Genomic DNA, 144,179 nt, shown 5'->3' with positions numbered 1-144,179 from the left:
GAGGTAACTTTCAAAGTGCTCTAAGTGTATAGAAGCCAGATTTTGAGGTTGTAGGTATAAGGCAGAGAATATTTACAAAACCATGAGGGTGAGAGAGCCTCATCTTTGGGGGAACTACAAGAATATCTGGAGGACAATAGGATAGGAACAGATGTCGAATAGGAGAAAAAGCAAGACAAGGAAATAATCAAGAGAAATAAGTGCAGCTAGATGATGAGAAATCTGATCTACTAAGTGGTGTGGCCATTATTTTGAAAATAATGGCAAATGAATAAAGAATTCTACATAGGATTTTGAGATATATTTGGATTTTGAAAAGGTCACCAGAACAGGATGAAGGTTCTCAGCTTGGGGCAATTTTGCCCCTCATGTGACATTTGATTCCAACTAGGGGAGGAAATCTGCTACTTACATCTAAAGGGCAGAGGGCAGGGATGCTGCTAGATATCATGCAATGCACTGGACAAGGCACCATAGTCAAGAATTATCAGGCCAAAAATGTCAACTGAGCCAAGGTTGAGAAATCCTTATGTTGTATGCTAAATAGTGGCCTCCCAAAACATGTTTGTGTTCTAATCCCTGGGATCCTTGATTAAGTTTCCTTACATTATAAAAGGGATTCTGCAGGTATAATTAAATTAAGAATTGTGATATGATGGGGTTAACTTATATTATATGGTTGGACCCAAAAGACAAGTCTTTTTAAGAGGGAGGCAGGATGGCCAATGGCAGAAAAAGGTAATGTAATGACAGATCAGTCAGTAGAGATGTGAGATGTTATGCTGATACCTTTGAAAATGGTGGAAGGAGCCCTAATCCAAGAAATGTCAGGGACCTCTAGAAGCTAGAAAGGGCAAGGTATCAGATTTTTCTCCATAGCCGCCAGAAGGAATCAGCCCAGTTGACACTTTAACTTCTGTTCAGTGACTCTGATTTTGAACTTTTGACCTCCAGAACAGTTACAGAATACATGTATTGGCTTTAGGATACTGAATTTGTGGTAATTTTTTAGAGCAGCAATAGGAAACTAATTTAGCTGATTTGGAGGATGAATAGACAGGAAGCAAATATTGATGGGGTAGACATGAAAGAGGTTTACCAGAGAGAAGTAACAGTGTTGCCAGGCACTTATCTGAACAGTGGGGACACAACAGTGACTGAGCTAGAAAAAAAATTATTACTTTAAAAATTTATAATCTAGCAATTTGTATATGTTGTTGTTATACTCTAGAAAAGAATTATTTTCATAATGCTAACTTTCCCAATCCATCATCATATATTAACAGACTTTTTCTGTCCTGAATAGGAAATTTTAATTTGGTTTATTCCATTGTATTAGTAATTTATGTTATGATTTATACTTTCCTACCCAATCCCAGTCTTCCTAATATTATAAAATATCTTCTGGCTTTTTTTCCATGAACTTATAGCTTTATTGTGCTAGGTTGAGTTTTGTTTCCACTTATCTACTTGCTTCATTATAGCAGTGTTATTAACTATCCTTGCCATGTTTTCCTCTAAAGGATAGACTTGACCATACTATTGTCAGGACAGGCTATTTGACTACTTGAGGTCAAATGAATGTGAATTATTTTATCTGGTGATTAATTTGTGAGTGACAAATGATATATTTATTTTTAGAAGTCTCTGAGACTTTGGGATGGTCTATTATACAGCATAAATAACAGAGATTTGACAGAAACACTTATATTTACATTTAGGCCTTTTATCTATGGTGCCTTTGCTATTATATGCAAAGTTCACACTTTTACAGAAATTTGTTTAGTCTCTTTGTTCTGTTTCATTGGTCTGTTAATTGATTATGTGCCTGAATTGTATCTTCTGTACTAAACCAGTAAATGTAAGTAGGTTCTCTTTCCTGGTTCTGTGAGCCATTCTAGCAAATATTGAACATTAGGATTAGGGGTTCTAAGAACTCCCCTGTTAGAGTTGTTGAAAGCATAAGAGGCCTGGGACTTGCAACTGGCATCTGGAGTCAGGGGCAGTCTTATAGAACCAAGCCTTAAGCTGTGGGGTCTACACTAACTCCAGGTTAGTGTCAGAATTGAGTTGAATTTTGAGCACCCAGTATGTGTCCAGAGAATCAGACAATTTAGTGGTATGAGGGAAAAAACAACAACAAAAACCCAACAATCCCCACTCCCACATTTGGTGTCAGAAGTGTTCTGTGGATAGAATCAGATCACAAGTTAAGAAAAGAACCTCACATTTACCCCGAGTGTTCTTGGTTTTTGTGATTAAATAAATGTAAAATTTTATTAAAACTTTTTCTACATCTATTGAGATAATTATTTTTCTTCTTTAGCCTGCTATTATAATGAATGAAATTTTGATTAGTAAACCATTGTAGCATTTCTGCAATAATTCCTACCTGTTGACATTGTATTATTCTTAATACATGTTTATTTATTTGACTAATATTTTATTTAGTATTTTTCATCTGTATTCAAAAGTGAATTAAGACTATTTTTTTCTTACCCAATTTTAATATCAAGGTACGAGGTTTATAAAATGACTAAAAGTCTTATTTCTCTTTTGGAAGAGCTTTTATAAGATAAAGATGGTCTGCTTCTTAATGTTTGACTTATCAACCTATTTAAAGGACCCTATTTTAACTTTTTTAAAAAAAGGACCCTATTTTAACTAAGTATAAAGTATTTAATTAGCAAGAACAAAAAAGAGAAATACCAAATAGGTTGTGGCATTTTGTAGAGGAAGCTGACTTAGTCAGTTAATATTTTCTGTAATTCATCATAAAATAAATGAACTTTAAAGCTTCATAATAGAACTTTAAAATTCATAGTATTTGGCAATTTTGGAAGAGATCAGAACATTAGTGTTTTTGTATATTTGCCCCTTTGACATTGTTGTGTTGGTTGCCAGCCATTTTAGATGACAGTTTCCCCCACAATTCCTGTCAAATTATTAATGCAAAGAATTAAAATAACAATGTTAATACAAGCTATATTTTGGGGCCAGGGAGTGGGTGTAGAACTGAAAGACTAAAAGGGGTCAGGACCCAGAATGCAATTACTATGAAGATTAGATTTCTGGTGGGTGCCACAACTGTTCCACTTAGAAGATGCATGAAAATAATCATTCTTTAAAAATCAGTATTTCCCCTTGAGGTAAAGCAACAACTGTTATCAGCCTTAATTGAGTCTGAATGTGGGAAAAGTGCTTAATTTTCATGAATAGCTCCCCTTAAGAAACAGAAGCTGAGTACATGTGAACAGGTAGGAATTATTGTAGAAATGCTACAATGGTTTACTAATCAAAATTTCATTCATTATAATAGATTTCAGCTAGCATTTTAGTTAGCGACTTAGTCACTTTGGACCAAGGACCAAGACTGCAAGAGGTTTGGATTTTTTTTTTTTTTTTTTTTTTTTAATGTGTGTGGTAGTATGGATTGAACACAGGGCCTTGTGCATGCATGCTAAGCAATCGCTCTACCACTGACCTACATACCCTAGTCCTGAAATCTTTTTCACATGCACACTCATTCACCCTTTGCCATTTTTAATGATTGCTAGTTTGGTATAACCAATAGCTAGAAAGCTCTGAAGACACAAACAGCCTGTGTGCTGGTTAGGGCTCGCAAGGCATTTGCAGAAGTGGAAGCAAGGGACAGAGTAGGAAGTGATAGATGCCAGGAAGGGTAGAAACTCAGCTAATTCCTTCTGGATGCTACAAAGAAGAAAATGTGCAGAAGAGGTCTTGTACCTAGCAATGGGCCTGGGATTTTTAAACCAGAAATTTTTGCATTATGTCATTATGGCACATTATCAACTGTGTGGACATTCCAAGCTCAGCTTGATTGTATTGAGGTATGATTTGAGGCAAGGTGGCACTGAAATTGATAGCTGTGAAATGACAGCAACAGATGGACCTTCCTAGCATGAAGTGATCAAAGGGTGTGCAAAGTAAGCAAAAATACTCCATCCTGAGCTTGACAGACCATATAGAAGCAGGTTATATCTTTAACTAAAGGTCAGATATAAATATAGTGAGCTTGTTTCCTTCTCAATCACATTTCTATATCTAGCAGATAACTTGTCAGCTATACATGTATCCATCTCTACCTATGTAATAGTACAAGTAGAATCTCAAAGAGAGGCAATCAAGTCAAATCTATTTTATTGACCTAATGAGAATGCAATGGTTAGAATATGTAAAATGGATTTATACTCCTAAGAGAAGGATCAGTTTCAGCAGAGAAAAGATCACTTATTCCTTAAATGTTGAGCTTACAATTTTAATCAGCAACCAAAGACAACAGAAAAACTCAATCATATGTAATTTATAGATGTCTTGGCACTTATTCAGAAAAAGAACGATATTTTGAAATTTCTGATCCTGTGCAGACAGGGTTCAGGGTTCATTTGCTAAGCCTCAACAAGGATTCTTTGCCATTTCTTATTAATTATTATTGGCTTGGGCCTAATTTGAACGAGTGATTAAACCACAATAAGCTTTATTTTCCATTATTAATCTCAGGGACTTGAAAAGTCTATCAGTCTCAAACTTTTGCAGTATTTTAAAATTCTGGACTTTTTGCTTACTTGCTAAATATTAACACCTGGGTTTTTTCTGTTCCACTGATTTCATTTGTGAAGCAATTGGAAATGGTAGCTTGTGTATGTGCACACACGTGCATGCATTCATATCTGCCTGTAGGAACACACATGCTTCGGAGTCCTTAAGGGATAAGCACTTACCTTTGCAAAATATTCTAATTTAGATTAGCAAAGTGTAGAAATACTTCATCCTGTTCATATAGTAAATCTCAAATAGGGCATCCAGAGGCATATCCTAAATGCCAGCTGGAATTACTGTCTATCTTAGATGTAGAAGTTTTTGTCAGTAGATATTTATGTGACAGCTTGATTATAAATGGTTTTGATTAATTCCTCAGCACATGCATGTTAGAACTTGCTTCTGAGGTTGAGTGCCAATGTGAAAGGGATTAGTGCCGTACATTGGGAATTCAAAACTCCCTCTAAGAGAAGGGTTAAGCATAACATCAACTCAGAAAAGGCCAAGGCAGTTACAGAAACACATTTGCAGAGATTTCAGATATGAAAATAATTTTGTACAAATTTCACCTTGGTAATGTCTTTCAAACTCTGTAGGAAGTTGAATTGTTTTACAGAAGGGCAGTCAACAGCTCCCTCAGTAAAGCCTGGACTTAATGTTTCATTTTAAAAAAAGCAGTGATATTTCAAAGAGAGAAAAACATTACTTGGGAGGATTCCTGATTACCAAAATGATGCATAATGGGGGAAAGTCCACACTGAGTTCTTTGCATGGTAATACAGAAACTTTTAAAGTTTTTTCTTTCTGGATACTCTTGTGGAAGGGAGAAAATGGAACACTTAGGCAGAAGGTAGAATTTGACCTCTGAGAGACTTGTGAATTTCCTTTCTCTTTTGGGATTAGGGGTTATGTTCAATTTAACGTATTGAAAAACTGACAATGGTGGCTTTAAACAAATGTTTTAAAACTGTTTTTCTCATATATTAAGTTGGGACATGGATAGTCAAGGTTGGTATAGTGGCTTCATGGTATCAACATCCTGAACTTAATTTGCCTTTTACTCCTTCATCCTCAAGTTTTCTTCATAGTTATAAGGTAGAATCCTCTACCTTACACTAGCCTCTTTTCTCTGTTTCAGGCAGGAGGAATAAGAAATGTTATGAGGTGGGCAGGTGCCTATGTCAGGAAGGCATGATTACATAGGAGTTCCTGACAAAGTTCAGCTAATTTCATTACCCAAACCGTGGCACACCGGTAACCTTTACTGTAGTAGAACCTGAGAAGTAGGTGTTGGGTTTTGTGTTGATTTTGGTTGCATTGCCATTAAAAAAAAATAAAAATAAAAATAAAATGAGAATGGATATTGGATAGGAAATCAACATGTTCCACCACTATTATTTCAAGATATTTTCCAGACACTTATAACATATTAATTATTTTTTATTATTTTTAATTCATATCTTCTTATCCATGTTTTGCTTGGTTAGAATTAGATTTTGTGCAAAACAGTTTTAGTGCACAGAGTTGGTGTTCTTAAGGAATATTGACATCCTGAGAACTTGTTGCTGAAAAGTTACTTTCTCTGAAGTGCTCCAGAACAATAATGAAATCCTAATTATTACATGCAGAAAGGCTCGGAAGCCTAATGGATATAATATGTTGATACCAAAATTACCAAAGTAAAAAGTGGTGGAAGAAATGGAAAATAAATAGACAAGTCCAATGGAGATTTTAACACCTTTCATCAAGTACATATGTTTAATCTCCAAGATAAACTATATGTTGGGAAATGTTCAATAAATTTAAGGCTGGATGTTAACAAGTATTAACTGGTAATAACAAATAAATTAGAAATCAATAACATACATAGAAAATTCCAAAAATTGGGAAATTTAAAAACTCCCTTCTAAGTATCAAATGAGTCAAAGAAAAAAAAAATCACAGAAAAGCAAAGACTTAATTTAAGTAAAATTATAATGAAAATACAGCGCATGAAAATTTGTGAGATGTTGCTAAAGCAATACTCAAAGGAAAATTTTAAAATTAGAAAAGAAAAAAAAATTAAGATTACCTAGATTTCTATCTTCAGAAGGTAGAAAAAAGTAAGCATCTAAATAAAGATTATGAGTATTAATGAAGAAATATAAAACAAACAATGGAAAAATTAACAAAGACCAAAGTTGTTTCTCTGAAAACATTAATAAAATTGATAAAATTATAGCTATATTGACAAGGACAAAATAGTTTAAAAGAAACAAAAACCTGTTACTTTCAGGAATAAATGAGAACCTTTTTTTCAGTAGTGTGGATAGTAAAATTGTTTGAAAAACACAAGTTACCAAAATAGGAAATCTGAATAACCTCATAATAACTAAGTTGAATTTATTGCCAGAATTGTTCCACAAAAAGAACTTGAGTCTCAAATGACTTTACTGGTAAATTTTGTCAAATATTTAAGAAGAAACAGTGTAACTCTTGCAAATATTTTTACATAAAATGGAAGAGGAAATAATTTTCAACTTTTTCTATGAGGCCTTATATGTCAAACCTAGGATTTGATTTACCCTACTTAAAACTTAATACACCAGCCTGTACTATTTCGTAAAGTCTGTCAGAAGACATGACACTCCTGGATCACAGATAAAAGATTTTTATTACTATTAAGTAGCAAGCATCATGATCCTCAACATGTTTGTGTTTATTCCCCTCGATCTCAAGTCCTATGGGGGGTGACCCAAAGGGCCAGGCGGGTGCCAACACATGCAATGAACTGCATTACAGGAGAGGGATTCTGAGCCTGGAAAATCTACTGAGTTGTGTCTGTCTGGTAACCAAGAGCCCTGACTGAGAAATAGGAAAAAATGGTTTTGGTTCTAATCAGTTATTTATCGCAGCACAGCTTAAGTCACTTGTATTTTGGGATCTCTAGTTCATTATGTGTGAAATCAGAGGGTTTGAACAAGGTGATTTCTCAGGTCTTGTACAACTCTATGACTTTAAATGTCTATTACTATGAACTAAAGAGATTCAACAAATATAGCCTTAAATTATTCTATGTAATGGAATTAAAAGCATGAAATTAAAGACATAGTGAGTTTCTTTGATCAACTTTTGACTTAAAAATACCAGTTACCCTCTATCTTATGATTTACATGTTATCCATGGATCTCAAACTTCTGAATGTTTTTATTTAATGTTTCATGTTTGTATTGCTAATCCTACAATGTTCTTTTTCTGTTTTTTTTTAAATCTCTTGATGGTGAGAACAAATCAAATAAATAAACCTAAGTGTTTATGCATATGCAGATGTCTAGCAAATATCTAGATAGATGTACAAATAAATTTACATATGTAGTATGTGTCTATAAATATGTGTGTGCATGTGCATAAACTGATAAATATTATTAGTATAATAATGTAACTTTTTTGAACAGATTTAATATAGCTTCCTTCCTGAAGAAGCTGACATATTCTGCATAACTAATTTTGCTATTAGAATAGTGTCAGGTTACAGAAAAATATTCATTATGAGTACCAAGTTACTAGTCACTGTGTGTATTTCTTTTGAAAAATAGATATGCAAGCATGGAATTTTCTTAATTTTGACAATAAAAATGATATGTAACTCATTAGAATTAAATGGCATCAAATACACACTTTGCTTTTAAACCTTAAGTTTTTAAAGTATAGGGAAACAAATACCTCATCTAGTTCAGGATATTTATTATTAACTTTGAGTTTCTTTAATCCAGTCCAGACATTGTTTGGCATACACTATAGAGTTAAGATATCTTGACTCTCACTTGCAATTAAAATATACCTTCCATTCAATTAGTCTAAACATTTGAATATATTCTTTAGGCTAGCGTTTCCTAAACTGTGTTCCACACTGCTCTTTGAAAGTAGTATTCCATGATAAATTAATTTTTAGGAAACAATGGGTTAAATAAAGATAAAATTGATTTCTTCTGTGTATGGTAATAGGGATCTTACTAAGCTATTGTTCATTGTGGGCCTCTATTGGGGAAATATGAAACTCTGTTTCCCAATTCTCTTTGATCACTGAAAATTGTGTCAGGAAACACATTCTGGAAAAACTATTTTGGATTCATCAGCAGTAAGTCTTGTGATTATTTTTTTAGTTAGCAGAATGTCTACCTAATTTGTTAAAAGCTCTTAGTTTGTCCTTTTCAATATTTATCTACTAAGACATTATGTTGCCTTGACTCTCCTGTATTTTTTTCTCCTTCAACTAAATAAGACAGAGAGAAGATAAGGTTACCTAATTGGGAGCTTGAAGCCTTAGAGGCACAGTGAGGTTTAAATGGTTAAGTGGTTGAGTAGCAGATACTTAGGCAAGAATCAAGGCTAGTGGAGAAAGTCATCAGTACAGACTTTTCCAGGAAGAAAATCAAGATAAGATGAGTAGATAAGGTGGATTGACATACACATATTAATCATAGTAGGACTTGACTCACACATGATATAGTTTCTAGGAGAACTTGGGTCTCAGCACCCAACTCTAGGGAGAATCTGAGTCTTAATACTGTTCTTTGTATTTGAAGCAAATGCCTCTTCTTTTTCTAACTGTGGTCTCAAAATGGTTTTCTCCAGTTAGGTCTAGGCAAACTTTTTTTTTTTTTTTTTTTTTTTTTTTTAAACTCAGCAGACAGCATTTTCAAGGCAATCACCTGAGTAGGCAACACTCTCCTTTAGGTAAAATTTGGACCTAGAGTTACTTCTGGAGTAATGGTGGATTCCTGGAGTCCTTAAACTTCTCTTTTTCTTCCTGGTCAATCTACTTTTATCAGATTCTTGACAAAATAAAAGCCCCCTTCAGGGCTTATCCAATCCCAGTTAGGTATCTTAGTCTCTTGTATTTTAAACTTACACACAATTCTGCCAATAGGATATAGTGTACGTTATATCACGGCTTTGAGCTATAGAAATCTGGCAAACAATGGCTTAAACACAGAAAGTGATAATTTTTCTCATGGACACAGTGTTGCATCAGTAGGTGGTCCAGAGCGTCTGTGGCAGAAAGTCAATCAAGGATTCAAATCCCTAATACTTACTCTATCTTCCTCAGTATGTAGACTTTGTGGTTGTTAGAGTCTGAATATTTGTGTCACCACCAATTTCATATGTCAAAACTTGCTTTTCTCTTTCCACATTTTTTAATTGGTGCATTATAGTTGTACAAAATTGTAGAATTTGTTTTTACATATTCATAAGTGCATACAATATAACAATACAATTTGACCAATATCACTCCCAACACTCACTGCTGCCACCTCCCAAGCCCCTTCCCTTGGTCCCTTTCCTCTACTGATCTCCCTTTTATTTTCAAATGATCCCCCCTTTCTTTTTTTAATTTTTAAAAAATTTTTAATTTGTTCTTTTTAGTTGTACATGATAGTAGAATATACTTTGACATATTATATATACATGAACTATAACTTTATATTCTTATGGTTGTACATAATGTGGTGTTACACCGGTCATGTATTCATATGTGAACACAGGAAAGTTATGGCTGAGTCATTCTATTGTCTTTCCTATTCCTGTCTGCCTTCCCTTCATTCCCCTTTGTTTAATCCCAGGAACTTCTATTCTTCCCTTCCCCTTTATTGCATGTTAGCATCTGTATATCAGAGAGAACATTCAGCCATTGGTTTTTTGGGATTGGCTTATTTAACTTAGCATGATTATCTCCAGTTCCATCCATTTACTGGCAAATGCCATAATTCAATATTCTTTATCACTGAGTAATAGTTCATTGTGTGTATATACCACATTTTTTATCCATTCATCTGTTGAAGGGTATGTAGGCTGGTTCCATAGCTTAGCTATTGTGAATTGTGCTGCTATAAACATTGATGTGGCCATGTCACTATAGTATGCTGATTTTAAGTCCTTTGGGTATATTCCTAGGAGTGGGATAACTGGGTCAAATGTTGGTTCCATTCCAAGTTTCCTGAGGAATCTCCATATGGCTTTCCAGAGCAGTTGCATCAAGTTACAGTCCCACCAGCAACATATGAGTGTACCTTTCCCCCCACATCCTCGCCAACATTTATTATTACTTGTATTCTTGATAATTGGCATTCTGACTGGAGTGAGATGAAATCTCAGTGTAATTTAATTTACATTTCTCCAATTGTCAGAAATGTTGAACATCTTTTCATATATGTTGGCTGATCATATTTCTATATTTCTTCTTCTGAGAAGTGCCTGTTCAGATCCTTTGACCATTTGTTGATTGGGTTTTTTTTTTTTTTTCCATGTTAAGTGTTTTAGCTACACCCTCCGCCCTACCATCACTTTTCTTTTCCTTTTTCCTCTCTAACTTTCATAAATGAGAGGAAACATACAACCTTGACTTTCTGAGTTTGGCTTATCTTGCTTAACATAATGGTCTCTAGTTCCATCCATTTTCCTGCAAATGACAATTTCATTTTTCTTTATGACTGAATAAACTTCATTGTGTGTATATATATCACATTTTGTAGAAACTTAATTCCCACTCAAGGGAGTTTGTTTGCTTCTTCTGTTATGCGAGGACACTTCATGACAGACTATCAGCATAATCAGAAAGTACCATATATGAGGAACAGGCCTCTTACCAACATCAAATCTACAGATACCTTAATCTTCAGAGATGTAAGCAATGAATTTCTGTTGTTTATAAATTATCCTTTCTAAAGGGTTTTGTTACAGCAGTAGCACCTTCTTTCTTGTAGTCAATACCTTATTTGAAAATAGAACTTTCTTGGGCATATCTCATATAGTTAAAACAACTTCTATGTTTTTTATGTTCAAGCTTTCTGATACAAATAAATTGCAGAAAGTATTTTTCCTAGGAAAGTTTAGTATCTCTATGATAGAACCTTTAAGAAAAAAAATGTAAATAAGATTTCAGAGCAGAAATGGAAATTGGCTTCACGACAGACTGTCAGCATTTTATTTGGGTCACAAAACAGGCTATTTCCTGTCTTCTCAAAGCCCTGTACTTCTCAAATCATTGCCCCGTTACCCAGTGTGTGGAAACTACTTAGTACCACAAAGACGAGCCGCCTCGCTCCTCCCAAGTGCATGGCATTTTGTTAATGGCTCTAGACACTGATTGCAGGCCCTGGTCCTGTTCATCATTGTCATAATCACCATGGATTATATTTTCGAGTGCCCACAGGGGGCATGGCACTGTACTCTGCATAATGTTTACTGTCCTATTTCTGCTTCCAAATCATTAGAAGTTTTGTTCACACTGAGCTTATCTCTGATTGCAAGCAATACTGTCCACTGCTGCCAGCCAACTAAAGTTAGAGCTTCTTTTTTACTGTGAAGAGTCCCCGAAGGAATCTGATGAAAAGTGATATTGCCACTTTTTAGCTAAGTTTTTTCATCATTAATGCATTTACTCAACATACCTACTAGTAAGAGCTGATTTCTTCATTATGTAGCTCAGTGATGACACTGCTGAGTTCAAGGTTTCCTAGAACCTTCAGGATTTGGAGAAAAGAGCAAGAGCTAGTATATATCATCCCTAAGAACCTGGGTTCTAACTTATCCTTCAACTACAGCATCCTACCTTGAATAAATGTTATAATATTTCACCATGAAGCTAGAAAACTCAACCCTCATTAGTGAACTCAGTTAAACCTAAAGTATTCTAAAAAGACACACCTTTTATTGACAGCAGTGGTTTTATGCAGGAAAATAGTCACTTTCACAAGGTAAATGAAGGTACTTAAAAACGCTAACAGAATTCAGGAATAAAGTATGTTATTTTCTTCAAAGTATATAATGTACTATGTTTTCTTAATATCGTGGAACTAAAATCACATTATATTCTTGTTCACTATAGCTTATTTCCCCTGAACATATTTACATCTTTATTTGACTTGCTTACTTTATAAGTGAGTCCTCCATCATATTAATGGTTTTTTGAATAGTTTATCCTCGCTCTTAACTCTCTGTTCTGGTAGCAATTTCTAGTGTGATGCTGTATTTGACACATGCTTTCTTTCTTTTGTCCAACAGCTTTCATAATTTTCACACATTCACATCAGCCTCATTTTTCTTTTGCATTATTTCTGAGTACTACTAACTGCACATTTTTTTCTGATTGTGTTTTAGAGTCCTCTGTCTTCTCTCCATATTTTACAATTGCAGATGGCTTTTTTGTAGCATGCTTATTTTGTTGAAGTCTATACTTGTTAAAGCTTGATGTTCACACTTAAATAATGATTTACTAAGAACTTGAACATTTGCAGATTATAATGGCTATAGAATATAATTGTGACTTTTATTTCATAGATATGAATTTTATTTCTGATAATTTTATCTATAATAATTTTAAACTTTATTAAAACTAAAAAGGAGTTAGAATACCTTTTGTGTGTGTTCTTTTTCTTTAAAGAATTTAGGGTAAAGGTGCTGCTCTTTCCTTTTTATGTTAAAAACTAAGACCCAAATATGTTTCATTAATCTCTTGGGTTTCTTATCCCACACTCCTTGGTCTTTAATCCACATTTCCCACCAGGTGACATGAGATACACCTCATGTTTGAAGCTTTCAAAGCTTTTTTCATTAACCTCATACTGTCTTGACATTTAGGCATTGACTTTGGCAAGAAAAAATATTTAATAATGTAATATTTTTGGCACATGTACTTTCCTATGATTACATGGTTAGTATAAAAAATGATCTGTAAGTAATTTGGAGACTAAAACTAGAAAAACAGATCTAAAGGTACTTATGAAATAAATAGATTAAATGAAGGAAAAATGGGTTTGCTTTAAAAAAGGTAAACAGAAATTAATGTAAAGAAATAGTAAAATAGCAATGGTTATTTAAAAAGTACATGGGAATTAACATCAGGTTCTTTGCATATTTGTGTGTATGTGTAGTGTCATGCTAGGAACTGAACACAGGGCCTCTAATTTGCTAGGCACACATTCTACCACTGAGCTATACCTCCGTCCATGTCTGCATATTTTTAAATCACAGAATAATGACATAGTTTTTTTTTTCCAATTTGAAAGAAAACCAATGATCAATAATATTATCAGCAATAAAAGACTGAGCAGATACTGAATAAGGTAATGTAAGACTTCATCCTGCCTATGTAATATTAATAATAGGAAAGAAAAAGATCAGGATATACAAGTATAATTTGGACACAAAAAAAGGCAGTACTAGGTGGACATGGTGCATCATGCCTATAATCCTAGCTACTTGGGAGGATGAGACAGAAAGATTGCAAGGTCAAGGCCAGATGGGCAACTTGGTGAGACCCTATCTCAAAATAAAATTTGAAAAAAATTGGCTGGAGATATAGCTCAGTAGTAGAGTACTTGCTTACCATGCATAAGACCCTAGGGTCAATTCCCAGTATTGCAAAAAAAACAAAAGAAAAAATTGTCACTACTGGGCCCATCCTGGGTATCAGTCCATTTTCTACTGCTTTAACTGAATTTCGCAGAAGGGGTGATTTATAAAGAATAGAGGTTTATTTAGCTCACAGTCCTGGAATCTGGGGAGTCCAAGAGCATGCATGGCCCTGACATCTTTATTTGATGAAAGCTGCTTGCTGCATCATAACATAGAAGAGGGCATCTCATGGTGAAACAGAGCAAGCCATCCACAGAGAGAGCTCACCTGTATAACAAGCTGCTCCCATAATAACCTGTTAATACATTAATCTATAATGGATCAAACCACTCAGAGGGCAAAATCCCCATGACTCAATCACTTTCCAAAGGTTCCACCTCCAAATTACATTAACATTAAATTTGTGGATTAAGTTTCCAACACATGAATGTGGAACACATTTAAATCATAGCAGTGAGTAAATCTGTTGAGTCAAGAGGACAAAAAATTAGGGATTCACACTGGGTTGGGTATAAATATGTAAATCCAAATACAACATTCTGTATTGTTTGCTTTTTGAAAAGTAATTAATTTAAGTTATGATTCTAAAAATATCTCAATTCCATATTTCTTTAGTAGCTAAACAGTGGTTCCTTTATTTTTTGGTAGGAATAATTTTAAAGTATTTGGTATATGATTAAGTTTTGCTATACTGTTTCCTTGAATATGTTTTGATATACCTCATTAGTGGTCTAGTTTGATGCATGATTGAGCTGCAGCATCAGGCTTTTAAAGTCATATCCAAATTTCATTGCCAGTAAGGCCATTGTCTTAACTGTGGCTTTGCACTGATGCAGACCATAATCCAAACTGCAAAGGATGAATCAGAGGTCTGGCAGGTGGAATCAAGTTAATCTCTCTCTCACCAACTAGAATTTTGCTTTATATGAGAATCTCATGTTAAAAAATAAATTCTTAACCTTGTGTCTACATGCATTTTTCTTTTAATTAACTCAATGTTGAATAGTACCTTTTGTAATTTATTGTCTGATGGCATTGGTCTTTCCTGTTTATCTCAAACAACTGTGTAGTCTTATCATGGTGGACAGCATGTGTGGATTGCTTTATAGTTTTTCAAGCATTTCTACTTTCATTAGACAAGGGTATGGCATCTTCTTCCTGTTGTGTTCCCAGAATCTAGTTTAGAACCCGACTCAAAAAATATTAACCAAATCTAGGAATGAGTGCAAGCATTAACATATCTGATGCTTACAAATAACATTACTCCAAGTAGAAAAAGAGTTAGATTGATTGAAGAATATTTTATGAAGTCACAAAGTTGATAAGCAATAGCACTAAGATTCAAACCAGATCTCCTGACTTGAGAGCTGGTTTTCAGTTATTCTGAAAATGAACTGATACCCAGGATGGGCCCAGTAGTGACAATTTTTTCTTTTCTTTTCTTTCTTTCTTTCTTTTTTTTTTTTTTCTTTCTTTTTTTTTGCAATACTGGGAATTGATCCTAGGGCCTTATGCATGGTAAGCAAGTACTCTACCACTGAGCATATCTCCAGTCCCTTTCTTCAAATAACTTGAGAGCTGATTTTCAATTATTCTGAACTGCTACTTCTATTAAATATGTAAAAGTGATTAGAGCTGACCTATCAAGGCACTCTTTTCTCAGAAAATTTTACTAGAAATATTTCATACTTTATCTCTGACTCTTTTATGATGTTTAGAACTCTCAAACAGGTTAAAAATTCCTTTGCACAAAAGTAGCAGAAAGACCTACTGAGGAACCTGCCACAGATTTTAAAGGGCATCTGTAGAAGATTAGGGTCCCCATAAACATTCCAGGGCTCTTCCCAGGGAGTTTGGTGGGATACTATACCAAAGTGGCTCCGAAGTTCTGTGGTTAGGAACATTTGTGTGCTGCTAGGCAAGTGTATTATTGCAGACTCTAATATCTAAAGTCCAAGGAAAGATAATGTTGGTGGTGGAAACTTTCTCTGGGGATTTTGTCTATAGAAAGAAAGCTAACTTATCACAAACAAACCATTTCTAAGAGAGGAACAATTTTGTTGACTATCTTTAAAGATAGAAACATACAGTTCCCAAATGCAATTTCAGTTTCCAAAGGACAGTTTTATTCTTTTTTCAGAAATGCCTATTTTTTGTTGTTTCATTTTGTTTAGAGGCACTACTTAGTGTGCCTCTTTAGTCAACATGAAAAAGGAGAAAAGAATAAGGCACTGAATGGACCTCTGATGGTGGCCAGGAGTGACAGAGATTGTCTCTTGGATACAAGCAGGTACCTTAGGTAATACTGGTAAAGATTTAAAGTCAGGCTCAAATACTCTTCAAACACTGACCCAATAAGATTGATCCAGATTAAATGTTTTCCTTTTTTTTGTTACTAAATAGTATCCATTCTCCAAACTGATTTTAAGAAATTCCTTTTAAGGTGCTGAAATCTCAGTAATAAAATGCTAATCTTTTACATTAAAATTGGATTAAATTTACTTAAAGCAGATAATCTTGGATTCTATTATTTAGCATAAGAATGTCCTTTTAGATTTAATTTTTAAATTTTTTCTAATTAGTTATACATGACAGTAGAATGCATTTGTGCATTTTGATAAATCATATATAAAAAGTATGATTTCTCATTTTTCTGAATGTACATGTCGTAGGATCATATCAGTCATGCAGTCATATATGTACATGAGATAATAATGTCTGTTTCACTCTACTATCTTTCCTATAGGGAAAAAGAGAGTTACTTTAGATTAGGTAGAAGGGAGTGAAGGGAGGGAAAGGGGTATAGGGGTAGGAAGGTCTTTTGAGAACTACTGTTTTTAAAATTACTTTCTAAACTTGTCCTATTAAGCTATCAGTATGTATATAGTTCTGTTGGGTTTTCTCTTCCTTCCTTTATTTCATTTTTTTTTAAAGATAGGGAGTTTTTCTCACCTTGTTACCCAGGCTGTCTTAAACTCCTGACTCAAGTGATTTTCTTGCCTCAGCCTCCTGAGTAATTTGAGTAACTGGGACTACAATCATACACCACTGCACCTGGCTTTGTGTTGAGTATTTTGTGACAGAAGGCATTAATAAAATTTAGCACCAGGTCCAGCAATAACATCAGTATCCCATAACATTTATCCTAAGATGTCCTAACTTACAATGATTCTACTTAAGATTTTTCTACCTTATGATGCTTTCAAATCAATATGTACTCAGTAGAAATGGTACTTAGAATTTTGAATTTAGAGCTTTCTCTGTACTAGTAAGGTGTAGTGTGATACTCTCTGGGCAGCAACAGTCAGCCACAGCTTCCCTTCAGCCATGGGATTACAAGGGTGAACATACCTGACAGTGTGTACTAAGTTATGATGTTCAGTAGGTCAAATGTATTAAATGTATTTTTTGCTCATATGATGACTGTTGGGACATAACAACATTGTAAGTTGAAGAACTATGATGTACTGTTTTGGCTACTTTGCGTTATTCATATATTCCTTCAAACGAACATAAATGCTAATGCTTCTAATGTGTACAATTTTTTGGAAACTGTGTGATTTCCTAGTTTGGCTAATAAGTTTTTAAATAGCTTTGTATTATTTTGTGTAGGTCTATAAAATTTATATACTAAAATTGCAAAAATCTTTATGGTATTCCCTGGATTAAAAGAAAGGGTTTCTTTAAATTTAGGGTTTGTTTTTTGGAGATATCCCACCAGATGGAGTTTTTCCAAGAAATATATCCTGTGTTTTGCAAACTGAATGGAAGATAATTAAGCCAATTAAATCAGACATCTTCTCAGGACTTGACACACAAGGATCAGTTCTAGCCCATGGACTGTTTTTGTTTGCCTTGTAAGCAAAACAAATAAATTTTACATACTTTTTCAAGATTTTTAAAAATGACAAAGAGGAATATGTGATAGGCTATATGGCCTTCAACTCCTAAAATATTTATGATGTGGACATTTGTAGAAAAAAGTTTGTTGACAAAACAATCCATCTTTATTCTTAAATAAGGCATGGTTTTTGCACATGCTTTATTCAAAGTTCAGATCATTGGTGGAGCGAGGTTATCTAGGGAGGGAGATTGTGTTAATTGACTATTCAAAGTCATCCTACTTCTGTCCTATAAATAGGAATCTCATTGCTGTTTGGTTTGCATTGTACTAACACTACAGATGGAATGTGGTACTTCAAAGGTAGTTTTGGCAATCCCTTTCTTCTTCACTGGTATTTTGCCTAGACTAGGCATGTGACTGACCTGGGAGAAGAAGTAGAAGAGAAAATAAATGACCAGGGTTATTTCTGAGGAAAATTGTACTGCTCCTTTAAGTATAACATAGAACAGAATATGTATCTTTTTGATATCCCAGTTTGGTTAAATGCATTTTCACTGCCATGTAGGAAACTTTCCAGGGCTTTTAAGAACAGAATAGTACTCTTTAGACTTCTGTTGTCTCTAGTTGGTCCAATGTCTACTATTAAAATTCTGCTGCAAATTAATGTACATTTTGTTTGATTGAATATTTTCTGAAATAACAGTTTTGTTAAGATTATATTTTTCTCAGTTGGACACGTGTCTGACCTATCTATTCGTGGCACATTTAAATAGCACTTCAGGTGGACTTTCTGTATACTCATTTATCTCTGAATTGTATTATTTCTGTTAGTGTATCTATGAAATTTCATGTATTGTTCTACCTTTGTCCATTGTTGCAGACTTAACTTCCTTGCTCCCTACCATGCTACTTTCATATAACAAATTAATAGAAAACTTCTTTATCTAGAGGAATGAAAGACTATATTCTATATTTCCTATAGGGAAATTCAAGCAGGACATAGTGCTTTACAGAATAAAGTGCATTCATATTTCCCATTTTATCCTTAGACAAAGACCATAATGTCAATATGGTGGGTTGTTTCTTTGTTTGTTTGTTCGTTTTTAATCCACTTTATGTTTTTAAAACAGGGGCTCAGAAAGTTTAGACTTGCTCAGTTTACTCTTCTTTTTAAGCAGTAGATTCTGGCTTTAAACTCAGAACTCCTAACTCCAACTCTGTCTCAGAAGTAGGGCATTTGACCTGGCTTTGTTTACGTTGTTGATATTGTATTGTCGTCATCTTTTTGAATGACTTTAGGGAAAACACCATTTTGAAATAGAATTTTTTTCAGCTGTGGTCTGTTAGGCTAGCTAACATCTGATGTCTTCACTGGAATCAGTGAGGCCGTTTCAAAATTTTTGCATCAAGTACTCTTTTTAAAAAAGTACAGAAAAATCATTCACCACATATTAGAAATGAAAAAAAAAGGAAAATGTCTGAATTGCTGAATTGCTGTGAACAAAATCAGTGTAGTATACAACTACAAAGTCTATTAGTATAATATATCTGCTGTCAATGACAGTCGAAGATTTTAGTAAAATATATAAAATTCCCTGGTTAATTTATGGTGCTTTCTTTCTTTGCCTGTGTTCTCAGGACATGGCAGAATTCTGCATACCTAACTGCCAGGCTGTATTTGTGGTCCACATATATGCAGAATTCATTCTACTTTAATTAACCTTAAGACTCTAGTTTACAAGGCAGAACTGGGCTTCCTAATTATTCTCATAAACCTAGTTATCTTGGAAGTCATGAGAGGCCATGGCTACATCTCACACAAACAAGCTCGGGTATTGCAAAATTTAACAAAGTACTAATTTTGTTTTCTTTTGTTCTTTTTTAAACAAGGATTCTCTTGTATATCGTTTTAATTTTTGTTGAATGATATTGTAGTTAACTCTGGAAATACTTAGGGACATTTTTTTTCTTTTTTTTCACCTCTTTAATCTATCTATCTTTATATATTTTTAGAGTACATTAAAGAAAATATGCCCTAAGGCAATATTTTTCATCTTTATAATGTATGTGAAATATTATTCTTGTTTTATCCTCTAAGGATTGTTAAGACTGGGAATTGAATTCACTGTTACATGCTGGCCTTGATAGAGAAGGCCCAGGATTATCCTCAGAATCAAGGCTTCATTATTGAGATAAAATGAGAGAGACTTTACTGCTCTTTATGTAATTAAATGCAATCATTATTATGAAAATTTTTCTGCACAGCTGTTAGACTGAAAAAACTTTTTACATTATCAGTAATCCCTTTATATCTTTGACATGATTCATAGCTCCTTGTGTATTCCCTGGTCTGAAAATGAAATAGAATTTGAAACCATCCATAGGTAAATAATGTGTATTTGGTGCTTTAATATCATTACTTTAGCTTGCTTTTTAATTGAACCATTCAAATGGATAAAGTGCCATGTCTTCATAATTTACCTACTTAGTGACTCATAAATAAAGGGTCAAGTAGCCCATCAGTTCATAAAATAGCCAATTCAATTTAGTCTCAAACTTTTAGGCAACTGAAGTAATAGCTTCCAAATAGTCTGTTAATTAAAGCATTCAAATATCATGTCTGTGTTGGAGTGGAGAAAATGCTGTGCTTCAAGTATTTCCATGGTTGGGGACCTACTTGATGACATTGGATAAAAATTTTCTAGTTATAGGGGCTGAGGAGATAGCTGAGTAGGTAGAGTGCTTGCCTTGTAAGTACAAGGCCCTGGGTTCGATCCCCATCACCCAAAAAAAAAAAAAAAAAAAAAAAAAAATTCTCTATTTTTAATCTAAGTTTGAGATTTGTCTTCTAGAAAGAAGGTCCTTTATGGGAATTTATTTGAGGAGATCTTGGTCTTCAGAAGTAGTTTATGTCTAAGAATTAGACAAGGGGATCTTCTGCTTCCTTATGGTGCCCAAATCAAGCTTCTGTTTGCAACACTAGGGTCTGGTGTTTATTCAGATCAGGTAGGATCCTAGTATTTCACCCCATGTGTCTAAGGGATGCATGGGTAATTAGGAACTACTGAAGATCCCTACAGGATAAATTATTCTGATTATCTTTCTGTCCCTACTGCCTATGTTTGTAATGATGAACACCTTGTTTCTAGTCGTTAAGTGCTGCCATTTAGTTTTTTTCATTCTGGCCTCCTCACTAAAATCCATAAGCCCATTTCAAGGGCAGCATTTTCCTTTGTAACCTAATTACCTTGCAATACCTTTCAAGGTACTAAGGCAACTAAGAATATATATTATTATAAACATATATTTTAAAAAATTTTTATTTGAAAATAATTTAAAACTTACAGCAAAGGTATAAAAATAAGCAAATGCAAATAACAATGGTATAACTTTACCCAGAGTCATTTCTTAGCATTTTGCACCATATGCTCTGTCATTTGGATTCTCTCTCAGCATTCGACAATAAATTGCATAACATACCTGTCCTTTATCACGGAATAATTATTTCCTAAAAAATATATCTCCAAGGAAGAAATTAAGCACAGAATGCAGGCTTACATTAAGGAATACTGGAAAAACAGATTTTAGTTGAGCCACCAGAAATGATTTCTTTAATCAAGAACAGATCCATAGGGGACTTGGTCCATTGAGATAACCATTGGACTTGGATCAGGGATCCAGTATTGAGAGGCTAATGTCACTATTATTTCTGATACAACTCTCTATAAAAAGAAAAGAAGCAGGAAAAAGGACACATGGTGAATGAAGCAGAAAATCTTCAAATTTCCATGATGATACTACAAGTTAAGAAAACACCAAAAAGATAAGACAATGGTTTTGGCCTCATTTTCACTTTCCACATCTCACTCATTTGCATCTACAATTCCAGTTACAATGAGCTAAAATTGTTAAAGTTATCCCAGATCTCAGTGAGGGATACTTTGGAATGTAAGTTGAACATGCCAGTTGATATGGTAAAAACAGTGAGAATTACCATACTGGCACAATCCAACTAAGCCATTGATCTGTTTGGTTTTGTTTTGTTGGTACTGGGGATTGAATCCAGGGGTGCTTTACCATTGAGCTATATCCCCAGTCATTTTTATTTAAAATTTTTTTTAGTTTTGAGACAGGATCTTGCTAAGTTACTTAGGGCCTTGCTAATTGACTGAGACTTGCCTTGAACTAGCTATCCTCCTGCCTCAGGCTTGCAGGGGACTGGGATTATAGGTGTGCACCACCATGCCCAGTTTACTAATCTGTTTTTAATGAAAATTATAAGCAATAAATATTTGATTTAATTTTCATAGTATTTATAAACCATATCTGTTAAAACTCATAAAACAGTGATTCTCATTCCCCAAGAATGATCTATGACACAGGGAATTCTCCTTCTGTTTAATATACTTAAATTATGAAAATAAATGACATCCAGATCATGGTTAAAGTGATTTTGATGTTTAGTTTTATATTTAATTGTAATGCATTTTTCATATCTAATAAAGATTTATTATATTAACATCAGAAATTATATACAATTCCTTAATATATTTTCATTTGAGGCACAACAAGACCATCCTTATCTTTCAAGAGTATGGCATGGAAGATATAGTACCCCCCCCCACCCCCAGAGTAAGTAAGAGTATTAATCGTCTTATTGAGGTAGTTGGGGCAAACTGAGAATGTTGACCATATGAGGTACTCTTGACTATTAGCAAATAGTAGGCTAATTTGATAAATTTAAAAATTTAAGTTCTTCCAGATGCAATGGTGCATGCCTATAATCCTACCAGCTGGGGAGACTGAGGTAGGAGAATTGTCAGTTCAAAGCTAGCCTCAGCAAAAGCGAGGTGCTAAGCAACTCAGTGAGACCTTGTCTCTAAATAAAATGCAAAATGGGCTGGGGATGTGGCTCAGTGGTTCACTGCCCCTGAGTTCAAATCCTGGTACCAAAATAATAAAATAAAATTATATTATTATATATATTATATATATATTCTGATGTAAGCATGTCTTCTTCATAGAAATTAATAAGAAAAAATGAAAAATATAACTGTAAGCTAATTGGTTTTGATGTGTGGGGGATTTGTTTAATTATGGAAAATTTAGCTGAAAGATCAATGCACATAAACAGCATGAAAAATATTGATTGCATGGAAGCCATAGGAAAAAGACCAATTAACATGTATATGCAAGTGATGCATATACAGAAACTAACTTTCATTGTGTTGTTTTTGTTCATACTTGGGTATCTACTCTGTTATGGTTGAATATAAGGTGTCCCCCAAAAGTTCACATATGGAGGTTTAGAGGAGAAATGATTGGCTTTTAAGAGTCTTAACCCCATCAGTGATTTAATCCCCTGATAGGGATTAACTGAGTGGTAACTGAGTGGTAGGGTGTGGCTGGAGGAGATGGGAATTGGGGTATGGCTTTGGGTATATATTTGTATCTGGAGAGTGGAGTCTCTCTCTCCTTCCTGATGATGTGAGCTGCTTCCCTCTGCCACACTCCTCTGCCGTGATGTTCAGCCTCACCTCGAGCCCTGAGGAATGGAGCAAGACCTCTGAAATTGTGAGCCCTCAGATAAACTCTTCCTCCTCTATAATTCTGGTCAGCTAATTGACTCAGCATGGAAAAAGCTGACTACAACATGCTCTAAACATGGATTTGCTCATTACTTGAAAAAGAATTCAATGAAAGAAAAAAAGAAAACATTGTTTTTAAAAAGCACTTGGATACCTATATAAGCCTTTAATTTTTGCCTAAAAATATTATTCCCCAAGCCCTGATAAAAAAAGAATCTCTTCCTTAGAATAGGAATCTGGGGGTAAGAAATTTTAAGTGAGTTATATGGGAAGGACTTGTAGCAAAATTGCTTTAAATAATATTTGCATGCAGAGTATTCATTGTAAATTCCTCAATTATGTATGGAAACCAACTTTAGGGGTTAGTGGCATTCAAAGTGAAGATTCTATCTACATTTTGCATTTTTGCATTGAAAACTTTTGGAGAAAATGTAAGAGATCTTATTGCTATTATGAGAGCTCATAATACAGACAACCTGTGCTACCATTAGCCACATAACATGTACAAATACACTTTATGATAATGTCATGGAGGTTGTTTTGGTTAGAAGAGGATTTTTCTTTCCCTGTAGTATCCCTCAACACCTCCCTGTAGCATGGATGCTGATTCCTTGCTAAGTGCCTTTCTTGCAAAAGCTGATTTGAATGAGTCTGTTGACTAAGGGCTTCATTTTTAAAGTTCTCAGAATCAACTTCATTGGCCTTTTCAGCATGTTTAATGTTCTGATCTCCAAGTATATTCTGTAGAAATCAATTTCTGGAACAAAGATTTCCTTGTTTAATTAGGGCACGTATAACAAAAATAAGAATAACAATTAACATTTATTAAGTACCTACCATGTGCCAAATGCTGCACTAAACAATTTACATGTATTGACTTATGTAGTCCTCAGTAATTTTATGAGGAAAAACTTATTATTCCCATTTTACAGATGTGGAAACTGAAACAGAGAAACATTTAGTAATTTAATGAAGTACACACCACAGGAAAAGGCTAAACTGGCATTTAAACAGATATATCTGTTAGTAAGTCCTGGGGTTAACATAAAGTGAAACAGACAAATCAAAAGCAAAAACAAAAAACAAAAAAAAAAAAGACCCACAATAACAATAACCAAATAAGCTTTTATACTACTGTTCTTCATAAACATCTGTCCACAAATGTGCATTTTGAGTAGCATTCATTACAACAGTGCACTTTGGGAAATGCTTCATTAGTTTAAATTCTCTATGATTGTACTTACAGACCCCAAAGCAGTTCTAAAGGTTCAGAGTCCCTTATGAAGTTTTAGTAAATAGGTCCGAAATTTTCCAGAGAGAGATATCAAGATATTCTATCACATTTACTTTAGAAATTCAAAAAGAGTTGGGAAAAGTCAAAGATGATGTCCATTTGATTCCTACTGTTACAGAGGGCAAGTTCCAGAAAGGCAGGAATTTCTATTATATCTCTGACAGAACAATGTCTAGAGCATGGTGTACAAAAAATATTTGATAAATAGGTGAATAAATAATTTTCCTGGGTCAAAACCTAGTATATACCAGATTTTGTCTAGATCTTGAAGTGTTTGAGATGAGAATGGCAAGGAGAATGGAAAGTGATTTCAATAGTCTATCACGTATGTTCCCTATTCCTGTTGTTTCTCACCCTCGTTCTTATTCCACAATGCTCAAGAAAGTTAAAATCCAAATAAATGTGTTGTTAAGCAATTTCATTGTGCAACTATCACATAGAGTGTACTTGCACAAACCTAAATGATATAGGTCCTTCACTCAATGTGGCCTTGATATAATCAAGAGACATGGTAATGCACACCTGCAGTCTTTGAGACTAGGGCGACTGAAGCAGGAGATTTGCAAATTTGAAACCAGTATGGGCAACTTAATAAGAATCTGTCTCAAGATAAAAAGAGCAGATGATATTGCTCAATGGTAGCGTGCTCCTGGGTTCAGTCCTCATTACTGCAGAAATAAAACAGACTTGGTTAACGTAGTATGTGTAAGGCTACGGCTGTTGTAACATGGTATACCATGTTCCAGTAAACAATTTTATTTTAGTAGAAGTAGCATACTCTAAAATATGATAAAAGTATGATATGGTAAATATGTACACCGGTAACATAGTTGTCTCTTGCCACTGTACAGAATTGTATTTGCTACAGTTGTAGTACTAGGAGTACTATAGGTTTGTCTATCCCATTATCACCACAAACACATGAGTAATATATTGTGCTGTGACATTATGATAGCTATGCTGTTGCTAGGCAAATAGGGCTCTTTCAGCTGCATTATAACCTTATGGTATCAGGGTCACATATGCAGTCCATCACTGACTACATTAATATGCAGTACATAACTGTAATGAACAAAATGCCTTATGAAACTTAGGTACTAATTACTATAAGCCTTTTATAAATCTTATGTATTTACATATAATGTAAAAATATGTAACAAGAGATACTATGTTTCACAATATTATCAATAAAATTAATAAGTACCTTTTCTAAAGCTGTATAATATGCATGTATATATATATACATATATATATATATAATATACATCTGATATGTATATATACTCATTGGACTTTTACCACATTTTACCTATGGGAAAACAAAGGCCACACAAAGCTAGCAGTTGGCTAATCTGGGATTATGAACATAATTAACCTGTCTTTCTTTCCCTTTCCCTTTCCCTTTCCCTTTTCCTTTCCCTCTCTCTCTCCTTCCTTTCTTCCTTCCTTCCTTCCTTCCTTCCTTCCTTTCTTTCTGACAGGGGCAGGTACTGGGAATTGAACTCAGGGGTGCTTAACCACTGAGCAACATATGCAGTTCTTATTATTTTTTATTTTGAGACAGAGTTGCGCTAAGTTGCTCAAGGTCTGCCAAGTTGCTGAGGCTGGCTTTGAACTTCAGATTCTCCTACCTCAGAATGACTGGAATTCTGAAATTATAGGTGTGTACCACGTAACCCAGTAAATTAGTCATTCTTTAAAAGCCAAATTTTAAGCAGTAAGCTAAGGTCCCTAGTCAGACTTTAGTGGAAGTGAATGACACTTATTCACTAAAATGCCTGTCATAATTTATAAATATTACAAGTGCTGTGAGAGAACAGCAGAGGGTTATGCCAAGGAGAGTAAGTCTATGACTGTGAGACAGTGACATTTAGGCTGATAGCCTAAAGAAGAATGCTGGTCAGCCAGGAGAGAAGGCATTCTAGGAAAGATAAACCATGCGCAAGAACAGAGGCCGGGCAGGCGATCCTTACACTTCATGAGGAACTCAAGGAAGTGCATTACCATGTGAGCTTAGGTTTTTGGAGCAGGCCAGTGAGAAGGACTGGAGGATACGTGAAGAGGAGACTGGAGAGGAAGTGACCAATCACGTTGACCATGCAAATAGTGCCAAATCTTGTATTCCATTTTTATTTCAATGGGAAGTCATTGTAAGGTTTTAGCAGGGATATAGCATGATCTTATTCATGTTTTCATAAATATCACTCAGCTTGATTTTTGTACTTTCATGGCAATAAGTAGTTATGATGATAAACAGCACATTTCTGGGAGAATATTTATTCCTTTAAACAGATGTTTTCTTCACTACTTCAGCTAGTTCTTTTGTATCACATACCACATGGAAAATAAGTTTAAATGTAGAAACCATATACTTTAAAATGTCTTACTATAAATATGATTTCTATAAAAGGCAAGTTTAATAAAATTATATTTTGCTCGAAATAAAAGATATGTGACAGAGACACTTAAGTGCTCAACAGTACGGTTGATAAAACTATACAATACTTATTACAGGCTATGTAAGTGCCTACATATTAATATATTTAGATTTAGATTAATATATTTAGATATTGAAGCTATTTGCTATAAGGAGTATTGATGCATCAGCATACAAAATGTAAAACAATTGTTAATGCATAATTCTACAGTGGGATTAATAAACAGATTCATGTTTACTATTTCATCCGTATTTTAGCTGCTATGAATTAGAAGGCAGAAAAGTGCAAACACTTCAGTGCAATTCAGTAAAAAAAAAAAAAAAAAAATGCTTATACAGTCCTGTATAATGAAGTGGTACAGACTTGCACTGATGGTGCATGTTTTTTGCAAAACTACCACCTAGATAAACAACTTAACTACCTTTAGGGTGCTCAATGTTTGTATCTCATTGACATAAACAAGTTGTCTTTTGGAATCAGAAGTAAAATCCATGGCCTATAGCACTGGTTAAAAGCAGGCACTGTTAATATAACAAAGAATTTTTCTTTTTTTGGACTGGTTGGAGACTGGCAGGAACTCAGCAGTAAACATCCAGAGCAGGCTCACAGTCCAGCAGCGCTCCCAGGAGGGCAATGGCAAAATAGCAGTCTGTCAGGCAGCACGAGGAAGGCAAGGCACCAGTTACTCTGACACACATTTCTGAGAGAGAGCCAGGAAGGCAAAGCAAGACAGAGAAAGCATGGAAGTGACAAGATAGACAGCAAGAGAAATGGCGTAATGCAGAGTCATTTAATGATTCTAGCAGCTTTCAACTGCTGAGAATATCACAATTGTTAAGGGAAGGTGGTACATGTGAATTCTCTTGATAACAGAGAGATCCTTGAATGATTTGAATGTTCTTGTCTATTAGGACACACGGAAATATTTAGATTCTGTGATAATGCATTAGTGCCCATTTTTAAAAGGCTATATTACTGAATCTTCTACCTGTCAGATCTGAGAATGCAAAGGAAAAGAAACTGATGAGTACAGCCTAGAATATGTCTGGTGATTCTTTTGTTATGGTGAAATGCTGTCCTGTTGGTTAATTTAGCATTGATAAATGTGGGATACAGCCAAATTATCATTGGGTGCTCACTAAATTGTACAAAATGTTCATTAATATTTTTAGATAACATAAAATGTATAAAAATCAAAATATAAGTGGAAAGTATTATCAGCCAGATAACTCTTCTTTTTAATTATGTACATGCAATTATTCCTTGAAATGGAGCCAGGTAAAAGTCACCACTGAAGTATTGGAAATGCTGCAAATATAAATTGGGAGTGAGGAGAGAACTGGGACAATGTTAGTTTAGCAATAGGAGGCATTGCATGGTAATATTTTTCAGGGGCATAAAGAGGTGTGTTGAATTCATCCTTAGCTTAGGATTTCTGTGGGCTTTTCATTTCCTGTCATTCACTGTGTTTAGACCGCTTGATTAGTGTACCTTGATAGCAATAGAGCATGGCTTTCAATTTTAGCTTAAAGCTTCTTGTTGAAAGTGTAAGTTAATATTAGTTATAATATGATTAATGTAAAAGCTGTTGAAATAATACCAGAATAGTTTTGTCTTTTTCACTTACAAGGCATATCAGAAATTGAATTCACTTCCTCAGAGATGAATTGTTTCACGTAAGTGGTTGTGTAACTGCACATAATATCATAACTATTTAATAGTTCTGAAACTAATATTTTATGAAGCACATACTTCTATGCCAGGCATGAGGTACTATACCAAGAAAACAGACATGGTCTTTCCCCTTTATAGAGTCCAGAGGATAAATTATTAATCTTATAGCAGTCTTGATTTGATTCATTTGTAGCTTGTGTTAGAATAAAAAGAAAAATGGTTTAGAATGTTTAATGTTTGGGGTAGAAAGTTAGATATCTGCACTTCAAGTCACGTGTTGGCTGGATGAAAGGACGTGTGGTAATAACTAAAATGGAGCTGTAGTAGGTAAGGATGGAGAAGATGTGGATCATTAAATGCCAGGCACTGTTCATTAACACATGGATAATCCAATCTAATCCTTACATAGTCTGATGAAGCTGATATACTTTTAATTACATTCAATACTAGGAGATTTGAGGTTGTAGTGCAATTAAACAAATTACCTAAAGTCACACAACTAGTAGGTATATATTTTAATATATCAATCAATAAAAAAACTAGACAATGGAAGATTTTTAGAAAGAAATAATTAAACCTATTAGGGCTTTACTGCACATAAATAGATAATAGCAAAACTGTAGAAGTGCCACAGTGATAGGCAATTATAATAGAACTCAGTAATTGTGACACTACTTTCTGTATACTTTTAAAAATTGCTGTTATAAACCACCAACCTTTTTTCTGCTAATATTTTTACAGAAAGAAGTGTTCAGAATAGTCATAATATTATTATGATTAGAAAGGTTGAACTCTTAGAGATAATCTCATGTTTAGAAAAAATACTCTTTTTAAACTGTTTGTACACAAATCATTCAATCATTCTGCTAAGAGCAAGATATTAGAAATCCTTAGCAGGAGGCAAATGTGAGGTGAGAGCAGATTATTGCAGTCAGTGGGCACTCAACTAAAGGAAGCTTATAAAATCAGGAAAAAAAGCAAAGAAAAGGCTTTGGCTTCTTACGCTCGTAATAAAATGCTGACACAACCTTAATTATGGTGCTATAAGAGTGCCGTTGGACCACTGCTTCACCACATGGGACTGAGAACTATATAAATATGGTAGATATTGGTTTTTAGGAAAGGAAAATGTGAATATACTCTTTGTACGAATCATATTTTTATGAGGCTGCTGAAGAGTTGCTGAATGTTGAATCAAATCAAGAATTCTCAAGGCCATCATAATCAGAGTAGGCAAAGTATATATTTGCTCAGGGAAACATCTGTTAAGGAATTTCTCCTGAGTCTCATCAGTACTTGGCAAGCTTTACTGCTTCGGCTATGTTTTCATTATTGGCTTGTCTGTAGAATAGTTTATACTAGTTGTCCTTCTATCATTAATTCACTAATAAAGAAATAATCTTTTTAATGGTCTGTCTTTGTTGATAATGCTCACTACAAAATTTAAATTAGAAGTCACACACTGATTTGTATCTTATGCAATTGTATTCTTGAGTTTTATATACATACTCAAAGCCTGAAAAGCATAAAAATAGTAAGTTATGAAATGAGTGTGCACCAACCATGTGTGTACATTGACAGTTCAGCTCCTCTGGGAGTATTTCAGAAACCCTAACATTGCCTTATAATACTTGGTCACGCCATCATTCTGATACTTCACTGAAATTATTGAAATTGGATAAATTATATATGTAGAAAAATCTTTTTTAGTCTAAATAGAGGCAGCTTTCAGCAAAATATACCTCTTTGAAATTATCAAATTGATAATAGGAATTAAGACATTTTCTGGAAAAAATGAAAAAGAAGAAAACCAGAAATTCATCTTCTTTGATACAGTTATCTTATCGATATGTTACAGATGGCATAAATAAAATTTATCTTGAACTTTTTTGTATGTATTTGATATTAAGACAAACTGACCAGCATGTTCTCTTTCTCTCTAGATTTTCATTTAGTGCTTTCCATGTGTTATAGAGTCAATAAAATGCTATCTTGGAAAACTTATCACTATTTTGTGACACAGTGTATTAATATATTGTGACTTTTTACATGAATTACTTTTGACAAGGTACTTGCTAATATAGCAATCTGTGTGCCCCATATAATTACTAATATGAAATAATAATAAGTGTAGCTTTCTTTAGCATTTCTTTTGTCAAAATATTGATATAATTTGGTCAATGATAAGCATGAACAAGAATAAAAGTAATATTTCTGTTATGTGCAATATTAACCTGCAGTTGTTGATGTTATTATTAAGTTTCCATAATTGTTTAGGTCATCAATCTCTGGCAAGAACCTTTCAGAGTGCTTGATGATATCGCAAGCTTCAAGCTGTGCTGCATTAAAAAATGATGAATCTCTGTCCAGGTAAGCTTTGCCCTTTGGCTATCATAATATATCACCATTTTGTTTACAAATGGGTGTTCACTATGCTAAATGGCAACAGGATTCATGAGATCTTATAAATATGAAATGTTGGCACTAACTGGTATCGGAACTGAAAGCGCAACTAGAAGTCTAGGAAAAATAATCATAATTACATATAAAATAAATGCTTGTGGTAAACTGAAATTATTGTGATCAAGGTATTTAAATGATTAAAATTATTTTTTAAAATAATGTGTTCTATATAGAATAAGTTGTTTTTTTTTTTTTGGTTGATGCTGGGCAGGGCCTCATGCATGCTAAATACTTACTCTACAACTGAGCTATACCTTCAGCCCAAATAACTTAATTTTACTCTTCAATTTTTCATTGAAAATATTGTTTATACTTTCTGCCTAAACATAGTTTTACATCATACATAAATTTGATAATTTATAAATTTTTAGGAATCACTTTTGAACCATTATTGTTAGATTCATCAAACCTTCAGCTACATTTTGCCCAAGTTATTGAAGTTTTGAAGTAGAGTGTTTTATTTTTTTAGGAAATACAAACATGGAAGGAAAATGACTAGCTTTCTTCTTTTTCTGATTGGTTTAAACGGCCACTGTGTGTCATTGCTATGTAGCCTTTATTTTGCTTAGAATGAAATAAAATAGTGACAATTTAGAAAAATAATATTTTTATAATATGGTGACTTTTCATCTGTAATCATGATTTATTTCCATCTACTAAGTGCCTTATTCATATTATTCAGCAAGTGCCTTATTTATATTATTCAGCATATTGTAAAGGTTTGTTAGGTTTATCCCTAGTTAATTAGAGTTACATAAAGTTTTTGACTCTGTTATCCTTGAAATTGGATATGATCAATAATTCTGTAATCTCAAACATGTGTTTCAAATGTAAACAAAGTTACATCAGTAATATAAATAAGACAATATTATTTGGATTTACTATAAATATCTGAATATTCATTTAAATATATGTAAATATCCTAGATATTCCTCAGTGAAAATTCTGATGTTTATTTTGTAGTACATTGTTGTGTCATTTTGAAATTTTTTATTATTGAAAATGTACACTGCTATATTATTAATGAGTGTAACATACTAATATGATGAATGAACTATTGTAAATTTTCAAATAGTTAAATATGTAAGAAAATAAATTTGAAGATTAAATTAGAATTTGAAAATGAGATTATTGAAATATTGGCAGAGAATAAATAACAAATATTTATAGAATGAAAATAATATAAGGCAGAATGTTAGAGTTTATAGATATTAGATAATTCTAATGTTTGCACAAATTTTCACTGAATGATATGAAAAAATGTAAACAAAGGAACATAACAATTCTAGTTTTTGGATATTTAACTTGTCTCTATTTTTAATGCCTTATGTACATGACTTATTTTCCATATCTATTTATGGAAGTAATAGTAGGGGAAATACTATGGAAATTTAAAATTTTTTTGTCCATTAGTATGATGTTTGCTGTGAATTTTTAAGTCAATGCCTTTTATCAACTTAGATAGTATACTTTTCTATGACTAGTTTGCTGAATTTTTATTTGTTTTTATCAGGAATAAGTTTTAGTGAAAGCATTTCAGTATCTATTGAAATAAATAAATTTCTTCTTTAACTTATTAAAATAGTTTATTCAATTAATTTTTTATGTTGAAGCATCATTGTAATTTTTGATTTAATCTATTAGTTATCATGTACTTTAAAAATGTACTATACTATGTTTAATTTACTAATATCTTAATTAGAACTTCCTTATGTTTATAAAGGAGTCTAAAATGTTTCTTATTTTGGTATGGTCTTTGTCTACTTTGACTGTCAAATTAATAATGGCCTAGTAGCATTGTGTGGGATCTTTTACTCTTTTTGACTCCCTGAAACATGGTAGAAATTATCAATTGTCTTGTGAAGGTTTGGGAAAAAATTTATGCCTAGATTTTTTGGGGTGGGTTGTAGTTTTCGTGGCTCAAATATTTAATTACCCACAGTGTTCTTGTTTTTAATTTTTTTTTTTTTTTTTTTTTTTTTTTTTTTTTTTTTTTTTTTTTTTTGTACTGGGGATTGAACCCAGGGGCACTTAACCACTGAGCCACATCCCCAGCCCTTTTTTTATATTTTATTTTGAGACAGGGTCTCAGTAAGTTACTTCCGGTCTTGCTAAATTGCTGAGGTTGGCTTTGAATTTGTAATCCTCCTGCCTTAGCCTTCCTAGCTGCTGGGATTACAGGCCTGCTCTACCATGCCTGGTGACTTCAGTGTTCTTAATGGTCATGGCACATTCAACTTTTAAATTTCACACAGAAAAAAATAAGTCTTTTGTATGTTTTTAGACAATTATCTCTTTTATTTAGACATTCAAATTATTCTCATTAAGTTGCTACTAGTATTTACTTTAAAAATTCTACTGTTTCTATAATTACATTTCCTTTTATTTCTAACAATAAATTGGTTTATTTCTTCTCTTGAATAGGTACTGTTGGAAATGTTTTATCTAGTTTGATACAAATAATCTGGCATTAAATACTATATCATCCAATTTAAGAGGAAAAACCCAGGGAAAAGACATTCTAACTCTGAAGACTTATAGTTTATGTTATTCAATACTGGCACTACTAAATTAATGAATACATGTCATAATCTTTGTGAAGACTAAAGAGGTTAAAAAGACTAAGAAATTAGCATTTTTTGCATTAGGTTGTATAAAAGTTTATGTCTAAGCATCTTGAAATGCTGACAAAGAAAGTTTTTGGCAAGAAAAAGTGCTGCATGGCAAATTTATGTTTTTAAAGAATGAGTAAGAAGTAAGGGCTTTAAAAATTTAAATATCATCAGACTAGAATAGAAATTTAGAGCTTAGAAAGATCTTAGAAATAATCAAATCCAATTCATTCACAAGTAATGAAACTGAATTCTAAGGAAGTTAACTAACTTCTCTTAGAAAATACAGCAAATTAGCCAGGAAAAGAACTACAACTGAGGTCTGCTATCCCTGTCAAGTATGCTTTCCACTAAATCAGACTGGCACCATGTGTGTGGAGAATGTGTTAAAGAGTGTGAGAAGGTTACTGCAAGATTTATCCTATAGGAAAGTATATGGATCCTTTGCTTAGTTTGTAGAATAGAGTGGAGTATATGGTATTTCTATTTCATTGTTCGTATGGGCTGAATGAACTCTCTACCACTTACTGAAAATAAAGGGAGGAACAATTATCATTAACCAAATAACAGCCTCAGCACTTCTCCCTCTTACTACTTTAATGATAATAACTCATTTCTTTCACTCTGTCATTTGACTTTCATCACCAATCTATGTAGAATTTATCTTCATGAGTGAGCTTATTTATTCAGTAAGATTTTATTAAGCATCTAATACTGACCAGAAACTGTGGAAAGGTACTGGAGTGTCAAGTAAAAATAAAATGGAGAGATCTGTGATGTTATTGTAATCTGTATCTTGTAAATAATCTGTACATACTCTTTAAAACATATGCCACAAACATAATATTTGCATATTGTGCATATATTGTAGGGACAAAGATAATCAAAAGGGTCAAAAGGCACAAAGAAGCTGGGTGCAGTGATTCACACCTGTAATCCCAGCTGCTAGGAAGCTGAGGTAGTAGGATCACAAGTTTGAGACCAACCTAGGCAACTGAGAGAGACCCTGTCTCAAAATTTTACAAAACCTGAAAGGGTCTGGGAATGTAGCTCAGTGACAGAGGACTCCTAGTTTCAATCCTCAGTACCACAAAATAGGGGAGGACTTAGGTACAAAGATGTTAAGTAACAATTAAAAAGTCTTGATTAATTGGGCACAAGTAAAGCCATTGCTGACTTTAGTGATTTGACAAATGAGGTGGAAATTTGGAATAAATCTCTTAATTACAAGGTAGATTTTTTGTTTTGTTTTTTGGTACTTGGAATTGAATACAGAGGTGTTTTACCACTGGGTCACATCACCCACCCTTTTGTATTTTATTTTGAGATAAGTTCTTATTGAGTTGCGTAGGCCCCTGCTAAATTTCTGAGGCTGGCCTCAAATTTGCAATCCTGCTGCTTCAACCTCTCAAGTTACTGGGATTGTAGGCAATTGCCCCTGTGCCAGCTACAAGGTAGTTTTGAGTACCAGTTGAGAATAGAGATTGACACTAGAAGACAGATGATAGTTTTGCAAGAAATAAAGTGATCTAGGTTTGGAGGTCTCACTGAAGATGAAGACCAGCTGAAATGGCAGTAAGAAAGTGGGTGATCTGAAATGACCAATTTGATCAGAGAGGAGCATTTGGGGTTTAGATTTCAGAGATGATGAAGTAAAAGAGGGTATGAGTCAGAGATTTTAGAGAAACAGACAATAGTATATCTGCCTACTTATCTATTAATCCATCAATCTATCTATCTACCTACCTACCTATTTATCGAGAAAACCTGTGCTATGGACTGAATTGTGTCCTTCTCACTGCCAAATTTATATGTTGTCACTCTGATCCCCAGTGTGAAACTATCTGTAGAAGAGGCCTTTGGGAGATAATTAGACTAAGATGAGGTCACGAACATGGCATAATCCCCTTAAAAGGAAAAAACTCCAGAAAGCTTATATATTGTCTTTTCTACTCATTGAGAAGGTGCCATCTGCAAGCCAGGAGAGTCTTCACCAAGATCTGAGCTCTGCCAGAACCTTGATTTTAGACTTTCCATCCTCTAGAATTATGCAAAAATAAATTACTTTTGCTTAAGACTCCCAGACCGTGGTAGTTTTGATGGCAGCTCAATGAGACTAAGATATGCATGGAGAGAGAAAGAGAGAGAGAGAGAGAGAGAGAGTTGAAAGGAATTGGCTCTTGTGATTGTGAGTCATGTTAAGTCTGAAATCTGTTGGTCAGGCCCACTGGGTGGGAAACTAAGGTGAGAATTCATGTTGCAATCTCTTTGGTGGCCTAAATGGTATGAAGATTGCATAGTTGGTGTTATTTTTCATGAGTCTTCTGTCTAATAACTGTACTATAATTTTTTATTCAAAATTATAGTATTAATATTTTCATGTAACTTTTCCATTGTGGCCTAACATTGAATATTGTTCTTAAAAACATAAAACATATCTATTACTGTCATCACTGCTATTATTTTAAGTTTATTGTATGGTTAAGAAATAACATAATTGAGTTACATTTAGTTAGTCCCGTGTTCTAATTATCTAATTCTGATGTTGAAGAGGATTTGACTTTATTATCTATATTTTAAAGTCTAAAAGACAAAAGCAATGCACAGATGGTTATGTAGAGGGAGTCCCTGCTTTGTATTTGCAAATCCATGAACATAGCATATGTATTTATTTGTGGTTTGAAAATAATTAAGCTGGATGAAAGCCATTTGTTTAAACCTAGTGATACTGTTCTATATTTAAGTACAGAAACTGCTGGATCTGATCCCAGGTTTACAATAGCCTTACTTGAGAAAAATGTAATAGTTAACCCCAAGACAAATATTGACCCCCAAATTGGTGGGTAAATCTTATCCATAACCAAAACATAAAGTTTTATTGTTTTTACAGCAATAGAAGAAACGTTACTATTTAAGTAGAGATTCTTTTTTTATTTATATGTCTTAGTAAAATATAATAATTCAACCAATAAATAGTCCCTTTCAATCTGCTTTATATGTTAAACAATTCAATCAGTCTTTCTACATCACATGCATTTTCATCTAACATATTATCATAAAGTTCTCTCTTAAAAGTTCATGGAATCAGTTTTTTTTTTCAAAATGTCTACTAATATTACATCATAGATTAATATTTTTATTTCAAGAAAAAGAAAAAAGGACTTGTATTATTTTATGAAACTCCTATTTAAAAAACAAAAACAAAACAAAAAACAAAACAAAACAAAAAACAAAAAAACCCTCCAAACCTAAGGAAATCAGCAGGGAGTGCCACATCATCATATCTCTTTACTCTTGACCTCTTTCACCTCTATCTCCTGTAGGCTCAAATGCAAGAAGCAAAGAAAGAAAGATGCAGACCAATAGAAGCACAATATGACTATTACCCACTCATTTTCCCTTTTGTTAACATAATCTTTAGATTACACTAAGCATATTGTTTTGACTATCACAATATTTTTTAAAAAAATCATATTCCCCTTTCCTGCTTGATATGCTTTTATAGTGCAATAAATGTACTAGTCTTCTGAAACTTTATGTATTAAAAGTTGTATATGTTGTATTAATTGTAAATCTTCTGATACATTGGTAAAGCATATGCAAGAGTCCCTTTATAAACTTCCTTTGAAATTCTCTTACATCTATCAAGTAAATGACTAAATTACCTGATAAATACATTGCATAAGTTACTGATTCAGTGTCTGTAGATACCAGAGCCAAATGTTAAGGAATGACTAATTCATGCCCTGAGACTCCTTATCTTCTCATCATATGACCCTCAAAATTCAAATTAATCTTAATTGCTTTCTATTAACAAATTTCCATTTGCTATTTATTGGATTTACTGAAATATGTTTTAGCTGGATAAACAAATGTAGATCAACATGTATAAGGAAACACTAGAAACCTGGCTTTGTTTTCTTTTCATGTACAACTTAGCATTTTGAAAGCATTCGCCTCCTTTACTTCTGTGTCCCTTGTCAACATTTGGAGACAGACTGTGTGCGCTGTCATTTCTTTTACTTAATAAGTGTACTTGTGAGTATTTCAACATCTTCTCATCAAGCAAGTGTAAATGTTAAAAGCAGCTCTGCTGTTCCAGATCACTGCTGAGTGGCTGATTTGCAGGATTTATCTGGGCGAAAACATCAAAGAGTGTGTAGATATTGATAATTCCACTAGTGTTTTCTTTAAGAAAATATTAAAAGTTAGAGGTACGATTTCTAACATTTAATTTACTGTGCTTCCCAATTATTTTTTGAGCAATAGTCATTACATTTGTGCCTCACTTTTACAACACGTCCTTCTTTATTAACAGAAAGTGCCAAATGCTGGCTCAGAGTGTCTCATTTTATAGTATTGAAATGAGGGTGTTTTAAAAGATTTTTAAATTCAAATTATAAATAGAGATGTATTAATTTGACTATGAATTGACCAAATCAACTACTGCCTTCTAAAATATATTCATGCTATGATAATAATTATCCTCCATTTCTTTGTCATTGTGTTCTTATTTTTGTTCATATGTCCATCAAAGATGGTTCATTATACAGTAGTGGAAATGGTGCTCTATCTTGTGTAACAGTAACACTGCATGAAGAAGTATGTAATGAGGTGATTCTGAAAGGGAGCTATAATTTCATTTAAGTTCTAAGTGACAAAATTGCAGAGTCCTTCTAAAACGTTGTAAGAGGCAGCATAGAGAAGTGGTCCTTATCAAAAACTTTCAATATATCTGTACAGGCATTAATGAAATTTGGTTCATATATCAGTCAGAACCATTAACATTGTAAGTAACAAAAATTTACCTCAAAGAATCTTAATTAAAAACAGAAAGGATTATTTCACATGCCTGGAAAGACCAGATGTGAAGAGGTTTTAGGCATGGCTGGACACAGACCAAGCAAGGTAAGCAGACTCTGTTGCATTCCTAGGTCTTTATTTCCCATATCGCTTTTATTCTCAGGCTCAGTGTCCTGGTCCCTGAGAGCACCAGGCTCATTACTGATAGTATTGTATTAGAAGAAGCACATTTCTTTTCCCTTCAGTACCATGAAAAATCCTTAACTTGAGTTAAAGGCCTGAATTGGGTGACAGACTTATTCTTGAACAGATGTCTGTGGGTAGAAGCTGTGTAAATTTGAACATGTGTTGCTGTCTGGTCTAGGGACAGGATAAGTCTTACCTAACCACATCCAGAAAGTGTGGATGAAAGAGGATGTGGTCTTTAAGGCCTGAAATAAGACCAAATGTTTGTAGTAGTTTGGCATCTGAAACCAAGTGGACCCTGAGTAATCTAACTGCAAGTTCCACTTCCAACTCTGCAGATCAGGTTCCCTAGGCAAACAACCTTTCTTACTGAGGGGACCAGATCAGCCGTGGGTTTCGGTTACTTGTCAGTTAAAATTATGCCAGCCAGCCAATAATATGCTCCTGTATGAACAAGGTAGCACCTCATCCCCTTGATTGTAAAAAACCTGCCTATTGCAGTTCCTTCTTATTCACTCTCTACCCAAGTTCAACCCCTGTTTGACCCTGCATGCCATACAGCATGTGTCCTTCTGTGAGTATATGTGAATAATACATTTTTGTCGCATTTGTCTGTCCAGTGTTGGGTGCCATGTGTTCAGCCATCTCTATAACTATAGGGCAGGAATCCCTCCTTCACCAATCAGGTGAATAAGAGGCATTTAAAACAGAGGGACATCTCCAAAAATCAGGAGTAAATTCCACATAAAGATGAATGAATGCAGGGCAGGCCCCAAATCATTGAAATTAATTTCAATTTAGATCCAAAGTGTGGTTCCAATGACAGAAAAGAACAAAACTATCAGATCTTTCTAGAGGATTTGGGAGTGCTAGGGAGCAATATCATTTCAACTTAGAACCTATAACTTGATTCAGAAGGTCAAAATTACAGAATGAAAACAACTGGAACTGATATCCTAATTCATAAGCATTACTTATTTTGTCTTGCAAATTTATTATACTCGGTAATTTTCTAAGATTCTGGAAAGTCCTACAGTAAAAACAAAAACAAAAACAAAACACAGCAACAACAAAAAATAAAACAGACAAATTACTCCTGGGAAAATTTGACCCAGAAGAATACAATTTCTATATTGTCTATTAAAATTTAAAGAAACTATTTAAACAGAATATAACACCTTTGGGTAATGCTGATACATTCTGCTTCTATAAATATTTCCATTTTTTTACAATTTGTTAAAATACTATGACAGTATCTCAAATATCAATAATTCTGTGGAGTGTAGTTATTAAAAATATTTTCATTTAACATCAAAGTATGATATTTGTGGTTCTATCCTTAAACAATCTATACTATAATGGATATAAGACTTCAGTATCTCAAATTAAATCAACTGTTTAAGTTGCACTTCTGTTCTTTGATTGGTTTCTCTGGATTTAATCCATTGTAGGCTTTTTTAAGTATTAGTTGAGAATATAAATCCAATTCTCAGAAAATCAGAAAAATTATTAAGTAGTTATCTCTTTTTTATCATAAAACTCTTGTGGGGAAAAAATATTAGCCTCAGACTTTTCAACCTAAAATATCAACATATTTTAAAAGACTAATATTTCAAATACCTATAGATTCTTTTTTGAGCAAACTATGAAAACAAAACCACCTCCAATATTTGTCTTCTGTGGCCTTCACTATATATTTCCTGAATGAGCCTATTAAAAAAAATAACATAATCCAAGTTATGAAAAATGGTTTATATAAATTTTCTGCACATTGTTTGTTATGCAATAGGAATTAATTATGCCAATTAAAACAGCAGTAACCCACAACATAATAAATAGTGCAGATTGGTTGGAATTTTTAGGACATTAAAATTATTATTTGACTACAAATAATAATGTCTACTAATGACTACAAATATTCTGAGTTAGATTATCTTTGTTATCTTTAATATACACTATGTAATTCTGCAAAATTTTGTGAAGTTTTTCCCTGGAAGACTGTAACTGCTTATCAGTAAGAGGAAATATTTTATTTCTGACAAAAGCAATCATGATATTTTAGATATGATGAAAGAATACTTACCAATGTAATTATTGTTGTTTTCAAACAATATTTCCTTAAAATAAATATAGGAGATAAAGGAGTCTTATTAAGTCTTACAAAAGAAAGTCACAAATATTTTGATTATTTAACAATCAACAATCTTAGATGGAAAGGAGATTAATTATATTCACTAATATGATATTCTAATATAAAACTAATAATACATGGGGGCTTAGGGAATGTTTAATATTAGAAATTGGGATATTCTGAATTGCTAAAATCTAGCAAGATTTTACAAGACACACAAACTTTATTTTTAAAATCTATTCCTAGTTCTCTAGTTCTAAGTAAGGTATGGTTATAAATAAAGTAGCAAATATAATAAAAAGACTTCTCTCTTAGACAATTACTTTTTGCAATTATATAAATGATATAAGATCAAATCTTTGGAAAATAAAGATAACCACTCTGTATATATAACTTTGGTTAATTGAGGGAAGATGTGTGTATGGGCATATAAATTTAGTCCCCATTACTCTTGGCTATAGAAACATAAGAGTAAAAATTTCTCATAGGTCACTGTACTTTTCTTTAGCTCCTACCACAGTTGTGAATATGTGATGATTTGTGTACTGTTTTCTGTTTTCTGTGCCTTCCTCCATCACTGAAACCAGCAGGGTAGCATGTTCAAAGTTGTCTTTGACTCTGACACTCTTGCTCATAAAAACCATCCCTTTTTTATTTGTCTGAAAGTAATACATATTTATTATCTCACAGAACCTAAGTATGCTTAACTGGGTGCTTTGCTTCTGGGTCTCTCATGAAGCTACAGCCAAGGATTTGACCAGGGCTGTAATATCATTTGCAAGCTCAACTGGAGAGTGATCTGCTTCAATGTTCATGTGGGTATTAGTAAGATACTATGTCCTACAATAAGAACCCTTTGTTTACATTGGGCTCAGACAGATAACCCAAGATAATCCTGTAAGATAACCTCTACAATGTCCCTTTTGCCATATAATGTAATGTATTCACTGGAGATTCGAATATGAATATCTTTGGGCACTCTCATTCTACTTATCTATGTATACCTTCATATCTGTATATATCTATATATCTGTACGTCTGTATGAATTTGTGTGCATACATAGGGAATATAATTGTTAGTGTAAAATTTTAGGATCAAATAAATAGAATTTTACTCATATTTCATAATTTGGTTTTACTTGAATTTTGATCACTAATCAAATTTTGTAAGGGTCTCAAGAACAATTTCAGTCAACTCAGGGTTGTGTCAGAGTATATAAAATGTCAAACCATAGGGTCTGAGTGAGTGTTAGAGAAGTATCTATGAAGGTCCCAGCCCATCAGTTTGCCACTGAATTGTCCCTCATTCCTATTGACATATATTACTTGGCAATAAGAGGTCATCTAATTTCTATTTTACAAATACTCATGCATTCATTCATTCAATAAATATTTGTTGAAATACAAAACATGAATAAAAAATCATTCCTTATCTGAAGGTAACACTGTCTAATATTCATAAACATATAACTTCAATATAGCCTAATTGGTACAATGGCAGAAATGTGTACTAGGTATTATGTGAGTACTGAATATAGGAATCTAATCCAATTTGGGTGTGGTGAAAATTTGGTTAACTGACAGGAGAACTGAGACAAAAACAAGTGAGTTAACTAGGAGTACATATGTATTGCTAGAGCCAAACTTCAAAGTTCCTTCAGGACTGGAGATATATCTTCAGTTTAACTCAACAAAATAATTATTGAGCTGTGATGCATGCTAAGGAGAAGTGCAGAGTCCTATGAGAACATTTAATACCTATACTTCCCCTTGTCAAGAGGATTAGGGAAAGCTTCTCTGAGGAAGTTACAGACATTAAACAATTAATTACAAGTGTGATGAGTGCTATGGAGCGATGCTATGGTAATGCAGGGAAAATAATTTAACCTAGTCAAGAGGGTCAGGGACTGCCACACTAATAAAGTCATGATTGAGTTGAGACCCAAGGGAAAGTAGGATTTAACGAAGGAAGGGAGAAGGGAAGAGTGGAGTAGTGAAATATCCAGTATAACAGGACTGCAAAGAGGGAGAAAGAAAGGCTGGAGAGAGGGATTTACTAGGCCTTATGAACTGCTTAGGATTTTTTAAACTGTATTATAGATTTGCTGGTGACTTTGCTAAATTTTAAGTTTGGAGATAGCATGATTAGATTCGTAGTCTTAAAAGATCCTCTGGACATAGGATTTGGTCAGATTAGATTAGAGTCAGGTATTAGATAAAGAATTAGGAAGATGTTGCAGTATCCCAATAGACCCCACTTTTTAAATTTTATTTTTTATTTGTTCTTCTTTAGTTATATATGGCAGAATGTATTTTGACATACTATACATACATGGAGTATACCTTCCCATTATTGTGGTTGTACATGATGTGGAGTTACACTGGTTGTGTATTCATATATGAACATAGGAAAGTTATGTCTGATTCATTCTCTTTCCTACTCCCCAACCCCTCTCCCTTCCCTTCATTCCCCTTTGTCTAACAGAAGTTCATTGGACTAGGCTTTTTATTTTTATGAACTTATTAATAATAGATTCTTTGTCAGTTTTTTCTGATAGTATAATATAGTGGGAATCACACAGATAAATTTATGTATTCAATACACATTTTCCTGTATATATTGTTCACTTCTCTGAACATCAGAAAAACAGCTACTAAATAGTTGTTTATTTTGTATGAATAACTTTCAAACTCTTTGTTGATATTGGTCAAGTTACAATGAAAATTGCACAGGAACTCTTCCCGCAGTGTTGTTATTCTCATATGGTCACCACCCATGAGAAATTACATTCTGGGTAAAAATAAAGAGAGATGAAACATGAACTCCAGAGAACAACAAATAATTACAAAATAATTTCCAAATCCCAGACACGGTGCCATGAAATTCAACTCATATCCTTTGAGGTTTCTAGAGCTTTACTGGCCATTACTGAATGCGTTTTGTCACATGTCTTGTAACACATCAGACTTCAAATTCACAATTGTTGTCTTTAATTTTGAAGAGCTGTTCAATTTCATAATAATAGGTTGTCAATATTCACATCTAGAAAGAACTGCACACAGAGGACTCAATGAAAAAGAAATATCCTTTAGAGAAGTGGTTCATATTTTTGTTTTACCCTCCATTCCCTCCAAATACCATATATATAAACTATTTATAATATATATGTTAAATATATTATATCTATTTAGCTCTATTTTGCCCCTGCTATAACTTTTGCAAAGCTTGAGTTACTGTTCCTCTCACATACTTGGTTGACTTCAGTTCTGTATTTGACTTAAAATTTATAGAATAAATTAGAATTTTGGAAAAGACTTGAAATTTAAAAAATATAAATGTTTATCCTAAGTAGATAGAATCATGAACAATTTTTACATTGATTTTTTTTTTTTTTAATACAAAGAGAGGAAAAACATTTTTGGCCTGTCAACTTTACCAGCCAAGCTAATTGCTCTGCTTGACCTTTGGTCCCTGAAGTCTAATTATACTTCCCTCTGCATTCGGTTAAACAATAGCACAAAGCCCCATACGGCTCAGGAAAAGTTTGAATGTCGTTGATTTGCTCTCTTTAACACAGGATTTAAAGGTAATATTTAAGAAATCATTATGCTAAACAGAAGTCATTTGCTCCAGTAAACTACGGGGAATATTTTGCTTCCTAGCAGAGCTTTAAAAGCTAACTTTCTTGATCAAGGCAGATATGAAAAAAAGTAGTCTGGCTTATTATCCAGTAATGATTTTTTTTTTTTTTTTTTAAATGGAAGCCATAGGTTAAAGTCCCTTTCTTTTAGAATTAAAAACTTCAGGCCATCCATTGTTAGAGTTTGTCATATGTAAGAATAGAATTAGGTCCTTGGATTTGATAGAACATTTTTTTTTCTATTTTTCCATACAGCTCCAAAAGTTAGAGTATTTGCAATGTGCCAATTGTTTCAGGAGACATTGTTCCCAGGTGACAGGGTTTTGACATTTTCTTTGTAAGGAAAATGGCCCATTTTATCATTTCAGGTGTGAAAGTTGACTCAAGCTCCTAAAATACTGAGTTGAGGTTCTATCTCCCTCCTTGCTCCTTATTAACAAGAAATTGGCTACTCCTACCCCAAGGCACACTGACTGCCAGCAGTCAGCCCTGATTATTATCATTTTGTGAGAAAAGAAAGACAAAAAGAATAGAAATCTCTTTACTCATGGAGGGGCCACATATTCAAGGCAGTCACTCATGTTATATTGGTGAATCTGATGTGGATGCTGTGGCAAATAAAGCTTATGTAGCCACTGAAGTTAATATTCTGGCAGTCTGGTGGAGCATTCTTCTACTGAAATCTTGGTTTAGTGTACTCCAAAGGGAAGAATAATTCCTCCTTTTTGGTATTAATTGCAGGTATTGTCTCTGCCTGCATAGACGGATTCCAAATGTTCACTTTTAAAATTGGAGTTGCTCATAAACACATCAACTTTCTGTGGTTAAAATCTTCAGTCTAGAGGTCTGAGTTGGGACTAAAGTAAATGCACCATAGAGCCAGACAGATAACCCCCTGTAACTAAACATCTAGAAACAGGGGCTATCACTCTTGCCCAAGTCTTTTTTGATTCTCACAGGGTTTGTTTCATAGGAATCTGTTGCCCTTCACTTTTCTTGTTGCTTCTTTACCACTAGGTCTTGTTCAAGGTCTTCTCTATCCATTCCAAATTGCATAAAAGCTCATATTGGTTTCTATCTCTTCCTTTCCAGAAGACCTGGGAATCCTGTTCAAATCTGAGCATCCCTTCCACAATAACTGTCAAGCTATAATTAATCCTTTCTTTGAAAGCATGAAGATTTCTCTTATCAGGCATACTGCTATAATTTTGTAGGCATCACATTCTTGGAAAATCCTCTTCTAGGATCTGTGTCTATATTTTATCTGTGTCCCTAATCTATCCCTACCTCTATTTTTATCTCTCTCTTGAGTCTTTTTCTATCTCCATCTTTTCTCCTTTACATTTTTATATGTCTCAACATATTCTTTATCTTTTCCTTACTTAGCTCTAATTATTACATTTTACTAGTAATATTTCATCAATGGATAAATAAATCAATGTGCCAGGACTTCAGTGGTGATTCAATTTTGAATTCATATGAGGATTAAAAAGAAATATGGAAAAGAAATGAAAGCAGCATGAGGACAACTGTGGGGCCTGATTAACGGTAGTTTGAGGTGTTGAGAAAAAGCAACATCAGAAATGTCTCCCTGTATAACCATCTGATTGATTTAAAGAGGAGTAGAGGAATCAGTTATTGGGGGAGTCAAAAGGTATGAGTGATTTTGTAGGAAAAAGCATAAATTTAGTTTTGCATTTATTGGATTGAAAGTACATTTAGGGCTGGGGATATAGCTCAGTTGGTAGAGTGCTTGTCTTGCAAGTACAAGGCCCTGGGTTCAAATCCCCAGCACTAAAAAAAAAAAAAAAATGTATGAAAGTACATTTAGATATCTAGGTGGAATGGTCTTCACACTGATAGAATTTTCACAATCAAATGACTGTAGTGAACCTTAATGTGGGTGCCAACATATGTTCATGTCATCATATGGTAGAATCAGTCTTTGATTCCCTCTTAAAAGTGAAAGAATTATAATCAAAGTTTTGCCCCCTATTAAAGTGAATATTAAATGAATATTAAAATGAATATTAAAATAATATCAAGTAGTTTCTTACATGTTTACATAAAAAAACAAAAAGTGCTTACTGAGCTTTAGTGTTCTTCTGTGGTTTCATTGCTCAGAAGATTCTGACTCCAAAAATCGGTCATGTAAAGGAAATCCCAGACACAATCAGGTCATGGGCATCCCTTATCAAACTTGAAAATCTAAACCTGCTCTAAAATTATGCTGGAAATAACATTTACCAAACAATTTCAAAATCTTGGCTCAACTCTAACCCTAAAAAATGGGAGAGAAAGGAAAGCATAACCAAGGCTGTTACAAAGAAAAATCTTAGTGTGCCCTCCATCAACCTCCATTTTCCTTTGAATGGCTTTTACCTTTTAAGATTTGTCTCCTATCACATGCTTGTATTTTCATAGCCAGGATAGGAAATTACAGAAAGAAATGGGGATGAATGGGTACAGGAAGAGTCTTATGTATAGACTTGTTTCATGAATTTTAAGAGCCAAACAGAATTGTGGAAGAAATACCTGAGGAATGCACACAAAATACCTGAGGAATGTACATACCCTTTTTGGTTCAGTGATAAATAAGCATCTCGTCCACTCCTTTAGCCTTGAGAGGCTTATGATAAAGCTTCACTAGTCCCTTCGTACTACTTTAACGAGACTTAGGAACAGAACCTTCTATACACTACAAAACTGGGCTACAAGAGACAACATAAAGCAGTCAGTATGACTGACATACAGCCTCTAGTTTTCAGCTTGATATTCCACTTATTTTTCTTTCAGCAGTGTTGATGTAGGTGATGATTGAGATCATATTTTAGGTTGTTTATAGAGTTATTTTTTTAAATCCACTTCAGATAAAAAAGACAAAATTTTAGTTCAAAAATGGTAAGACTCTATGAGACAATATTGCTATTAGTTCTAAAATGTATCTATTTTCTATAAACATGAAATTTAAATTTAGAACAATTTTTTCATAACTGAATTGTGCACTACAATTTACCTGTTCACAAACTTTCATTTTGCAGAAAACAAAGCATAGGCCAAAGATGTTCAATGACTTATCCACAAGCACCCAACTATTTGGCACTGAATCAAAGATTCCTGAGTACTAGGGTGGTGCTTTTTAGAATGAATCAAATAAAAGCTGAAGAAAATACATTATTGTCAAATTAATGCAGACCCTTGTTTCTTTATATCATACTTTTTATAAAGAAGAAGCAAAAGTAATGGTAAGGTATTGCATTTCCATGGGCTTTATGTATTGTCTTCTTTAAAAGTTACCATCAGATCAATAAACCAAAGTGAACTTGCATTGTTTTTAGAGGTTCACACAAGTTCATTATGTTGACCAGAAATCACATGACTACTATTTCAAATTTTGGCAGAAATTACTACAAAAAAGTCCCTCAATAGTTAGAAATGACCCTTCTCCACTCCCTCTATCAGAACTTTAAATAGTGGAAATATCAGAGAATTAACATTTGGCTTAGTATTCATATGACTTCTCCAGACTGGCCTTCACCACTAGGTACCGTGTTTATTAAAAGTTAGCTCTTTTAAGATTTTCTAGTCCAGTGGGTTAGGAACATTCAGATCACTTTTGGCTAAGTACCCATGTACATTACTTTCTTCCCTCATATTTTATGGACTGGAAATCCCCTTGATTTTTCTTTTACGGATTTTTAAAAAGTCATATTTTTAGATTAAAAAATATTACTCAGCATGCTAATGGCATACTCTGCAAGTTTATCAATAAAGAACACTAAGGTTGATAATAGCAGTTGAATAATAAGATATAGTTACTTCATATTGAGCTTTGCTCCTTTTTTCTACTTTTATATGCTGTTTTCTATAGAAATGAGAACAAGGTATTTCTTTCCCTTAAATTCTTCATTAATGAATAATGTCATTATGTATTAAACTATTAAAATGGCAATTATAATCTGCATTCATGGAAACCTTCTCATGCTGCTTTAGAAAATTTCAAGAAATGGAAAATTAGGGCTAATATATCTACATATCTATATCTATATCTCAAAACTCCAAATAGCAAAATCAGACTAATGAGTCTGGAACTTACTCACCTGCTTGTATTAACTGACTCAACATTGGACCCTCTGTTATTGGATGAGTGTATGACTTCTGGAGAGGGCCTGTTGCTCAGATTAGTGGAGTTGCTAACACAGCAAAACTGTAACATGAGTCCTCTGACAATTTAGTGCAATGGTTAGAGTATGGTAACCATGAACTCAGCATTGTGATCATTCTCTGCTTTTCAAAGAGAAAAACTGCTTTATAGCCATAAACTTTCTCCAACATGAATGCCTGCTGCTCTTCATTAATAGTGATAGAAAGTGGTAAAATGCAAACCTAGCATTTCTATCACAGCATAAACTTAAAGCTCAGAGATCAAAGGTATATCATGTAGCCTAGTGATCAAGTGTATGAGCTTGAGGTTTCATCAGCCTGAATTAAAATCACAGCTTAGCTTCTTATTATCTGCATAACCTCATGAAAGCTATTTGACTATGTGAAGAGGTCAAATAGGATATTTAACTCATCAGCTTGTTGTGAGATTTAATGTGCCTGGCAAATAAGATTCGAGAAACAGTTAGCTATCTTTATTAATTTATTTCATTTTCGTATACACATGGATAGTTTCATGTCTCCTATTCCAGTAAAGTGGTTAACATTTATTCCTCTATTTCGATCATTCTTAAAGCACTTCAGCTGTCGACCTGTACATACAACTTGCATTATTCATTGCATTGCAAAATCATTTTTCAAAGTCTTTTTCATTTATCTGTTCTCTCCACAGTACTTAATAGAATTGATTTTATCAGTATAAATTCTCTTCATACAGATTGACTATAAATGCTAAACAAATGACAAACACCCTTTAAAATAACCTTTATTTTGAAAGAATTTTAGACTTACAGAAATATTGAAAATTGTACAGTGTTTTCATATACCCACAATGTTAACAGATTACAGGCCAGTTGTGCCAGGGAAGTTGGGTAGTTTTCAGAAAGGCCAAAAAAATGACTAGAGGTAGTATGGGAGACATGATTTATTGGGGAAAGCTTACAACAGATCAATGACTGCTCCAGGAAGAGTTTAGTGGTGACAGGCTGACAGCATCACTGTCCCTCGAGGTGTTTTGCCAAGTACTACTTCCTCTTCCTCATAGTATTTTGTTCAGTGTTAGCCAGCTGGATGGGCGACCTGTATCCTTCCCACTGTGCCTTTAGTTCTATTACCATCTCCACTTAGAGAGGGGGCTTTATGTTAGACTGCAGAAGCAGTGGTATCATCAGCAGTAACTTTCTTAGTTTTCTTGTTTGTTTGTGTTTCCAGCATCCTAAGGAGCAACTGTCCTGGCATATATGCAAGAAAGTAGCTTTCTACAGATAACACTAACTTTTCCTAGTTCCCAGTGTGCACAAGAGAAGGTCAGTGTCCTTCAAGACAGTATGTATGTGAACTTTCTGGCCCAGCTTACTCTCCTTGTTTCCTTGACTTGACTAGGTTCCTTGGAATAGTAAGGGGACATTCAGAAACATGGTGTTTTACTGTTCCCCTTCTCTTTAGGGATGATACAATAACCATGATACAATTAAAGAAATTGAAGACATTAACATTGATATGACATTTTAAAATTATATATATATATATATATATATATATATTAGAATTTCACTAAAGTTTTTTAAATATAATTTTTCCATTCCAGAACTTAACCTAATATCCTACATTGCATTTAGTTGTGATATCTCCCTAGTTTCTTCCATGTCTGTGACAGTTTTTCATCCTATCCTTTCTCTTGTAGACTCTTGCAGCTGGGGAAGACTAGAATCATTAAATGAATAGGTGAAATATCTCCAGTGATTCAATTTCACGGTCACCAGATTACCAGATGTAACTTGAGTAGTAGGTGACATATTCCTCTTCTTTTTTTCTTCTCCTCTTTTTTATCTTCTCTCTTTTCCCTTTTCCCTACAGATGTGGATCCAGCTCTTCTGCTGGAAGAATGGCCAAGGAGACTGAATACAAAGGTTTTGAGCTGGATCTGCTTCTGCTTTTTAAACTTTTTATATACTTCCTAAAATCCAGGGGAAAAAGCTATTACCTTCCTTTATCTGTCCTGGTCGTTACCTTGTCTGCCTAAGTTGCACAGGGTGATACATTTGTTCATGAGAGAGTTTGGTTATTTTTTCCCAAGTCAAAAACCATTTTAAGTGTGTGTGGGAGAAAGAGGAAATGGAGTGGGTTAGAAAATTAGGTGGTGTGCCCCTCTATCTAGCTCTCTGGTTCTGGAACCCTACCTAACCTCTCAAGGTCAGGTACGGGATAGGAAGAGTAGAGGTGGGTACATGCTTTCTTTGCTCTACATATTATTTGCAAGCTTCCCAGGATCCTTCTCTAGTACTCCTGTGAAAAAATTCTTGCTTTACTGACCCCTCAGAACCTTCTGAAGTTTCTACATTTTTCCCCTCCCTGTTGCATTTGTGCACTTCTTAGAGGGAGAACAATCTGCTTAGTAGCATTAATTTCCCACTCAAGCAGGATATCTATTCCCATATATGAAGAGATTGAATGATAAAAAATGGTGGTGGAACCCACTTCTAGGCATTCATTCTTTCTTACATTTGCTCTAAATTACATTACAAAGCATTGACTTGATAAGGATCTGAGAACAAGAAGCATCCCACAAAAACAATTTCTTGCTAATGTGGGAAGATAAGAGTTATAAAATTTGGTAGGTAGTTTCAGTTTATCAAACATTTCCCATTTGTCTTCTCTTAAAACTTTCAGACAGGAACTACTCGCATAGAAAATAGCACATGTGGATTTGGGATTGATATTTCAAATTTTTTGATTCATCATTTTTATGAGTGTCCTATTTTTGAGCAAAATCTGAAGTATATGGATAGTTGTTTAGAAGTAATTATATACATGTAGTGGTAATATATTATTTATATTTTAAAATGCTCATAAAAATACAAGCTTAAAGAAGGTGAAATAAATATCAATTTCATTTTTTTATCAATAATTCAAAAACTGCTTTACTAGCATAATTAATGTATTAATATATTTAGTGAGAATAACATGACTGAATATATCTTTTATTTTGAAATTTCAAGTCTGATTTCTCAATTTAGTTTAATATTTGGTTTTAATTGTTGTCTTAACCTAATGTAACATATGAATGTAGAAAATTTTAGAAAAATGACTTATGAAAAATAATTCTCAATTTTCAATCTCATTCAAATTGCATACATTTCTCTCAATGAAATTAAGCAATTTAATTTCACTGTACCTGATATCAATCCATGTTTTTGAAGAGTAATTAAAAGTTGTTGAATTTTTATATTTTTAAAACTTAGGTTTAAAACCATTTTTTAATCAGGAACAACACAAATATGTTCACTCTTACTGCTTTTGTTCAATATAGTTCTCAAAACTCTAGCCAGAGCAATCAGGCAAGAGAAGGAAATTAGAGGGATACAAAAAGGAAAAGAATTCAAGCTATCTCTATTTGCTAATGACAAGATCCCATATCTAGAAGACCCAAAAAACTTTTACCAGAATTATTTTCAAGCTAATAAATGAATTCAACAAAGTAGCAGGATACAAGATCAACACTCAATAACTTTCCTATGCTCCAATAGTGATTTTGCTGAAAATAAATTAGGAAAAAACTCCCATTCATAATAACCCCCCAAAATAAAAACAAAGACAAAACAAAACCTTGGGAATTAATCTAACTGAGGAGGAAAAGATTTCTATAATGAAAATTATAGAACACTGAAAAAAGAGATTGAAAAAGACTTTAGAATATTGAAAGTCCTCCCATGTTCTTGAATAGGCAGAAATAATATTCCAAAATGATCATACCATCAAGAGCAATCTACATATTCAATGCAATGCCCATCAAAATACCAGTGCCAATCTTCATAGAACTAGAAAAAAAGTCCTTAAATTCGTTTGGAAAAATAAGAGAACTATAATAATCAAACTATTCTTGAGTGACAAGAGCAATACAGGAGACATCAAAATACCCAATCTTAAATTACAGTGTAATTTTATAGTAACAAAAACTGTATGATATTGGCATAAAAATAGATGTGAAGGGCAATGGTGCAAAATAGAAGACACAGAGATAAACCCATATACTTAAAGCCATCTGGTACTTGACAAAGGTGCCAAAAATATATATCAGAGAAAAATTAGCCTCTTTCAAAATGGTGCTGGAATATCCATATGTAGAAGAATAAAGCTGAACCCTTATCTCATATCCTGCACAAAAGTCAAATAAAAATGGATCAAAGACTTAGGAATTAGACCAGAAATTTTGCAAGCACTAGAAGAAAACATAGGATCAGTACTCCATCATATTCATTAACAAGACCAAATTCCTTAAGAAGACACTTAAAGCTCTAGAAATAAAACCAAGAATCAATAAGTAGGATGCAGTCAAATTAAAACACTTCTGCATAGCAAAAGAAATGACTGAGAATATGAAGAGAGCCTACAAAATGGGGGAAAATTTTTGCTAGCTGCTCCTCTGAAAGGAGATTAATATCCAGAATACATAAAGAACTCAACAAACTTAACATCAAAAGAACAAATAATCTAATCAATAATGGGGCAAAAGAACTCAATAGAGATTTCTCAAAAGAAGAAACACAAATGACCAATAAATATATGAAAAAATGTTCAGTATCACTAGCAATCAGATCAGGGAAATGCAAATCAAAATTACCCTAAGATTTTATCTCACTTCTGTCAGAATGGCAATTATTAAGAATACAAAAAATAGTAAATGCTACTGGGGATGTGGGGGAAAAGGTACACTCATACATTATTAGTGGGACTGCAAATTAGTAAAACCACTCTGGAAAGCAGCATGGAAATTTCTCAAAAGACTAGAAATGGAACCACCATATGATCCATCTATCCCACTTCTTGATATTTATCTAAAAGATCTAAAATAAGTGTACTAGAGTGATGTAGCCATTTCAATGTTTATAGCAGCACAATTCACAATAGCCAAATTATGGAATCAGCTCAGATTCCTATTAATAGATGAATGGATTGAGAAAATGAGGTATATATACACATTCCATCAGAGGAATGGAATGGCTTTTGCTAGTAAATGGATGGAAATGGAGGACATCCTGCTAAATGAAACAAAATCAGACTCAGAAAATCAAGGGTCAAATATTTTCTCTTGTATGTGGAAGCTAGAGAAAAATAAGGGAAAGAAGTGAAAGGGATAGGATATTATAAAGATATAGGGAAGGTTAGTGGAGTGGAGGAAGGAGGTTGAAAGGGAGGGAGGATGGATGGGAAAGGGGAGGAAATACTGAATCAATTTAATAAAATCACATTATGTGTATATACCACAGGGAATTTAACCTTTATGTGTAAAGCGAAAAATAAATAATAAATTAGTGAAAGGAAGATCAGCAGAGTAGAAGTAGAAGAGGGGTAGGGAGGAGGGGAGGGAAAATGGGGGTGGGAAATGGGGCAAGCAGATGATGGAATCAATCAAATTCCATGCATGTATGATTATGTCAATAAACCCAACTTCCATGTATAACTATATTTCTCTAAGAAAAATCACATTTTTTTATTATAGAATAGCAGTTAGGAAGCATAATTTGGGGTCTAGGTGTTGTGATATAACAAAAAAGAATTTCTTCATACATTTCAAAATGAATATGCAATGTACCTTAACTAAGAAATGTTTGTAGATGTTAATATTTTGGCCCAATTTCTGCAGTATTGACAATGTTCTGAAATTTGTTTCTATAAAATCCCCAACACACTTTCTATATGCCTTCCAACAATATGTAGAATGCATTTTAGTTTTATGTTGTATCTATGAGTAATTCTAGTTATTTTACTGTAGTAGGAAGAACATGTATCCTTAAATCTGGTAAGAATATAATAAGATAGAGAATGACCAGTATAGTGAAAAACAGTTTTCTACACCAATGTTAACTCTGGTCAAATAGTGACAGTAGAGATTTCTTTATTGAAGACAATATGGAAGTCACATCCAGGATTGGTATAATTGTTCTCCTTAGGCATGGTGTAATTCCAAGGAATTTAATTAAAAATCAATCATTTAGTAATTAGTGTTTTAATAAAAAGTCAGCATGATGATTCAGTTTTTATCAATTTCTCGTTATAGACTCATCTGTATTGTTATGGTTTGGATGTGAGTTTCCCCCCAAAGTGCTTGTGAGACAATGCAAGAAGTTCCAGAAGTGCATGTGGGACAATGCAAGAAGTTTCAGAAGAAATGACTGGGTTATAAGAACCTTAACCCAATCAGTAAATCAATCATCTGATGGGATTAATTGAGTAATAACTGAAGGCAGGTGTGGCGTGGCTCTAGGAGGTGGGCATTGGGAGTGTTGCTTTGGGATTCGTATTTGTATATATTTGTATCTGGTGAGTGGAGTCTCTGCTTCTGGATCACCATATGAGCTGCTTTCCTCTGCCACACTCTTCCGCCAGGATGTTCTTCCTCACCTTGATCCCTGAGGAATGGAGCCAGACTTCTGTGGACTAAGTCCTCTAAAACCGTGAGCCCTCAAATAAACTTTTCCTCCTCTACAATTTTGCTGGTCAGGTCTTTTAGTCACAATGGTGAAAAAGGTGACTAAAACACATATTTTCATCACATATTGTCTCAACAAGGCAGTGTCTTTTTTGCAACAGATACTGGTCAATTTGGGGCGTGAGTGTAAGTGATGGTAGAAATCATTACCGTTGATTAGAATGAAGTTTGGGAAGCGCAGAGAGAAATTACCATAGCTGTGCATCATCATGAAATATTAAATCCCAACTCCTGTTTTTTCATTCTTGGTATATCTCAAAGGCATTCAAAAGGGCTGGCAAAATGGGTCACAAGGAGACCCATGAGAAATGTGTCTGACAAATATATGTGCCTTTTTACTTATTCATTTGGTAGGTGTTAATGGGAGCTCGATCTGTGTCAACTACCATCTGGCATTATGAGCCATATTAGTGAGCAAAATCAACATGATTTCATGGAGCCAACACACCTTCTACAAAAATGTAAGGAAAAGAAAGGTAAATAGGACATGTGTTTAAAAGACATAAAACTTCATATGTGTAATCAGTGATTTAACACTTGGGCTTTATATTTCATGAGTGTATTGTGTGCACTTCACATGAGTGATAGATGTTTCTTAAATTCTCAATGGTATTTAATTTATATAACTGTGAGAAAAAGGTTCTAGAACAGTGTTCTAGTGACTGATGAATATAGTCTGAATAAAGATATATAATTAGCTTTGAAGTCATGATTGTATTACAATATGTGTTGTCACTTTTTTAAATGTTTATTTCATTTATGTGGTTGGGATAGTTAATTCTGAAGCAATATTACCTGTTGTCAAATTATGTTTTAATTGGTACAAAATATTTGTAAATTTTCAAGTACAAATATAATACATACAAAGTAATTAAAACACTGAAAAGGGCTAAATTATTTTTTGGGTGGGTAAAGTGTTGATGCTAGGTTGTAAAACTTAAGTATTCCTCATGTGAAATACTTGGAATCAGATTTTGAATTTTGTGGATTTTTTTTGGATTTTGGAATGTTTACATATACATGATGAGATATTTTATGGATGGAACCCAAGTTTAACACTAAATTTATTTGTGTTTCATTTCCATCTTATATACATAATTTGAAGATAATATTATGTGATATTTTTAGTGTGCCTACAGTTTGACTGAGACCAATCACATGAGGTCAAGTGTGGTATTTTCCACTTTGGGCATCATGGTGATGCTTAAAAAGTTTTGGATTTCACAGGTTCTTGGATTTTCAGACTAGGGATGTTCAATTTGTACTTTGATAGTTTTTACTTTCTAGGAATAATGAAGTAAATTAGTTTACATTTGGTGATTTTTCAAAATAAAATGAATCTATTCAAACTCAATTTATCTGAAATTAACACAGTGTCAATTAGCTATAGCTATTGAGGTTTTAGAAAAATTTGATTAGTTGTATAGTCAATGAATTCTCTCACTAATGCCATCTTTGGGAAATTTATATCAGCTATCTTAGTTAAAATAAAAAATAATTATTTTTTATACAATTGCCACTCCCCCCTTTACTTATTTTTGTCCTTTAGCTGTGATACAGCACATCCAAAATGATGGAATATGTGAAGATACTAAGTGTGTTGGAAAATAAAATTGTAAAAAGAATATAGATTTAAAAAGAATATAGATTACTGCAGACAGAAGAATATAGATTACTATAGATAGTGCAATTGTAACTGGGAAACATAAAATAGACCTTCCAAACAGGAGATTTAGATCAATAAACCATTTTAAAAGCTTCCAAAGCTTTAGCTCTTGGAAGCTTTTAAGATGCTGTGAATCTGAAATTGTATGTTTTACAATGACTCAAGAGCATTGGGGCAGATTTAGGAGAATAATTCTTAAAGATGGATGATGTCTTAAAATTGTGTGACAATATTGTATGAGCACATCCTTATACATTTTTAAAGTCACTGATATAAAATATTGGGCTGTCTTGGTGAGCTGTTTTAAATAACAAAGCACAACAGACAGCTTTGCACTAAGCCTAAGAGTTTGGCTGATTCTGAGATGGGTAAAAACAACTAATTTCTAAGCAGAAATTCAGTTTAAATAAATGAAGCCCCTGATAGCTTCTTGACATGAGTTAAAAAAAGAAGCTATAAAAATGACCTTAAATTGGCATTTATAGTTGGACAGCTGAATGTATGAAATCTTATTTGAAATTTCCACTACCAGTGTGATTGTTTGAGGTTGGAGATAAAACAAACAGATTATTTTATGTACCCCAAACAAGATGTTCTAAGATGTTCTAAGCAGAAATAATCAAAATGTCATGTATTTTCAGTACATTTGAATTACAATTCAGTACTTCAAGGGATTAGAACTATACAGAATATGAAAGTCTCAAATTTTATGCAGTATATTGGAGATTGACAGAAGTCACAAAGTTCTTCTTTTGCCTTTTCTTAAACCTCATTGTCTAATAATTCCAGTTCAGAGCTCCCAGTTTGGTCCCTTCATCACCAGTGTTTCCTGATTTACAGGTTCCATGTCAGCTCTTGACTGACTCAGGCTCGTTAACTGAACTTTGTACTCCTGTGTGTCGTGTTTCAAGGAACTGGTTAGAGTTAGCTATGATTTTTGCCCTGGATCCTTCCTTATTTACCCATCTGAACTGGCTTTCCTTGTTTTCACTCTTTGAAAATTTTTGTTACTCTTTGAATATTTTGTCTCCTTGCACCTCCCCTTAGGTCACTATCAACTTGTCATTCTCTTAGAGTCCTTTTCTGTGCTAACCATGGACACTCACAGGATTTATAATCTCCCTCTAGTTCCCCACACTTTCTGATGGAGTTCAGAGATTAGTTCACCATCTTATCTGCCCTCTATTGTTTTACATTAGATCTTGATCTTGGAACTTGGTGATACCATAACAATTTGGTAAATTTCTGACACTGGGCCATTTACAAATTGTAAACTCTGAAACTTAAACATTGTTCTTTTTTGGCAGTTATGTTACTAGATTTTTTTTTTTTTTTTTTTTTTTTTTTTTTGGTACTTACTCCATTGTGTCAACCTACATCATGAAAAAATCTGAAGAAAGACAAGGCTGAACTAATGACAATTGTTGGGATACATTTTTTTTCTTTGTTCTTCCCTGAAGAGGTTATATTGGTCATCTTATTTGGTGAATTCTCCAAAATCCATTTTTTCTGACTCTTAGGCATGCAAGTTGTTAGCATATTAGAGGGAATCCAGTTTTCAAAAGCACTGATGTCAAAATGTGAGAAGGCAAATGTATTCACTTGAGAAACAGTCATGTTGGGAATGGTGATTCTCATGTCATCCGGCTCATTCATAATTTTTCAACTGACTAAAACCAAATCCTGATCAAAAGTTTGCTTTCTAAGAACAAGGAGAGGGAATTACATGAAAATTCTTTTCGTGAACAAGGTTAAGACAGCTTCATTCAGTCATTTCCACAGAGATTCCTTGAGCTATGTTATCTCCAATGTTTGTACCAGTCATTGTTCCAATATAAGCAGGAAAATAATTTATTGAAAGACTTTTGGTTGATTTGCGGAGATCATAGATGGTTGGGGAGCCAGAACCTGAAAGTGCACAGGAGTAAAGTAAGACTGTGCCAAAGTCATGCTAGGAAACCCAGTAGGCAGCGATACCACTGTCTGTTGCTATACTTGGCATAGGTTGCTGTAGTCACTAGTCCACCTTCCATATGGTAGTACCTTAAAACTCAATGTACTATAGCAGTTTTATGATTTCTGCTCTCTTGCACCCCAGTTCTGGATTCTGGGCCTAGTGGCTATTGCAGATTGGATGGATTTCTACCAAGACACATATTAAGTGGATATCCTACTCTTAGAAACTAAGGAGTTTATTAGAATGCCTCTGGCAATGTGTTCTTCTTCAAATAGGGATTGGCCAGGAACTGCCAACATTTCCTTCTGGGATTCCAATAGTACATATACCTGTGTCAGAAAGACCTGATCTCAAGTTTCAACTCTACCATGCTCTCAGAGTATCAGGAAAAAACCCAAAGAGTGCTTAGTACATTACTTGGCTTGGTTAAATGTCCCATAAACAAAAGTTAGTCTTGTAGTTTCTAGGTCTGCCCAGCCCTCTTCTAATTCTCGTGTCCTCTCTTTGGTTTATTCCTAGATATCAAGTAAATGATTGTAAGTAGTTCTGCTCTCAGACTTCACATGCTGGTTTTTTACTTTACATATCAAGGGCAGTAAGGTTTTCCTTACTTCTTTTTTTGGCGGGGGAGGTGGGTACCAGGGATTGAATTCAGGGGCACTTGACTACTGAGCCACCTCTCCAACCTTATTTTGCACTTTAGTTAGAGACAGGGTCTCACTGAGTTGCTTATTACCTCACTTTTGCTGAGGCTGGCTTTGAACTCATGATCTTCCTGCCTCTGCCTCCAGAGCAGCAGGGATTATAGGTGTGTGTCATCAAGCTCAGCTGGCTTTCCTTACTTCTAAGAAAACTTGACTTAGTCCCCAGTGACAACATTTATTTATTGTTATATAAAGAATAAATAAGATTACATATGAGAACATGACTGGCATATTATGTAGCATATATTAAAAATTCAAGAGGTATTCGCTTTTATTTCCTGTCTTGGAATTTGTAGTTAGGATAAACTAACTAGTCATCTTTACACATTTAATATTATCAGCACTAGGCCAATTTCTTTAAATGGTCATTTCCTTAATCCTCAGGAAAAGTAAATGAGGTAGGTACTATAAATTTACTTGCTTCACAGATGAAGAATCATTCTTACGGAGGGAGATGTAGCAACTGGACACTTAGTGTGTTCAAGATGGAGCCTGTGTCTCATCTTGATAGTTCCTTAACATCTTAAATATCTGTGTGTATGTATCACCTTGGTAGTTCCTTAACATCTTAAATATCTTTACCAAGTAAATGCATCTTAGAGTAACAAAGAAATTTTGAATCTATAAGTTTATTTCAGTTGAAAGTTTTGGAAGAGGTGGGGATATTGTGGAAAAATAGAAATTTTACTTTTAAAGTCCCCAAATTTAATGATAAAGAAGACTACATAAACATTTCTCCTAAATGATTATAACAGAGTAGAAGCAATATCTTTTTCCTTTAGGAGACAGAGACATGCTTTATTAGAAATCATGGTGTATTAAAAGCAGACCTATAAGGGCTTGAATCATAGCCACTACTCACTGTTCTTAGGACTTCAAGAAAATTAATCACTTGGCTTCAACCTTATTATTTGTAAGATGGGAAAAATAATGAAATCACTTGGTGTATGTATGTGAACACAAATGTGCATACTCTTCCTGTTTTAGTGGAGAAGCTCTTCTGAAAGAAGGAAGTTGAAGAGATGAAATCTGTGCCATGACTTGCCATGCCATCTCTCTTGAACAGAGTGCTAAAAATGCCTGTGGACAAGCCTGGTTTTCTGACTACTGTGCTGACAGTGGGGAGATCAAGTCATTTTTAATGTTAAAAAGGCACCCCAAATATGTGAAGACATAGCATTGATTATGACCTTGGATGTCTCAGTACACATAGATCTGTTGGGATAAAGACATGTGAGGCAATGTGTGTTTGCAGTAGAGAGGCCAATAAAATACTTAAAAACCAATAATTTTTAGTAGACTGTACAGAAAATGCTAATCTGAGAAACCTAGTAATGAGCTTTCACAGATTGGGGATATAAAAAATGTTGACTTAGCTAGACTTAAAAGGGAAAAAGAAATATTAGGATCATTTACAAAAGAGATAATAAAGCAAACAGAAAAAGTCAAAAGACTGCAGACCAATAAATTTCTTTACTAGCTGTATTAGTTTTTGTTTACTTCTTATTTCTAATCAATATTACAGAATGCAATAGAGGCACAAAATGTAACAAAAAGAAATAAAGAAAATTAACTTGAGAGGAACAAAGAAAAATGATTTATCATAATATTTAGGACTCTCGGGAAAGATCCAGATAAATGGCAGTTTAGATTATTTAAGAAGAAGAAGAAAAAATGGTGGAGAGTTCTTAGCAGATTTGTGAGATCTGGATAAATAATATTCAGAGTATAAAATTTGTATGAGGTAAAAGTATTTTTCTCATCCAAGACATTTTACAGAAGACATTATTTAAGTTATTACCAAAAAACCATATATAAGAAAAAGAAGTTTTAATCTTTTCTTGGCAGAAACTAGACCTGAGTTTTAATTAATATTCAGAATCTTTATCTTAAAATAAGTATAAAATGAAAATAATTAATTGATGTTGTAACATACTATATGAAAAGGACATCAACTGGTAAACACTGAGAAATAAATCTTGGGTTTCTCATGTAACAGAATGGAGTGTTTAATCTGAGAAATCCTCTGAAAACCAAAATAATTTAATTGACATTCTCATTAATCTTTACTCTCAGAAGAATGCAGTGTTTTTTAAGAATAGACTTATGAAAAATTAAACTTGTATATACAATGAAGAGACTTGTGGATAAGTAGTTATTAAAAATGAGGGACAAAGACAGTAAGTAAGTTCTCAGATTGATGCTGCTAGCAATGCAGGTATAGTGACATTTGGCAAGATTTTTGACACTATGAATTTAAAATTTTTATTCCATTTATCATTCATTGAATAGATAATGGATTCTTTTACCCATGGAAAGTATTTCAAACACAGAAAGTTACTTTGAATGCTGGAGTATTTTTTCCTCAAAAGTAGTGGAAGTCTTCCTTACCACTTTTAAAGGCCTAAGCAATAGAACTGATTTCATGTGTGGTTGTAAAATTTTCAGTTACTACATCTGTTTGTTTTTCAAAAAAATTACAGATTTAGATGAACCAAATTGACAACAATATGTTAAGTTTTATGGCCACTTTTCTTATGTTAGTGATGTGTGATAGTAAAATTCTATTCTAACATATTTTCCTATTGGAAAGAATAGAAGAAATTTGGATGCAATATTAGACTAAATAGGATCTTTGAATCTTAGGGATTTGTAGCTTTTTGTTATGTTTTCCTAATTTAAATTTGCATATCAAAAGTAATGAATTCGGACTACACTGTTGTTTAGACCTCAATATTAAGAAAAAAAATAAATTTAAGTATATATGGATTAGGATTAGGGTGAAACGTTAACAAGGATGTTAAACAAAATTTAATGAGAGATTTAAAGATAACTTTAACCATTTAAAACAAGCTAGCAATCTATGGACCAAACACCATCCACTGATTGTTTTGATAAATAATTTTTGTTTGGAACTCAGCCATACTCATTTGCTTACATGTCTGTGGATGCTTTCTTTTTACAATGGCAGATTTAATTAGCTGCAGCATAGACTGTATAACTTTTAAAGCTCAAAATATTTGCTCTATCTTATTTATATTTACTGACTATGATCTAAATGATGTTTGGAAACAATTTTTGTCCTATAACAATTCTTAAGCCATGAAGGCCTTGAAACCCAAGATTAGGGCAAATCATATCCTTTTGTCCAGAGCCTTATTATTTTTTTTTATTTCAATTTTTAGGTTATATGGAAAATATGTATTATTTTCCTCTAAAATAGCTCTTGAATGATTCCAAAGTTATAAATTCTGTGAAAAATTTAAGATGAGAAAGAACTAGCAGATTGTTTAAGGACTCTTAATATATATAACCTTCAAAGAGTCCAAGACCTGTTTAAATAGGCAAAATTTTATCAGTTTGTATGTATGAGCATCATTTTTATGTAAAGGCCTATAGTTTTATGACATTATTATGATAAAGGCTCAAATAATTTTCTTAATAGTTGTGTCTCAGAAAATGTAAGAATAACTGATCTATACAAATCATAATCTTTAAAGATAAGAATTTTGAGGCCAAGAAGGTTAAGATGACAATTTTCCAAAGTTGTATAACTAGAAGTAAAAGCCAGACTTCTTGCTCTTGTTTAAGAGGTCTTTCTTCATATTGCTTATCAGTTTTCCAAAACAAAATTATGACATAAAAATCAGAAAAGCTAAATATATGTGAAATTAAATGTGATGTACAGTTAGGCTTTATAATCTCACTTAGAATGTTTATTATTTCATCACTTTGAAGGTGAAGAAGGTGAGGAACATGCTAGGCCTGGAATCTCTTTGGGTTCTTCAGGGTGTTTGTGTGACATTATCTGAGAATGGTACATACAGTTTTATGTGAAGTCAAGCAGGTATAGTTTTTTTTTTTGTTTTTTTTTTGACTTAAAGCTATTTCACCAATTATAACATTCAAAGGGATGACCAGAAAACTCAGTTGACCCTAGTACTACAGCCATCAGAAAACTAGAGATGTTATGGTTTGAATTTTGCTCATTTTTTCTTTTCTTAGTGTATATTAGCTCCTCTTGTGTCTTTGAGTAGAGAAAAATGGGAAACCCCACCCTAATTTAAATGCCTTAAGCTGTCATGTTCTTGTTGGTTGATTGTTGCTGCTTTGTATAACTTGAACATGGACATCATGTTGAGCATGGTGCTAATGAAAGGTTCACTGTTGTGCAGCTTCCCTAAATGTTGGTGTTTTGAAGTGAGAATTGCTTACCACTTGTACTTAACCTGCTGATGACATTCATGAGCATCCTTCTTCTGAGATTGCCTCTCTTTATTCCCATGATAGTTAATATTATGTTTTATCTTGACTGAGACAATAACTCAGAGCCCAGATATTTGGCCAAACATTATTCTGGGTGTTACCATAAGCATGTTTTTGGTGTAGGTTAATATTTGAGTTGATAGCTCTTCCTAATATGGGCAGAACTTATGCCGTCAGTTGAATGTTTGAATAGAGCCAAAAGTTGAATCTTCTGAGAGAGAATTCCTCTCACCTGAGGAAAAAAATCTGGAACATCAGATTTTTCCTACCTTCAGACTTGAACTGTAACATTGGTTCCTCCTGGATCTTAAGCCTACTGGTCTTTAGACTGGAACTGCACTATCAGCCCTCCTGGGCTGACAACTTGCTGATTCACTCTCTAGAGTGTCACCACAATCATGTGAGCCAATTCCTTATAATAAATCCCTTCCCCCTTACTTTCTCATTCCCATACCTGTATTGATTCTGTTTCTCTGGAAAACCCCGAGTCATGTACTTCCCATGTTGTGGAAGTCCTGTCACACTAACTCCCACTCTCATTTACACTCCATGGACAGCTCCAGGTATCTGTGAATGTACATGCATCTTACACATCTTACAGAAGCCAGGGGACAGATTTTCTGCTTTTGCTTTGACATCTTCATATATCTACTAGAGATATCCCTAGAATGGGATGGAGGGTAAGGAAAGCCACATTTGAAGTGGCTTTTGGGCAGTTTCTGATCCTTTTCCAGAAGCTCTAGAACTGATTGTATTCACTTCTTGAGAGTTCCTTTATAATTTTGTGTATTTAGAATATTTTGTCATGAACATTGGGTCTTTGCCATAATTACGGAACATACTAGTTCATATAAATTCACAATATGGGTGTTCTCATTTTACTGTGTCATTAATGGGTAGTAATATTGGTCCAGTTTTTCCTCTATTGCAAATAATACTATAATGAGCATCCAAGTTCATACCTTTGTGCTGATATTATTTCCCCCCTAAGGTAAATAAGTGAGCATTGAAAATATATTGACAAATTATTCTCAAAAGCGACTACTCTCATTTATTTCCCCAAACCTCCAAAACACATAATATGCTCAAATATACTTACAATAGCAATATGCAAAGGAACAATAGTATATTTTTAAAGTCAATTTTGTTAATGATGTGAACTTTTATACACTGCTGATGGGAAGAAAGAGGAAAGAATTAAAGCAGTATTCATATCTGCTACTTTTTCTTAATATATTATAAATATAGAAAAAATTGAAATATAACAGATACAGAAAAAAATCTTTGACAAAATTCCACACCACTTGATTTATAAAATCCTGAAGAAACTAGGGATGAAAGGAACTTATTTCAATATCAGAAAGGTTACATATGACAAACCCAAAGCCAAAATTATAATGAATAAGGAAAAATTAATAAAATGCTTTCTTTTAAATTAGGCACAAGACAAGACTATCCACTCTCATCACTCATATTCAACATAGTACTTGAAATTTTAGCCACAGCAATTAGGCAAAAGAAAGAAAAGGTATACAGATAGGAAAAGAAGCCAAATTATCCCTACCTACAGATAATATGATTCTATTTTTAGAAGACCCTAAAGGTTTCACCAGATTTCTAGAGCAGATAAATTCAGCAAAGTAACAGGGTAAAAAAATCAACATACAAAAATCGATAGCTTTTCTATCCACCAGTAATGAATCCACCAAGAAAAAAATCAGACAAAAAAACTCCATTATCAATAGCTTTGAAAATTGTTAAAATCTAACAAAGGGTGTGAAAGACCTCTCCAAGGAAAATTACAAAATGCTGAAAAAGGAAGAAGACATGAGAAGATGGGAAGACCTTGCATGTTCATGGATAGGCCAAAGTAATATTGTTGAAATGGCCATATTAACAAAAGCGATCTACAGATTCAGTGCAATCCCCATTAAAATACATAATCACATTCTTCACAGAAGTAGAAAAACAGTCCTAAAATTCATGTGGAAGAACAAAAAGATCCAGAATACCCAAAGCAATACTGAGCAAAAGGAGTGATGTTGGAGGCATCAAATTACAATACAGAAAGTCATAGTAACAAAAATATCATGGCACTGGCATAAAAATAGATACTAAAGCAAGGGAATAGAAGACACAGAGAAAAAGTCATACATGTATAGGCCCTCAATCTTTGACAAAAATGTCAAAAGCATACATTGGAGAAAAGACAGTTTCTTTAAAAAGTGGTGCTCAGAAAATTGGATATTCATGTGTAGAAGAATGAAACTGAATCCCTATCTCTAACTTGGTACAAAAATCAATTCAAAATGACCAAAGACATAGGAATTAGACAAGAAATTTTGGGTTGGTTTTTGTACAATGGTGGAGATTCTGCCCCAGTAAGAGATAAGTGAGAGAGGGAGACCTTAAGGAAAACAATGTCTGTAATTCTAGCTTAGGGGACAGGCATTATTTTGGAACAGTGCTTGGAAATTTTGGTTTAAGAAGGATGTTATCAAAAGCAATGGAGATTTTGGTGAGTAGCAATTAAGAGAGCACTCATAGCTCCAATATATAACACAGAATTTTAAGAGACAGAAGCAGGATACAAGATTGTGAAAAGGTCCCATTGGGATCACCAATACTCTTGGGGTAATAAAGATTGTGTTAAAGCGGTTGACTATACTCACTGAGGAGCAATTGGAAAGATATGGAATAGACTTGAATATACCCCAGGCCATACCCAGACCAATCAGCAAAGGGCTGATTCTGCATTGGCACTAAAGATTTAAGCATAACCTCTGACAAATGAAGTGTTGAAAGATAAAGTACTCTATCCAGGGTAAACTCCTAGGAAGCCAGGCTTATAAACAAGATTACATGTGTCCCTGGCAGTCTGGAACACTATGTGTATGGTCAATGATTTGACTTTTCAAAAGTAACTAGAACAGAAAAAACATGCTACAGGTCTCTGGTTGATGAACTGTCATAGCAGCTTCTAAGGTACCATACTAACTTATCAGGAGAATTTAAGTACAAATCTTTAATAAGTAATTAGCTTATGTTGATCTATCTAACAGTTAACACCTAGGTAGCCAAGCTAAAAGTTTAAAAGTAAGAAAAAAAAAATCTCAGTAGGTGCATCAGAGTCTGAATATTTAGAAGAAATAGAAATAGTCACTGATCAAATAAATTTTCAAGGAAACAATAACAACATTGAATGTTTATGGTGGGAGAATTAATAACCACAGATACTATAACATGTTATCTAAAATATTTCATTTCAACAAATTATTATCAAATATGCAAAGAAATAGGAAGCATGGTCTACAAAACGTATGGGGGGGATGTACCAGAAAATAAAAAATGATTTTTAAGGACCCATAGCATTGAACTTAGCAATAAACTCTTCAAAGCAGCCATCATCAGTATACGTATTCTCAGAGGACTAAAGAAGCTAGATCTGAAAAAGACTAGGTCTAAACCTGGCTTCCTAAAGGAAGATACGATGACAATGTCTCATCGAATACAGAATATTAGTAGAGACATTAATCATAAAAAATGATGGAGTTCAAATGTATAATCAAATTAAATTGGCAGAAGTAAAAAGTGAACATGAAAATGGATTAATTTTGCATTTTAATAACAGAAAAAACACCAATAAAAAGTAAACATACCAATGTGGCACACCATTAAGTGTACAAATATTTTCATATTGAGAAAACGTTTGAAGAAATCATGGCTGTAAATATTTCAAATTTGATGAAAATCATCAATTTATACACGTAAAAACCTCAGTGAACTCCAAGTTAAAACACAAAGCGACTAACACCAAAACACATTATAATTGAAATGCTGATATTAAGACAAAAGGAAAAATTTTGAAATCTGCAAAAAAGACTCATCACTTTCAAGGGAATTCCAATAAAGGTAAGAGTTGATTTTGCATAAGAAACAACTGAAGTCCGAAGGCAGTTGTATAACATACTTATAGAACTGAAAGTAAAACTTTTAACCAAGGATACCTATGGTTGGCAATGGGTGTCCTTCAAAAATGAAGGCAAAAGACATTCTTAGAAAAAGATAAACCAGAGAATTTGTTGCTCTCTTCCCTCCTTTACAAGTATAGATTTGATTATTTGTGTGTAATTATTAAGGAAAATAAATAACTTATGCTGTTAACAACTACTTCCCTTCTCACCTTTCTAAAGAGACACCAACCTCTGAGAGTAAGGTATTCCATAGTGCTGGAGATGGTGAGGTTGTGAACCTTTGTGCATGGATTTAGAAGTAATCTTAACTAAGGAGGAGGGTATGTATGGGGAATTCCTGAAGTTAGAAGCACAGAATATTGAAGTTTTCAAATTGTGGATACAAGCACCTCACTTTTTTCTAGTGCCCTGAGAAGGAGGAATGTTCTCCTACAGGAATGAAGAAGACTGAACACCATGACCTATGCCCAAGTGGACACAGTTCTACCCTCTGAAAAATTCTTGTGACCAAAACTGTCCTAAAAACAGTAGTGCTACTGATTTTACCTTACTGAATTACACAATCATCATTTCAGTTATCAACAGACATTGTGATCTTAAAGGGCTGTTCCTGACATGTTTCAGACTATATAAAATTCTAGAGTCATTTTTATGGTCTTAGGGTTGGATATGTTTACTTATTCTGCTCCTTTAATCCCTGCTCTACATTCACAACTGAGATTGAATTTTTGATGTTTAGGTAGGTAGAGTTCAAAGAAAGTCCATCTGATTAATATGAATAATGAAATGGGGAGATGTGATTATTTTTTAACTCTGAATATTAAATAAAGATGTTCACTTTTCCTTCAGGTAGACATCTGATTGATTTTCTGCCTATGATTTAAGATGATGTCCAGTGAAACATAAAGTATAAAAATATATAACTTAAAAGGTTGAAAAGGAATAGTAAATTATATAGTTTATTTTCAAGAAGGTAGAAGAAAATAATACTAATCTAATCCATTCACATTGTTAATTATGGATGAAATTATTAGACATTTTTCTGCATTTCTTTTTTGCCACTGTTTCAACTATCATTCCCAGGATGTTATAGAGTGTATACCTTAAGTTTTACCTAACTCACAATGCTCTGGAGAACAATTCCTTTGTGTTTTTGCCAAGCAAAACTAACCTCTAGAAATGTGCCTTCCCTGAATCAATTGCACATGGTCATTGTTTCAGGTTAAAATGGAGAGTTTGATTCATTTACAGATGGAAAGGGGCTTTAGGAGGGGAGGCTAGAGTGACTCGGCATCTTATAAAGTTAAAAAGGAGAGTGGACTGATTTAACTCTGTTTTCGGGTAGTAATCTGTAAGTCAGGCATTCCCAAATGTCAGCATCACAGGGTAAAATCTTGCTTTCCAGGCATGACAAGAACAGAGCCAGGGCCTGGGGTTGTGGCTCAGTGGTAAAACACTCACTGAGCACACAAGGCCCTGGTTTCGATCGTCAGCACCACCTACAAATAAAATAAAAGTATTGTGTCACCTACAACTAAAATATATTAAAAAAAAAAAAGGAACAGAGCCAACTGTATTTTGAATGCCCTCTCTTTCACTTGTTTGCTATATGTCCATCTCTTATGAAGACCATTGTTCTAATAACAATTTAATATTATTTTATTTCTTTGTTGCTTATGAAATATCTTTGAGTATAGTAACTCCATTTAATTCTACAAAATAACTGAAGACAGATATGCACTACTGTGCTACTTTTATAAATGAAGAAATTTCACTCTAATAGTTCTTACAACAAACCAGTTGTAGTGATGAACTAGAGTGCAAGTGTAGTTCTCTAAACACATGGTCTGCAAACTCTCAAGCCACTTGAGGTAAACATAGGGAGCTTGTTAAAATGAAGATATCTTGGCTGTACTCCATTTCTCCAGAATCAGAATCTTTGTGGGCATTCCAGGGTGAGCATCTGAGGGTGAGCTCACCTGAGGGTAAACACAATACAGATACATAGAAGACTGTGTTTCAAAAAACACACTGACCATGGGAATGAATTTTGAATTTTTAATACAAATAATTAGTCAAATTGTGTATGCATGTAAGTAAGTATAACTTTTTGGGATGAATTATTACTCAAGTCCTCACATTAAAGTTTTTGGTTTTTCCTTCCAATATTTGATAGACATCCATGACAAACATACTCTATTTTTATTACCTCAATTCCCAAAATTAAGTGTACATAAAATAACAAGGGAGATTTGGAAAAAAAAAAATGCCCTACTGGAGGTTACATCATAGAAAAGCTTATTCTCTTGCTTTAGGCTTAAGTTTTCACAAACAGTTATATGCTCTCACACTTATGCAAAAAAGAGTTTAGAAACAAGAATCTTTTATGTAATGGACAGAAGAAAAGAGCAGTGGGCATGGGACTCTGTGGATGAGAGTGGAAGGCCTAGAGACAAAGCTTCCTTTGCATGAGTATTATCCATCACTTTTACCAGAGAGCATTAGAGGCTGAGACAGTACCACAATATGGTTCATTTCATTGTTATCACTTGAAAGCCACTTGTTGACAATAGTTAGTTCATTTATGTTTCAAGATTGATATTCCAGTCTTCTGTATCCAGCAAGTCTTTATCCAGAGGTCTTTTTCATACATTCCACATCAAAATATGTTAAAGATTCAGGATGTCAAATATCTCTTGTCTTCTATTTAATGGTAAGAGACTTAGGGTGAGATGGTGGGGGAAAGAGTCCTGAAGGAGGTATGACCAAGTGAAATAAATTTAAAATTGCTGCTTGAATTGAGACATCTTCAGAGAATACTACTTAGGTAATAAAATCTCTCAGCGTCCACAGATTCCACCTTCAGCTTTTAATTTAAAATAAGTTTTAATTTACTGCACATTCATTCTACACTAACTTTATTTTGATGCTAACTTTTCCAGTCTCATTCCTTAGTCACCCAAGTAGGCACTTAACCTCACGGAATGCTTCTCTGTCATCCAGGATCACTCTTTTTACTTAGTTATCTGGCATTCCCCATAACTTTATGCAACTCAGCAGTTTGGTTGTGCCTTATACTAAAAAGCTTCCCTTTTACAACATAAACAAGAATCTGTGAATCTGATGGATTCACTTCTAAAAAAAGTAGATATTAGGTTTTCATCTCCAAATGTTTAATCAAATCTGGTCTTCCTTTTTCCACACAAAGTCACTGGTCATTTCCTACTAGAAGTGGAATTTCACTCTGTAAACAATAGAATTAGTCTAAAACTGGACAGATTAGTTATTATCCTGTTCTCCCTTGTGTAGCTCAAAATTAAAAACATGAATTATAAATTAAATTTATTTACTGTTTAACATGTCTACTTTGTTGTAAACCATTGTTCAGTTACCTTTACTGTGATAACAATGCAATTGGCAAATATATTTATCCAATATAAACACAAAAATTCTATGGTATCATAAATTGGCTAAAATATCACCTCAGTGTACATTGTAAAAAATTCAAAATCTTAGTAATTCAAATATGCTATGTAATATATTTTAATTTTCTTATTCCCAAGCAAATAATATCAATTAATTTTCAAATATAATATAATTTTTCTATGATACATTCAAAATTTTAAAATCCTGGAAAAAGAAAAAATGTTTGGTAAAACTTATTAATAATAAACTCAATAAAGGTATTCATCTTAATAATGACAAAATACCTATTATAGAAACCTATGTGTCATCACCAAACACATGTATGAACTTTAATGTAGTATTCTGAACACAGAAGAAGAGTCTTCTAGAGAGTAAACATTCAGTAAATATTAATTTCAGTTGATTGCAGATGTGTATTTTAAAAATGAATTGGTAATGTTTGTCAGGAAGGTAAAGTTGGCAGCTAACTCACAAGCAAGGAATCCTTTTTTAGCAGAAGTATAAATCATAAATTTGAGTTTGTCAAGAAAAATTTTTCATTTTAAAACTTGACTTAATTGTTAAAAAAAGAGAATTCTTCATTTTTATTTCCATGTCCTTCTCATGCATATTTATATCCAAGTTGAATCCAGGTAACATGTTTGAGTAGTCTGCAGGAGCCACCTTTTCATATACATGTTGCTGTTAGAAATTGCAATATGCACAGTACTTGTTACAATAAAGTATGATTAATTAACTTTTATTTTTTTATGATTCATATGTCATAGAATTCAAGTCAATCAGAAAATTACTTTTAGTAAAATTTTTCTACCAGATAATAAAATGAAGTCATTAGGCATCGACAAGACAGATTCTGAAGAACAATTAAGAACTCAATTTTCTGTGCTGAGTTGGACTTAAATAAATTCTTCACTTAATCTTTGGAAGAGTAGCTCTTTGTTATTAATTAAATCCAGGATTTTTGTTGTTGAAATCACTACACTAGTTTAGGTTTTATTTTTGCAAGGGTATGAGAAATGTTATTGCTGCTTCAACACATATAGTACATAGCACATAAAAATGTATCTCATGCTTTGTGAACAGAAACAAAAATTCTCAAGCATTAATAATTATATTTGTGGGAGTTTTTGCATCAAATTATGCTTGGAGAAGGAAGAAATGCAAGCTGTAAACATGAAAAATATTTCTCTTAAGACAGTTAAATGTTAACGAGGTGCATTTATCAAATTGTGATGTAATGCTCTGCAAAGTCAGCTATAAAAAGTGTTTTCCATTACTTTTCTACTTTCACATTAATTTTTTTGCAGTAAAAACTAAGTGCCATATATAGGAAAAGGAAAGCACCTAAGTTGATGTGTAATTTCCTTTTGAAGCAAAGAACCTATAAAATTTGCAGAAGAAAAATTAATTGCAACTTTACCTTTTATGGCAGAAAATCTTAGCACTTTGGATACTGCCTGCCTGTTCTTTTTGAGGGCAAAGTGTTTTTTATTTCCTTTATTTTTCTTTTTGTTAATTCTTAGTGACAAATTCAGTGTCTGGAATATTTTCACAAATCATTGTCACAGGGTAGAAAGGAAAGAAAGAAGGGAAGGAGAGTTTGGGGAAGCAGAAGTGAGAGAGGGAGGGGGAAGGAAGGAATGAGTTTGTGTCATACAATATAACTTAGCAAGCTCTAGAGAGTTATATGCATGCTCTTGACGTGCATATTTTTGGAAGGTCTCAAGGAAGTATATTTTATTATTATTATTATTTTTTACTGGGAATTGAATTCAGGGATACTTAACCATTAAGTCACATCCTCAGCCCTTTTTATATTTTATTTCAAGACAGGATATTGAAAGTCCCTAACAGGATATCAATAGTCCCTTAAAAAGTTGCTTAGGGCCTTACTAAGTTGCCGAGACTGGCTTTGAACTCATGATCTTCCTGCTTCAGACTCCTGAGCTGCTGCAATTATAGGTGTTTATCACTGTGCCCAGAATGGAAAAGAGTTTTAAAGTCATAATATTAAAAAATTAGGAAAAGCAAATGATCTGATGAATATACATCACCTTGCCTTTTTTTTTGTTGTTTTTTAATTGATCAGTGAATTTTTTTTTTTTAATCATAGAAATCATTTCTGGTTTTCAAATTGGGGCAAATTACAACCTTTGTTGGTTTAAATTTCCTTATCTGAACAACAATGAAATAATCTTTAAATATGAATCTCACTCACATTTTAAATATATTATAGAAGAGAAGATCAGATTCAGGGGTGAAATGCAGATTGTCTTCTCTATGTCATTGTCCTTCATGTTTTCATACTTCATTGAAAATTACATATAAATGAGCTTCTGACACTCTCTTCCTCCTGATTCCTCCCCAGTCAGTGGCTATGGTAGTGGTAATAGGAATGAAGGAAAGATAGCAGTTGGGCTGTGGATAAATTCAATGTGTCACATCTAGAGAGGGTCCTGTAGTGGGGCTTCCACTTGTAGCATTTATAAGCTCATTTGTTCTTTTAAAGCTCAGAATGTTCAGTATTTAATTACTGAAGTTTCTTTTCTTTTAATGAAAACACATGAATATTTGGGGGAAGGCATTACATTCCTTGTTTTGTGAAAAAAATTTTAAAATTATTTGCATTTCATAGACCTAGTGGAAAATCAAGTATATGCATACTGAAATAGGACAATTACTTTTGGTCAGGAGGTATTTCCAGGTAGGAAAGAGTGAAGTCCCATTTTATAGCAGTTTAGTTTTAGTTTGCAATATACCAGGAGTCAAATGATGTAGAGCCAAAACAGTTCAGGAATAGGGAATTTATTTCATCTTTCATGATGAATTTCTTTCATCACGTGAGAGGGTATATGGGAAAAGATTTCTGAGTTAAGTCTCTTGAAGGCAGGTCGTATACATTGGAACTTCCCATATGCCTACTAGCTCAACATTGAACTCAGAAATGCTAAGATTTTTTTTGTTTGATTTATGGAAATTTTGATAAATCTGTTGTTATTGTTGTTGATACAAAATGCCCTAAAAACTTTTAAGCCAAAATTAATACTTCACCTGGCATTTAGCAGTATTTGAATATCTTTGAAGATTTTTTTGTGTGATCAAGAATCCTTTATTTCAGCTTTCTCATAGACAAGCTTCTTCTTTTATTACTTTTTAAATTTTTACAGACTGCATTTTGATTCATTATACACAAATGGGGTACATCTTTTTGTTTCTGTGGTTGTGCACAATGTAGATTCATACCATTTGTGTAATCATACATGTATATAGGGTAATGATGTCTGTCTCATTTCACCATTTTTCATACCCCCCTCCTCCCTCTCATTTCCCTGTATGTAATCTAAAGTTCCTCCATTCTTTTCTTACCCCCTACCCTCCCAACCCCATTATATATCATCATTCACTTATCAGGGAAAACATTGGGCCTTTGGGTTTTTGGGATTGGCTTATTTCACTTAGTATGATCTTCTCTAATTCCATTCATTTATCTGCAAATTCCATAATATTATTCTTCTTTGTAAAGTTCTTTTTTTGAGAAAATATTTTAAATTACTTTCAGACAGTTTGTGGTCACCCTCATATGAAAGTGATATAGCTCCCCAGACCAATAATTTGTCAAGTGCCAAAATCTAAACCATGAATATAATTCTGTCTTTAAATAACCTGATATTTGAAGCACATGGGTTTCATGTCAGAGTATTTATTTCTTTTAAAGTTTTTTTAAAGTTTCAAAAATTTAAAAAAATTTTTAAAGTTTCTCATCTCTTTTTTAAAATACCTTTATTTAATTAATTAATTGATTAATTTTCATGTGGTGCTTAGGATAAAACCCAGTGCCTCACATGTGCCAGGTGAGCGCTCTACCACTGAGCCACAACCCCAGACCTCATGTCAGAATATTTAAATCTGAGTTGAATATGAACTGAAAGTTCTTGAAATTCTATCTGAGACACATAATATTGGAAAGAAATCATCTAGGATTTTTCATCTATTTCCCTAGGTTTTCTAATTTTTATCATCAGAAAGCAATGTACCTAAAACATTTTTCCCAATCTTATAGATAAGTGTAAACTATCTTAAGTCAGCCATGATGCAAAAATTAGCTAAAAGTATTATAAAAATTTTATCTTATGGAGCATTTTTATTCTTGTATAATTTCCTCAGTCCTTTGTTTTACTTTTCACAGATCTAAGCAAAAAAGATAAGTGAGCTTATCCTTTAAAATTATTCATGTTATAATTAGTTAAGCCCAAGCAAAAGATAAGGTTGAAGAGAGGATAAATTTTTAATGATGGTCCTGGCTATATCCTTTATTACTTGATTAAACAAATCATTTTGCTGTACCTAACGGCATCAGACTTGGTACTAGTCCCTGCCTAAATGTTGGTGAATAAGAGACCACTGAGGTTAACAGCATAAGATTGTTCCTTGAACTGTGAATGACCATTGTTCAGTGAAGGATTGGGCCCTACAGTCTGGCCAGTGACATCTGATGTAACCAGAGTTAAATGCTGTTCCGATTAGTGATAAAGATAATACCTTTCTTAACTGGGATTCCTGATTTACAGTACATATCATTAAAAGTAAGTCAAGTCACTATTTTCTTAACTCTCCAAAGAATGGTACTTAACTAGTAACATTCAAGGTGTATAGGAGAGAAGTTAAATTATTGTTTTTAATGGTTGGTCTTCAGCCACTAAGATTTAATTTTCTCATGAAACTTCAGTTGAGGAATTTGAATAAGAAAATTAAATATTACCCAAAAGGTATTGGAAAGTGATCATCAAAACAAGAATTAAGGCCTGCTGACTCTGAACCATGCAGAGAAGGAGGAGAATGACAACCACTCCTGTCAGCTGCTGCTGCTGAGCCGTACAGAGGAGAAAGACTGCCCAACCTCCTATGGCTCCCCAGGCCCAACTCCATCTTGGGACACTGCAGCTGCAGCTGTAGCACCCCAACCACAGGGTAGTCTCCACCTTAGGAAAACAGACAGGACCTGGAGGCAACTGCCCACCACAATACCAACCACCACAGCACTGCATATCCAAAAAGGTCACCCAAAACCACCACATGGCCCACCTATGCAGCCCATCTCTGAAAATGGTTGCCTCCATTCTGGGATACCACCGCCATCATCTTGGATTACATCCACTACTGTCGCTGCCATCTTTAGTGGGGGCAGCTTTCATCATGGGAAACCAAACACGACCTGGAAACTGAACATCAAAAGGTACCTTCAGGTTTGACACTGCCACTGCAGCCAACTAGGAAAGTGGTCTCTTCCATCTAGAGACAACAGCCAGGCCCTAGAAGTTCATTACCAGAGGTCCTGCAAGCTTGGTTACACTTGAGAGTCCCTTTCTTCTCTCCTGCTAACAGCCAACTTCTATTCATTCCTTGTTCACTCTTCCTATGATCTAATACCTTTATATCCTCACCTCCTTCATAAACATCCCATCCCATCCCTGATTCTCTCTTTGTCCACCATTAGAAACTATAGACACTATTGCAAACCTACTGTTTATATTGTAGAAAATAAGTGAAAACATCATTTCTGTTTATTGTGACAAAACTGTAAATATCTTAATGGGGCTATTTGGTTCAAGGTTGCATATGGTTTGCAGTGGGTGCTTTTAATATTGATCTCCCCCTTAAAGATGAGGTATTGGAAAACTGCAGGGACACTATAAATCTATGATAGAAACTGTAATACCTTGGATACGCACTACTAGAGGGAAGACATGCAAACAACATGAAAAAACAAGGGAGAAAGTGCCCCAAACAGAGATGCTATAATAGAATCCATTGACAGCATAATAGAGGAAATGTCAAAGAAGGAGTTCAGAGTGTTCATAATTAAAATGACTTGCAAAGTAAAGGATGATAAAAAGAGCAAATGCAGGCAACAGAAGAGCACTTCCATAAAGAGCTATGAGACCAAATGTAGGTAGCAAAAGATTACTTTAATAAAGAGCTAGAGATTTTGGAAAAAAACAAACAGAAATTCTTGAAATGAAGGAAACAATAAACCAAATTAAAAACTCAATAGACAGCATCACCAACAGACTAGATCACTTGGAAGACAGAACCTCAGGCAATGAAGACAAAATATATAATCTAGAAAATGAAGGTGACCACATAATAAAGATGGAAAGGAACCAGGAACAGAACCTCCAAGAATTATGGGATAACATGAAAAGACCAAATTTAAGAATTATTGGGACAGAGGAAGGCACAAAGGCACAAACCAAAGGAATGCAAAATCTTCTCAATGAAGTAATATCAGAAAATTTTCCAAACCTGCAAAATGAAAATGGAAAATCAAATACAAGAGGTTTACTGGACACCAAATGTACAAATCACAACAGAGCTACACCAAGGTACAGTATAATGAAAATGCCTATTATACAAAGTAAGTATAGAATTTTAAAGGCTTCAAGAGAAAAGTATCAGATTACATATAGGGGGAGACCAATTTGGATCTCAGCAGATTTCTCAACCCAGACCCTCAAAGCTAGGAGGTCCTGGAACAAATATACCAAACTCTGAAAGAAAATGGATGCCAACCAAGAATCTTATATCCAGCAAAATTAAACTTCAGATTCAATGACAAAATAAAAAACTTTTATGACAAACAAAAGTTAAAAGAATTTACAACAAGAAAGCCTTTACTACAGAACATTCTCAGCAAAATATTCCATGAGGAGGAAATGAAAAACAGCAATAAAAAATAGCAAAGAAAAACCAATCAAAGGAGAAACCAAATCAAGTTCAACACCAGAAATAAACCAAAATGACTGGTAATACAAGTCATATCTCAATAATAACTCTGAATGTTAATGGCCTAAACATTAATCAAAAGACATAGACTGGCAGATTGCAGTAGAAAAAGACCCAACAATATGCTGCCTTCAAGAGACCCATCTCATAGGAAAAGACATCCACAGACTGAAAGTAAAAGAATGGGAAAAGATATATCACTCTCATGGAATGCATAAAAAAGCAGGAGTTTCCATCCTCATTATCAGATAAAGTGAACTTCAAACCAAAGTTAGTCAGAATGGATAAATAAGTACATTTCTTACTGCTTAAGGGAACCATACATCAACAAGACATAAGTCATAAATATTTATGCCCCAAACCATCGAGCATCCACATACATCACACAAACCCTTCTCAGTTTCAGGAATCAAATAGACTACAATACAATAATACCGGGTGACTTTAACACACCTTTCTCACCAATGGATAGATCTTCCAAACAAAAACTAAACAAAGAAACCATAGAACTCAACAATATAATTAATAACTTAGACTTAACAGACATATATAGAATAATCCATCTATCAATGAGTCAATACACTTAAGCAGCACATAGATCCTTCTCTAAATTAGACTATATGTTATGCCACAAAGCAACTGTTAGCAAACTACAAAAAAATAGAACTAATACCTTGCATTCCATCAGATCATAATGGAACGAAATTAGAAATCAATGATAAAATAAAAATAGAAGCTGCTCTAAATTAAAAATAGAAGCTGCTCCAACACCTGGAGACCAAATAATACACTATTGAATGACACATGGATAATAGAAGACATCAGGAAGGAGATTAAAAAATTCTTAGAAGTAAAGTAGAATACAAATACAACATATCAAACTCTCTGGGACAGTATGTAGGCAGTAATAAAAGGAAAGTTCATTGCATTGAGCTCATTCATTAAAAGAATAAAAAGTCAACAAATAAAGGACCTAACATTACATTACAAAACCCTGGGAAAAGAAAAAAACATATCAACACACAAAGAAGTAGAAGACAGGAAATCATTAAAATCAGAAGTGAAGTCAATGAAATTTAAGCAAAACAAACAACTGAAAAAATTCACAAAACAAAAAGTTGGTTCTTTGAAAAAATAAACAAAATTGATAAACCCTTAACCACACTAACAAAGAAAAGGAAAAAGAAAACTCAAATTACTAAAATTCATGATGAAAAAGGAAATATCATGATAGACAGTATTGAAATACAAAACAGAATTAGAAGCTATTTTGAAAATCTGAGTTCCACACAAAATAGAAAATCTGAAAGACATTGACAAATTTCTAGAGGCATATGATTTACCCAAACTGAACCAGGAGGACATACACAATTTAAATAGAACAATTTCAAGCAATGAATTAGAAGACACCATCAAAACCTACCAACCAAAAAAGCCTGGAACTCAGCGGATTCTCAGCCGAATTCTACAAGACCTTCAAAGAAGAACTAATACTAGTACTCCTCAAAGCATTCCATGAAATAGAAAAAAGAGGGAGCCCTTCCAAACTCATTCTATGAAGCTAGTTTCACTCTGATACCAAAACCAGAAAAGACACATCAAGGAAAGAAAACATCAGACCAATATTCCTGATGAACATAGATGCAAAAATTCTTAACAAAATTCTGGCAAATCACATACAAAAACATATTAAAAAGATATTGCACCACAATCAAGTGGGGTTCATTCGAGGGATGCAAGGTTGGTTCAACATCCAGAAATCAACAAATGTAATTTACCACATCAACAGACTTTAAGAATCATATGATTATTTCAATAGATGCAGAAAAAGCATTTGATAAAATACAGCACCTCTTCATGTTCAAAACACTAGAAAGAATAGGGATAGTAGGAAAATATCTCAACATTGTAAAGGCTATCTATGCTAAGCTCAAGGTCAACATAATTCTAAATGGAGAAAATCTGAAAACATTCCCTATAAAAACTGGAACAAGGCAGGAATGCCCTCTTTCACTATCTCTATTCAGCATCGTCCTTGAAACTCTAGCCAGAGCAAATAGACCAAATAAATTAAAGGGATATGAATAGGAAAATAAGAACTCAAACTATCACTATTTGCTGATGACATGATTCTATATTCAGAGGATCCAAAAATTCCACCAGAAAACTTCTAGAACTAATAAATGAATTCAGCAAGGTAGTAGGATATAAAACAAACACTCATAAATCTAATGCATTTCTATTCATAAGTGATGAATCCTCTGAAAGAGAAATCAGGAAAAATACCCCATTCATAATAGCCTCAAAAGAACCAAAATGCTTGGGAATCAATCTAACAAAGAGATGAAAGTCCTCTACAATGAAAAATACATAATATTAAGGAAAGAAATTAAAGAAAACCGTAGAAGATGGAAAGATCTCCCTTGTTCTTGGATAGGCAGAATTAAGATTGTCAAAATGGTCATACTACCAAAAGTGCTATATAGATTCAATACAATTCCAATTAAAATCCCAATGTCTTTCCTCATGGAAATAGAGAAAGCAATTATGAAAGTCATTTGGAAAAAATAAGAGACACAGAATAGCCAAAGCAATCCTTCACAAGAAAAGTGCAACAGATGGCATTGCAATACCAAATGTATAGTAACAAAAATGGCAAGGTATTGGCACCAAAATAAACAGGTAGACCAATGGTACAGAATAGAAGACACAGAGACAAACCCACATAAATACAGTTATCTCATTCTGGACAAAGGCGCCAAAAATTTACATGGGAGAAAAGATAGCCTCTTCAATAAATGTTGTTGAGAAATCTGGATATCCATATATATCGAAGTGAAATTAAACCCTATCTCTCACCCTGAACAAAACTCAACTCAAAATGGATCCAGGACCTAGGAATCAGACCACAGACCCTGCACCAAATAGAAGAAAAAGTAGGTCCAAATCTTCATCATGTTAGTTTAGAATCAGACTTCCTTAACAAGACTCCCAAAGCACAAGAAATAAAAGCAAGAATAAATAAACGGAATGGATTCAAACTAAAAAGCTTTTTCTCAGCAGAGGAAATAATCAATAATGTGAAGATCGAGCCTTCGGAGTGGGAGAAAATCTTTAGCATACACACATCAGATAGAGCCCTAATCTCCAGGATATATTAAGAACTCAAAAAACTTAACACTAAAAAAACAAATAACCCAGTCAATAAATGGGTTAAGGAACTGAGCAGACACTTCACAGAAGAGGATATACAATTGATCAACAAATAGATGAAAAAGTGTTCAACATCTCTAGTAATTAGAGAAATGTAAATCAAAACTACACTGAGCTTTCATCTCACTCCAGTCAGAATGGTAATTTTCAAGAATATAAGCAACAATAAGTGTTGGCAAGGACGTGGGGAAAAAGGTACAGTCATATATGGCATGGACGTGGGACTGCAAATTGGTACAACCACGTTGGAAAGTAGTATGGAGATTCCTCAGAAATCTAGGAATGGAACCACCATTTTATCCTGCTATCCTACTCTTGGTCTATACCCAAAGGACTTAAAATCAGCATACTACAATGATGCAGTCTTATCAATGTTTATAACGGCTCAATTCACAATAGCTAGATTATGAAACCAACCTAGATACCCTCCATTCGGCGAATGAATAAAGAAACTGTGGTATATATACACAATGGTATATTACTCAGTCATAAAGAAGAATAATATTATGGCATTTGCAGGTAAATGACAGGAGTTGGAGAATATTATGCTAAGCAAAATAAACCAATCCCCCCAAACCAAAGGCCAAATGTTTTTTCTGATATGTAGATACTGATTTGCAATGGGGTTGGGTGGGGCAAGGGAAGAATGGAGGAACTTTAGGTTGGTAGAGGGGAGGGGCTGTGGGGATGGGAAAGATGTTAGAAATGAGACAGACATTATTATCCAATATATGTATGATTACACAAGTGGAGTGACTCTTCATTGTGTATAACCAGAGAAATGAAAGTTGTGCTCCATTCATGTACAATGAATTGAAATGCATTCTGCTGTCATTATAACTAATTAGAACAAATTTAAAAAAATAAAATTTTAAAAAATTAAAAAAAATTAAGAATTAAAACAGAAATAGCACTATATGTCAGGCCTTTTCTAAATTATATGTATATATATATACACACACACATAAAAATGTTATATAATTATATATATAAAATACTATATGATAATGTAATATATAGATTACTTATATCATATATTAAATGAGTTTACATAGCTAGAATAAACTTATTTAATTTTATGATATAGTCCTATTATCACCCTAATTATTGATGGAGAAACTGAGGCACACGGTGATTTAGAACCTTGCTTGACATCACCGCTAATAAGTGCTGACAGTGGAATTCATACCCAGGCAGTGTGAATTCAGAGCCTAAATAGGACCTGAAGAATAGCTGAGCTGTGTTTCCATTAGGACTGGGGCTCCATCACAGTGTTGGGAGAGGCAGTCTTTCATTTAACCTGAATTTCTCTGAATGTGCTCCTTGAGTATGCAAGGAATATAAGGTCTTCAGTACTTTCCTTTCCGACTATCTATCTCTTAGGGTTGTAGTTGTAGTGAGTAAATTTGAGGAATGATGAAACGTCTCCCCCCAGACGTAGGAGCAAACTTGCTCTTCTTACTATAATAGCTTAATATCCTGAGTTCAGTATTCCTGTCATGGAATGCAGGTCACTGTGTTGCAGGCAGCCATGATGAACCCTACGCATTGTCCCTGTAGAACTTGCTGGTGAGAGGACCAACACAGACTGACCAGTAGCTCTGACTTATAAGCTACTGGGAGTAATAAAGTCTTTGATTACAGGCCCAGGAATCTCATGTTTTCTATTAGAATTTATGAAATAATAATAGACTAACTTGTTACCAGAAGGGTAAAATCCCAGACCATGCCCAGTTTCTAACAGACAGTATAATTGCAAAGCAAGTGGATGATGGGGTCTTTGAGTTCTCCTACCTTATCCACTGTTCATTAGTTGGAGTGAACATGATCACATTGTTCTGGATTATTGGCAGAGAGAGATACAAGAAGTACAGAAGGTATGCAAGAAGACAACACATACAAGTAAGCTATTCTAATGTGGCTCTTGTGTTTGTGAACAAAGGACAATAGGACATAGGAAGTTTGTGTGTGTCTGACTTTTTGGCAAAAGTCAGATTCATCTTGATAATTTTCTTATTATTTCCTATTTTCATTAATTCCTTATTTATACCTTATTTTTGTCAGAAAATTGATGACAATATAATACTTAGTTTTCCTTTTGTTTTATAGGATCGTGCTGAAACTTTGATAACCTGGAATAAAGTTAGATTTTCTAGATAAATTTCTCCTCTAATGTCAGTATTTTAGTAAGCCATCTAGGCTTTAGAGGGTATTAACATTTTGTTAATCCTGTTATACTTCAAATGCTATGACATTTTTAATTTATGTACAATGTAATATGCACAAACAGCACACAATCAGTTTAAGTAACTTCATAATTCTTCCATTAGATCCCTACTGTGAGCAATGCATGAAGTAGCTTCTTGTTCTTCTTTTGAAGCTTCTTTGATTTTTAAAGCTAATTGGAAGTGATTTCAAATGCTTTTGGACTTTCCTCAAGTCACCAAGACTGGCAAATGTCAGCATTTTTTTCTTATAAAATAATTCATAAACACTTGAGAAAATTTGATAAGCCTTCCAGGAAATGGCACTTTGAGGTTGGACACAAATATGGACACAAGTATTTTTTTTTTTTTGGTAAATTTTCCATTAAGGAAGTAAATATTGAAGTTAATTTGGTCCACAGGTCACTGTAGTACATAATGCTGTTAATACAAGTTGAGATTATTCAATGTGTAAACCCTTATTTCTGAAAGGAATTGCACCAGTGCAGCTGGAACTGGACCTCTGTCATTTATACAGTGCTTCATGTTGTTGTCCTTTACATGTTATCCTCTTAAATAACTTAAGAAATATAGTCTCAGGCAAATTTAATTTCATCCTACTTACTCTACCTCTGTATGTCAGATGGCACATTTAAATCAAAGTAGCTTTCTATTGATATGTTTCCCAATAAATGGACCTAGTCATGAATATCACCCAGGTTGGGTGATTGTCACGACCTAATATTCTGTAGTAAGTACATGTTAAATGTTATATTCTAAATTCCAGCTGGGTGTGGTGGTACACACTTGTAATCTCAGTGACTCAGGAGGCTGAGGCAGGAGGATCAGGAGTTCAAAGGCAGTCTCAGCGAAAGTCAGGCACTAAACAACTCAGTGAGACCCTGTCTCTCAATAAAATAAAAAATAGGGCTGGGGATGTGACTCAGTGGGGATGTGATCCACACCACAAACAAACAAACAACAACAACAACAAAAAACAAAGACAAACAAAAAATTCCAAGTTTTTCAACACTTAATAAAATTTTAAACTCAATATAATTTCTGTAGTAAGTACATGTTAAAAGCTCTGTTCTAAATTCCAAGTTATTCAACTCTTAATGAAATTTTGAGATCAATATAGCTTCAGATGATTGCTGATCAGATATGTGTTTTATCCTTTTCTGTCCAATATGAAAATCTATCTTTAAATTAGCAGATCAGACTATTGTGTTTGAATGGTCTCCATTTACACCCCAACCTAAGCTGCACTTCAATTTGAAACTATTCTTTGTTTTTAAAAAATGAAGTCCTCACTTCTTTCATTTGTACCCATATATCCATCCAATAATTCATTGAAGTGTTTATTAAACCAGAAATAGTACTGCCAATGGCCAAAGTAAGTGTGAAAACTAGTCAAGGAACCCAGTCTCCTGGAGCAAAGAGTGCAGAGACAAACATTACTCAAGAGATCACAACAATGAAAATAGAGTTATGAACTGAAATAACTGTTCTGGAACAAAGGTACCTGATTCTCTGAGGGCTCATAAGAAAGAAATATGACTTCAATTAGGAGTCAATTCAGATGCAGTTTGGAGAGGTATTCATGGCTAGAACACCTAGGGCCTTCTATGTAATCATAAGGATTTTGGTCTTTATTTCAAAAGCAGTGGAAAACCACTTAAAGAATGTAAGCATCAGGGTAACATCAATAGACTTTAGTTTTAGAATGATGGTATCATGTGAAGAATAAGAGAAGAAACTGGAATGAGCCCTGGTAGAGAGAAACTAGTTTTTCAGTTATTAAATGCAATCCCTATGGGGATATTGTTAGGAAAATTGTTTATTACATTATGCAGTATCCTGAGAGGACTTAAGGGAAAATGGTCCCTCCTGACTCAATACTAGGAATGGATGGCCTAACCCAAGTTACTGTTTGTTTTTATTTTATAAACACTAGAAATAATGAAACTGATTATAGTCATATTTTCTTTGGATTCCAGAAGAACTAAAGCCAAGTTTGTGGCCTTCCTCATACCTTTCAGAGCACTGGACTCTAGGGTATTGCATTTCATGCCTCCCTCATTCTTAGTTTAGTGTTCAAATTCATTTTCCTATCCTAATTTTTTTTCTTCGTAATATCATCCTGTACCCTTAGAATGAAAAGCTATAAAAAATTATTATATAAATCCATGAATACTATTATATTGAAATATTAATATAATAATGTATAATTAAGTGTATTGAAACATTTGGAAAATGTCTGAAAAACAGAAAAATATGTTGGTAATTTACCCAACATATACAAAAACTAAATACTAAGAAATGAATGGGGGAATGTATGAAAACAGCATTCCTCTGCACACTTGAATTGCCACTTGAAGATTGTGACAGCCAATCTCTATGTTGTTATGAACCATATTGCTTCAAGATGTGTAAAACTGGCAGGACCTGAAATTCCAGACAACATTACCACTTGGCTTTGGAGCATGCTCAGGATATCTGTCATTGTGCAATATTCTTTGGAATCCATGGAAGAATTTGACTACTTCAAATTTGAGATATGGAGAAAAAAGAATCTTATCTTATTTAGCACAGTGATAATGCAGTGTTTTAAATGTATCCCAGATTCTTTGAAACAGTACTTTTTTTGGTGGTCTATCATGCCTTAGATATTGTGATTTGAGATAATACAAAGTCAATGAGAAATATTTGGAAGATATTTAAGGTCTAAATTGGAAAGTTACAGTTTTGCCATCCTTTTTCAATAGGAGGATATTTTACATTTATATCAGTTATCTTTTAAGGTCTAGAATATAGTAATAATTGTTTTAGAGAACTTTAAAGTTAAAGGTAAGATAAGAGTGTATTAGTCAGGGTTCTCTAGAAGAACAGAATCAACTGGAAGTATGATTATAAAAAGGGTATTTATTAGATTGGCTTACATGACAAGAAGCTGGGTAGTCCCCAGTGACCATCTGCAGCTGGAGAGCTGGAAGGACCAGCAGTTGCGCAGTCCAAGAATAGACACTCAGAAGAAGAAAGATTTGCAGGACTACCATAGTCTGAGACCAAGACTTCTGGAAACAACCTGGAGCATCACTTGCAGAGTCCACTTTGGAAGAGTGAAGAAGCTAGGGTCCAATATCCTTAGATGATCAAAGCAGCAATCAAGAACCCGTTCAAGAGCAGCTGAACTTCCATCTGCATCTGCTTCTGTGTTCTTCCAACTTTTATTCCATCCTATTGGGCAGTGTCACCCACGCTTAGGGAAGGGCTCCACTTTAGTTCACTATCCCACATTCCAGTCATTCCTAGACATGCCCTCATTGACACACCCAGGAACCTCAATCATCGGCATCTCCTAATCCAATCAAGTTAACAATTCAAATTACCCATTACATAAGAGCAAATAAGATATTACCTATGTAATGGATAGAGTCTTAGAACTCAAAAAGACTGCAGTAAAACTGCCTAGCTAATTTTTCCAATGAGTTCTCAAGCTTATATAAGGTAGTCACTCAGGTGGGCGGGGGTATAAGTGAAGGTTCATCGGAGAAAATATTCTCTTATAACATACAGTCTTGATTGATTATAATGAAAGCTAATTAAGGCCTTGTCTTTTTTTTTTAATGTCTTTTTTTCTGGTTTATTCTTAGTTCAATATTTTAGTATCATCAAATACTACTTTAACACCAATCATAGACCACAGATGATATTCTCTAAGAGAGACATCCAAGATAATTGAAGATTTACACGAGTTCTAAGTACCATTTGCTTAACCTATTTTTTGTTCTTTTTAGGTATACATGGCAATAAAATTCATTATGACATAATTATACAAGCATGGAATGTGTCTTATTCTAATTAGGACCCCATTCTTGTGGATGTACATGATGGTGAGATTCACTGTGGTGTATTCATATATGTACATAAGAAAATTATGTCAGATTCATTCCATTGTCTTTCCTTTTCCATCCCCCCTTCATTCCCCTTTGTCTAATCTATAGAACTTCTATTCTTCCCCTTCTCTGACTTATTACGGATTAGCTTCCACATATCAATGAAAACATTTAACCTTTGATTTTGGGAGATTGGCTTATTTCACTTAGCATAATTTTCTCCAGATTCCTCCATTTACTGGCAAATATCATAGAGTGATTCTTCTTAATGACTGAGTAATACACCATCATGTATACATACCACATTTTCTTTATCCATTTATCTGTTGAAGTGCGACTAGGTTGTCTCCATAACTTAGCTATTGTGAATTGTGCTGCTACAAATATCAATGTGGATTTGGTTGCATCATCGTAGTAGCTGATTTTAAATACTTTGAGAAGTGAAATAGCGGGTCAAATGGTGGTTCCATTCCTAGGTTTTTGAGTTAAGTCTCTTGAACACAGGTTGTATACATTGGAACTATTTATTTGAAGAATCACCATACTGCTTTCCAGAGTGGTTGCACCATTTTGCAGTCCCACAAACAATGTGTGAATGTAACTTTTCCCCAAATCCTTGACAACATTGCTTGTTACTTGTATTCTTGAAAATTGCCATTCTGACTGGAGTGACATGAAATCTCAGTGTAGTTTTAATTTATATTTTTCCAATTGCTAGAGATATTGAACATTTTTTAATATATATGTTGATCATTCATATTTCCTCTTTTGAAAAAATCTGTTCAGTTCCTTTGCCCATCTATTCATTGATTGGGTTTTTTTTTTTTTTTTTTTTTTTTTTTTTTTTGTGTGTGTGTGTGTGTGTGTGTGTGTGTGAAGTTTTTTTAAGTTCTTCGTATATCCTGGAAAGTAATGCCCTATCTGAGGTGCAGGTGGCAAATATTTTTCTGCCATTTTTTTTGTTTTTGTTTTGGTTGTTCTTTTTAGTTATACTGTTGTGGGGCACAAATTAAGAACAGATCAATCACCACTGAGAAGTTCAAATTTGAGAATCTTTATTCGCCAGCCAGCTGACTGTCTCACACAATGCCCCAAAAATGGCTATTGGGAGAACATCCCTGATCATAGGGTCATAGGGGTTTTTATACCATCAGTCAGTACATCAATCATAAGTGTCTGTTGCTGTGATTTAAAATTACAAACTAACATCATGAGATCTGAAATCGTTAGTAGAGCGGGAAGCAGGTCAAAATGACCTTACTGAGATACAAACTAAAGAATGGTCACTAACATTTAAACAATCACTGTTGACATCACTGTTACATAGTACTTTGTTTAGAATCCAAAAGAGGATAATTTTTCATTATATAAGAATTGTCATTTTGTCATTTGATATTGCCAAACGTCATGCTAAGTAGCTGATAATGGGCACAGAGGTGGGGCGTTCCCATGGGAGAAGTATTTCCTACATAACATGGAGTCTCAGGGTAAAATGGAGTTTGTTTAGTCATTGCCCATATTGCCTCCCATATTTCCATGGAGTCAAATATGTCAGCCCATAACAATACATGGCAGTAGAATGTATTTTGACCTATCATACATACATGGAGTATAACTTCCCATGTTTGTGGTTGTACATGATGTGGAGTTACACTGGTCATGTATTCACAAATTAACATAGGAAAGTTACATCTGATTCATTCTACTGTCTTTCCATTCCCCATCCCTCTCCCTTCCCACCACTCCTTCTCATCCAATCCAATGGGAACCTCTCTCCCGACATTATGAGTCAGCATCCACATGTCAGAGAGAACTTTTGACCTTTGATTTTTGGGATTGGTTTATTTCACTCAGCATGATAGTCTCCAATTCCATCATTTACCTGCAAATGCCATAATTTCATTCATATTTATGGCTGAGTAATATTCCATTGTGTATATGTACCACATTTTCTTTATACATTCATCTGTTGAAGGGCACCTAGATTGGTTCCATAGTTTAGCTATTGTGAGTTGTGCTGCTATAAACATTGATGTGGCTGTGTCATTATAGTACGCTGATTTTTAAGTCCTTTGGGTATATTCCTAGGAGTGAGATATTTGGGTCAAATGGTGGTTCCATTCTAAGTTTTCTGAGGAATCTCCATACTGCTTTCAAGAGTGATTGCACCAAATTGCAGTCCCACCAGCAATGTATGAGTTTACCTTTTTCCCCACATCCTCGCCAATGTTTATTGTTACTTGTATTCTTGACAATTGCTATTCTCACTGGAGTGAAATGAAAGGATTTTCTTCCATTCTTTAGGCTCTGTCTTCATGCTCTTGATTGTTTCCTTTGCTGTGAAGAAATTCTTAGTTTGATAGCATCTCTCTTATTGATTTTTTTATTTTACTTCTTGTGCTTTAGAAGTCTTATAAAGGAAGTCAGTTCTTGAGCGGATATGTTGAAGTGTTGGGCCTACATTTTCTTCTAGTATGTGCAGGGTTTCTGGTCTAATTCCTAGGTCTTTGATCCACTTTGAGTTTTGTGCAGGTGAGAGGTAGAGGTTAAATTTCATTTTACTACATATGGATTTCCAGTTTTCCCGGCACCATTTGTTGAAGAGGTTATATTTTCTCTAATGTCTGTTTATGGTGCCTTTGTCTAGTATGAGGTAACCGTATTGATTTTGTTTTGTTTCTGTCTTCTGTTCCACAGGTTTTACCTGTTTTGGTGCCAATAAGGCCTCTGGTCTTCATCTGGCCCACATTTGTCATTTTTAGCCAGTTACCGAGAAAGGTACTATAAACTATGGCAAATTGAATTGCTGTTTCATTGTACAGAGTTCTTTTACACACTAGTTTCCTGAACTGAATATTCCTCAATCTGTCTTTCCAAAACTGCATTAAATTCTGAGGAGAAACCTTAGAATTATGTATCTGAACTCATGAACTGTTCTTCCTGTGACTTTTCCCTTGTGTGTGGCCTTTTCATAGCTATATACCTTCCTTGTGTTTCTGAACGTGTCCATTGCTGATTTTGGACGTCTAAAAACCCCTTGTCAAATACTTGGGCTTGGTATATTCATGATTCATTTTCTCTGCTCTTGGTTTTACTCTCTAAGAACTCAGGATAGCTATATTCCTTCAAAAACTGCTAAAATGCCAAATCCTGCTTCTTCACTTTGTCCCACCTGGTCTATGCAGGCCCAAGGAAAATAATCACCAAACAGGACCCTAAATGTGAGAATTGAAGAAACTGACTTTACATATTCTCTGGATTAAGAATCTAAAATATAATAGTCATAATTATTCATATTATATTTCATTTGATAGCTGTACTAAAAATATCCAGCCCATTGTTCATTACCTGCAAAATTGTGAGAGTTAGGCATTCTTGCAAATCCTTGCAGACCAATTTGGGACAAAATACATAAAATATAGGAAGGTCACAAAAATGAAACTAAGTAAATTTAAACAGTGGATCTATTTTTCCTCCATCACTTGCTTACTAATGCCTGTCTCCCCATAAATGCAGTTAGTGAATTATCTTATTAATATCTATTTCTTAACCTAACATTTGCATCCGTGTCATCAATTTGCTTATGAAAGAAATTGAGAAGTCAGGTCTATTTATATATCTAATTTATCACCCAATTGTTCCATCTAATTTAAAAAAGTACTTTATAACCACCTCATTATTTCCTTCTCAGTAGTCACCACCCAGGTCACACCTGTATGTCACACTCACTGGTACTAATTTTCTGCTTCTACTTGTGTTTTTCTCCCAAGTAATTGCATATACAATAGACGAATGACACTGTGAATTATGAATTCCCATCATATTGTTATTGCATTTTACTTTATTCAAAGTCTTCTCTTTGTATCCAGGATAAATTCAAAAGCCTCTCATAGCCAAAAAAGCCTGGCATGATCTAGTTCATACTGCCTTCTTTAGCCTTATCTCGTATTATTCTTCTATCCATTAGTGATGCTCCAACAATTCTGATCATTTTCGAATCTTTTTCCATTTAGAAGATTTGCACATGTATTTACTATATTCTTCAACATTTCAGTTGCTATTTGACTTCAGTTTCCATCTGGTATGTTACTTCTTTAATAAGGTTTTCCAGTTTAAGGTAGTTTTCTCTATTATATTTTATGGTGTATCATAATCTTCCCTCTCAGCACATTTCTCCATTTTCATTTAGGTATTTGTGTGAATATTTCCATAGTGACTTTCTTCCCAATAGGTTATGAGCTGCATAAGATCATATATCCTTTGCTTCCTTCTGCATTGTAATGGTTAGTTCATGAACCTGCACTGAGTAGGCATCCAATATATTGTTGAATGAGCAGAGATATCATATCTCATGTTTGTGTGTTCATTTCCTCACTAAGATATATATCTTGTTTAAATCACTGTTAGCTAATTGGGCATGCCAGAGACTAAAAGAAACTAAAATTCCTGATCTTGTGGAACTTACCTTTAGTGTAGGGAGACCACTAATACACAACAAATGTAATTAATTAGTAAATTGCATAATATTTTAGAAGGAGGTATTTGAAAAAGAAAAAATGGATCAGAGTATTAGAAAGGAGGTGCTCCAGGGGAATGTGATTTGCAGTTTTAATAAATTATCATCTTAGGCTTCATTGAATAGACTCCATTTGGTGAGAGACTTGAAGCCAGTGAAAGTCCTACCTACTTAGATACCTAGAGAAAGAATTTTCCAGGCAAAAAATATAACTAGTGCAAAAGTTGAAAATGGGGCATATTCTGGAGTGTTTGAAAAATAGACAAGGATGAAGTTATGTGGTCAAGCAGGGGAGATGTAGAAGATGTGGTCAAAGAGATAAGGAAGTCCAGACAGATAATGTAGGCCTTGTGGACTACTGTTCTTTGACTTTTACAGTGACTGAGTGAGCCATTGAGTGCTTTCAGTAAAAGAGCTGGCAAGAAAGACAATCTTACTTTTGCTTTAAGTGAATAAAGATGACTGTTCTGAATGAATGAAATTGTTGTAGTAGGTCATGGGGTAGAAATAGGAAGACCAGATATTGGTCTATAGAATAATAGATATTATTCTATTCTATTGCTGAAGTTTTCAAGCAATAGAAGATGGTGGCTTAAATCAGAATATAGCAGAGAAGGCAGTGAAAAATATTTGGATTCTGAATACATTGTGGAAGTAAGGCCAAAATGTTTTGCTGATGCATCAGGTGGGGATTTGCAAGAAAAGTAAGGAGTTAAAGATGATTCTGATGATTGCCATCCAGATAGGATGGGGAATAATGCAGATGAATACATTTGAGTGGAGTCAGTGAAAACACGTTTAGTTGGAGATCCAAGTGGAAAGGTTAAATGAACAGTTGGATATAGTAGAGAGGGATGCATGACAAGACTGATGATAACAGGAATCATCAGTTCATGGATGGTACTTAAAACCATGAGAATACATTAATGGGTAGAGATAGAGATGAGAAAAAGGCTAAGGTCTAAGCCACTGGGCAATGTCAAATGTCTGAGAAAATAATTTTCTTCAAAACCAATGCTGGATCGAAATATAGGGAATCAGTTTTATAAGATGGTCATTTTTTTCATTTGAATAATAGCCAGAATTATTTGAAGGAAGAATCAAAATCACCTTAGGACTCCCCATTGGAATCTAAAATGTCTGAATAACCACCAAGTTTTATTATGCTTATAAATGAATATTTGTATGATAACAGAGGCTATATTACTTTTCCCTCAAATTAATAATATTTAAATTTATCACAGACAATAGATGTCCTTCATGGAATATGACTTTATCCTTAAATAGAACCTAACATTATTTTCTGTGGGATAATCTTAGAACTAGCAAGTTTTTGCATTTAGAATATGGCAATGGAATTGGGAGAAAAAGTTACATATTTCTTAGTGTTTTTAGCGAGTAACATACTGTATTAGAAAAAATAGCAAGGTTGTGCTTAATTTTAGATTCAGATTAGTTGCAAATAACATCAAAGGTCAAACTTTGTTCTAGAAAATTGAGTGAACTGAAAGAATTTAAGGAAGTTGGGGTGGTGTCAGGGTTAACAAAGGAATCTAGGATTTGGGGTTTAGTTTAGTTCATGCGCCTACAGAGCTCTACCAAGGAACTCTGACACTGTTGGAGTTGAGCTACTGAGGCAGTTCAACTTTCACTTCAGGTTCATGATGGTTCAGATCGATGCCTTGAAACCAACTGAGCATCTGTGGCATGGAAAACATGCCAACCACATATATTCTACCTCCCTGTGGGCTACATTAATGGTCTATTTGGTAAAACACTTTCCTTTGGAACTCTAGGGTCTGGAGTTTGTACTCCAACACTTCTTTGTACTGTGTATTTCTTATTTGTTTTTGTCAGCTGAGACATAGAGCAAATGTTTAGCAAAGAATTCCAAACTCTTAGCAATACTTAAGCAATGCTAAAAGTATGTGGAATGTAATCTCAGTTTCTCAATTGTGTACTGTTATTTCTAAATATAAAATCCTTCTAAGGTTTTTTTTTTTTTTTTTTCTGGATGATTCTATTCTTATTTCTTAAGAGATATAATGAAAATTGTAGTAAAATGTAACAGTAGATTAGAATCACACATGGCTAGAATTAGGACCTAGCTTTTTCATTTAGTGGAGTGTAATAAAATGCTAGTTGTCTAGGAATGTAAACTCTCTAGGTATTATTTTCCATGCCTGTAAAGTGGGATTTATCGCAATACCTCCTGGATCAATTAAAAAGCATAAAGTAATAGCTTCAAGTTAGCAGAGTGCCTTATACCTAGTCAATACTCAATAAATTGTAATTGTTTTTGTTTGTTACTAATAATTATTCTTAGTCTCTAGGTCTTATTTTAACTTAAAACAATTTAATGTTTCATAAGTCTTAAATTCTGATATTGTGCGTTATGTTTTTTAAAATCAAATTTATTGAGATAAAATTTTCATACCATAAAAATGTACCTATTTTAAGTGTAAATTTCAGTGTCTTAGTTCAGGCTGTTATAATAAAATGCCACAGGCTGGGTAGATTTATAAACAAAAGAAATTTACTCCTCACAGATCTGGAGGCTAAACATGTGAGGTCAGGTGCCAGTGTGGTCTGATGAAGGCTGATTTTTATTTGCCCACTGCTGACTTCTTGTCATGGTGGGGAAAAGAGTGAGAGAACTTTTCAGGTCTGGAACATTAATCTCATCTTCATGACTTAATTTCTTCCTGAATATCTACCTTCTAATACTGATACCTTGGGAATCTGGATTTCAATGTACAAATTTGGGGAGTTGGTGGATATAAATATTCAGTTCATAATATCAAGTTTTAAAACAATTTTCATTCCTGGTAACAAATACATTGATCGGATGTAAAGCATGTCCAGCACTCCAATCACCTTATCTAAGACTTTCCAAATAATTTTTCCATGTTAACCCTTTCTCAGACCCATTTTAGTGAACATATATTTTGACTTTTAGATTACCTGGTTGGTGACCACATATCTGAACCTGTATTTTCCCTCACAGTTTCTGATTTCAGGCTCTTCCACATTTGTTCAAGGTCCAATTTTATAATTAATCCCTCTCCTATATCTAATGGAGGGTCAGCGTCTGTAATTTAATCCTAATACTTAGTTTTAAAAAGCCAATATTTTATTTAAAAATATACTCTATATTTAAACAAAATTTGTTTGATTTTTGTTGGAAATAATGAAAAATTCTCTAATACATAAAATAGATAAATTTTGATACATTTGTCACAGGTAAGGCATGTAGTTTACCTTCTACATTTTTGATCCAAATTTTTGTTTAATTATTGAAGGAGTCATTATCATAAACATTCTTTTGAAAATCTCTTATAATTAAACAAAATATAGTTTAAAAATGTTTATCTTTGTGTATTTTATGGAATGATGTGCTCTTATCTTCAAAATAAACACATTTTAAAGCAATGCAGCATTATATTTCTCTAGGGATATGGTTTGAGTACCTTATGAAATTTTTACTTAATCTTGACCTTACCAAAAGCAAGCACTATCATAGATTTTTAAAAAAAAAAATCTTAAAGGATTTTTAATGTATGAATTTCCTTCTATTTTGTTGATGTTGATAAACTTGGGAAATGAAGTAATCATAATCAAGTTTTTCTTTAAAATAACTATCTAGACCACTGACAATGGTACTTTTAAAAATCCCTACTATATAGGCCCCATTCAAGGCATTCCTTGGCTTGGTGAGTGTCTTTTTCAGGTTGCTATAACAAAATATCACAGACTGGGTGTAGATGTGCCAGTGTATCACTCAGTGTAGATATACTGGTTTATGAAAATGTTTCCACATTAAGAGAATGCAGCCTATCACAGAATGACAACCAGAAAAGGAACAAACCTATCATTTAAAATTGTCATTAAAATAATTAGCATACTTTGTATGCATATTAACCAACTGTTGAGTACAGAGGTTTAAAGCAGCTTTTCTTTCATCATGAAGTATAACAAAGCATTAGTCAAGCTTTACTTCCTTATGTACGAGCGCTTTTATTTTTAAACTCTAGGACCATTCTCAATGTCCTAGGACTCACAGATGGCATATTTTATAGCCAAAAGACATGTGGGTATCCCAAATCATTGTGCATAGCTGGTCTGACTAAGCAAGAAGTAGGCTGCCCCCAAATATGGCTGTGAAGAATACTCAGCTGAGGTCATGCCTAGGTCTGTTAGAATGGTGGGACATTGGTGGTTGTTTTCCTGCAACATTCAGAAGTGAAGTTGAGAGTGTCATTACCACCTGCACTATTTATAACAAAATTCTTAATCTGACTTGGTTTTGTTCTCATATCCTGGTATTTTATTAACTTACTCCATAAGCCTTCAAATAACATCTCAACTGTTAGACCTGAGCATTCAAAGTTGAATAAGACATCATCTTTGCTCTAAAGTTCATAGTTTCAGTATACATGTTTAAGTAGAAATATCCCAGAGATAGGCATTTAAACAGAACAGAAAAATAAAACAAACTGAAAGCAATTATGTACAGTTTACAGTGTTATTAGAAAACGAATAGTAATTTCCTCTTTCTGAGAGACTGAAACGCTTAAAACAAAAGGTATCACTTGATCTGCAGATGTTTTATGTGTGTTCTGTATTTTGAGTGTGGATCATGGTGATGAGAAGTTTGAGTGCAGAAACTATTCCCAGCAGAAAGATATGGAAATGCTTTGATCACACAGAAATTCCACTTTTTTCTTTTATACTTTTCTTTAAACTTTCTTATTTGCTTTCATTTTGAAATTCCACTTTTCATATATAAAAGGATGTGAGGTAACTTTAACGTAGATATATTTTCATTATTTTACAAATAGTTATTGGGCTCCTAATGTATTTTAGGTATTGTTGGGGACACGCTTTCATCTGTTCACATCAATCAACAGAACAAAGCTCTTATCTTGTAACTTATTTTCTACCTGGAGATAAACAACAAGCATCAAAACCAGTAAATAAATAAATTACACACTCTTTTGAAAGTGATGGTGTTATGGAAAGTAGAAAAATTAGGGTAGGGTAATAGATCATTTGGGTAGCCAGGATTGGAGAGGATCAAAATATGGCAATCTTATATTGGATGGCTCATGTATAAACATAATCTGGTCAAAGACTTGAAGGAGCTGAGAGTATGAAAGTATAGAGGGATGGAATGTTCCAGGCAGAAGGAAGAGTGAGGCAGCAGATGTCCTGGGTAGAGAATGAGCTATGAGGGGGACAGCATGAGAACAAAGCAGAGGTCATGTGAGAGGCTAGCTGTGGGGTACACACAGATTACACAGGACCATGTAGAGATCTATAGGCCATAAGGAGGACTTCAGCTTGTAAGTTAGGTTAAGTATGACTGCTGGGATTTTGAGTAAGCAGTCACACTGCAGACAGGTTTTGAAAGGATTGTTCAACTGCTGTGTTGTGTGAATAGGCTGCATAGAGGCAAAGTTGAAACAGGGAGGACTGTGAGGAGGTTGCTAAAGTTAACCCATGTAGAGAGGAATGTCTCTTGAACTTGAATCCCAGCTGTGAAGATGTGGGAGAGTGGTCAAGTTCTGGGTTTAATTTGAAGATAGATCTGGCATAAATTTCTGATGGGTTAGGTGAAGTTGTGAGAGAAGGAGAGAAGTCAAGTATCACTCCAAGGTTTTTGTTTTTTTGAGAAAGTGAAAGTTGCTATCAACATAAGTAAGCATACCTGTGATGAATCCTATTACTGGAACCTTGGTTGTGAATATCTTAGGTATGACATGGCTATTAATTTTCCAGTTAAAATGTTGAGTATGCAGTTGCTGTGTTGTAGATGTTCAGATAATAGATCTATCTGATGTAGAGTTATAGTTAGGTGCTGCATAATGATGTTTCAGTCCATGAGACACTGCATATACAATTGTGGTCTCATAATTTTAAAATGGAGCTGAAAAATTCCAATTGAATATATTTTTACTGTACTTTTTCTATGTTTAGGTATGTTTAAACACAAATATCATTGTGTTACATTTGCCTATGGTATTTGGTGTAGTAACGTGCTATACATGTTTGTAGTCTACAAGTAAAAGGCTGTAGTGTATTGCTTAAGTGTGTAGTAGGCTATACCATCTAGGTTTGTGTAAGTACATTCTCTGTTGTTCACATAAAGACAAACCCACCTAATGATGGATTTCACAGACCATACCTTTCTCCTTAAACAATGCACCATTGTACATTTGGAAGTCAGCACAGAAATGGTATTTAAAGCCCAAGACTGGGTGAAATCTCTGAGAGTGTGTATAAAGGAAGAAGAAAAAAAGATTCAAGCATTGAACACTGAGATGCTCCAATATTACATGCATGTATATCTGTGATTACATTGTTTATACATTGAACATATATAAACCATATATATCATAAGATATATAGATAGATACAAAATAGAAAAACATACACATATAAATAGTGATTATTATTTATGAGAACAAATGGTGAGAGGTAGCATAAGATATTATGAAAAAGAAAATCAGTGCTCTGAAGTTGGGTACCTTGGCACACACCTGTAATCCCAGTAGTTTGGGAGGCTGAGGCAGGAGGATTTTGAATTCAAAGCCAGCCTCAGCAATAAGAAACTCAGTGAGACCCTTTCTTCAAGTAAAATATAAACAAACAAGGACTGGGGGTGTGGCTTAGTGGTTAAGCACCCCTAGTACCAAAAAAGAAAAAAAAAAAGAAAAAGAAAAAAAAAAGAAAAAAGATTAAAAAAAAGAAAAATCAGTGCTTTGAAATGCATGTTCTGGCATGTGATAAGTTGGACCATAAAATGAGATTGGAAACTCTGAACTTTCCAGTGGCTGCACTTGTTGGAGCAACAAGTGAATAAGTAGAATCAGCTGAGCACAGGCCAAAGCAGAGGCAGAGGTCTTATATTCAGGGCTCATATAAAACTATTTGATGCATATCCTTATCCTATGCTGGCTATACTGAGACAGCATCTATTCTAAATGAACTTGGTCTCAGCTGGTGGTTGTGTGGCCCATTTTGTAGTGTTGATAAATTGAATATCACTATGCTTATGTGATAAGCAAAGTCCATAACTTTGCCTTTTAGACTTAAGAGACTTAAAGGATTTGAACGGTAACTTGAATAGATCTGTTCCCTTAAACTTTTGTTTACTTATTTTTTACTTAAAAATTTTGGTGCAGGAGGGGATAGCACCGATTAAGTGTGGACTTCTTCAAACATCTTTAGAAGACATGGTTAGTTGTAGTGATGTAGGCTTGACTTAAGGCTGTGTAGTGGAAATGGAGACCACAGAATTAGACTGGAGAAGGATTTAGGAAACATAAAAAAACCAGACTGGAAATTCATTATTGGGGTTGAGATTCCTAGATATGTGGCAATGCCGATGGAAGTGTTATTAAAAATAACAGAAAATATTGTCAGAAGAAGAGTTTGAGAGTAATGTGTAAGTTTTGTATATGTTGTACTTGAAAGACCTGAAAGATAAATAATCATTTCTACTTTCATTTATGCACGTTGGGTGAGAGTAAAAAGATTAGAAATAAAGATTTGGTAGTGTTCAGAATATACATAGGCAATAGTGATAACAGGGGGAATTCAGAAAATTCTTCCAGTGATCTATTTCAAACATTCTATCAAATTAAAGTTTCCTAAAGCACTGCTTTGATCTTTGATTTCTTTCCTGATCTTTGGTGACTATCCGTTGCTTGGGTGACAAAATTGCCTTTGTGTATCATAAAAATCCCTTCACAATTTGAGCAAACACTTTGTTTTCAGCTTTATCTCCCATTATATGCTTAGTCTGTTCTGAAATTTGTGACTTTCCATATTCCCTGTGATTTTCTGTATACTGTTCTATTTGTTTAGAAATTTTTATGTCTGTATAAAAATCCTTATTTTTTTGATTAGATGTTTGTGTCTCCACAAAATTCATGTTGAAGTCCTAACTCCCAACATGATGGTATTTGGAGATAGGGTCTTTGGGAGATAATTAGGTTTAAATGAGGTCCTGAGGATGAGGACCCCATTATGGAATGTGTCCTTTAAAGAAAAGGAAGAGGGACCAGTCTCCTTTCATCCCTGCCTTTCCATGCAAGAAGGCAGCCATCCAAAATTCTAGAAGAGCACTTAATGAAGAGTTAATTGGCTGGTACCTTAGTCCTCCCAGGCTCCAAAATTGTAAGAAATAATTTCCATGAAATGAATTTGGAAGTTATGAACTTTCCAGTGGGTTGCTTAAGCCATTCAGTCTATAGTATTTTATTGAACATCCTTTGCTGACTAAGATAATTATATATTTCCTTTGTTTAAATTTGTTCCACATTTGATATTAACATGTTTTACTTAAGTCAAATTGTACTTTGAAAATAATTCATTTCTAAGAAAGTTCTAAAAAACATAATTAAAATAATTTAAATATAAAATAGGCTATTTTGTCTTTTCAAAAAGAGATTTTAAAAGTTTCCTTATTAGAATATAGTGAAAACACAAACCATACTAGATTATAGCATTAATACATGCTTTCATATAAATCTAAGTAGATTGTTAGGTATAATTAACTCTCTTCTATTTACAGCTATCCTTTATAAATTGGTGTCTCTTTAGGCAGAAAACATATGTCATGTGATTAATATGTCTGGGAAAATGTAAGTGATGGTTTATTAATTGTAGCTTGGTGGATACTAAGCAAAACTTACCCAAGCAAAGAAAAGTCAATACATTTGATATTGGGCAAGCCAGAAATAGTCATCTGTTTTCAATTAATTTATAATTTGATCAGTCAAGCAAGTTATGGAGGAAATGAGGCATTTCCTATATCAGGCAGTAATAAAAATTCTGATTGAGATGCTTTTTAAAAAGGGAGTCCTTTTACATTTACATTTAAATTAGTGTGTTAGATTTAGAACCAAACTCAGTGACTATCTTAGGTAGCCTGTTTTCTGATAGCTTGCCTCATAAGCAGAGAAACTAAGTGATCAGCCCAAGCTCAAAACACTATTTCTGCAACCTAGAGAGATTAAGGATTTGCCCAGTTCAGCAGCTGCATAGTGGTGAATATAGGATTTTCAATTACTTCTTTCCACTATTCAAAATGTTTGTGTTTTTAAATGTCATACTCTTCTGAATTCTATTAGGTGTTAATTGCATATAAATATTTATGAATGTAATGCATACATATGACCATGTTCACACTATAGACCTGAGATGCAAACATTGCTCAATACAAGTTAATTATCAAAATGCTGTATTGTGTGCACATTAATGAGGTACAACAAAGAACAGTTAAACTCTTTGGAAAATATTGATCAGAAGTTATATTATTTACTAGTTCATAAACTCTTTTAAAATTGATTCTCTTCCATATACTCCTCTAAGAGTTTGGAGTTTGGCTTGTATTCTAAACTAATTATTGATGATAAATGAAACTATAATCCTTTATGGAGTTGCCTATCTCACTTTTGGCCAGTCTGCTTTTATAATGGAAATTTTAATAGCATAAATACTCCTCCCTCAAGCTTTTGGTTATTTTTTTTATTTTAAAAATGTTGGTGCTGCAGAATGTAGAATGGGTTAAGGGTGGAGATCTAAAATACATTATCATGTGAATGCACTTGTATAACCATTACTCCAAATAGACTTAGAAAATGATAAGCATCACAAAAACTTCCCTTATGCCCTTGCCTATCATTACTCACCCTCCTCAAAATAATTGCTGTTTTGTTATCCTCACCCTAGAGTATTTAAGCTAGGTTTGGCATTCATTAAAGTGGCTGTTATAAATAAAACTACAATGAGCATATGTACATTTATTTTGAGTACCTTAATAAAAGCAAAATTGCTGTATCATACTTTAGAATAAGTCAGAAACTAACAATGATTTCCCAAGACAGTTCACCAATTTTGGTTCCCAATGACAATGCAACAAGTTGTTCAACTATAAATCCTCACTTATGTTTGTTATTGTCATTTGTGCATGTGTACATGTATATGTGTATGTGTTTCATATTAGTGTTCTCGTTAGTATATATTAATTTTTCATTGTGGGTTTAATTTTCATTTCCTTAAGAGTTAATGACATTGAGTACATTTGACCGTTCTAATATATTCCTTTGTTAAGCACCTCTGCATCATGTCTTATTTATTGTCCAGTACTGTCTTCGTAGAAGCACTTAATATATTCTATATATATGTGTGTGTGTGTGCTTGTGTGTATGTATACACTAATATATGTAAATATGTATAAAATGCTTGTACATTTATTTTTTTATGCTTTTTCACTTTCTTCATAGTTTCTTTTTGATAACCCTAGAAGATTGTAATTTTAATAAAGCCCAATAATTCATTTTTATTCTTCATGGTTACTAAATGTTTTTCAGTTAAAAAAATCTTTATAAGTTGCAAAGTCATAAAGATATTGTTGTTTACTTCTACAACTTTAGTATTTTAGCTTATACATGTAAAATAAATTTCACCTGAAATTGTTTTTTTGGTATATGATATAAAATGAGTGTTAAGGTTATTACTTTTTCCCCCTGTGAATATCCAACTTTTCTAGCAACATTTATTGACAAAAAAAAAAAATCCATTCTTTTCCTACTGCCCTGTAGTGCTACATAGATTATAAGTCAGGTGGCTATGTATGTGTGTATTTGTTTCTGAATGTGCTGTTCTGATCCAGAAATATATTTTTCTCAAACTTTGCCTAATAACCCACTGGCTTATTACTGTATATTTATGACAATATTAGGTAAGAAAATCCTCCAACTTCATTTTTCTATAAAAAATGCAAATCAAAAATACAATGAGAGTTCATTTCACCCAGTTAGAATGGCTATCACTGAAAACACAAAAATAAACAATGATGGCAAAGTTGTGGAGAAAAAGAAATGCTTACACACTGTTGTGGAAATATAAGTTAGTACATCTAATATGGAAAGCAAACACCAAAAATAAGACTACCATATGATCCAGCTATCTCACTCCTGGGTATGTATCTGAAGAAAATGAAGTTAACTTACAAAAGAGAGACCTGCATACCCATGTTTATGGCCACACTATTCACAATAGCCAAAGATATGAAATTAGCCTAGATGCCTGTTAACAGATGAATGGATAAAGAAAATATTATGCACATACACAATGGAGTATTATTTAGCCACAAAGAAAAATGAAATACTGTAATTTTCAGGAAAATTAATGGAACTGGAAGACATCAAGTTGAGGGAAATAAACCAGATACAGAAAAGAAATATCTGATATTTTTCTCACATGTGGAAACTAAGAAAGAAAAGAAAAAGGAAAAGGCAAGAGAGACTATTAGAGACTAGACACAGGGAAGAGTTCTAGAGGAAAGGAGAGGGAATAGTGGGAGAGGATGGAAAAGGGAAGGTGGGTATAGCCAAAGCATGATAAATGAATGAGTGGAAATGTCACAGCAAAACCTGTTAACTTGTACAATTAGTATGTGTTGATAATTATAGCAATAAAAAGAAAGAGGAGCGGTAGTCATTCTTGGCTCTTTGACCTTCCATGAAAAATTTTAAATCTGCTTATCACTTATCATAGAACACATATCAGGATTATGATTTGAAATACATAGAATATAAAAATCAGGACAAAGTTGTTACTATAAAAATATTGAATCACTTAAATGATTGACTTGATTTAGTTCTCGTGTATTTTTCTTTTCTTTTCTTTCCTTTTTTTTTTTTTTTTTTTTTTTGTTGGAACTGGGTCTTTGTGAATGTGAGGCAAATGCTTTGCCACTGAGCTATATCCCATCCCTGTCCTCAAGTATTTGTATTTTTAAAAATTTCACTCAGAGTTCTTCTTTTCCTATTTGTATGCCTTTAATTTCTTTGGTCTGTCTAATTGCTCTGGCTAGAGTTTCAAGGACGATATTGAATAGAATTGGTGAAAGAGGGCATCCCTGCCTTGTTCCAGTTTTTAGGGGGAATGCTTTCAGTTTTTCACCTTTAGAATGATATTGGCCATGGGCTTAGCATAGATGGCCTTTACAATGTTAAGGAATGTTCCCACTATCCCTATTTTTTCTAGTGTTTTGAGCATGAAGGGGTGCTGTATTTTATCAAATGCTTTTTCTGCATCTATTAAAATAATCATGTGATTCTTGACTTTAAGTCTATTGATATGGTGAATGACATTTATTGATTTCCTGATGTTGAACCAACCTTGCATCCCTGGGATGAAACCCACTTGATCATGGTGCACTATCTTTTAAATATATTTTTGTATGCGATTTGCTAAAATTTTGTTGAGAATTTTTGTGTCGATGTTCATTAAGGATATTGGTCTAAAATTTTCTTTCCTCGATGTGTCTCTGTCTGGTTTAGGTATCTATAATGATGTCCTTTTTCTGTTTTTTGATGTTAATAATTTGTTTTATATCTTTTTTCTATCATTTTACTAGGAATTTGCAAATTTTATTAGTCTTTCCAAGGGATCAACTATTGACTTTGTCTCTATTGTACATCTACATTCTATTTCATCCTTTTATTTTTAATATCTCCTTTCTTAGATTTTTTTTAGTTCAGCTTGCAATATTTTTCTAACTTCCTTAAAAAGGAGCTTAATTTTCATTTGTAGCTTTTCTTATTCATTTTGGCAAAATGCACATAGTATTAAACTTATTATCTTAACAATTTTAAACATATATTTCAGTGGTGTTAATGTTCACATTTTTGTGCAACAGGTAACTAGCTCATACTTTTTCATCTTATAATTGGAACGCTGAGCCCTCTAAATGCTAATTTCCCCTTCCTCATTTTCTCAGCCTTTGGTACTTTTCTACTTTCTGTTTTTATGATTTTGACTACCTTATGTACTTCACAGAAATGGGATCGTACAGTATTTATCTTTTTGTGACTGGTCAGTTTCACTAGGATTTTCTCTTTTTTAAAGTTGATGATATCCTATTCAATGTATGTACCACATTTTCTTTATTCCTTCATCAACCAATAGACACATGGCATGCTTCTACCTGTTGTATATTATTAATAGTCTGCTTTGAACATAGGGACACAAATATTTCTTCAAGATTCTTGTTTTGTATTCTTTTGGAAAAATACCCAGAAGTGGAATCACTGGATCATATGGTAATCCTATTTTTAATTTTTTAAGAACATATATTTTGTTTTCTATAATGGATATAGCCTCTTACAATATCACTGACAATGTACAAGGGTTCCAATTTCTTTGTAATTTTGCCAGTAATTATTAACTTTTTGTTTTGATTCATATTTTTATTCATATTTGTCCTCCATTCTCTTTATTTGTCTAAATAGCTCTCTTTATTTTAGTTTTACATTGTCTTGATTACTGTTGCTTTATAGTATGTTTGCAAGACAGGAAATACAAGTCTTCTAACTTTGATTGTGTTTTCAAAATCCTTTAAAAATTTGAAACCCTTTAAGATTTCATTTTCACATTGGGATTTTTTAAATATACCTGCTTTTCTGTTCCTTGGAGGAATTTGAGAAATAGTGTTCTTTTTAAAATGATTGGTAGGATTCTCTACCGAAGCTACTAGATCCTGGTGTTTTCTTCATTGCAGGTATTTCCAGACTTATTTTTTACTACTTAGTAGTTCAGTTTTCCATAGGTTGTACGTTTCTAGGAATATATCCATTTCTTTCTAGATCATTCAATATGTTGGGTTGGTATTTAATTATTCATATTATACCTTCTAATATCTTATATTTTTGTGACAAAAGGGTATAATATCTCTTCTTTCATTTCTGAGTCTTCTTTATCTCTCAGTTAAGAGTTTATTAATCTGATTTATTATAAAACCCCAAGTCTTGGGTTTCATTGATTTTTTTTCCTACTGTTTTTCTTCTCTATTTTATTTATATCTTTTCTAACTTTTATTATACCCTTTATTCAGCTCATGTTTGGTTAAGCATGTCCAACTTTTTCCAAGTCCTTCAGTTTTAAAGTTAGATTTTGAATATGAGATTTTCTTTTTTTTAAATGTGTTTACTGCTACATACGTCCCTCTTAGTACTGCTTTCACTGCATCTCATTAGTTTTGGTATGTGTTTTTGTTTTCATTTGTCTCCAGATAGCTTCTAAATTCTCTTGTGATTTTTTTTCTTTGACTTGTTTGTATAAGAGGGCAATGTTTAATTTTTACATTTTTGTGGATTTTCCTGCTTTTCTTCTGTTGATTTTTAGTGTCATTCCATTGTGGTCAGAGACCATACTTTGTATGATTTAAATCTTAAATTTGCTAAAACTTGATTTGTGGTTAATCTGTGGTGTATCTTGGAGAATGTTCCATGTGTACTTGAGAAGAATATGTGTTCTGCTGTTTTAGGGTAGAGTATTTTGCTTATGTGTGTTAGATCCAATTGGTATACAATGTTTTATGCTGTATTTCTCTATTGATCACCTGTCTAGATGTTTTATCAATAACTGAAAGTACGTATTGAAGTTGCCTACTATTATTGTGTTGCTGTCTCTCCTCTAAGTTTTGTAAATGTTTCTTACTTGGGAGTTGTAATTTTGGGTATGTGTATTTTTATAATTGGTATATCTTCCTTATTAATTAATCCCTTATTATTATATAAGGTCTTCCTTTGTCTGTTGTGATAATTTTTCATGAAGTTTTATGTTATTTATATTTAACATATAATAATTATATAGTTTGGAGGGTTTGATATATGTATGCATTGTGTTATGATCAAATCGGGGAAATTCATGTATCCATCTCTTCCATCATTTATCATTTCTTTGTGGTGAGAGCATTCAAAATTTTCTAGCTATTTCAAAATATACAATACTTTATTATTAATTGTACAGTACTAGAACTTAATCTTTCTTCTTTTAGGGGGGTACTGGGAATTGAACTCAGGGGCACTCAACCACTGTGAGTCACATCCTCAACACTTTTTTGTATTTTATTTAGAGACAGGGTCTCACTGAGTTGCTTAGTGCCTTGCTGTGACTGAGGCAGGCTTGAACTTGAGATCCTTCTGCCTCAGCCACCTAAGATGACCTTGCCCATCTAGAACTTAATCTTTCTACCTATGACTTTGTGCTTACTGAGTAACCTCTTCCCATCCTCCCTAGCCTTGGTGACCACTGTTTTACTCTCTATGAGATCAACATTTTAGACTTCGCATATGAATGAGATCATGAAGTATTTGTCTCTTGGGGTCGGGCTTATTTCACTTGTCATAATGTCCTTCAGATTCATATGTATTGTTGCAAATGACAGAATTTCATTCTTTTTATAACTGGATAATATTTTATTGTGTATATGTACCATATTTTTTAACATGGTCATCAGTTGGTAGACTCCAAGGTTGATTCCATGTCTTGACTATTGTGAATAGAGTGCAGGTAAGACTTCAACACACTAGTATCATTTCATATAGCCAGTAGTGGAATTGTGGGAGCATGTGATAGTGCTATTTTAAATGTCTTGAGGAGACACCATAGTGTTTTCCATAATGCCTATCTTAATTTTATATGCCCAATGATATTGTACAAGTGTTTGCTTTTCTCCATATTGTCACCATCATGTGCTATCTTTAGTCTTTTTTGATAATAACCATTCTAATTGAAATAAAGTGATATCTCATTGTAGTTTGGTTTGCATTTCCCTGATGTTTAGTGTTGTTGAGCATATACTTGTTATCCATTTGTATGTCTTCCTTTGAGAAATGTTTATTCAGGTCTTTTGCCTTTTGGTGCGGTGTGGTATTAGGGATTGAACCCAGGAGCTCTTAAACACGGAGTCACGTCTTCAGCCCTTTTTATTTTTTATTTTGAGACAGGATCTCACTAAGTTGCTTAGGGCATCACTAAATTGCTGAGGCTGGCCTCAAACTATAATCCTTCTGCCTTGGCTACCATAGCCACTAGGCTTACGGGTCTGCATCACAGATCCCGACTTTGCCCATTTTTTGATTTTTTTTTTTTTAAGTTTTGAATTTCTTCTGTGTATATTGGATATTAACCCCTCATCAGATGTCTATTTTGCAAGTATTTTTTCATATTCTATAGGTTGTCTGTTCATGCTTTGATTGCTTTCTTTGCTGTGCAGAAACGTCTTAGTTTGATGTGACCCCATTGTCTTTCTGTTTTTTTTTTTCTTGTGCTTTTTACGTCTTATCCAAAAATCCCTTGCCCCTACCAATGTCATAAAGTGTTTTCTCCATTTTTCTTCAGTAGGTTTATAATTTGAGGGTCTTAAATTTAAGTCACTCATCCATAGTGAGTTGTTTTTATATATAATTACAGATAAGGGTCTAGTTTCTTATTTTTGCATGTGAATCGTCCATGGGCAATTTCTACTCAGGCATTCCCCCTGGTGTTTGTCTGAGACACATGCAGCCTTTCTGTGAATCACAGCACTGTTCCTCCACCTAGGACCTACTTCTGGTACTGCAGACTCAGGCACTGGATTACCTTTGTTCTTAGTGGCCCTGGTCTGGTAACATACTCATTCCTCTTAGTACAGATGGTTCCTGACTTACATGATTTGATTTACTATGTTTTTCGAATTTATGATGCTGTGACAGCTACATATATTCAGCAGAAAGCATAGTTCTAATTTTTAATTTTGGTCTTTTCCTGGGCTTGTGATATAGATTAAGACATGTCTTGGGATGCTGGGCAGCAGCAGCAAGCCACAGCTCTAAGTCAGTCACATTACTATAAAAGTAAACAATCAATATTCGATGGTGTATGTGTTTTTAAACTATGATGTTTGGCAGTTTGGGTTCATTAAATGCATTTTTGGCATGCCATTTTCAATATAAATGGGTTTATTGGGACATATCGCTTTTAAGTTCAAGGGTATCTGTAATAGGATTCAGGAAATACAGAAAACAATTCTTCAGAAATCCCCCTCCCTAAATCAGAACATTGGATGTCTATTCCAATCATTTTCCTCCCCAGGGATAAATCTGTAATTTCCTCCCATTCCTGCCCTGGGTGTTGTGGAGAGAGTGCTGGGAATTTTCTCTCTGGGTTTTGATAAACTTTTTTTTCACTTAGTGTGCAAGAACCTCTTATTAGGTTTGTAAATTTCCCACAGAGGCAACTGGTCCATTCATTGTTGAAATCTGTATCTCTGTGGGGAAGGAGGGTCTGGGGCTTCCTATTCTTTAATCTTGCTGATGTGGCTCTCCATTTTATTATTTCTTAACAGATGCATTTAAGCTATACATCTTTCTGAAAGTGGAGCTTATGTTTCATCACATGATCTTTTATACTGTATTTTCATTATCATTAAGATCAAATTATTTTCTGAATACTATTGTGAGCTTTTTCTGTGACCCATAGTTAATTTCTTTGTGTTTTTTTAGTTTAGTTTTGGGTACTAAAGACTGAACTTAGTACCATGTTTTATCAAGGACTAGTAGATTGAAGGTTTGCTTCCTTTTCACTTCTGAGAAAGTGTAGCCTTGGAAATGCGTGCAGTCTTGCTGACTGCTAGAGATATATGTGATTTTATATTCAAGTCTGGATACCTGAGAGTTACCCCTGAGTCAGAGTGCTTATTTCTCAGTCATCATTTCCTCAGAGGTTGTGTTCCTAGTGCCCACGTAGTGTCCATCCTTTGTTGATGAATCATATACAGCCTTGCCAGTGTTTCAAAACTTTCTCCATGTCCTGTTCTGATGCTCCTGATTGCATGCAGACCAGGACATGCTATAACCTTCCTCATCCCCAGGGAAGACAGTGATCCCATACAACTCTTCTTTGTAGTTTCTATTTCAGATTGTACTGTCAAACTTCTGGATGCTCTCACAGTAATTAATATCACCAAACTGTGACTTTACATCCTTTTATTCAAAATGTTCAAAATAGGCAAGTCCATTAAGATAGATTTCTGGTTGCCTGGGGCTAGGGATTGGGGTATATCTTTTAATTAATACAGAGTTTCTTTTTGGGAGCATTAATATGTTCAAAACAGATTTTGGTGATGGTTACAAAACTGGCTAATACTGAAACCCACTGACTTGCACATTTTCAATGGTCAAATTTTATGGTATGTAAATTACATCAGTAAAGATGGTACAATTTTCAAGTAGGCAAAATTAGACTTTTCAAATCATATAAGAATTCACATATTTTTATCTAGGTTTCTGAGAGAATAGAATGAAAATTTACTACTAAAATTATGGAATTATCTTAAATGTCCTATTCCATTATATCCTTTAATAATTGTAACTGTGTGCAGTTATGATTATTAAATTCTCCTTTTCATCTGTTAATATTTTGTTTGGAAGTCTATTTTATCTTATCTTAAAATTGCCACTCCATTTTTTTTTTCATGTACATTTTTTCCCACTTCACTTGAAATACACATAGTCTTATACATAAAATTTGTCTCTTTTAAGCAACATATGTTAAGGTCTTCCTTTTTTTTAAACCTACTCTAATCTGTCTTGTATCTTAGCCCATTTGTGCTAATACAACAAAGTATCACAGACTGGGTAATTTACAAATAACAGAAATTTATTCCTAACAGTTCTGGAGGCTAGGAGTCCAACATCAAGATACTGACTGGTTCAATGTTTGCTAAGGGCCCATCTCCTCTTTCAAGATGGTGCCATATAGTTGCATCCTCCTGAGAGGAGGAATGCTCTGTCTTCACATGTTTAGAGGGATGGAACTGGGCAAAGAAGAGGGTGCTCTCCTTCTATTGAGCCCTTTTAAAAGGGCACTTACTCCCAGTCATGTAGTCAGAACTTAATTTGACTTATCCACCCACTAAAGGCCAAATCTCTTAATGCCATAACATTGGGGATTGAGTTTCAACATGAATTTTGAGGGTGATAAAAACATTCATATCATATTCAATATCTGCATTTTAATTACACCGTTTGTTAATATTTAATGTAATTTTTGGTGTGCATGGATTTAGGCTCATTATCTAACTCTTTGTTTTCTTTTTCTTATTCTGTTTTTGTTCTTCTGTCTTCCCTTTCCTGTATTATTTTGATTAATCGATTACTTACTAATTTATTTATTTTTAATATTTCTTTTGAATTTGTGCATTGGCCATATCTCTTTGGATTTTCCCCCTGAATTCTGTAGAAACTGTGGTATGCTTCCCTACCTTTTCACAGTTTAAAATTAATACTGCTGTTTTGTACCATCTCCTGGGGTGGGGAGTGAAAGAAGAATGGAGGAACTTCAGACTATGTAGAAGGAAATGAGAGGGAGGTGGGGTGTGAAAAATCATGGAATGAGACAGACATCATTCCCTATTTACATGTATGATTACACGAATGGCATGAATCTACATCATGTACAACCATAGAAACGAAATGATATACCCCATTTGTGTACAATGAATCAAAATGCAGTCTGTAGAAAATAAATAAATGAATAAATAATTAAAAAATAAAATAAATGTTTAATCAATAAAAAGTAGAATTCCTGCAATCAATTATATAGGTTGTTTTATAGCATCCGCTCCTACCGAGTTTTATATAATAGTGAATGTTTGCATTGTACAGATATGTTTTAAACTCCTACCAGCCACTGTCATGTTTTAGTCTCAACCATCATGCTTATTATTGAAAATTTAAGAGGAAATCAGTTTATTACGTTTACCCTAATATTTATTAGTTCTGTTACTCTTATTTTATCTTTAAGGTTTCATATTTCATTCTTCTCTTGTTGCTCTCCTGCTTGAAGAATTTTGTTTTCACATTTCTGGTAAAGCAGATATTCTGGTAACCAATTCTCTTAGTTGTTCTTTGAAAGAATCATTATTTCACTTTTATTCCTGAAGGAATGAATTCTACAGCAGGTGTAGAATTCTTAGTGGACAGTTCTTTTCCTTCATAGTTTAAAGGAATGTCAGCCTTTGGCTGACAGGGCTAGTGACGAGAAGTCCATATTTAATGTGTTGTTTTTCTCTTTGTTTTCAAAATATTTTTCTTTGTCTTTGTTTTTCAGTATTTTGATTATAGTAAACTTGAAGGTGGTTTTCTTTGAGGTTTTATTTGATGATGGTTGATTATCCTAGATAGTAAATTTTTTTACATTTTTTTAGGGTTTCTACAATTATTTTTTCAAATATTTTTCTGCCCAATATCCTCTCCTTATTTTTGGAGGACTACAGTGACACATGTATATGACTTTTTTTTTTTTTTTTTTTTTTTTTTTTTTTTGCATTGCTGGGAATTGAATCCAGGGCCTTGTGCTTGCGAGGCAAGCACTCTACCAACTGAGCTATAACCCAGTCCCGTATATGACTTTTTAATGTTGTCCTACAGCTATCTAAAGCTCTATTCTTTATTTTCTAATAGTTTTTTTTTCTTTCTTTTCATTAAATTGGAACATTTCTTTATATAATCAAGTTCACTGACTCTTTCCTTTGTCATCTCCTGTTTTGCTATGAGTTCCATTTGGTGAATTTTAAATTTTTAAATACTGAATTTTTTTGGTTCTAAAATTTTATTAGGTTCTTTTACATTTTTTTTTCTATTTCAGAGAACTTCTATATCCCAGTATTTTATTTTATTTTGGGGGGGATTTTTAAAAATTGTTTGTTCTATTTAGTTTTACATGACATCAGAATGCATTTTGACACATTGTACACAAATGGAGTACAACTTTTCATTTTTCTTTTTATACACCATGTAGCATCATACCTTTTGTGTAATCATATATGAAGATAGGGTAATGATGTTCGTCCCTTTCTACTATCTTTCCTTTCCCTCTTCCACTTTCCTCTTTTGATTTCCATCTACACAATCCAATGATCCTCTAGTTTTCCCTTACCTCCTCGCTCCCACCCCCATTATGTATCAGTATCCACTAATCAGAGAAAACATTTGGCCTTTGTTTTTTTGTGATTGGCTTATTTCACTTAACATCATATTCTCCAACTCCAGCCATTTACCTGCAAATGCCATAATTTCATTCTTCTTTAAGGCTAAGTAACACTCCACTGTGTATATTTACCATATTTTCTTTATCCATTTATCTATTGAAGGGCATCTAAGTTGGTTCCACAGTCTAAGCTATTTTGAATTGAGCTGCTATAAACACTGACATGGTTGTGTCACTGTAGTATGTAGGTTTTAAGTCTTTTGTGTATAAACTGAGGAGTGGGATAGCTGGGTCAAATGGTGGGTCCTTTCCAAGTTTTCTGAGGAATCTCCATACAGCTTTCCAGAGTGGCTGCACACCAATTTGCAATTTCACCAGCAATGTATGAGTGTATCTTTTTCCCCACATCCTCGACAACACCTGTCATAGATTGTATTCTTGATAATAGCCATTCTAATTGGAGTGAGATGAAATCTTAGCGTAGTTTTGATTTGCATTTCTCTTATTACTAGAGATGTTGAACAGTTTTTCATATGTTTGTTGACCGTTTGTATATTTTCTTCTGTGAAGTGTCTGTTCAGTTCCTTAGCCCATTTATTGATTGGGTTCTTTATATTTTTGGTGTTGTTTCTGAGTTCTTTATATATCCTAGAGATTAGTCCTTTATCTGAAGTACGTGTGGTAAAGATTTTCTCCTACTCTGTAGACTCTCTTTTTCCATTATTGATTGTTTTCTTTGCTGAGAAAAAGCTTTTTAGTTTGTATCTATCCCATGTATTGATTCTTACTTTTATTTCTTGTGCTTTGGGAGTCTTGTTAAAGAAGTCTGATCTTGAGCTGACATGATGAAGATCAGAGCCTACTTTTTCTTTCTAGGCCTTGATCCACTTTGAGTTGACTTTTGTGTAGGGTGAGAAATAGGGGTTTAATTTCATTTTGCTGCATATGGATTTGCAGTTTTCCCCGACCATTTGTTGAAAAGGCTATCTTTCCTCCATTGTAAATTTTTGGCACCTCTGCCTAGTATGAGATAACAGTATGTAAGTGTATTTGTCTGTGTCTTCTAATCTATACCATTGGTCTACCTGTCTATTTTGGTGTCAATACCATGCTGTTTATGTTACTATTTCTCTGTAGTGTAGTTGAAGGTCTGGTATTGTTATACCTCCTCCTTCACTCTTCCTGCTAAGGATATCGTTGGCTATTCTGGGTCTCTTATTCTTCCAAATGAATTTCATGATTGCTTTCTCTATTTCTATGAGGTACATTATTGGAATTTAATTGGAATTGCATTGAATCTGTATAGCACTTTTGGTAGTATGGCCATTTTGACTATATTAATTCTGCCTATCCAAGAACATGGGAGATCTTTCCATCTTCTAAGGTTTTCTTTAATTTCTCTCTTTAGTGTTCTGTGGTTTCATTTAGAGGTCTTTCACCTCTTTTGTTAGATTAATTCCCAAGTATTTTATTTTATTTTTTTGAGGTTATTGCGAATGGGGTAGTTTTCCTAATTTCTCTTTCAGAGGATTCATCACTTATGAATAGAGATGCATTAGATTTATGAGAGTTGATTTTAAATTGAACATAGTTGCATATTTTCAGGTAGAGCACTGCTATAACTTCTGCCTTATAGTATTTGTCTGATAATTCCAATCTCTGAGTCATCTTGACTTTGAAATCAGTTAAATTTCTTTCACTTGAGAAGTGATCACATTTTTCTGGGTTTTGTTTGTCAACTAATTTTGGATTGTAAACTGGATATTTTGAATGATACATTGAGTGGACTCTGGTTTCTGTTATACTCGAGAATATTGATAGTTTAAAAATGTTATAACTATGGTTATTTTGTACAGTAAACTCATTTTGTTCTGACTACAAATTCCATCTCACCATTTGTGCATGGTTACTGAGCTATCAGTTCAGTTCCCAAAACCTTTACTTTTCTCATCCATATTGCACAGGTGTAGCTCAGTTGTGAACCTGAGACCTCAGTGGTTCAGATGCAGCATTATGGAATCCTGTTCTCTGATCTGTCTGCTTAAGGATTCCACCCTTACATTCCTTCTACTCACATGTGATCCTTTTCCAGAGCACAGAGTAAAGCATTTTTATTTAAAGGGAGAGGATTAGATGTCAGGAACTCCACTGATGTTCCATGACTATATCTTACCATGGGGAAAAGTAGGAATAGGGGACAGATGCAAAACTCACTCTATGCATTTGCTTATCAAAAATGTGGTTCTTTTTTATGATCTACTTATTTTATTTGTTTCTTGCATTTTGTGTAGAGTTTTGCTTGTATACAACAAAGGAATGTGCTCCCGTGAGTGGACACTGTGAAATATTTTATATATATGTATACATATGTATTATTAAATGACCATTTATATGCCATTACTATTTTGATGCTCACATCATCTTTTCATGGTTTTAAGAAGAAACAATTGATATTGGTCTGAAGTTTTCTTTCTTTGATATGTCTTTGTCTGGTTTTGGTATCAGGGTGATATTGGTTTCATAGAATGAGTTTGGAAGGACCCTCCTTTTCTGTTTCATGGAATAATTTGAGGGGGATCGGTGTTGTTCTTCTTTGAAGGTCTTGTAGAACTCAGCTGAGAATTGGTATGTTCCTGGGCTTTTCTTGGTTGGTTGGTAGGCTTTTGATGGTGTCTTCTAATTCATTGCTTGAAATTGATCTGTTTAAATTGTGTATGTCTGCCTGATTCAGTTTGGGTACAGCATATCCCACTAGAAATTTATTGATGTCTTTGAGATTTTCTATTTTGTTGGAGCACAGATTTTCAAAAGAGTTTCTAATTATCTTCTGTATTTCAATATTATCTGTTGTGATATTTCATTTTTCATCATGAATTGTAGTAATTTGAGTTTTCTCTCTCCTCTTCATTAGAGTGGCTAGGGATTTATCTATTTTGTTTATTTTTTCACAGATCAACTTTTTTTTTGTCCATTTTTTCAATTTTTTCTTTTGTTTCAATTTCATTGATTTCAGCTCTGATTTTAATTATTTCCTGTCTTCTACTTCTTTGGGTGCTGATTTTTTTTTCTTTTCCCAGGGCTTTGAGATGTAATATTATGTCATTTATTTGTTATTCTTTCAATGAATGAGCTCAATGCAATGTACTTTCCTCTTAGCACTGCCTTCATAATGTCTCAGAGATTTTGATATATTGCATCTGTATTCTCATTTACTCTAAGAATTTTTTAGTCTCCTTTCTGTTATCCATGTGTCATTCAGTAGTGTATTATTTGGTCTCCAGATGTTGGAGTAGCTTCTATTTTTTATTTTATCAATGATTTCTAATCTTACTCCATTATGATTTGATAGGGTGCAAGGATGTCAGGTATTATCTCTATTTTTTTGCATTTGCTAAGAGTTGCTTTGTGGCCTAAGATATGGTCTATTTTAGAGAAGGATTCATTTGTTGATGAGAAGAAAGCGTATTCAGTCATTGATGGATGAAATATTATATATATGTCTGTTAAGTCTAAATTTTTAATTGTATTTTTTAGTTCTACAAATTCTTTATTTATTAGTTTTTATTTGGAGTGAGAAGTGATGTAAGAAGTGTATTAAAGTCACCCAGTATTATTGTGTTGTGATCTATTTGCTTTTTGAAATTGAGAAGGGTTTGTTTGATGTACATAGATGCTCAATTGTTTGGGGCTGTTATGTATTGTTGAGGCATAATTCCCTTAAGCAGTATGAAATGTCCTTCTTTGTCCCTTCTAATTAATGTTGGCTAGTCTAAGTCCACTTTATCTGAGATGAGTATAGAAACCCCTGCTTGTTTATGAGATCCTTGTGAATGGTGAGTTTTTTCCCATCCTTTTACTTCAGACTGTGAACATAGACGCAAAAATTCTTAATAAAATACTGGCATACTGGCAAAATGCATACAAAAACATATTAAAAAATTGTGCACCAAGATCAAGTGGGGTTCATTCCAGAGATGCAAGGTTGGTTCAACATACAGAAATCAATCAATATAATTCACGTTATCAATAGACTTAAAGACAAGAATTATTATTTCAAGAGATGCAGAAAAAACATTTCACAAAATTTAGCATCCATTCATGCTGAAAACACCAGAAAAACTAGGAAGAGTAAGAACATATTTCAACATTTAAAAACTATGTATGCTAAATCCAAGGCCAACATCATTCCACATGAAAAAACTTGAAAGCATTTCTTCTAAAACCTGGAACAAGACAGGCATGCCCTCTTTAACCACCCCTATTCAGCCTAGTTCTTGAAACTCTAGCCAGAGCAAAGAGACAAAAGAAAGAAATTAAAGGGATATGAATAGGACATTAAAAGCTCAAACTATCCCTATTTCCAGTAGCATGATCCTGTATTTAGAAGACCCAAAAAACTACCAAAAATTTCTAGAACTTTTAAATTAATTCAGCAAAGTAGCAGGATACAAAATCAACACCAAGAAACAATCTGCATTTATATACACCCACAATGCATCAGCTGAAATAGAAATCAGGAAAATTATCCCCTTCACAATAGCCTCAAAAATATAAAATACTTAGGAATCAATCTAACAAATGAGGCAAAAGACCTCTAGAATAAAAACTACAGAATATTAAAGAAAGAAATTGAAGAACACTTCAGAAAATGGAAAAATCTCCCATGTTTTTGGATAGGCAGGATTAATATTGTAAAAATGGTCATACTAATAAAAGCACTATACAGATTTCATGCAATTCCTATTAAAATTCCAATGACATTCTTCATATAGAAATGGAAAAAGCAGTCATGAAATTCATTTGGAAAAATAAGAGACCCAGAATAGCCAAAGCAATCCTTAGGGAGAAAAGTGATGCAGGAGGCATCACAATACCAGACCTTAAATTATATTACAGAGCTATAATAACCAAAGTGACATGGTATTGACACCAAAACAGACATGTAGACTAATGGTACAGAATAGAAGACACAGAGCAAACCCACATAAATACAGTTATTTCATACTAGACAAAGGCACCAGAATATACATTGGAGAACAGATAGCATCTTCAACAAATGGGGCTTGGGAAACTAGAAATCGATATGCAGTAAATGAAACTGAACCCCTATCTCTCATTCTGGACAAACTCAACTCAAAATGGATCAAAGACCTAGGCATTAGATCACAGACCCTGTGCTTACTAGAAGAAAAAGTCAGCCCAAAAACCTCTGTCATGACAGCTGGGGAACTAACTTCCTCATTAAGACTCCTAAAGCACAAGAGATAAAATCAAGAATCAATAAATGGGATGGCATCAAACCAAAAAACTTCTTCAAACCAAAAAACTGCAAAGGAAACAATTAAGAACATGAACAGAGAGTCTACAGAATGGGAGAAAATGTTTACCACCTTTACCTCAAACAGGTCATTAAACTCCAGGTTAAAGAACTCAACAATTTAACACCAAAAAAAAAAAAAAAAAAAAAAAAAAAAGCTAATCCTATCAATAAATGGGCTAAGGAACTGAATAAGCACTTCATAAAAGAAGAAATACAAATGTGTTTTCAAAACACATATGAAAAAATGTTCAACAGCTCTAGCAATTAGAGAAATGCCAATTAAAGCTTCACTGAGATTCTATCTCACTCCAGTCAGAATGGAAATTATCAAGAACACAATTAACAGCAAATGCAGGCAAGTATATGTGTAAAAGGGTACATTCATACATTTTTGGTGGAACTGCAAAGTGGTGCAACCACTCTGGAAAGCAGTATGCAGAATTCTTAGAAAACTTGGAATGGAACCGCCATTTGATCCAGTTATCCCACTCCTTCATCTGTACCCAAAGGTCTTAAAATCAGCATACTACAGAGTTGCAGCCTCATCAATGTTTATAGCATTTCTTTTCACACTAACCAAGCTATGGAACCAATCTAGTGCCCTTCAACCTATGAATGGTTGAAGAAACTGTGGTATATATACAGAATGGAATATTACTCAGTCATAAAGAAGAATGGAATTATGGTATTTGCTGGTAAATGAATGGAACAGTAGAAATAAGTCAGTCACACTAAGGCTGAATGTTCTCTCCAATATGTAGATGCTATCCCACAGGGAGGGAAGGTGGGTAGGGGAAGAATAGAAGTTCACTGGATTAGAAAAAAGGAAATGAAGTGAAGTGGGGATGGGATTAGGAAAGACAGTAGAATTAACTGAACATAACTTTCCTAGCCTTGAAATTTGAATATGTGACCAGGATTACTCCGCGTCATGTACAGTCACAAGAACAGGATCCTAATTAGAATAAGTTATACTCCATGTATGTATAATATGCCAAAATAATTTTATTGCCATGCATATCTAAAAAGAACAAAAACAAAAAGAAGCCATTGAATAGCCAGCTTTATGTCTATTTCCAAGTCAGCCACCACCTCCTTAACATCACACTATTTTTAAAAGTGAACTTTTTCTTCCTTTTGTCTAAAGCATTTTTACATAATGTGTTATACGTATTTTTATTATTATTCATTAAATTTTTATCTAGAATTGATTTCATTAGCTGAGGTTGTAAGAGGAGACAGTATACATTGTTCTTTGAATTGCTAAGTCTTGTTGAAATCTTTTCTTAGAAATACAGAGGAAGAGCAATGTGTATGGACAGTTTAAAGTAAATTTCTCCTAGATACACTCTTCTAATGATTATGAGGTGGGGTCTTCTTTTATCTATCTCTTTTTGTCACTCACAGTAAAAGGAATACATGAAAAAGTAAGTCCCTAGAATTCTTTGTGTATTAAACTCTGCCTTCACCGTTTGTCTCATGAGGTCTATGTTCCTCAACATGTATTTTGTGATCAACATTTTTTTCCCTACACCCTAACTTTCAGCTCTTTGGCTTTCTCAAAACCAAGTGCCAATGTGATAAATATGTCTTTCCAGATTTCTGGATAACATAGATGGTGTAAAGTAGATTGGTGTTACATAGGAGCCTCTAACCAAACCCCAATTTCAAACAAAATGTAAAGGAATTCCTTTTATAAGGAACATGAATTTCAAGAACTGGACACTAGATTTGTTGATATAAAAATATGGAAATGCTGATATTTTACAACTCATAGAACTCATAAAGGGACACATTTTCCAAGTTAGCATCAAAATTGGAGAGACTAGTAAATAGGGGAGTCATTGGAGACATTTTACATTATATACTTTAAAATGGTTTTGTTCGTATTTTGCTCATATATTCAATAAACTTAACAACTAAAGTCAAAGTAGCCAGACAGTACTAAGATGGGTTTAAGATACATTTACCAATGCATGCCAGTAATTTCTGCCAAAAAACTTCTATTTTTGACTAGTATGCAACGTTACTTTTGCCATCTTTTGAGATGAAAAGACATTTAACCTAGTGCAAAACATGCAATTAACTTCAGGAAGTTTATTCTGAGAAAAGGTGAATAAACAAACCTTCATTCTTTTAAATTAATTGCAGTTATTACAACTCAGTGACCTATTATCTGTAGACAAGAGGTCAAGGAAGGTACCTTGTGGTGGGCAATGGTGCAATAAGGCAGAGGTGATTCTAATGTTACTATGTATGCCACTATAATTAGGTGCTAACTGGTCATCTCTTACACTATACTCAAAACAGTGAAGGGAAGGCCATTTTCATTAAAAATATTAATGAAGAAGATTTGGAGGTGTTCTCTATCTCCTGTTATGTGGAGGTCCAAATTTAGGAATTAGAATGAAATTTAAGTTGGAAACTTAGAAAAGAGAACCATATATATTTTAATATAATAAAACATACATTTTTAGCAAACACATATGGTTTCAGTAAGTATTGTTTAATTTAGAAAATATGGCTAGAAGTCTAGAAAGCAAACAAGCAGAAATGAAAACTACATAACTCTGTTCTTTATCTTGAGCAAAGAATCAAATGGTCTTATGACTGAAGTGTTGCAGATAAATATCCTTACAGAATTGGTTTTACAACTTTTTTTCTATAAAAGGAGAACTACTGAACCAAATCTCAGAGAAGCGCTCTTTATTCTGCTAGAAGGCCAGGAAGGAGTCCCTCTAGAGGCATTGCCTGAGTTTTCACTGGTATTCAGACTGGCTCTTTTGGTGTACCTTCTCACTGCTCCACACCAGCTGCTTCTTTTTCCATTTCTTGCCCATCACTTAGTCAAGACCTAATTCTTTTTGATTCCTAATCCTTTTAATAACAATAAACTAACATGAAAAGCTTAAAAACATTTTGATAGGAGGAATAAAGGCCAAGTTCTGAGGACGACTGTCCCTCCAAATTAGTAGAGATTGTTGGAGTAAATAGGAGGCATGTATATGGGCACAGAGGACATGCAGGCTGTAGAATGAACAAGGGTAGGCCCCTAGCACAAACCATGCAGCTCGACTGGAGGGAGCTAATGCCCTCACATAGTCTCTCAGGAGTCAGAGGTTTCTCTGTCTGATGTTGTCAAAGTCAAAATGTAGATCCTCTGCTGATGAAGCCATTCTATGATTTTCTTCTCTTCATTCATTCTGAATACATTGCTCATAGTGGGCAGTACGCTTCACCCAGAAAAAAATAATAATGATGGTGATAATAAAAATAATAAAGTTCATTAACACTTGCAATTTACCCAGTTACTTCTCCCAATTCCTTAACATACAAAATCTGGAATGCTGTATCCTCATTTGCCACCCACTTTGCACAAGTTCTGTTTCCCATAGACCAGAGGTTTCCTTTCTCTGACAGAAAGGACCAAAAGACCATGGTTTCTCAGAGGCTTACAGGCAGTTGACCTTCTTAGATGTTTGCCATCTGTTGGTCCCTCTTGCTGCAGGTCCTGCATGGGTGAGGGAAAGGGTTCCTGTCAGAGGGATGGGCTGGCTTCGAAATAAAAGCTATGAAATTTATTTATCAGAAATAAAGATAAGACAAAACTATCTCAAGAGCAGGGGGTGACTGATTGAGCTGTCCCGATGGGTCTGGCTCTAACAAAGGAAGGAGCCTGCAGTCACTTTACTTATAGTGGTGCAGATCAAAAGGGAACAGTAGGAGCTTCTTCCCCACAAAACAGGATGGGGGTTGGAGGTGAGTAAGCCATTTGACTCTAGCAGATCAATCCTACATCTGATGCCTGTATTTGAATTTGAGCAGTGAGCTAATGCAGGATAACCGCATGATTCGGGTTCTCGAACAGTTATTGTTGAACTATTATTTCTGAGGCCAGATATTCCTGGTTAGTGGCTCAAACTAAACTTAGTTCTCATATGAGCCATGAATGAGTTCCACAGGTCCCAAATCCCAACTGCATACCAACAAGCAATATTTGATTAAGTTAATTTTTCATTTTTAATTCATTTTATTTTAGTTAAAGTGCTCTTATTCAATAGATTAGACATAGGAGAATGAAGGGAAGGCAATGGGAATAGGAAGAGGAAAAACAATGGGATGAATCTGACATAATTTTCCTATGCATATATATGAACACACCACAGTGAATTCCACCATTGTGTATATTCATAAGAATGGGGTCTTAATTAGAATAAGATATATTCTGTACTTTCATAATTATATCAGAATGGATTTTACTGTCATGTATAACTGAAAAGTACCAATAAAAAAATCAGAATAACTTTTGGAAGGAGTATGTCTATCACCAAGGGTGAGCCTTAACCCTAACCCTAACCTCTCAGTGTTTCTCATTGTCATGATTCTTCTGATCTCATATTATCACGAAAATCAATTTCTCCTCAAAATTTCCTCCCAGAAAACTTAGTTCATGGATTTTAAAAATACATCTCAATTTATTGTGATTAATTGCATTCAAATCTATTTCTTAGTCATGAATTGGAGATCCCTTTAGGTCACATTTTTATTCAGATTTTTATGTGTTATACTTAGTCATAGTCAACTGGTGTTTTTTTAAAAGGTATTTTAGGATTAGAACAAAGGAAAATAAATGCAGTGAGATCAATTAGTTTAGGGAGACTTAAGTGAATGTGAAGAATTTTGTAAACTAATAGGAGTGGAGATCATGGTAGTATTTTGTACTATTTAATATATAACAGATGTAAAGTTATTAGAACTTGGCAACCGATGTGGACTCTGAGATAAAGGAGTAAAACCTGTTTGATGTCTTGGCTGTAGTAGAACCAAATGCAAAGTCTACATCATTGTTTATCTGGGACAAAGTATATCAAGAGTTTTGTAATCGGTTGTGGAAGTAAGTAGAAAAGGCACACTGAATTGAATCATTCATTTTAATTCAGCATATTTTATTAGAATCTTTTCAGATTTTTGAGGAATATAATAAAAGTTAGGACAACTTCAATGGTATGATTTTATTTTAATGATGTGATAGGAATCAAGGAAAGTTGTCTGTAGGGCCACATGGAAACCCAGTCTCTTTCTCTCAACAGAAAGTCTTTGGTCTTCCCTTTAATGCTATTACACTTCTGTGATGACTCCATTATTTTCTGCCATTGCTTCCACTGCTCTTGCCACTACTGAATACCTTTCTCTTCTTTTGTTCATTGTTTCTCTGTAATTTCACAGTTTATGAATGCTTGTGGTTTTTGCTATTGATTCTACCATCTCAGGGCACCTTCTTATGGCCTGAACTCTGGTGAGTCTTTAGAGTTAGCTATTGTCCCAACTATTGACTTATTCTTTGATTCATTCAGCAACAACTTTCTAGCTTTCTTTTATTCTACAGCTATTAAAGCACATTTTCATTGAATTTTATAAAAACACTGTTCTTCATGAATAAACATTTATGTTTCAGAAATACCTTTAATTATATAAGAAAATATGATTTTTGAAGTTTCCAATTTTCTACTTAAATTTGTCTCATTGCCTAAAATGGTTTTATTGAGGTGGGGTGTGGGATGGGAATATTCCTTTTTAAAAACTATCTATTGAAAGCCTGCTAGGTGCCAACCTATAAAGAACTGAGACACAGGAAGAAGAAAATGTGAACATACAATTGGTTAGGCAAGGTCAGAAATGTAAGTAATTATACTACAGTAATGAAAATGCTAAAATCAATGTACAAACTAACATCTCAGAAAGTACAAAAGAAAGAGTGATTATGTGCATAGAGGGAAAAGGCAGCAATTACAAAAGTGGTGATATTTGAGCTTCTGCTAGTGAATAGAGGGAAGGAGGGACATTAGCAGCAAAGGCAACATCTGTTCCTGTAGGTTCTTTGCAATTCTCTTTTGTTATTGCTTTTGCTGATATAAATTGTTACTTCTTTATGGGACCAATTATCCTTTCATATGTTAAAAAAAGAAAGCTGTTTTAAAGATAAATAATGTGAAAATGACAGATAAATGTCATAACCTTTCATGTCACTATTTAAAATATTCATTACATTCTGAAGAAGATGTAGTTATTGTAGGTGGCAAAACTACACACTGCCTCCAGATGGAAATATCAATTAAGTATATCATTTTAACATCTTCAGAAGCAGCTGATAATTTGTTTCTTGACCATTTCCTAGTATTACACCAGTAAATATGAAAGAGAAATAATTGTTTCATAGATGTTGCGTAGATGTTGCTGTTCTTGGGGGTAAATTTATAAATTTTAGAAGAATATTTGTACATTTGAAACCATTCTGTGCCTCCAGTTGAACCAGATTATAAATGTATTATTTTTGGAGTCTACTATTTCCAAAGTCTCCTTTTATAAAATTGAGAACTTGTCAGTCAGTTATTTGTCCTGTTAAAATTTATTAAAATGGGGAAAAATATCATAGAGGTCTTCTTTACATAGTGGGTTTAAACTATTATTAGAATCTTAAATAATAGAGTTGAGCATCAGTAAACCATTGCCTACTAAAAACCAGATCTGATTCAAGAAGGAATTTTACAAGGAACATGGAATCTTTTTAAAGTTTCATGACAGTAAAGTGAAGACCTTCTCAATTCCCTGAGAGTTTCCTGTTTCTGCTCTTCTGAGACAGGTTTTCAAATAATCCAGCTGTTCTCCCTCCTATCACAAAAATGTCAGCTAAGTTTTAGAAATGAGAGGAGGCCTATTAGAAACATTTACTGAAGCCTTTGCCATATGTGATCTTGTACTGCAAGGAAAAATGTCTTTTATATCTTCTGGGATCCTAGACTTCCATCTGGATTCTGCATGTTTAACTGTGCTAGAATTTTAGTGTCTAGAAAAATAAATCTTCCCATTTAACATAGTAAGAACCCACTATGAATGAGAGGCCTGTATTATTAAAGGTAAAACTAACTCCCAAAACACATGAAACACAAATTCTGAGTAATTTAAAATGAGAAGTATGCTTCAGTATACACAACCTCCAAGTGAATGCATGATGGCTGGCAGCTCTCCCTTCACAGTAATTCTAGGCCCCAGACTTCCTTAATCTTTTGGCACCACCATATTCAACCAATAGTTTCTTGGGTTACCATGCTTGTTACCTCAAGCAAGTGAAGGGGAGAGACAAGGGAGACTCAGACAAGAACTTTTTGAAGGGTTAGTTCTAGAAGTAATGCACACCATTGTCTCCCACGTTCTATTGACTGAAATTCAATAACATGACTACATGAAACAGTGAAAGAAGCTGGGGAAAATACAATTAAACTATGTATTCTGAATGAGGAAATGGATTTGGTGATCAGTTTTCCAGTATTTTCCAGTGTCCTGTTAGGTTCTTTCCTACTTAAAGAATTTTACTAATGTACAACCAAAAAATAATTAGGAAAAAATCTTTTTCCTAACTGCACTTTAGATTGACTTTTAAAGGTTTTAAGAATATTCTTTCCTTAGTTGTTTTTTTGAAAACAATGAGTTGGAACAACTTAAGTTTCAAAGGATATACTTCCCCTGGAGAGTCAGTCACCTGCTCAACCCATATGATTATTTTGAGTAAGATTCATGACATGTGAGAGACTAACTCATTTATAAATTAATTAGTTCATTGTTTCATCAAATATTTATTGAATGGTACTTTGCACCATGAGTTAGTTTGGAATATTGAGACATATTAGTGAATACAGGAGATAAAGACCAGTTCCTCATGGAACTTGCATCAAGCTGGAAGAGAGGGAGAGTTAAAAGAAAAAAAAAAAGAACAGATCTAATGAATGAGATAGGTATAAGTTGTAGATGAAAATACATGAAATAGAAAAAGAAAAAAATAAAGAAGGGAGTTCAAGAATGTACTTTTAGGGGGAGAATAATTCTAGTTTTAAAGACTCATAAATTTTATGGAACAATTACTTAAAGGAGATACTTCTTGGGGAAGAGAGCTCCAAGAAGAGAGAACAGTTTATGGAAAGACCCTGAAGTGTGATCCAGGCTGGAATGTTTGACAAATGACAACAAGGCAATGTGGTTGGAGAAGAGTAGTAAATAGAGGTAAGAAGAAAAGAAGGAGGTCAGAGAATAAATGGTGGAGAGTTCTCACACAAAAATGTTTGAAAGAGATTGAGAAACCAAAATGCAAATTATTTCTTTAAAACTAGGTCTTTCAAAATGAAATAATTACATCATAGAGATTGTTGTGATTTCAATATGATGTATCCTCCAAAAGCTCCCTTATTAATGGAGGAATGTTTGGAGGAGAAATGACTGCATTGTGAATGATTGTATCCTGATCAGACATCCCAGTTTGAATGGGTGGTAACCACAGACAAGTGTGGCATGGCTGGAGGAGGTGGATCCCTGGGGGCATGACCAGGAAGGGTGCATCTTTCCTATGGTCCCTTCCCCTTCCCCTGAACTCTACTTCCACCAAGAGTTGAGCAGTTTTCTTCTTCTGGACCCTTCGTGAATGATGTGCTACCTCACTTTGGTCCCAGAGCATTGGAGTCAACCATCCATGAACTGAGAGCTCTGAAACCATGAGCCCCAAATAAACATTCCTCCTTTAAGTTCTTGTCAGGTATTTTAGTCACAGCTGTGAAAAAGCTTAAACAGAGATAGCTGTACTCCCATGCTTGTTGTAGGACTATTCACAAGAGCCAAGATATAAAATCAGCAGAGATGTGCATCAACAGATATGAATAAGAAGAAAATATGGGATATATACATAATGGAACACTGATTAGTCATACAAAGAGTGACATCTTTCATCTGTAGCATCATGAATGGACCTGGAGATCTCAGTGTTAAGTGAAATAAACCAGGTACAGGAAGACAACTACTGTATGATTTGATTCATATGTGGAATTTTTAAAAAAACTGAGCTCATAGAAGTAGAGAACAGAATAGTGGTTACCAGAGGTTGAGGATGGTAGGAGGGAGTGGGGTGTCAGGAGAGATTGCTTAGTCAATAAAGTCAAAGCCAGATGGGAGAAGGAAGTACTGGTGTCCTATTACTCCAAGGGAGATTATAGTTAAAAACATTACATTATATAATTCAAGACACAGAAGAGAGGATTTTGAAAGTTCTCATCAGAAAGATAAATGTTTGAGATGATGAATAACCTAAGTTTTCTGAGTTAATCAATGCACAATGTACAAGTGTAAGTTTGAGGGGGGGAACCCCCTACCTTTCACAGTAGTTGAATATGCACGATAGAGATAATTTGATAATTACCCAGGAATCTACCTTTTTTTTTTTTTTCTTTTTTTGCAGTCCTGGGGATTGAACCCAGGGCCTTATGCTTCTGAAGCAGGCACTCTACCAACTGAACCATCTTCCCAGGATAATTTGAATAAAATTGAATACTGCCTTTAATTGTACCATCTCCATATTCAGCATGTGAAATGAATAAATGTTTTAGTGCATTAGTCACCTTCTTTTGATAGGTGTATTTCATTGTCAGTGAAGGTGTCTAGTGTTTACAATCTTTGAATGTTCTATAGAGAGATAATGAACAGAGAGTCTGGAAGTCAGTCTCAGTTCTCATGTCCTAATCTAGATTTCAACACGTCCCCTGTGTCTGTAGTTTCAAGGAGATCAGGGAAGGGTATCTGTTCTTCTGATCCTCTGCTAGTGAAGGATACACTCTGGAACTTTATATGAATCTAAGTGTGGAGTTTACTGTTAAAAGTGAACCTAGGAGGAGTTTAACGTCTTTTTACTCTTTCTTATAAATTTGAAGGAAGAATCCTCAGAAATTCTCCTCCTTGATTCAAGTCTATTTCCATGCTGTCCCCCTGACTACTTTCCATCAATCTTCCTTTCAACAAATGGAGAAAGAAAAGGAGGAGGAGGGGGAGGAGGAGAAGGGAAGGGGAAGGGGAAGAAGAGGAAGGGGAATGGGAAGAATGATGATTCAAAATGATCACTCTCACTTTTCTCATGTGTCCTATGCTCAGAGCAAAGAAATGAGTATACAGATGTTCTTACAATACCCTGAACAGACTAGTGAAAACCTGAATAAACATGGTATGGCTCAAACCAGAAAATTCCCAATTTAGGCACTTTTTATAAATGACAAGTTTAGTTTAGCATATAGAACCAAAATAGAATTCCTTACAGATGTATTTTGAACTTGAGAACATTTTCCACATGGATAAATAAAATTTTAACATGGCTGCAAGATACATGGAAAAGAAGTGAACTTGTGATTTGGTCACTGAGTTTAATGTAGAGAGAAAGTATTAATTTGGGTAGTTTAGGTGCTTTAAAGGTTAGAGAAGTTGTACTGGATCTTCAATAATATGTTTTTCCTTTTGTTATTTATCAGGTAACTAGGAATTTGATCAGTTAAATGCAATAATAGATTCTCACTCATTTTTATATCTCTAATATTTGCCCTGACTGTCATACCTTATGTGAATTTAAACTTCCAGTTAATATTGTGCTATTTAGATTCCAGCCTACTGTATTTTCTTTTGATTTGCAATAGAAAGTTTTAGCATGATTTTTATTCTTTGAAACACTACTTTTAACATGTTGCACAGATGATTTTACTGTGCTTAATTCACCCCCTCCTCCTGAAGGATATCCATTTTAATAGTGTTGATAGCAAATACATTCCATGAAATATCGTGTGTCAATCTGTCCTCATTTCTTTTTATGAGAATGGGTTTTGTTTCCCAATCTTCTGCATTTTCCTTCATGACCGTATCTGCTTTCATAATTTCATTAACTTTATTTTTATTGTTGAAAGACTTGTACTCATTCAGGTAAGATATGTTTTCAAGGCTTTTTTATTATCTTGAATTAAATATTTGAGATTAGTAAAATTACCTCCAAGTGAATCAATATTAGGGGCAAAGAGATTTCCAAAATAACCCCAGAGACAATATATCATTCCAAAAATTTAAAATTAATGCCATTTATCTTTACTGACAGAGCAGTTGTGGGAAAACCTAAAAGGGTAATAATATTTTGAGATGACTTTATTAGAAATCCCTTGTCATTACTAAAGCTGGAGACATTATGACTAATGTACAAATTCCTGTTAAATACACCTGGGATCATCCTGAGGAAAGGTAACATTTCCAGTGGAATTCTGACAATTTAAAAAAGTATGCTCTATGAGAAAGGTTAAGGGGAATTCAGAGTTTTAATTTTTAGGGATTTGGACTTCATCTTTGGCAGAGAGTTAAATATAGAACCAATTGTAGAGTTAGTTTTCTTGTAATAAAGTTTTGATGTTAGGGTTATAAAGAATAACTTATTTTCTTTCTTCAACCACTAGACACTTGAGTATGTCTTGAATGATGACATACTGTCTGCGTGAGCCTTTAAAATAAGGTAAAAGTTTGATTGGCATAATTATTCTAAAGACATTTTTGCTTTATATTTCCTCAGTGTTAATTAACCATATTTTCTCTACAGGATACTTTAATTTGCATTAATTTGTATATGTATACTTATTTGCATATATGCATATAAACATGTGTGCATACATTTTTATTTGTTAATTTACATGTACATAGAAATATAAATGATAAAAAATTTATTGTCAAGATCTTTTTGCTATTCTATTCAAATCTATTGAAAAGATTATAGTACCATTTAGTTTTATTGAAACAAGTTTGAAAAGGAACTAGTGGCTAAATAGTTTCCAGAAACCATTCTATATTAATGCACACACTGAGAGAAGCACCAAACAAATACATTCTATAAGTGTAGATACAAATGAGCATAACGTTTATGTCCTAGAAAAGCTAAATGTTAGAGAAAAACAAAACTTATTACAGATGTAGATGTTATACAACAAAAAGGAAGGTAAATTGTGTAGAGAAACTCTCCACGGAGAAATAGAACCCTTGTGAAAGAAAGCATGAAACAAAGTCAATAGCTGACTAAAAAAGGTGAATATTTATGAATTGCTACTCTGAGATAAAGTTGAATAGGAAGTTACCACAGTGATTCCATTTTTTTTTGTTTTATCAAATTTTTTATTTTGAAATAGTTACAGATTCAAGACTGGTCTAGAGAGGTCTCTGGTTGCTCTTCAATCAGTTTCTCTCAATGGTTATATCTTACATAAATATAGTGCAACATAAAACCCAGGATATTGATACTGGCACCTTGTATTCATGCAGTTTTATCTCATTTTATCATATGTAAATTTGGGTATACACCATCTCAGTAAAGATATGCAACTATTCCATTACAAAATTTTCCCTGTGAAACCTTTCACAGTCACCCTTAGCTCCTTCCCCTCTCCCATCAACATGCCTTCCCCGCAACTACTATTTTATTTTCTATCAGTATAATTTTGTCATTGAGACTGTTATATAAGTCGAATCATACAGTATGTAATGTTTGAGATTCACCTTTTTTCCTACATTCAGAATTGTCATTGCCATTCAAATTGTTGCATATATCAATACTTTTCTTTTTAACTGTTGCATAGTATTCCATAGTGTATATGCACCACAGTATACCATTCACCTATCGTAGGGCATTTTTGATGGTTCCACTTTTGAATATTACAAATAAAGCTTCTATGAACAATTGTGTGCAGGCTTTTATGGGAATATAAATTTTCATTTCTCTAGAATAAATACCTCCCTAATTTCATTTCTCTGGAATAATGACTTCCCTGTAGATCCTTTTGCCTTCTTCCATTTTTAGTATAAATGTCTTAAATACTTCCTATACATTATTGAGACCCACACCAGCCAGTGTTATATATTTTCTTTATTCAAAAAAAAAAAAAAGGTTAAAACTAAAAATGAAAGTAGAGAAAAGAATAGTGGTCCTTAGAGCCTAGGAAAGGTTTGGAGCAGGAGTGTGGATGGGAAAGATGTAGATAAGTACAGGGATACAGCTGGATATGAGGAATGGCTTTAGATGTTCTGTAGCACAGTGGGATAACCTGTGGTTGACAACAGCTAATCGAGTATTTCAAAATGGCTAGAAGAAAGGGTTTTGAATGTTTCCCACACAAAGAAATGACAAATGAGAGTTTCCTCAATCCAATGATTACACATTGTACATGTATTGAAATACCACGCTAACCCATAAATATGTACAAATACTATATGTCAATTAAAAATACGTTTTAAAACAGGCAAAGCCATTATATTTGCCTATAGTTTTACCCTTTCTGTTGTTCTTTATTGCTGATATTCTATGATTTCTTTCTTATTGTTAACTTTCTGCTGCAAGAAATTTCTTAGCCAATATTTAAGGATAGGTCTCCTGGCGACACATAATTGTTAGTTTTCCTTCTTCTGAGAATGTCCTGATTTTCCCTTAATTTCTGAAGGATAATTTTGCTGGACATGGAATTCTGGATAGACATTTCCTTTTCTTCAAGCATGTCATGCACTTCCTTCCAGCATCCATGGTTTCTGAGGAGAAATCTACTATCATTTGAATTTTGGTCTCAATTGTTTGAATTCAGGTATTTTTTAGGTGAGGATAAGGAGAAAGTATCACAGAAAAAAGTAGTTGTGGCCTGGGAAGAATGAAATATAGAGGGAGGGAAAAACCAATTCCAGGATATGTTTTTAGTTTAACCCCTGTGGGTAAATGGAATTCAGAATTAGCCTTCTGAGGAGTTGTATAGAATATCATCTTGAGGAATGAAGGATGGATTCTTCATCCACTGAATTTTTGTCTCTAACTGGCCAAGAATTGCCCTAGCCATTCTTAAGTGTCTTATACTTTCATATTAAACATGCATGAGTACCAAGATGTTTCATGCCCAGGGTAGGTAGCAAGATATACCCAAAATGACCACTGTGAAGTACAAGAATCTGTTTTCTACAGGGAAAATTGGAGTAAAGTACAGACTTCCCTTCATTCACATATAGGAACCTATGGCTGCCAATTCTTTCATAGTAATTTGACTGCTGGGATGTCTTCCAATGATTGTAATGCATTTCTTCCTCAGTTTCCATAGAGGATTCATGTCAGGACCACTCCTCCTGATCCCCACAGATACCAAAATGCAAGTATGTGCAAGGCCCTTCTACGAAATGGCTTAGTATTTGTATACAGTAGATGAACATCCTCTTGTATGCTTTAAGTCATCTCTAGATTCCTTCTAATACCTAAATAATGTAAATTCTATGCAAATTGTTATGTTATATTGTTTAGGGAATAATCACAAAAAAAATATTTATACATGTTCAATTCAGAAGCAATAGGCCTTACTACATTTTCCGTCTGGGATTGGCTCTATCCAGAGATGAAGAACCACAGACATAGAGACTGACAGTACTATGGTGATCATTCCTCAGATCACGGTCATCCTTTCTGTTCCCTCCTTTCAAAGAGTTTTCATATTCTAATCATGCCCTGTAAGAGGGCAGTTTAGTTCAAATATCCTTGGATCTTGACACCTTCATCTGGTTCATGCTGTGGTGATTCACCTCCTTTCTGGGATCAGGCTGCTTCCACTTATTCACAAAGCAAAGATCTCATTCCATTCTCTTCCTGTACAGTTTCAGCTTCTTTCTTGTTAAGATTCTGAAAGATTTAGAAATCACTTTTGTATTCATACAAGTCTTATAAAGTAGTAAGACTAAATTCCAAATTAATAACTCTGTGTATTTGGACAGTTGCTCACGAATAATTTTTTCTCCAGGAATGTTGAGTTTTAGTAAGTTTTAATTCTGAGGCAATAATACTTCTCTTTTTAATGTGTGGAATTCATGTTGTAGGAATTATACTTGTGACTCTTCATTTATCAAGGATTTGGTCCTTCCACAGCTGGAAAGATCCAAATAATCTATTGGCAAGTGATTTTTCTCTTGAGGCCATTTTCAGGATTGAACAACTGGCTGAGATTTATGATAGATGAAATTATTAGATCATAGCTAGGGTGAACATTGTAATGTGCTATTTTTAGAAATAATATCATTAAAATGGAACTATGATTGAATTCTTTTTTTGGCCATCATTTTTTTCTTTTTATAGATTCATTTAGCCAAGAAAACATCTCTCAATATTCCTTTCAGTACCTAAAGGTGACTGGGTCATCTGATTTGTCGAAGATTGTCTTGGTTTATTCTGGTCTCTAATAATTAATAGGTTTTCTTTTAACACTTAAAACTGTCTTGAAAAGTCAATAAATTACATGGTCATCCAAATCATCATTCCTGATGATTGAATCCATATCTTTGTCCTATTGGAATTTTAAGTGTTTTGTATATGTGCGTAAAAGGTTTAAGTTGTTTATAAAACAATGTTTGAATGCAAGATGTCTTTGAGAGTTTTTCTGAGTTTTATTTGCCAGGATTTTTCTGGCTTCCTAAAAGTCTTTATCAAACCAGGAGTCCAGATGGTCAGTTCTTTGGTTGCACAGAGACAGGGAGTCAAGGCTTTTTTCTGCATGACTACAATCTGTCAAAACTTAACTAGAACAGGAAGTTTCCCAAAAGATTGCACAAACAGAATGTTACCAATTCTTAAACTCTCCAAAGGTTACACATGAGCTACCAGAGAATTCTGTTTGTTTAAATATAGTTTCCCTATTATCTCCATTCTAGTTATGCATACATAATACTGGTGAGAAAACTTAAAAAGGAAATGATCATTTTCATCTTAGTTCTCAAAGACAAGAGTATATTGATTGGTATCTAATAAGGAAAGTTGACTCCATATGTAGAGACACAGTTGCAATTTTCCTTGGATAGTAATCAAGATTATTACCTATAAGTATATATATATTTTTATGATGAAACTTGTGTAGGTTATACAAAAAGGTAGATAGGGAATTTGGTAAATGTCATCACAAAAGGAGTAGGAAGAAATGAACTAAATTTATTTGCTTTGAAATATCTTAAATCCATTATTTTCTAAGAAATATACTTTTGAAGTATTCAATGAATATCCTCATAAGAATTTGAATCCAAGAAATACTTACATTAAAGTTCTGAAGTCGGGTAAGATGAAAACATTTTGTGGTCAATATTTAAGTGTTTTGTATTTCAGTCAGGACTGAATTGCAAAGGGCATTTTGAAATGTGAGTATTTCACACAAATACAAACTCTCTATTCTGGAAAGTGACCAAATCCAAACTACTTTAAGTTTAGTTTTCTTGATGAGGAAAATACACTTTTTACTATTGCACTCCATTTGAAGTTCTATATTTATAGAAAGTGTATCACTTAAATTAAATTTTACTTAGCAAACTGAAGTGTCTACTATTTATACCTAGAACGATTTATCTATAAAATGAAACACAGAATTTAAATTGAGAATTAAGTATATGGGATTATCACATAGAAGACCATTATACCAAATTCCTTCTCTCTATAGAACAGATTTCTTTCGTTCATTCTTTCCTTTTTTAAGACTTATCTCATATTAGAACATACATTATGTTGGATACATTGAATTTTAACTTGGGAATGTATTAGATAGGGAATTCAGTGAACCCAGTAAAAGAAAACAATATGTTTGCCCTGAATGTCTCTCACAGTACTTTGGAGACTTGGAGAACTGCCAATTTGGGAGAAATTCTAACATTTAGTTTCTGGAGCAGTGATTGTATTTTGGACCATCAATTGCCACAGGGAGTATGACTGGAAAGAATGCATTGTTTTAGAATAGCCAGGGGATAATGGATGGGTTGAGGAAGAGAAAAGGGACAGCTAGCCTCTGGTGCTGTCATTACTCTGCTCCATAATGAAGTCCTCCTTGCTGAGCATCACTGTCATTTCAAATGCCCTGCCAGGCATTAGAATCTCTCTTGTCACTCTACCGACACAGCAGTTCATTGTCATTGTCTAGAGGCTTCCTTGTGCCAATCTTTATAATGGTGCAAAGTAAAATTAAGATGACTCTGTAGGGATGGAGAATTACTTTTTTCTCCTTGCCTGTAACATAGAGCAATTTTATTTGTGCTCTCCTTGCTTTATAAAGATTTTAGAAAAAAATTATTCTTAATTTAACATTTTTATTCTTCCATCCTTTTCTTCCTTCTTCTGTCCCTCTCTATCCCTCTACCTCTGTGATAATACTTGCATCCATCCAGCAGGCTGATTTTCATGATGTTTGAGATAATAGCCATGACAGAACTACAGCTCTCCACAGATTTCCTTTGTTCCAGGGCTAAACTCATAAAGTTTCACTCCTTTCTTTAGGATGATGATAATATCTATTGAATGCTTATTCTATATCAAGATATCTTTGAATAGTTTTATGTTAATTAAACCATTTTACTGTCACATTGCTTTCAGTTAGAAACTGATATTATTCTGGTTTTACAGGTGATGAAATTGAGATAAAGGAAAATTAAACACATGCCCAAGGTCACACAGGGCGGAGCCATGATGTAATCTTCTCCAAGAATCACTCAGCTCTGCTTTGAATAGAATTCATACTATCTGTGTTGCAAATAAACGTGCCAAGATATGTTTTAAAATCTCTGATCCCAAACTATGATTTAAAAAAAAAAAACAGAGTTATGGATTAGGAAAGAACCTCAGAACTTTTAACACCTCACTAGGAATCTCTGATCATAGTTGTTAACATAAAGAAATAAGATAGATTTTAGCAACATGAAAACTAATTGCTTTATGGAACCAAAGAATAATTACTTCATTTTTAACTTTAATTCTGTCTCTCAGTCTGACATTTAGAGTGCAATTAATTATCTTTACTCAGAATTTTTGTTCAAATTTGTTGATGTCATCAAAATATTTCAAATACAACAAATTACAAGGAACTTCAAGAATTTTATATACTTATTTTAAAATCTCAAGAATGAGTCTATATGGTCATTTGATGTTTATGTGTTTCTGAAAACACCTAATAGATTTCTTGCTCTAGAAAAGAAGGATCCATCTCATTACCTACCACGGTAGATTCCCTTCCCCTCCCTGAAAATGTAAGCATTTGATAATTATGTTATTTTATTATTATTACATAATTTTTGAAAATATATTTTATTCCAGTTGATTTAGAGCGTATCTATTTCTTCATTGTAGTCATACCCTTTGGAAATCCTCTCTTCTTCTAAAACCATCTTCTTGATTCTTTTATTCTTTTATTCTCAAAATAGCAAGCTGATAAAATTTACACTGTTTGTAGCTACCCTGTATCCATGCTTCATCTATAGATTGATCTTAAAAGTGGAAAAAATAAAGTATCATCTAAATGACTGACTTTTTAAATATTGCTTTCTTCAAAGCTAAGTAACATGTTTACTTTTCCTTTTAAGCCTCATGTCTTCACTGCTGGGCTGCCTGGATCCAGGTCAACATGGTTTTCTTATATTCATTCAAATTATCATCATAAAATTATATTTTAATTATATTCATATTAGTACCATGATTTTCTCCTGTGGCTTTTATTTTTCTTGGAGTTTCACATGGTGCCTTTCTTATGTTTTGTCATTATGTATTTCTTAGTATAAGAAGTATCATCCTTTGTAGTTTCCCTTCAATACCTTTTTTTTTAATTCTATTTCCCTGGAATTGCTATTTCCAAACTTGGAAAACAAAATTTTTGCTGGTAAATGATATGAATGCTATCCTGGAGCTTTCTACCGCTGCTCTTCTTTCCTTAATATTATGTCCTTTTTCATCTTTGGTTTTCTCATCATTTTTGCTGAAGTGTATTTTAATTTATTTATAGTGGAAATTAAATTTTATGATTGTCGTGTGTTTGAAATGCCTGTGTTTTGCTTTCATATTTGATTAGAATTCTGGCAGGGCATAGGATAGATGCTCAATTAAAATTCAGTTACCCTTGGAACTTCAAAGGGAATTACCTACTCTTGCTGATGACAAGGGTTTTTTTTTTTTGACATTTATTTTTATTAATTTTTAAATTTGTTATAATTAGTTATACATGGCAATAGAGTACATTTATGTATTATGATAAATCACACATAAAAGGAGTATAATTTCTCATTTTTCTGATTGTACATGTTGTGGGATCACATTGATCATGCAGTCATATATGTACATGGGGTAATAATGTCTATTTCACTCTACTATCCTTCCTACCCCATACTTTTTCCTCTTCCTTCGCTCTCCTCTACCTAATGTAAAGTAATTCTATTCTTCCCTAGTGTCTCCACGTATTGTGAATTAGCATCTGCATATCAGAGAAAGCATTTGGCCTTTGGTTTTTTGGGTTTGACTTATTTCACTTAGAATGATATTCTCCAACTCCATTTAACAGAAAATGCCATAATTTATTTCTTATTTAAAGCTGAATAATATTCCATTTCATATAAAGATGTGTGTATATATATGTATATATATACACATATACACACACTTACACACATACATAAATACATTCCACATTTTCTTTATCCACTTATCTGTTGAAGGACATGTAGATTGGTTCTATAGTTTAGCTATTGTGAGTTGAGCTGCTATAAACATTGATGTGGCTCTATCAATGTAGTTTACTGATTTTGAGTCCTTTGGGTATAAACCAAGGAGTGGGATAACTGGGTCAAATGGCTGTTCCATTCTAAGTTTTCTGAGGAAACTCCATACTGTTCTCCATAATGGTTGTACCAATTGGCAGTCCCACCAGCAATGTATGAGTGTACCTTTTCACTCACATCCTCACTAACACTTATTGTTGCTTTCATTCTTGATAATTGGCATTTGACTGGAGTTAGATGAAATCTTAGGGCAGTTTTGAATTGCATTTCTCTAATTGCTAGAGATGTTGCATATTTTTTCATATATTTGTTGATTGATTTTATATCTTCTTCTGTGAGGTGTCTATACAGTTTCTTAGCCCATTTATTGATTGGGTTATTTGGTGTGAAGTTTTTTGAGTTATTTATATATCCTAGAGACAAATTATTTATCTGAGGTGCATGTGGTAAAGATTTTCTCCCAATCTATAGACTATCTTGTCACATTATTGATTGTTTATTTTGCTGAGAAGAAACTTTTTAGTTTGAATCCATCTGATTTATTGATTCTTGATTTAACTTCTTGTGCTTTAGGGGTCTTGTTAAGGAAGTCAGATCCTGGGTGGACATGGTGAAGATTTGAGCCTCCTTTTTCTAGTAATAGTCACAAGGTCTCTGGTCTAGTGCCTAAGTCTTTGATCTACTTTGAGTTTCATGCAGGGTGAGAGATAAAGGCTTAATTTCATTTTGTTAGATGTGGCTTTCCCTTGTTCCCAGCACCATTTGTTGAATAGGCTGTCTTTACTCCAGTGAATGTTTTTGGTGCCTTTGTCTAGTATGAGATACCTGTATTGATGTGTATTTGTCTCTGTCTTCTATTCTGTACCATTGGTTTATGTGTCTGTTTTGGTGCCAATACCATGCTGTTTTATTACTCTAGCTCTGTAGGAATTAAAGGTATACCAATAGGTAAAGAAGAACTCATAATATCACTGTTTGCTGATGATGTGGCTCTATATTTAGAAGATCCAAAATATTCCACCAGAAAACTTCTAGAATTAATAAACAAATTCAGCAAAGTAACAGGATATAAAATCAATACCCCTAAATCAAACATGTTCCTATACATCAGTCATGAATCCACTGAAAGAGAAATTAGGAAAACTACCCCATTCACAGTAGACTCAAAAAAAAAAAAATGCTTGGAAATCAATCTAACGAAAGAGGTGAAACACCTCTATAATGAAAACTGAACACTAAGGAAAGAAATTGAAGAAGACCCTAGAAGATGGAAAGACCTCCCATGCTCCTGGATAGGCAGAATTAATGTAGTCAAAATGGTCATAATACCAAAAGTGTTATGCAAATTTAATGCAATTCCCATTAAACTCCCAATGACATTCTTCATAGAACTAGAAAACAACTATGAAATTCATTTGGAAAAATAAGAGACCAGAATAGCCAAAGCAATCCTTACCAAGAAGAGTGAAGCAGGAGGCATCACAATACCAGACCTTAAACTATACTACAGAGCTATAGTGATGACAAGTTTAATGGTAGTTGGCATCTTGAGTCTGCAGGTGAATGGTTTTCTCTATCCATAGGCTTCCGGTCTCTTTAATGAGTCTGTTGTAAAGTTTCATGATGATATGTCTAGGTTTGGATCTTCTTACCCATATCTACCTTTGAATTTAAAGGATCTTCCATTTTACAGTTTTTTTTATCCCTGATAATTTTTTCTTAGTTTTTGAAGTAAATTATTCTTAATTTTTTTCTTACCCAAATGTTCATAAATCTGAATGTTTTCCCTCAAATTTATTTTTTAGCCCTCTTTCTGATCCAATTTAATTTTTAGTTTTTCAAGTCATGTTTTTAATTTCTGAAAGGACCATTGATTCTTTTATAATTTGGATATGGGCTTATATTTAATATTACCACCAACCAAATTTGCCATAAATAAGAGGTTATTTTTTCACACATGTTCAGTTCAGGGATGCTTGCATCTATGTGGTCATTAGTCATCTGTCTTTTGGTTGCCATTTTTGACACAGGTCTTATGGTCAGGCCCTATGGTTGAAGATGACTACTTGAATTTCATACATGTGTTCAAACTTGAAATAACTGGAGAGGAAGAGAGAACTATTCAACCTTTCATTTAAGAAACTCTTCAGAAATTCTATTCTCAGTTATGTGTCATTTCCCAAAATTAGTAAATTAGTATCATAACTTTCCATTAGTTTCAGGGAAGGCTGGTAAGTGTAAGTAGTTGAGAAAAATGTGTCCAGCTAAAAATCAGATTTTTAATTTTTTTTTTTTGCTAAAGAAGTGGAGGATAAACACTGAAACTTGGTTTGCTAAAGAAGTGGAGGATAAACACTGAAACTTGGTTATCTATCACATTGTTTACTACATTATCTGAAGTTCTGCTTTCACAGCATCCTGTGAATTAAATGTTTTCTGTGAAGTATTTGAAAATACTGATATGAATATTTAAAATATTTCCTGTGTTTCATGAGTTGTTATTTTTATCTTTGGGGTTAACTGGGACTTCTTACTTACATATTGGTCTTTTTCTTATAGTTGGAGTTCTTAATATAAATGGTGAAGATTTTTTTCCTATAATATTTAAGAATGAAGAACTTGTTTGACGATTATAAGGCTCTGGTTTAGTTTTCCTGTCAGTTTATAATGCGGATCTGTTTTCCCAATAGACCTCTGCAGAGAGTGGGAGTTCACCAGTTGGGTGATGGACCCTAGCATATCTAGGTGAAGATTCTACTTATTTTCTAGCCACTACATGTCACTATTATAATTTTGGGAACCTGGATATCAGTGTCAACTCAAATTCTGTGCTGAAAATTCCTCAAAAACCTAAATATTCTACCTTCTCTAGTTCACTGATACCGAGGAAAATGACTGGGAAAAAAAAATCCCCTTTTGGTATTAGACTAGGATTTTACCACTGTGTATACTTACCATGACATTTTAGGGTCTTTCCTTATAGGAATCAAACTGTTCTTTTGATTATAGGGTTTCAAGTCTCAGAACTAGCTTGGGAAACTGAGGAAGGGCATGAATTTTATTGGGGTGCCTGTCCATATCCTCCTGGTCATCCACTCTTTCCTTCTTTTGATTCTTTTAAATTGAACAATACTTGTTGGTTTCCATCTTTCTTACCAATGGGGGCACTGTGTTCTATTAACTATCATTATAGCCTTCTGAGGATTGTCAGCTACTCAAGTCTCTACTCTTGTGATAATGGCATCCATCTTGCCACTGATGGTTAAGTGCTTACCCTCTATTTTTCCAGTATCCTATCATCTCCATTGTCATTTAGAACCCATTTCTGTGATAGTATCTCCTCTTTTTTTTTTCATTCATAAGGAATTTTCTCTGAATTTTATTAATCATCTATCACTTTTCCTCACCTGCTTTTGCACCCTTTCTTCCCTTGTCTATCTTGGGCTAGAGAGGACAGCCATAACAGAGATTCTGAAAAATGTTAGTAGCCTTTTCATTGTCCAACTATGGACTGAATGTCTGAAACCATGAGCCAAAATTAACTTTTCCTCCTCTAAGTTGTTCTTGTTGGGTATGTTGGTTGCAGAGACTCAAGGATGACTAACATATCCTGGCTGGTTTATTTGTTCATCAAACATATCTAACATAATGCCTACTTTGGATAAGACTATAAAGAAACAGAGAGCCCTCCTGGGAACTGTTAAGATATTCTCCCCAAACCAAATTTAATTGCACAAATCTTCCAAATTCAGTTCAGAGACAAAATATGCCTTTGTGTGAATAAGAAGGACCCTAACTAGCTATGCCTGGAAATTTCTCAGACTCTGATGCTTGTTTACATTCTTTGCCTTTATTAAAAATCTTACATGAATATGCCCCTTGGAACCTTGTGTGTCCTCTTTCAATTATCAGACCCTCTTGTAAAATTTGCAATGTTTAACATTTTCTGAATTTTCTACTCTTATGATTTACTTTTGAGCCCATTCCTCTATTCCATCTGCTCTCCATTTGCAGATCAGGGATTTGCTAAATGCTGCCAAGGAGGGCCTTTGGTTTTTAAATGTTGTCCCTAATTGGTGATTAATCATTCTGGGCCTGTCATTATTTCTCTTCACTGAATTGATGACACGCAGTTATAGCCACCCAATTTAATAATGTATTCCCTCATCCCACATACTTTTTTTTTTCTTTTTGCAGTACTGGGGCTTGAGCCCAAGGACTTACACATGCTAGCTAGGAAAGTGCCCTACCACTGAGCTATATTCCTAACCCTACTCAGACTTCTTAAAAGCAGAAATATTGCATAAGCCAATGTACACCCTTCTATTATTATCCCATCTTGGTAAACTAATGAGAGCTTTAATAATTGCACTGTTGTAGTATGTCGTGGGCTATACGTGGGTTGTCTGTATACCTCCTGTAAAATAGTCCCTTGCCAGATTGCTGTTGACTGATTCATATTCAGAATGTCTTACTAGAATCAACTTCCTACGAAATAAATTAGTGTGAATTAATCAAAAATACATATTTGCAAATGTTTGAAGGTGAATGTATTGTCTGTAAAAAATAGAAATGTGTGTATTACCACAGTTTCATAAAATTTGTTCTTTTTTCTCACCTATTTGTATATGTTTAGTGGTCCTCGATATATTTTCAGGAGGGAAGTAAGACAAATATATGTAGTAATTTTATCTAGAAATGGAAGCTATTTTTTTTACCCTTCACATAATACTGTTTTGTTAGAACAAATCATTATTCTGCATTCTAATTTCTTGTACTTATCCTTAGGAAGGAATATTTCAGATAAAGTTGGCAATACCAGGATTTCATCAAATACTCTTACATTCATTCAGTTGAAATGTAACTTATGACTTGAAAACACAATTGCTAATAAAATTTTTAATTTACTACATCAATAATATGAAATTATTTGAATATAAATCAGCTTACATCAGACTTAAAGCTTTCCTGAGACCAGGATATTTTCTTCCTTTTTGAAGCAATTAGAGAAAATATTGAGCACTTTAGACATTTTTTTCTTCCACATATTTATTGGTACATTATAGTTGTACATACTGATGGGATATTTTTCTTTTTTAAAAACTTATTTATTTTTAAATTTTTTACAGACTGCATTTTGATTCATTGTACACAAATGGGGTACATCATTTCATTTCTATGTTTGTGCACGATGTAGATTCATGTAATCATACATGAATTCATGTAATCATACATGTGCATAGGGTGATGATGTCTGTCTCATTCCCACCATTTTTCATACCCTCCTCCCTCTCATTTCCTTGTACATAATCTAAAGTTTCTCCATTCTTCTCTCACTCCCCACCCACCCCATGGGATTTTTTTGTTAAATATTCTTTCGTGCACACAATACAAGGTAACAACATAATTTGGTCAGTATCGCCTCCCAGCCCTTCCCCCCTCCCTTCTTCCCACTCCTTGAACTCCTTCCTCTACTGATCTCCCTTTGGTTTTCATGAGATCCACCCTCATTTTTCTTTTTCTTTTCCCCCTCTATCTTCAGCATATGAGAGAAAACATGACCCTTAACCTTCTGAGTTTGACTTATTTTGCTTAACACTTTAAACATTTTAAATATTAATTTTAACTAATTATCTTGTTTATTAAAGAAGCTAGAAAAGGGGTCAAGTACTAAAAGATGAAGACATTGAGGAAGGGTCAAAGTAGGTTAAAGGCTGTAAATAACATCCCGTCTATTTTAGCGGGGAGCTTACCTAGGCTGAGTGAAGGAATTAAAACTGACTTTTCCTATCATTTTCCCCTTTAATTAGAAGGCTTGTTAGTCACCTTGGCATTGCTGTGACCAAAAGACCTGACGAAAACAATGTAGAAGAGGAGAAGTTTATTTTGGCTCATGGTTTCAGAGGTTCAGTCCATGGTCAGCTGACTCCATAAGTCAAGACCCATGTTGAGGCAGAACAGCATAGTGGAAGGACTTGGCAGAGGAAAGCAGCTCAGGACATGACAGCCAGGACACAAAATGAGAGCTTCACTCACCAGGGACAAAATATAAACCCCAAGTCACACTCCCCTGCCCCATGACGTATTTTCTCCAGCCACAAACTACCTGCATACAGTTCTGCCCAGTTAATCCACATCAGTGATCAGTGGATTAGTGAGTGAACTAATTAGGGTAAGGCTCTCATAATCTATTTATTCCACCTCTGAACAGTCTTGCACTGTTTCACACATAAGCTTTTGGGGGACACTTCATTCATATCTAACCTATAAGAGAAGACAAGGAAATGACACAAACCTAAAGAAATAGTTTTCAGACTATAGAAGACTTGAAAGTCATATCAGGGGATTTGGGCTTCAATCTAGGGACTTCTTTATGAAGTGAAGGCAAGATAATTTTATGGGAGTAAGACAAGAGGTTTAAGGGAAAGATGAAAGTTTTAAAAGAGGAGAAACTATGAAATATATTAGTGTGTTCTTGTTGACTTTATGTCTAAATAGCTTTTCATTGTTAAAAGTGGAATATCAAAATCTCCTATTCATTTTGTACTTCTCCATTTCTACCTTCAGATACGTTAATTTGCTTTATATACTCAAGTTGCATGTTGAGTGCATATGCATTTAGAATTGTTATATACTCTTAATGAATTGACCCCTTAATCATCATACAATGACCTTCTCTGTCTCTTGTGACAGTCTTTAAGGTCAATTTTTCATATATATCTACC

The sequence above is a fragment of the Sciurus carolinensis genome, chromosome 4 (genome assembly GCF_902686445.1).
Source record: "Sciurus carolinensis chromosome 4, mSciCar1.2, whole genome shotgun sequence".
NCBI lineage: Eukaryota > Metazoa > Chordata > Mammalia > Rodentia > Sciuridae > Sciurus > Sciurus carolinensis.
The sequence above is the reverse complement of the archived record's forward strand: the minus strand, read 5'-3'. Positions refer to the sequence as shown.